Source organism: Pinus tabuliformis, chromosome 9 (assembly GCF_031772625.1).
Source record: "Pinus tabuliformis cultivar Carrire ecotype Pingquan chromosome 9, CPIR1, whole genome shotgun sequence".
NCBI lineage: Eukaryota > Viridiplantae > Streptophyta > Pinopsida > Pinales > Pinaceae > Pinus > Pinus tabuliformis.
Genome location: NC_142307.1, coordinates 721704663 through 721810486, shown reverse-complemented (window position 1 = coordinate 721810486; position 105824 = coordinate 721704663). Strand labels below are relative to the sequence as shown.

At 37.7% G+C, this 105824-nt stretch overlaps 1 protein-coding gene across 1 annotated transcript; it reads left to right on the top strand.

Annotated features, from left to right (window-relative positions):
- Positions 1-32930: 32930 nt before the first annotated feature.
- On the top strand, positions 32931-96219 carry LOC149150715 (pre-mRNA cleavage factor Im 25 kDa subunit 2-like). Its single transcript, XM_089442914.1, has 7 exons — positions 32931-33046; positions 93679-93724; positions 94502-94592; positions 94753-94826; positions 95663-95749; positions 95845-95955; positions 96139-96219. The coding sequence occupies exons 1-7, from the start codon at positions 32931-32933 to the stop codon at positions 96217-96219; spliced, it is 606 nt and encodes a 201-aa protein (XP_089299040.1).
- The last annotated feature ends 9605 nt before the right edge of the window (positions 96220-105824 follow it).

The window sequence follows — 105824 nt, the reverse complement described above, 5'->3', positions numbered from 1 at the left end:
AATGGGTAGACTCGACATGGGATTTACCTAAATACGGGCTTGCAAGGGGTTCAAACCTGCCCATAACTCACAATGGGTAGATTGAACATAGGATTTATCTACCTTCGTGTGGACTTGTAGTTTATAATTTATTAAATATGGATGTCTCTCTAATTTTTTTTTTTTTATAGAAATCTTATTCCTAAAACATTTCAAAAGGTTAGTATTTTAATATTTGAGGGTGTTTTAACTTAAAAGTTTTAATGGTTTAGCCCATAATGTAGTTTGATTAGTAATCATTAGTAATCATCTTGATAATAAAGTCCTATATTGTAATTGGTGATCATCTTGATAATAAGTGTTATGTTCTAATGGGTGATCATCTTGATAATAAAAAGCTATATTCCAATTGGTGATCATCTTGATAATCAAGTGCCTTCTATATTCCTTGTGATTTGAGATTCAAACCTCCTATCAATATTAAATAAAGATAAAGGTGGTTCATGATTACTAGTAGGAATTTTGCAACTACTACTTGCATTTGACATTTAAAGATTAAATCATTTTGAGTTCATTGGCTCTTATCTATTTAATCGTATAGTGAACCCTTCCATAATATTAAATCCCTCTTATAACGAAAGCATATATCATCCTACTATCATATTGATATATCCAAAATTTTAAAAACCTACTTAATAAAAACTTTTAAAAAAATTGTGGACAACTTGTCTTATTGAACCCTGACCTGAATTCATGTATTATGAACATTATTGATTTGATCATTGACATCTCATTCATCATTCATCCTTGATCTATTCATCCCCCTAACTCTATCTTAATGTAAATACATTGTCATCATCTGTAAGAGATATTTTATTTTGTGCCTCCGTGATCCAGGTGGATATTGATGGCCACCTGCCATGTTTGCATGGACCCGTGCTACTACCAATTTTCCCAAAAAACGTCGTTTATGGCCTCATAATAGCTCCGGAAGTTCAAGACTCGAAAAAACTTCTAAAAATAATAAATTGTGCTACAATTAAGGAAACCGAAAAGTTGAAAGAAACAATGGTGGGCGTCCAAGTGGACTTGGCGGGTGGCCACCAATATCCACCTGGATCATTCCTCCCCCGTCATGAAGCAATGGTCCCCATTGCATTGAGTTCATCCATGAGATGAGGAAACATCTATTGAACTTGTTCTCTGGTGAGCCACTTGCCCTCATGAAGAAATTGGCCTGTTTTGACAACTCGATACAGTTGGATATTCTATTGACGAGTGTGCTTGATATGTGTGTCCATGATCCAATCAGTTGCAGCTTGTTCCATGTAATCTTAATTTAACGCTGTGGGTGTGAGCTGTTCTGCAATGTCGGATGTGTCGAGTAATGGTGGAAAGTATGGCTGAAGGCGGTCCACATTGAACACTGGGTGCAGGCCAAGGAATGGGGGAATGTTGAGCTCAAATGCATTGTCTCCCACAACTTTGGTAATGGTGTAAGGACAATATCGGAGTGGTCTGAGTTTACGATAGGCTTTGGTAAGACGTTCCTTTTGCAAATGCAACCAGACTTTATCGCCCACCTGAAATTTTTGTGGCACCCGATGTTGATCATGTCACTACTTGTACTTGGCATTTGATTTCTCCAGAATGTCATGGACCTGCTGGTGAATATGTTGGATGTGCTCAATAAAGTTGTTTGCCTTATCTGTTTCGGATTGGACATGAGTCGAATTTGCGTGAGTAGTTGCAAAATTCCATGGCCACATAAATGGGACATAGCGGCTAGAATCCCAAGCCCACCTTAAAAGGGTTGTGGCTAGTCCAGCAGAGGAGAGCCTGGTTGTAGTTGTGTTGAACATAGGGGAGGCTCTCGTCCCATGTGTGTGGATACTTTGAGTTGTACATGCGCAAAATGTGTACAATCATCCTGTTTACAACCTCTGTCTAGCCATCGATTTGAGGATTGAATGTTGTGGACTTAGCGAGTTTGGTGTCCAGCATCGACCAAAGACTAGAACAAAATGTACTTAGGAACCTATTGTCCCGACCTGAGAAAATACATTATGGGATCCCAAAGTGTACCCACACTCGTTCAAAGAAGAGTTTAGGAGTGACTTCTATTGTCATATTCTTCTTGCAGGCTGCCATAATGGCCATCTTCAAGAACCTGTCGACGACCACAAAAACACAATCATTTCCATGCTTAGTGGAAGGAAGGCTTGACATGTTATCGATGGAGATGGATTTCCAAGGTTGACTAGGGATAGGCAGTGGTGTATAGAGGCCTTGCTTCTTGATGGTCGATTTGGTAATGGCGCAGGAAGTGCATGATTTGATATACTTCCTGACATCCTGTCGAAGATTTGTCCAATAGAAATACTTCTCTAGTGTTGCCACTGTTTTCTCAACCCCGAAATGCCCAGCAGTCTGACTGTAGTGTGCTTCCCAAACCATCTTTGCATGCTCGCTTGAAGGAACACAAAGGTGACCCAGGTGGCATAAAAGAGCATCCTAGAGGTGAAAATCTGAAACATGTTGGCCATCCAAGAGTGTCTGGTATGTGTGGCTAAATTCTAGGTTGCTTTTATAGAGAAGTGGCCAATCAGAAGTCTCGTTCCTGTAAGAGTTGAGCACAATGGTTAATTCCATGATCGGTGGTCAACTGAGGAAATATGCAACATTATTGGTGTTGCCCTTCCTATACTTGATATTCAAATGGAACTATTGCAGGCATGTGGACCACTTTTTATGGCGATCATTCTGCAATTTCCCTTTGGTCTGTATGAATTGCAGGGGTCGGTGGTCTGTGTGGATGACCACTTCCTTGCCCAACATGTAATTCTTCCATTGTCAGTAGGCCTGCACAATGGAATACATCTCTTTGTCACAAGTGGGACACTTCCGGACTGTGTCTGAAAGTGTCGCATTGTGATATGCCAGTGGATTTCCATGTCGAGTAAGGACTGCCCCAATAACATAGTCATAGGCATCTGTCTTGACCTCAAATGGTTGTTGCAAGTCTAGTAATGCGAGCAATAGTGTTGAGCAGAGGCAATCTTTCAACTTTGTGAATGCCTTCTATTGAGATTCAGACCGAAATAATTTTTCTTTCACTCCTCCCTTGGTGAGTTGACTCAAGGGCCAAGTGATATGATAAAATCCCAACATGAGCCTCTGGTAGAAGTTGGCAAGACCTAAAAAGCTGCGGAGCTCTATTATAGTGGTTGGAGATGGCCAATCCTGAATGACTTGGATCTTGGTAGGATCCACATGCACCCGCTGTTCATCAATAATGTATCCCAAATACTAAACCTGAGTCATGCGTAATGTGCATTTCTCCAAATTGGCACATAACTTTTGTTGCCTCGGTGTTTGGAGAACCTGTCGAATGTGGTGGAGGTGCTCTTCCCAACTCTACTTGAAGATCATATATCATCCAAGTATACCACTACCAATGAGTTGGTGAATGGCTGCAAGATGTCATCCATTAGCCTCATGAAGGTTGCAAGAGAATTTGTCAATCTGAAAGGCATAACCAACCATTCGAAAAGGCCCTCCTTGGCTTTGAAGGCAGTCTTCCACACATCAAATGGTTCGATTGGTACCTGGTCATATCTTGACTTCAAACCGATCTTGTTGAAATATTTTTCCCCATCCAGTTGGTCCAGGAGGTCATCAATCCATGGGATTGGGTACCTATTATGGACAGTGATCGTGTTTAGTGCCCGATAGTCAGTACAAATTCTCCAAGTCCCATCCTTCTTCTATACCAACACGATTAGGGTCCCACAGGGCGATGAACTCAGACGGATTTGACCTTTCTATAACAACTCTTGAATCTACCTCTTGATTTCATCGTTCTCCAGAATAGAGCATTGATAGATTGATCCATTGGGCAGTGGTGCACCTAGGGTCAGATAGATGGAGTGCTTGACCTGACACTGTAGAGGAACCCCTGCGGGGGTGGTGAAGATGTCCTCGGACTCCTCCACGACCTTGTCCATTTGTAGTTATCATGTGGAGGGGCCCTGTATGGAGGTCGTGGCCACCGTCTTCTTCTTTCGTTGAGGGCGTATCATCATGAAAACAAATTTCCCAGTTTTTGAAATGAGCTTACTGCATTGTTTTGCAGTAACCAAAGAGATGATAGTAGGCGATGCTACCTCGGGGGTGGTGAAGATGTCCTCAAACTCCTCCACGACCTTGTTCATTTGTAGTTATCGTGCGGAGGGGCCCTGTATGGAGGTCGTGGCCACTGTCTTCTTCTTTCCTTGAGGGCATATCATCATGAAAAAAAAATCCCAGCTTTGGAAATGAGCTTACTGCATTGTTTTGCAGTAACCAAAGAGATGACAGTAGGCGATGCTACCTCCGATATCCTGCACAACTTATTTCCCAAAGTAACAATCACAGCACGGGGCCTTGATTCATACAGAGCATGTCGCTTCCATAAGTATGGTTTCCTAATAATACATCACAAACTTCAAGGGTAGCAATGTCACACAATACCTCATTCGTGAAGGGCTTGATGTTGTATCGAAGGCGACACTGCTAGCTCATGCAAAGATCTCGTCCTTGGTGAAGCCACCCAATGGTGCACGGTTGTGTATGTGCTATGGTTGGCAAGCCCAACAGCTTCACAACCTCTACCAAATTGAGGTTGTTTTGGTTCCCACTGTTGAAAATGAACTATAGAGGGGACCCGTTTACCCACATCTGGGAGTGGAAGGGACGCTCCTCCTCCTTTGGATCTTCGGGTTCCTCCTTCTAAATCAGTGGTATCAGAGCAGTATTCTTTTTCTCTATTTTTATTTGCTTGTCTCCAATGAGGTTGGGATATAAGCAGTTAGGGCTTGAACTGGTCGAACCTTTGCAAGACCAGCCTCGCAAATCCTGATGGCCTCCCATGGCAGATGAAAGAAAGACGAGGGGGTAAGAGATCCTATCAAAATATTGCTCGAAGAAGCTCTCAAGCGACAAAGGAACGCGATGATGGGCTTTGCCCAAATCCTTCAGTAGCTACCCAAGGGTAATGCATTGGCTTCCAATAGCTACTTTGGAAGTGCCACACTATTTAAGGTACAAGTTAATTTTTAAATCCCCATATTTGAGGGTCAGATAGACACATATGTCATCGATAAATGGTTAAATTTGCTAGAGGGTTATTTTTCTATTCATGATTTTTCCAGTTGAGAAAAGATTATTTTCACTCTTCTCAAAGCAGGCCCCCACATCAAGGGCTAATGGGAAACCTGCTGTGAGCAGAAGGAGGAAAGTACAGGCTCACAACTTTCAGCTGCACCCATTTGGAATTCATTCTGGGATGCCATTAAGGAGCAGTTTTAACCTGTGGGAAGTTATGAGGATCAATACGTAAAGTGGACCATGTTGTGGCAGGGAAGGGACCAAGACGTGCCAGATTTTACCAATATTTTCCATACCTTTCGCACAAAGTTAGGTAAAAAGGATTGAGAGCAACATTTGGTACTGAAATACACTGGCTGCCTACACAAGTACATCTAGGAAGAAATAGAATTCCTAAAAATCTCCTCGCTCGGCATGGTATACCGATATGTCATCAAGGTCGAGCAAAAATTTAAATAGAAGAAACAAGACCTTAGATATGTGATTCCGAAGCAAGTGGCTAACCAAAGACCAACTTCAGCAAAATTTTCCTCATCTCATGGAGGAACTCAATGCAATGGGGACCACTGCTTCCTAAGGGGGGAGGAATCATCCAAGTGGATATTGGTGGCCACCCACCAAGTCCACTTGGACCCCCACCATTGTTTCTTTCAGCTTTTTAGTTTCTTTAATTGTAGCGCAGTTTACTATTTTTAGCAGTTTTTCGAGTTCTAAACTTGAGGAGCCGTTTTGAGGCCCTAAATGACGTTTTTTGGGAAAACTGGGCTTTGCCCAAAATTGTAGTTCTCAGATAGCTCTTTCTAACGAGAAATTGTTCACGTCAAACAGAGATCGTATGCCAAAGTTACAACCCTGGGAAGTTGATGTACCAATTTACCCAAAAGGGGTCCACAATTTGGCATTTCATCTTCTAGGGTTAGGTTTATGGATGTTTAGGGTTTTCCATTGTTTCTCAATAATAAATAGGACTTCGAGCCTCATTGTAAGACAGTCCGAAGGCATGTAGCTGGCACATCTCTTCTCAAAGATAAGTTATCATCACCCTAGATGGTTTATCTCCATTTCTGTTTGTAACCATATTTCAGTATTTCAAAAAAATTTAAGAATGGAAGTATAACTAAGCTCATTCCACACTAACCACTGCCACTTCCTAGCTATCATTTAAAACTTGTTGCAAATGTGAAGGTTGAATTTATGAGTTGGAGAAACCTATTTATTGGAGAATATTCACTGCATGCGAGCCAAAAAGGTGACTAGGATTAGGAAAATGCACCAATTGGAAGAATCTAGAACTTAGTGGGCTTATATTTCATATAGAATTACGTAAGAAGATCGCTAGTAACCTTCTATGGAAGTTGGAATATATGGAAGATGTTTTCTTAAAGCCATTAGCTCCTTGGTTTGGTCCTTGATTCAAAGGAAACAAATCCAACCTGAATGTTTTTTTTTTAAATATAATACACATCCTTCACTTGCACCTTCCCTCCTTGAAGCCAAGAAAGAATGCTCTGATTCTATCTGAGTGGCCTTTCGTTCGAACATTTATACGTCTTTGGCCTAGTCCAAAAGTTGTGGAAATGTGGTTGGAAAAGAATTAGTCATCCAAGAAAAATGGACAGGGAATACCTTTCACCTTTCATTGTAGTTTCTATACATTTATATTTCAAAACAAGGAAGAGAGAGGTATAATATTTATATATGGCCCATATTTCATAGGTTCCAAAGGAAGGTATCCCTTTCTATGGACCCCTAGTTTTTGAACCAAAAACTAGAGATTTCAACAACACAAGAATGGGTCAAATTACCTCATGTTACATTGATTTTTGGGGAAAATTCCCCTTCATGGAGTTTTGAAACAAATTTGGCCAATATTTAAACAAAGCATAGCCAAAAAGGAAATTATACTTTTATGCAACAATATGTGTACAAGTGGATTAGGAAATGGGATTTCCATAATGTCCCAAAATCAATTTCCATATTTAAGCATCAAAAATTGTAGTTTGTGTCATTCAATTTATCCTAAAATTTAACAAATGTATCAAAAGCATCTCATGATATTTTACATTCTATGATGCTTGGAATTTTTTCTTATTTGTGACACTTGGTACCTTTTTCATTATGGCACATTACTTTTGGCATTATGACACTTGAGAACTTTTTTGGATTAGGGTGGATAGTATCATAGGCTTATTAAGTCTTCTACAAACATTAAGTCACACTACAATAGGATCACCTATTCAAATTAGTAAAACTTAACCAAGAAATGTGGCTACATGTCTATACATAATGTGAAAAATGATTTCTCTACTTCGAAACTCAAACTCGGTTATAATAGATGAATCAAGATATCTTTGGAATCATTATATAATTCAATTATTTGATCCAATTCCTTAATACTTCATAGGTTCTTATATACTTACAATTATTGACAATGAATAAGAATAATTCAAGCAACACAAAATTAAGGATGGCATGGATGAATTGAAATAAAAGCTATGTATACATTTGAGGGTATGGAAATTGGCATAATTATACATTGGTAAGAGTTGGGGTTCAAGAGTAATGAACATTGCTTGGGTTGTGAAAAGGATGAGTTTGAATTCCTTCATATTCTCATCTACTCCACACCTAAACATTCATGAAAACATGGTTTCCTGATCACAATTTCTAGTTGCATGCAATTTATTTGAAGTTAAGAAGATACAACTTGATGATGGGGATGATGATGTTGCGACTAGTAATGATAAGATGAATAACGATAATTCGGATGAAGTAAATGACTAATGGAAATATTATCATTGAGCTGGCCATATTGATTACATTTCTCTAAACTTAATCCACAAGGTATTTGTGGGAAAACAAACCACCTCTTACAAAGGTGTCACAAATAAAAGAAGTGATCCAGGTGGACCTGTAATGTCCCAAAAATCAAAGTCCTTGTATTGCAATTAATGTAGGTCTAGATTGACAAGCTCATCACAAACTTTACAATATCATAGATGATGCCTCAATCTAACTTTGTATTAGGGAGTTAAGGTCAGTCAATGTTTTGGTCAAAATAAGAAAAATGGATAAATTTACGAGGGTGTGAGACAGATTAGGAGCTTCGAAAACTTTTGCAATCTAGCCAAGTTTGGCATATTTTAGCTAAAATTAGCAAGACCACTAGATAAACATAGAAATACCATTAAAGTTAGTAGAAAACTAAAATATGACAACAACCCACTAGGTTTGGAGGCACATTGGAGACCTAATGGTGTGGGGCCATGGGGCCCAATTGGAATGTACCACGTGGCATTGGGTTTGTCGTTAGTTGGGCCCCGAACCAACTTATTGGAAATATGAAACTTAACGGTTCAGATAGTCAAACTTGAAGACAAATGTGGTAATGGTTCATTTATGGTTAAATGTTGGGTCAACGAGAGTTGAACCCACCAAAATCCACCAAAATTGTAACCATTGAATCCCAACCCAAAGTGATATTATATCTAGAATATTTCAACGAACCAATGAATATTATATATAACTTTACAATCACATAACCCACATAACAACATATGTGGTAGTTTTATTAACCGATATTTTATATAACCGGTGACAGGTTTTGACGAGTGGTAATAACTAGAAAGGTGGATGGTGTAACAACCTTGGTGAAAATTAGATGTAACAAAAGATAATAAAGGAAAAAATAGTAACCACGGTTGATTGGACACTTATTCAGAGCTTAATGTTGGCAAGACATCCTAGTGTGGGTGATCATTAGTTTATTATGGCTATAGGAATTCGTAAAGGCAATGGCTAAGGCTTTGAAAAGGAAAAATTGCATTTTTGGCACATTTATTTATGAAAATAATGAAAATTAGGATAAAAGGGAATTTAAAGGTCATAGGTTGCATGTGAGGAGGAAATTAAAGGAAAATAATGGAAAATGAAGAAAATAGAGGCCTAATTGATAAAAAAGGATTTTGAGGATCAGTAGGTAACCTTTTTGTTAGTTCAGTTTTGGAGCTCTCTCATTATTCTCTCTCTCTCTCACTCTAGGACACTTAGCTTTTTCTTAGATCATTTTGACATTGGATCTAGAAGGGAAAAGAAGGCAAGATGAAGCAAAGATCAAGCATGGAAGAGTAGGATCAAGTAGCTACATCAAGATTCTTTGCAGGTATTAATTTACATGTGTATTTTCCTTGCTAGATTTTGCATGCATGGTATTGCATGTGGTTCTTTTTCTGTTGTGGCATGGATTTTCTAGGTGTAACAATGTTTTTAGCCTATCCTTTCCATTTCTAGATATCCATGGTGTAATGGGGTTATCATGTTTTCGCTGATCTCGATTTTCGTATGGATTTGAAGATGAGTTAGGTGGATATCTAAATGATAGAGAACATGGCCTAGTGTTCCCTGAACCAGACTGTTGCTCATGGTAAAGCCACTAGCATAGTGACCCATGACCCAGACTATGGGTTGTGGTAAAGTTGGTATTGTGTTTCCTCAGTGAGCCTAAGAATCCTTGCCGATGAATGGAAGGATATATGGTAAATCCAAGAGGTGGTTCACTCTCCATTGGGCCTAGTAATCCCGGATTTGGGGTATGTAGTAAAGCCTAGAGAGTGGGTATTGGTTTAGGGCCTATTGATCCTCATTTCGATTACAGTAAGGCCCGAGAGACTAGGAGAAAAAATAATTGCTCATGGTGTAGGTGGAGAAATCTTGTGGCATCTAAGATTGTTTGGCCCGATGATTCGGTGGAGATCATGGTAAAGCATTTTATGACATGTTTATTATGTTGTCCAAGTGATCCTGGATGGATTACTGTAAATCCTAGTTTCTATTGATGAGGGTGAGGTGGTTTAGCCTCAGTATGCCCTTGTTGGTTCTTTTGGTTTTAGTCCCACAGTCATGCTTGGAAAATGGCATGAGGGTGAATGGATGAAGAGATAGTTGGTGCAACGATTCGATGGTCGAGTGGAACATGGTAGTGCCATCTCAGGTTTGGATTTTTCATCATTAATGAAAGGTTATTTATCCTTGTATTTCTATGAGCATTATACTAGTTTATATATGGATCATATGGCTATGATTTCATTGGTATTTATGTTGCTATTGTTTTGGTTATGTATGTGTTTTATGACAGTGGCTATGTATGGCTCTCAACATGTTTTTACCTATATCTGAATGGCCTAATAGATGACCTAATAGATGATAATACAACAACTGACATGAGGGACCAATAGTTCTTAGGGATTCTCAGATAAGTATGAGATCCATATGCTTAAATATGTCGTTTACACCTATAGATTACATATTTGTGATATGTTTGACAAAATGCCTATTATGGCCAGTAGGGTTCTGCATAAGGGCTTGTTCAACTATTTTATTTTTCATCATTATTTCACTGTTAATTTACTATTGATTGAAGAGTACCTTGATACTTGAGAAGAGGTGTCCTCATAATCAATTCCCTCCACTTGATAGAACGCTCTAGCCACAAATCTAGCCTTCTGTTTCTCCACACTCCAATCTACTACTTTCTTTACCTTGTAAATCCATCTGTAAATCACCACTGACTTGTCTATTGGTCTTGGATCGACTTCCCAAAAATTGTCTCTAATAATGGAGTCATACTCCTCAACCATGGCATCAAACCATATTGGTTTCTACACTGCTTCCCTGCATGAGGATGGATCAATATCTACACTCTAGCTCATGAAATCCATGTAGCTAGTGTACCGATCTGGTGACATCCTCTACCTATGTAGTGATGTGGGTGTTCCCACATTCTCTCTAAAATATTGCATAAATATGTCAGCCTCTCTAGTGTGTTTTCTTCCATCTCTAGAAGTCTCTACATCAGTGGGTGCTTCCACTCTCTCCTCCTCTACATTTGGTTGCTCTACATCATCCTAAGGTTATTCCTTTGGTGTTAAAATCTCATCATTTGCATGTAACTGAAGCTTCCTCTCAAGAGAACATCTCATGTCCATATCTCCATTGAAATTCACATCTCTAGAACCAGTTTCATCCTGTGAGATGGAAGATACCCCTGATAGTTGTGAGGTGTATCAGTGTACTCCACAAATATTCCCAACTCAGCTGTTGGCTCTAGGTTTTTCCTTCCATCTTTGTGAACATGATAGTAAACTGATGAACCAAATATCCCGAAGTGCGCCACATCTGGTTTCTTACCTATAAAATATTCTTCTTGTGTACTCATACCGAGAATCTTATGAGGACTCCTATTCTACACATATATAATTATGTTACATGCTTCAGCGTACAAGTTCAACAGTAGGACCTTATCATGTAACATCGACCGTATAGATCCCAAAATACTTCGATTCTTCCTTTCAACCACCCCATTCTGCTGTAGGTTATGGGGTGCTATCAACTCTCATTAAAAGCGTTATGATGCACAAAAGTTCTTGAATTCAATCGAAACATATTCCCTACCATTATCACTCCTGAGATTTTTAATTTTCTTGCCATTATCTTTCTCAACAAGTGCTTTAAATTCACAAAATTTAGTGAATGTCTAATGTTTGGTTTACATGAAGAAAATCCAACATTTAAGTGAGAAATCATCTACAAATATTACATAATACCTGTGCTTGGTCATGGAGGCCATCAAGAATGGTCTACACACATGAATGAACTCTTTTAAGGATCTGTTGAGGTCAGATGTACTTATTGTGAAAGGTAGCTTTGGTGTACTTCCCAATGTACAACCTTTGCATGTATCTCTCTGCTCTAATGTACCTTGAGGAAGTTCTATAGAAATTTTTTGCATGATCTTCATGGATTTGTGGTGCAAGTGATCTAATATTGAATGTCACAACTCACCAATGTCTTGGCTCTGCACCTTCTCTAGTTTTGTGCTCAAAGTAGCACAGTCTTCTACATCCAATTCGTAGAGGTTCTTCACTTGAACCTCGATCCACTCTACTTGTCTCGTGGCTATGTGATGAAGGAAACCCTTTCCTTTGCGAAATATCACATCATAGCCATGGTCCTCCAACATGTCAACTAAAACAAAATTCTTCCTCAAACCCAAAACATACATGACATATTTTAATGTGAGAGGAGAACAAAAGTCCCTCTAAAACGTAAAAACACTGATGTGGGTCACAATATACCTCCCATCATCTCCCATTTCAATGTGGATCTAGAGGTCCTTCTCCTCCAAGTCACTTAATAATTCTTTGTTTATGGTCATATGGAATGAGGCGCCACTATCCAGATACCACACACTACCCATAACCAATGTCACAATGCAAGCGATGAGTATGAAATCTAGCTAAAACTGTGAAGCAAGAGATTCATCTACCACTACTCGTAAGGGATTGTTACTGAGCTTCTTATGTGGACACTTTGTGGCACAATGTTCGAGCTCGTGACATTGAAAACATTTAATATTCGACATGTCCTTCTTCTTGTTGTCTTGGCTAGAATTTAATTTGGAATTGGATGACATCCCTTTCCATTTCTTTTCCTTTCCATCTAAGGGACATTTCTCCTCATCATCATCCTTGGATGACCATCCATCTCTAGTGTTCCACCAAATCTCTTCTTGCACCAACTCGGACCACAAACTCTCCCACTCTGGTAGCTTCTCCCTCCAATTTACTCAGTCCTCATAGTTGTGCCAGCTCTTGGGAAGTCCTAGAAGTGTTAGGTTGACCAAATCATATTAAACAACTGTAAAACCAACACTTCCAAGCTCATCCTGATATTGGGTGAACTTGGTCAAGTACTTTTGTATTGTGTCATTCTTCTCCATATTAATTTTCCTTAGCTTGTCCTTCATTCCAACTTCCTATTGTTATAGACATATTTGGGCACATCAACCCCAAACCTATATGTCGATGTATTAGGGCTCATCAACCCCTAAAAGAGTTTTTTCATACCCTAAGGGAACATTTTCATCTAAATACATCATTTCCCAAAAGTTCCATCTGAGGAACCATCTAGAAACTGCTTAAATTGAACCATACTGACTACTCCACTAGCAAAGTGCAATGCATACTGAGCGGTACACTTCTAGGGTGTCATGCATACTATTTAGGCCTTCTATAGGGTGCAATGGGTGAGGATGGACAAATGTCTGGTACATTTTTCAGTTGACTGTTCATGAAATCTTCCAAAAATTTCTCATATGCCACTTGCCTCTTTGAATTCGCCCAAGGATGAATAAGAGATTTAAGAAATCTCCAATACCTTATCTTGTGGAACCCATTGTAACAAGTGGAATGATACTAATCAAACCCCATGGATGACTCACACCCTTGCACACATCTATAAATGGATCCCTCATCTAAGAGATCTGGAGGTTGGAGTATTGTGAATTGCAAGGAAGTGTTGATAATTTGTAATTGAGGAAAGAGTATTGTATTGTTGGAGTGATCTTGCGATATCATGAGGTGAACAAGGATTGAAGCTGGGAGGATGATGCTGGATCAGACAACTGGGTTGTAATTATCCCTTCTATTAATAAGGTTCTTCAAGTTTTCTTCCATATGATTGCACAATTGTGAATGTTATTATTTGTGAATGCTATCATTTGTTCATTATATATCCGATTTTGTAATGTTTATGTTGTAATAGATCACGATGCTTTGATGATTCTTTGTTGTTGTACTGGTGAAGGTACTCTCCAAGCGTGTTAAATATGGGGAGGAGTTGCAAGCTCTATCAAAGGGGAGAGAGATCAAGCAAGGGATTAAGCAGAAGTTGTAGGTTCATTCCATTATCTTTCTCCTATCTGTTACACATAGAAGAAATCGTTGAATTGCTTTAAACTGTTGTTTCTAGGGTAGCTGCCAAACCTAGAGGGCTAGCATTCTTTAGGAATACCAGTTTTCCCAGAAACAAATTGGCGACTCCACCGGGGAATGAAGAGGTGTTTCTTTACTGTTTGTTTTATAAACTATAGACAGAGTTTGAAGTTAGCCAGGTAGCCTTTCAACTGCTCTTGCTTTGCAATTTCATAGTAGATGAATGCTGCTTTAGTCAATCTTTGGTTTAGTTTATGAATTAAACATTTGACTTGCAAGCACATCTAGATGCCATTTTGGTAGTTCAGTAACCTTTCAAGACATTCCTTCATACGTTTCTCTTTACTGTTCATCAAAGCCCAACTTAACTCACTAAAAACAGCTGCACATCTGAGCCAAAACCCATTTCAGTTGCACTTCCTGGACCATCACACTGTCTTCCACTGTAACTCAGTATGCATCACACCTCCCGAGTGTAGTAAGTGTGATGCATATCTATTTTTCTAAAGCCCAGGTGCAATCGCTGACTAAACTCTTTTTCCATTCTGGAAATTGAGGGTTTTTGACCTTGTTTTTAGTTTCGTTTAGTTGTTTTGCTGCATATGAACAGTACCTCTTTACTGAAACTTACTTGCACCACTTATATTTGCCTCAATTACATTAGGATTAGTGAGTGTTTTTGTGTATTTGTTCATCATTTACAATCCTTTTTCGAAAAGTTGTTTAAATTGATTTGTCGCTTTGATACAAAAACAGTCGTAATTGTTGTTTTGTGTCGAAAAGAGAAGTGTCATGAATTCTTTCTTCCCTTGATAATCGATTGAACTTTTCTTCATCTATTTGGTTTGACTTGTTTATATTCGAAGTGTTGAAAGCATTTTTATTCAAAAATGAAAAGTTTCGTTCAGTCTTCCTTTCTATTTTGAAGAAGAAATTGTCAAAAATGTCATTTTGAGTAAAATATTTCATATCTTTGCTACATTTAGTTTTCCTTTTTGGAATTTTTCACATTAAGGAGAACAAAAACAAATACATGCATTTGCATTTAGGATTCTTTTTGGTTTGTGTGCGAAAATATGGTTTAGGGAATTTCACTAGTGTGTGCTCTTTGCTCTTTGTTTAAAAGCACTATAATTTTCTTTCCCTGGTAGCTAGGATTTTCATTGCTCAAAATAAACAAAGATTGTTTATCACTGTAGATTGCATCTTAGGAATTTCAGATTGTCATCATGCGGTGAACCATTCAAAGGAAAACTCTAAACAAGATCAACTTTAAAATGAATTTCAATGAATCTAACAAGGCTTTGGAACTTAACGCAACATATCTAGAGGTCTAGGCTAGAGATGTGTTCCAACGTCTTTAAAACTAGTGGCTATCATTTTCATTGAAGGTTTGGTGATTCCTCCTCCTTGATATGACAAGTGCTAGCACGGGCTTGTGCTCCTCGTACCGTCACGTATATATTGGGAGACCACAATCGGCTTAAATCCTTTATCCATAAGAAACCGAGTCTACTGCCTTATTGATCAAAATGCATTGAACACAGCATTTGAGAAGATTGATTGTCGTACATAAGTCCTTGGTAATTTCTCTTTAGTTAATCACCAAGGTGTATATTGCAGTTTTGCGATTGGTTTGGTAATCCCTTTGTCTAGATTTTCCGGTGTAGTCACTTTCGTTCCTTTTTGACTCCTTAAAAGAAAAGGTCCATCTGAGAACTTGCCCTTTCAGGCTCATTAAAAGTCGAAGGAGACTAGAGTCATCTTTAGCTTTTTCTCGACTCTTAAAAACTAAAAAAGCAAAGTTGTGTCAAAGTGTCAATAAAATCAACTGAATTTGGAATAACATAATTTTCCCCTTAATTTTGAGTTGATCAAATAATTCACAATCATGGAAGAAAGTCAATCAAAATGCCATCGTTCATGGAGAATAGCAAGTCAACCATCTTTGACTCTGGAAGTGAGGCCAATCTGGACAAAGCAATCTTATTTAACTGAGTTCAACTCATCTAGTTTATTTGAAGCATTTGTTTCAACATCGTCAGAGACTAAGTTACTCTGATTATTTCAAGTACATATGCCTTAGGAGAACAAGTTCCTCAGTTGCAAGGGGATATTAGAATTGATCATACTGTAATAATAGACACTTCTGTACCTAAAACAACTCCATCTAGAGTTGATCCAGAACCCATCTCAATTCAAACCGAGGCTACATTTGAACCAGTAGTTGTTCAAGAACCTTCCTTTGAGACTGAAGTTCATTTACCTAAACATCTGGAAGTTGAGTTTCAGTATTCAAAAAATTTCAGCCCTCCAGTATCTGTCACTGTAGAAGCTATACCTTCTTCACCTCTAGAAATCTTTTACAGACTTGATGGTCTACCTCTTCCACCTGGTCTAATTGCTATAGAGGACATAGCAGATGATACCCCATCTACTACCCCGTTTCATTTTGGAACCAGGATTCATTTGTATCCTCCTACTCCTGAGTTTGGTTGTTTTAATCCCCCTTCATCACATGTTCCTGTCGAATCACTTGGAAACATCTAGGAATGTATCATCTAATGTGGCTATGACAGAAGCTTCTACTGATATTCCTACAATTTTTCTGGTATACAATCGGTTCCAACTGGTTATCAATGACTAGCTGGAGTCCACTCAGGGGCTACGTCAGCACCATGGTCTGGTCCTATTTATTCATTTGAAGTCCCATCTGGTCTTTCTTAGGTAGAAACTCAGCAATTTGATCCTGCATGCCAGTATGAATTTGGGCAAACAAGTTTTCGAAGGCCGATATATCCTTTAAACACTGGACTGCCACCATATGGAGAGCAGCATGCCTTTTCATTATTTCCTCATACAGAACAACCATATGGGAGTTTCCAATAGTATTAAGGTCAAACTAGAATTATGTCTAGTGGTTGGATACCAATACTTCCAGAAAAACTAAGGGTTGTATACCCAATGCAAACGATCCGACCGATGTCAAATATTCCCACTACACTTGCTATTACGACTGTGTTGCAAACACAAGCACAGCCTGTTGTGTCCCAACCTCAACATGCTCCTTCTTCCTCACAACCTCAAGTATTGGGACAGAAGACTCAAGTCTCTTAGGTTGTGATACAATAACCACTTGTCTCTATGGCTCAACCGCAACCTCAGGTTAGTGCTCCTTTATATGGAATGACTCAGGAAAAAACGGGTATTTTCAATCTGCAACTTGGTAAATCCTGAAGTATTGGGCAACAACAAATGGTCCAACAACCATGGCTGGCACAATATAAACAAATGCAATTCTAGCAAACCCAACCTCAATTTGGACTTGATTTACAAGCTCACACTGGATTTGGTCAATATCAATCCTATCGAGGACCTGAGCAACAAGGCTTTCTAGGTTATGAATAGCTACATTTTTAAACCGGTTATTAACAACCACACTATACTGGTTATGTCCAACAACATTATCAAAGTTACCAACAATAGATACATTATGCTGGTATGCAAAGACCTATTGCTCAGGCGATTCCATCTTATCCTGGGTATGCTCCACCCAACCTGAATCAACAGTTTCCTTTTGTGGCAACTCTAGAATTACCAAATTTGAACAGGCTAACAAATGATCTAATTGTAGATGCCCCTTGGTGGCCAATGATTCCTCATAAACTCCCCTCCGATATTACTAACTTCAATGGAAATCCAAGTGAAAATCCATCGAATCACATAATGAATTTTCATGTGTGGTGCTCGTCTAACACTCTGAATGATGATTCAATTAGACTTCGTCTTTTTTAGAGAACGCTTACTAGTCCAGCAGTGAAATGGTATATTGAATTTCCTAGAGTTTCGTTTGATAACTTCACCTTCCTTGCCACTCCTTCTCTAACCCACTTTCAATTACCTATTAGGTACGAAACTGGAACATAACTCCTTACCAACATTAAATAGACCACGTCCACTCACATATCTAATCATATTCATGAGTGGCAGCGTCAACGTCAAATGGTAAAAATGCATGTTCCTGATCAGCTTTTAGCCGAGTTATTTATTAAGTCCTTATTGCCATCTATCACCGAGGATGTGGCAAAAGGTGGAGTTGTGACTGAAGAGCAAGTCATTGCTCATGCCCAATATTTAGATTTGATCTATACACAATATGGCACACTCTACGACAAAATTCCTGATGCTCCTAGACCAACCTTTTTAGTTCCACCCCCTCCTAAATCGAATAGGGACTCTCATGCTGGTGATGCTGTGATCGGTGCCTCAAGCACAGAAATCGCAAGAGGTCCATCTGGTCAAGCTCTTACTGTTTCTAATCAAAATGCAAATGAAAATTCTCTTGCCTCGGGGACTAATACCGTGTCATCTGACAAAGACAAAAATCCAAAGCAACCAGGGGGCAAGAAGAAAGGGAAAAATAGTAAGAAGAAAGAGTAGAATTCCACTCCTAAAAAATAATCTAAAAACCCTAGTGCAGCAAAGAAACCTCCTCGTTATCCATGTTTGATATGTAACGAGGAGAATTTTATGAGAGATTGTCCACATTGAGCTGAGGTTTTCAAACTTTTGAAGGTTTCAAATACCTCAACAGTGTTGACTAATCTGTTTCCAAACCCAGAAACTAATCTGGTTGCTATCGATAATGCCTCCACATCCCAAGTGCTTATGTTATCCATCAAAAAAAAGAAAAATGATGTTTTGATATCGACAAGGGATAAAGATTATGGGAATCCATCTTCATCAAAAAGCTAGGCTACAGATCAAATTAGTGGTTTGAAAACTACTTCGGCAGAAGCAGTTCCACCCCTTATTCCTGAATTAACAATAAATCCACCAAAGGGAGTCGTACATAGATCGAAATTTAACCCTCGTGCTCGAGCTGCTCAAAATTATAATATAGTGGAGGATCTGGCTCAATCACCATCCACTATGTTGACACTTGAGGTATTGCAAAATTATCCCTCCAAAAAGTAGGCTTTGTTATCAGCAATAGGTGGGATCGATCCAACGGATCCCAATCTTGTGGCCTTTAGTCATAAAGGATATGCACCTCAGTTACCGACCCAACTCGCTTCCCTTATATAGGTAAAAGCCCTCAATAAAAATGTTCATAAAACCATCATTGATGAGGGGAAAGCTACCTCTATTATGTCAATGAGTTGCTAGAAAACTCTTGGTTCACCACCCTTGTCATGATCACCAAGAACATTAAAAGAGTTTGATGGAAGAACGTACACTCCATATGGGATTTTAAGTAACTTGTAAGTTGGGCTAGGGGGCAAGACAGTAGAAATTGAAGTCAAGGTCATTGATGGAAACCTTGATTACAATATTTTACTAGGAAGACCTTGGATTTATGCTATGGCTGTCATTGTGTCTACATATTTTAGAAACATTGCATTTCCCTTCCAATGGGTAATCACAATCGTTGACCAACTAGCCTTTTTTGCTAATAGTTCACAAGCTACTGGAAGCATTCCATTGATCCATGGAAGTTCACAATCTCTTCAAAATGTTGGAGTAGGTCTCCTAAAAGACCCTTCCTTAAAGGGTACTTTTTCCCTCCCACCTCCATTTGGTTTCGCGGAAGTGGCCAGAGTGGAAACCTGTCAAATGATCTCTTCTACATCATCTAAGTTTAAGAAGAGTTTCGACCATTTTGATAGTGAGGATCATTGCAAGGAGTTGCCACCAAGCCCCATCGAATCTTTGTAACAATCAATTTTCTAGGCTTGGGCAACAAACCCGAATCAACACTCGACGAGTGTTTAGGTAGATAGTTCTTTAGAATATTGTACCTCTTATGATCCTTGGTCTCACATACATACTATAGACAAAGGAATCATCCAATCAATGATCATAGGAGAGACCTCGTTGGAAGATTAGCATCATCATTCCCACCTTCAAGATGATAATGAAGATTATGCAAATGACCTCAATCACCCCTCAATTGTTGGTTTTTATTAAACTATGTAAATACAGTAGATTCCAAGTGAAATCTGTGCAACATTGAAAAAACAATCACCATTAATATTTGGACCAAACCTAATGTTGTAGAGAATATTCATGTTGGAAAATCTTGTTCTCCATTAGAACTAGAAAACTACTATGCTCTTTTTCATGAATTCAGAGATGTCTTTGCATGGTCGTATGAAGAAATGTCTGGCATTGACCTGAGAATCTTTGAGCATGAAATCAAGATGTATCCAGATGTCAAACCAGTATGACAACGACTTTGACCTATTCATCCAAAGAAAGTTGCTGCCATTGAAGCAGAGGTTGAAAAAATTTTGCATGTTGGCTTCATTTACCATGTTCCTCTCACTGATTGGGTATCGAATATTGTTCCTATATGTCAAGCATGTCTAAAGGACAACTATCCTACACCCTTTATCGACTAGGTTATCGACGAATGTGCCGAATGTGAAATATTTTCATTCATGGACGGATTTTCCGGATACAAGCAAATCAATATCCACCCATAGGACTAGTCAAAAACTACATTTATATGACTATGGGGCACATTCCCATATCGTAAATTACCTTTCGGTTTGAAGAACACAAGGGCAACTTTTTAGAGGAAAATGAATTACACCTTCCATGACATAAAACATATCATTCAACCATATCTTGACAATTTGCCTACTTATTCGTGAAAATGGACTGATCATCAGCAGCATTTGAAAGCCATATTTTTAGTTGTCGACACTATAGGATATGACTCAATCCACACAAATGTGTGTTTTGCGTTGGTTCTGGTCGATTGCTTGGTTTTGTAGTTTCTAAGGACAAAATTCGACTCGATCCATTTAAGGTTTAGGCAATTGTTGACATGCCTCCACCTTCAAATTTGCTTCACATTCAAAGACTCCAAGGGAAAGCTAACTTTCTGAGGAGGTTCATTCCCCATTATGCTGAGATCGCTAAAGGTTATACACATCTTTTGAAAAAAGGAGTACTCTTCCACTGGGATCAGGTTGCACAAGCTTCCTTTGATGCTTTAAAATATTCCCTGATAAAAATATCATTAATGTATGCTCCTGACTATCAAAAGGACTTCAACCTGTATCTCACCACTACAGATACAACCATCACCATGGTTTTAGTGCAAGATGATAATAGAATTGAACATCCTATATATTATTTAAGTCATAATCTTAAGGATAAAAATTGCAAGTACTCCTATGTTGAAAAATTGGCTTTAGTAGTTGTTCAAGCAGTACAGAGATTTCAACACTATGTACTCTTTCACAAAACTACCATTGTGTCAAATTGCAACCGTGTGACGTACATTTTGTCACGTAAATTGCTGGGGGAAAACATTCCAAATGGATAGCCATTCTGCAGGATTTTGATCTGGAATTCACCAAATCAAAATCAAAGAAGTCTCTAGTCTTTGCAGAGTTACATTGTGACCATCCCTTATCATCCAATGATTTAACATCCCTAGCATGAATCGTGGATGAGACTCTATTTCTAATATTGTTAAGTGATCCATGGTATGGGGATATATTGGTCTATCTAAAACCCAAAACTTTTAGGCCTAACACCTCTCGCTTTGAACAGTGACATACTCGATACCAAGCCAAAGACTATTTGATCGTTGGTGATACACTTTACCTTCGTGGTGTTGATACGGTTCTACCAAGGTGCCTCATACATGAGGAGGTTGAAAAAGTCTTAAATGATTGTCATTCAGGTGCTTGTGGGGGGGCATCTATCTAGTTACACTACTGCACAAAAGATCTTACGATCTAGTTACTTCTGGCCCACCATATTCAAAGATTGCATAATTGCAGTGAGAAGTTGCCATGCTTGTCAGTTTTTTGATCGCAGAACCAGATTACCACCTGCACCACTACATCCAGTGGTTGTTGTTGGCCCATTTGCTAAATGGGGTATCAATTTCATGACATGTAACCCCACCTCGGCCGAGGGGCTTGGGTATATTATAGTCACTGTTGACTATTTTACAAAATAGGCCGAGGCGATGCCTACATTGAATAACAACGGTGAAACAGCTACTATTTTCTTTTTCAATCATGTAGTTTCTAGATTTGGTGTACCATACGCTATAGTCACAGATCATGGGTCGCATTTTGGCAATCACATGATGATCGAATTAATTGCCAAATTAGGACTATCCCATGATAGTTCTACTCCATATTATCCATAGGTTAATGGACAAGTTGAGGCAATCAACAAAGTCCTTAAGCGCATGCTGCGGAGAATGATTGGAGACCATAAACAGAATTGGAATTTAATCCTGTACTCAGCTCTGTGGGCATATAGGACTTCAGTGAGAAATGTAACTGAACTTATGACTTTTCAGTTGGTGTATGGGCTAGAAACAGTCTTACCAATTCAATGCGAAATCTCATCCCTCAATCTTATAATCGATCTGCTTCCTGAAACTTATGAAGAAGAGTCTCATTTCTTGGAATTAATCCATCTAGATGAAACCTGTCGTGATGCCACATTGGCTAACGAAGCACATAAGAAAAAAATCAAGGTGCAATATGACAAAAATGTCAAGCCTTGTGTCTTCTTAGAAAGTGACCTAGTCTTGCTTTATGATCAAGATTTTGACAAATTAGGAGCAGGTAAATTTGAACCATTATGGATGGGCCCTTACATTATCAAGAGAGTATTGAAAAAAGGAGCCTACGAGCTTGTCGACTATGATGAGATTCCACTATCGCAGCATCGAAACGGGTTGTATCTTAAACATTACTATGTTGGATTAAGTGTAGTAAACTCATTGTACATATTCTTTTATTGCATTTTGAGTGTTTTATTTTAGAGTTATCATTTTGGTTAGGTATTCCACTTCACATTTGTTGCAGAGGTTAGACATTTTGGAACCATTTGTTGGTTATGTTGACGGAGCTAGTCGTAGTACGCAGAACCTATCTTCTACGGCCTGGGCAATTTTCACTCCAAACGGCGAGTTACTGAGTTTCAGGGGGATATGTATTGGTCGATAGACGAACAACATCGCTGAGTATAGTGTGTTGATTGAACTTCTCTCTGATGCCACTTCACATGGCATACGTCGACTCATTATCAGGGTAGATTCACAACTCGTCATTCTACAGCTTACTGGCAATTATTCCATTCGAAACCCAGCTATTTATGGCATGTTCCTAAGAGTCAGGATTTTGGAAAGACATTTTGATTCCATTTAATATCAACACATTTCCAGGAACTTAAACACATTGACTAATTCATTAGCAAACTATGTGTTAAATAGACATTTGCAGCATTTGTAAAGAAAGCATTTTGCATCAACATTTGCATTAGGATTTCATCACTTACCCAAAATAAAACTCTAAAAATAAAATGTTGATAGTTGTTTATAGTGTTTACAAAATGTTTTGTGTACAAGACAAAATCAGTCATCTGACCAAGAAACTCAAAATGAATGCAGAAAAATAGCCTAGAGTAGTGATACTGGTGATAACATGTCACAGCCTGTGCTATCATGCACAGGAGCCTAGTCCAATGACTAGGTACGCCAATAGTATGGTGTTGTAACCTCAAAGGTAATTCATCGGTCCTAACATCTTAAATGCTAAGAGTGTGGCCCTCAATCTGATCCTGCAACACTGCTAGGTTCTCTGATATGTCCAGATCTCGAATGATGGCCCTCCCTACAGCCTCTCCGGCTGGAGCATCATCTGCCTCCCGTGGGCATGCCGCTGGTCGCACTGGTCCAATATCTGCACACACATATGAGTTTATTTAGACTTGGTAACATCAAAAACACATAAACATTATAAAACTGCAAAAAAAAAAAAAAAAGTGGTCGAATTATTTTACCTATAACACTCTACTGCTCACTAGCTGGTAAAGTCAAATTCAGATCACCTTGGAAATCCATCGCGACATATGGATACTTCGAAAATACCATATCCTAGCGGTTAAACCACTCGAAAAAGGCATATGAGAAGGAGATTTGTGACTGGCCGACATGTCTAGCCATAAGATCCACCCATCTCTACATCCGTGGTTCCCTCCGTGCTGGCAATCCTAGTGAAATGTTTTGAGGTTTCATCAGTGGAATTATTTCCAAAGAAAAAGTAGTCAATATGGAATCCATAACCAAAGTTCTTGGTACTTAAATTCTTTACTCTGGACATTTGTTCTTTTACAACAGGAAGTATTGCCTCACACCAATTGAACACCTTCGGTTCCAGGAATTCCAAGGCATACTGCATGTAAGATCTGTTCACTAAATGTAAGGCCATGTTGTTAGCCATTCTAGCAAAGGCAAATAAAAGGGTCCTGAAAGGTCAATCAGTAACATATTGGATATTTATCTTCCATCTCTACTGGGTTGAGATCCATCCCTATAGAACCGACGAATGTAATCTTTCACAGATTCGCCCCCACGAGCAAATCCTCATAGTGAAAGAGGGGCACCATGCCTTGAAAAACCCATTAGGAAATAAATATCATCAATCGTGAAAGGAATAGATTTTCCTCTGATATGGAACACCTGGTCAATGGGATCCCAACCATTGAGAAGATATTGCAACAAACTAATCTGTTGCCTCATGCTGGATATGTGGAAGAACTTCAATAAGCCATAGTTTCTTAATGAATCCACTGTGCCCTGGTCATGTAAAGCAATCATATAGTCCTCCTCATGTTCTTGTTTACGCCATGTGACAACCATCTTGATCCAACAAATATCTGAAATGCAAACAATAGATGAGTTAGGATCCAATTTTGAGCAAAAACAGGCAAAAACTTGATGAAAAAACACTGTGTAAAGTTGCCTTTCTGTGCCCATTGCACCCTACCTTTGAGCAAGGTGAGATGCATACTAACTGGCCTATTGATAGGTTAGTATGCATTGCACCTTTTGTTACTAGCTAAGTGTGATGATTGACGAACAAAATCTTTAAACCCCAGGGGCCCAAAAAAGTGAAAAATCTTGCTCAGAATCAGGGAAAGATGGAATGAAAATGGAGAGCTCAAGGATAGCTCCTACCTAGTCTAAACAGCGCATAAAATGGTCCACAAGATCTACCGAAATTGACTGGTGAAATTTGAGGGGAAAACCGCTCCAGAGCTCCAAAATCACAAATTTGAAAAGAAATGATGAAAGTGAAAGGCAAAACTTCTTTTTTATTTTTATTATTCATGTACCTCAAGCAAAATGTGAGTTTTGGTTCATATATATGAATTTATAGTCAATTTGATGGAGTTTTGAGTAGGTCGAACGATTGATGAAAGAATATGATGTGCTAAATAGTGAATTGAACATGTTTGACCACCATTCAAGCATAGTTTTTCATTTCGAGCTTGTGCAAAAATGAAACTGAATTCAAGCATAGTTTTTTCATTTCAAGCTTGTGTAAAAATGAAACCGAATCCAAGCATAGTTCCCCATGGTTCAAGCTTGTCAAAAAATGGACCCATTTACAAGTAATTAACCTTTGTGATTGCCATTCGATCAGCCTTTTGAACCTTGATTGTGTACATTCCATCACCACAATCCCTTTGGCTGATCATAATATTCTACTTGATTGGTTTACCCTTTTTGAGGAACAATCAAGATGAGTGGTCTTATTAGCCAGCCTCTTCACAAAAATCAACATGTTTTAAGAAGTTACAACATCACTGGAACCAGTTGCTACCCTAGACACCACTCGTTCCTCAAAATAGATTCCTCTTTAAACCCTTTTCAGACTCGTTAAATATGAAATGATTTTTGAGTGCTTGTCTTTTCCAGCTCGTTAAATTATTGGAAATGTCATCCCTCCCATATTATTATATCCTTTTTTGGACCTGGGGGATTACTTTACGAAAAATAACTTATGGAGTTTTCTTTTCGTCCCTTTTCAAACTCTCTGAACATGAAAAGGAGCGAGTTATCCTTGTCGTTAAAGTCGTTAAAACAATAGTGACAAAATTTTCCATCTAGACAAGACCGAGTTTCATGGTCGCTAGACTCATTAAAACATTAAATAGTGACAGGTTTGCTCGAAGGGAAAATTATAGAACAAGCATATGTTATCCTCCTCAAGCTTGACAAAAATAAAGAGGTACTGGTCAGCAATGATTGGGGAAAAAGGGGAAGAAACTTGAAGAATTTATGGTAGTAAGTTGCTTTTGAACATGACACTTTCACTTCATCGCCATTATTGAGTTTGATTGGGTTATTCCGTTCACCAGTCATCTCACCATTGGTCTTTCATACCATCCATCTTTCGAGGTTAACGCTACCAATTCATCCGAGTGTTGCTGACATGTTCAAGAGAAGTAATTTAGTTGAGAAATCACCATCCAGTTAATGTCTCATCCACTGCAATACTACCAACCTTCATTTTTCATGACTGCCATTCCTGAACCTTGTGTCGTCAGTTCAATTTTTCACCTCCAGAAAATCATTTGCTTCGTTTTGTGTCGTAGATGTGGGATACATCAAGACCCTCCTACGACATGTCGCTTCTTGTTGACATCAGCTCATTATTGATCAAGAAGTTGACTTATAAACAACCCTTTCAGTTCTTTGGGGCTTACATATATCAATGGCAAGTTTCTCACTTCCAGCAACAGGTTGACATCAATGGCCTTCGAATTAAAGATTTTGTGTGGTGTTCGACATTGTATCATGTATTCACACCATGTGAATTTTATTGTAGTGCCTTGAGGGTCATTATCATTATCGGTGATTCCTCTCGTGTCTACTAATAGCTCACACCATTGGCTGGTAATCAGGCGATGTCTTTCCATGTTCGACTTCAGAACATCTCTTCACATGCATTGACTTATACATCGAGTGAAGATTGGACGAGTTTGAAGACCCTGGATCTAGTTTCATCCATCTGGGCCGCGATATATTCAAGAATATAAAAACATCAAACATACAAAGACTCTACACAAATGGTCATCCTAACCATGGATGATGACTCCATATCTGAAGATTCTTCAGTCTGTATCTGCAGACAGCTATCTGATCTATGTACATGAAATGAATTTATAAAGTTGAGCATCGGAATGCTTCCCTTAGCTAGATCATGAAAATTATATTATGACGATGTATTGTATTGTATTGTATTGTAACTTATGCAGGTTACTTTCCAGTTCAAAACTTCAGATCCTCATGATAAAGCATTTCACCCGAAATAAATATTTACGACTTCATACTTTAGGGGAGAAACTATTATAGGCATATCTGTGCACATCAACCCCAAACCTATATGTCGATGTATTAGGGCTCATCAACCCCTAAAATATTTGTTTCATACCCTAAAGGAACATAGTCATCTGAATACATCATTCCCCAAAAGTTCCATCTAAGAAACCATCCAAAAGTTGCCTAAATTGAACCATATTGACTGCTCCACTAGCAAAGTGTGATGCATACTGAGTGGTACATTGCCAGGGTGAGATGCACACTGTTTAGGACTTCTATAGGGTGCGATGGGCGAGGATGGACAAATGTCCAGGACATTTGTCAGTTGATTGTTCATGAAATCTTCCAAACTTTCTCCTGTGCCACTTGCCTCTCTGAATTCACCCAAGGATGAATAAGGGATCTAAGAAATCTGCAATCTTTTCTCTTGTGGAACCCATTGTAACAAGTGGAATGACACTAATCAAACCCCATGGATGACTCACACCCTTGCACACATCTATAAATGGATCCCTCATCTAAGAGATCTGGAGGCTGGAATATTGTGAATTGCAAGGAAGTGTTGATAGTTTGTAATTGAGGAAAGAGTATAGTATTGTTGGAGTGATCTTGCGATATCCTCGCTCTGTTTCCTTGGGAATTAGCCTCTTATTAATTAGGGAAATTCCTCAATTTGAATTGGAAAATTCTCATAGGCCTTCCTCTAATTGCATCCACCACCTGTACAATTCAGATGATTATACAACTGATAGTACATTGTCCGTGAATTCCAATCTCAACTAGGTAACTCTCAAATCTAACATGCATCAGTTATTTAGGAGAGAATAATCAATTTACTGCTTGATCATTGTAGGCAACACCACACTACACTACAGTCAAGAACACACTGCTAGACCTTCCACTAATACCTCCAATAGTTGGAACTAGTTTAAATGACTTTTATTGAGTTACACTGAATTAATTAATTACAACTCAAAATAAACTCAACCAAGGCCCTATAAAGTAAGAGACTCTACATGACTCAAGTTAGACCCTCAACTCAAATTAATTGAGCCAATTAAGTCAAATTAAATTAGTTAACTAATACAAGCTGTCAAGAGATGTGGAATTACGATTTTATACACAATTTAATTCAAAGACAAATTTAAATTAGGATTTTTTTTGTTGCATTTTTTAACATAAAAAATGCATTGTTGTCTTAAACTTTGTGCCCAAAAATTAATGGAAATGGAAGTTTTCTATGATGACCTCTAAAATCCGCTGCTCAGATGCAAAAAGAATACTACACTATCAATATATTTACGAAATTTTAGCGATAAGTGTAAATTCAATCACATTCCACCACCTGCAAATATGGTACCTAAGGGAAGAGTTTAGATTCTTTAGAACATCAAAATGGAATATTCTCGGTGTCTTAGAAAATATTCTATTTCTCGAACCCCACCATCAAGGATCCCCGTGTAGGTTTCCAACAACTCCGAGTTTTATTTTTCTCTCAACGGTTCACGTCCTTCTACATTTCATGTTACTTCAACCTCTTCCTCATTGGTTGAATGGAAAGGGTTCCTTTATAATGTGATAGGGCTAACATTATTTACAAGGCCACCCCCAGTCGCCAAACGATTAACATGATTTAAATAGTTTATTTTTTTCCGATGGGTGGCAGGTTTGAACCCCACTGATCCATATTTTCTGTATAAAACAATTGATATATTTTTAACCACCAGATGGGCCATTTGGGTGGAACTGTTTTGACATATAAAATTCTCCTCCAAATCAAATGATCTACCAATATTGACCATTGGTTACTAATAACAAACCCTGGTCATATATATTAATCCCATTCAGTGCATAGAGAACCACGTTATGTGTTGAACATTGTTTGATAAAAACACCACCAGCCCACTTTTATAGCGGTTACCGTTGGTTAAAACTCGTCACTTGTTATATAAAACATTGGTCACTGAAACCGCCACATATGTCGTTCTGTGGGTTATGTGACCATCAAGTTATATATATTTTTCATTGGTTCATTGCAACCTGCCGGATATAATATGCCACTTTGGTTTGGGGTTTAGTAGTTATATCGGTGGTGGGTTCAACTCTCGTTGACCCAACATTTAATTGCCAATGAACCGTTACAACATTTGTCTTCGAGTTTGAAGATTCGCCAAATCATTAAATTTGCTTGTTTCCAATTAGTTAGTTGGCCGCTCAACTGGCTAGTAACTCAGTGCCACGTGGTACCATCGGATTAGGCCCAGTGGCCCCCGCTATTGGGCTTCCAACTTTGCTCCAAACCTAGTTGGGTGTCATCACACTTGGGGCTTCTACTAATTTTAATGGTGCTTCTACGTTTATGATTTATCTAGTGATATTGCTAATTTGAGCTAAAGTCCACCAAATTTGGTTGGACAGTCAAAGTTTTCAAACCTCAAACCTCCAAATATGTCTAGTGCCCTACTAAATTTGTCCCTTGGGCTAAGTTTCACTAAAATATTGACTGGGCATAACTCCCTCATACAAAGTTGGATTGAGACATCATCTACACTATTGGAAAGCTTTCGACGAACTTGTTGATCTAGACCTACTTTAAATGCAACACAAGGACTTTGATTTTTGGGCTATTAGGGATTCACGTGGATCACTTCTTTTACTTCTGACACCTTTATAAAAGGTGGTTTGTTTTCCCACAAATACTATGGATTAAGTGCAGAGAAATGCAACTCAATATGGCCAACTCAATGATAATATTTTCATCATTCACTTAGCTCATCCTAATTATCCTTATTCATGTTATCATCACTAGCATCATCATCACCATTCCCATCATCAAGTTGTGTCTTCTTAACTTCAAATAAACTACATGCAACTAAAAATTGTGATGAGGAAACCATCTTTTCATGAATGTTTATGTGTAGAGTAGATCAAAATATGAAAGAATTCAAACTCATCATTCTCACAACCCAAGCCATGTTCGTTCCCCTTGAATCAAAACTCTTACCAATGTATAATGATGCAACTTTTCATATCCTAAAATGTATACTTAGTTTCTTCTTTCAATTCATCAGTGTGATCTTAATTTTGTGTTGCTTAAATTCTTCTTATTCATTGTCAATAATTGAAAATATAGAACTTATCAATTATTGAAGAATTGAATGAAGCAATTGAATTACATCATGATTTCAAAGATCTCTTGATTGATCTGCTATAACCCAGTTTGAGTTTCGAAGTAGACGAATCATTTTGCACATTTGTAGCCACATTACTTAGTGACACTTTACTAATTTGAATAGGTGATCCTAGTGTAGGTGATCCTAGTGTAGCGTGACTTAGTGCTTGTAGAAGATTTAATAAGTCAATGATACTAGACATCCTAATCCAAAAAAGTGCTCAGCTGTCACAATGCCCAAAATAATGTGTCATAATGAAAAAACTACAAAGTGTCACAAATAAGAAAAAATTCCAAGCATTAGAAAAAGTAAAAGATCATATTCTTCTGATACATTTATTAGATTTTAGACTAGATTAAATGACTCAAACTACAAATTCTGGTGCTTAAAGATGGCTCCACCAATCTAAATTAATTTGTAGAGCTTATGGAAGTTCCTTTTCCAAGCCCACTTTAACGGATATTCTTGCATAAGAGCATGATTTCCCCATTGTCTATCCTTGGTCAAATATTGGGCAAATTTGTTTCCAATCTCTCTGAAGGGGCATTTGACCTAGAAATCAATGTAAGATGAGGTATTTTGACCCAGACTTTGGTTGTTGAAATATCCTGTTTTGGGTTAAAAGAACTAGGGGTCCATAGAAAGAATATATTTATTTCAAGCCTATGAAGTATGGGCCACATATAAATATTATATCTCTCTCTTCCTTGTTTTGAAATGGAAAAATATAGAAACTACAATCAAAGATGAAAGGTATTCCTTATCCACCTACCTTGGATGACTAATGTTTTTCCCACCACGCTTCCACAACTTTTGGACTAGATCAAAGACATATAAATGTTTCAACGAAAAGCCACTCAGATAGAATGGGGGCATTCTTTCTTGGATTCGAGGAGGGAAGGTGTAAGTGAAGGATGTGTATTATATTATTTTAACAAAACCTTGAGGTTTAGTTTGTTTCCTTTGAATCAAGAACCATACCAAGGAGCTAATGGCTTTAAGAAAACATCTTCCATAACCTCCCATTCCATACAAGGTGACTCTCAATCCTCTTTCGTAGGCCTACACGAATGGTAAGCCCACTAACCTCTAGATTCTTCTAATTGTCGCATTGTCCTACTCCTACTCACTTTTTTCACTTGCATGGAGTGAATATTCTCCAAATTAATAGGTTTCTCCAACTCATAAACTCAACCTTCACATTTGCAACAAGTTTAAAATGATATTTAGAAGGTGGCAATGGTCACTATGGAATTAGCTTAGCTATACCTCCATTCTCACATTTCTTTTAAACTTTATTATGTGAAGATATCTTTCATTCTCTTTATAATATTATTACTGAGCCACACATTTTTAATTAACATTACTACAAGTTCTCAATGCCATTTTCATTTATAGCCTTGAGCCATGGCTACTTATTTTGGGGTTTTGCATAATCAAGAGTGGAAGAAAAAAAATATATCTATTACGCATGATGACAATGTATTTACATTAAGATAGAGTGAGGGGGATGAATAGATCAAGCATGAATGATGAATGAGATGTCAATGATAAAACCAATAATTTTCATAATCCATGAATTCAAGCCGAGATTCAATAAGATAAGGTGTCCACAATTTTTTAAGAAGTTTTGAGTAAGTTTTTAAAATTTTGGATATACGAATATGATAGTAGGATGATATAGGCCAATCGGGAGGTCACAGGGTCAATTCCCGAAAGCTCTTGGGGTCAGGTCAGCATAGGCCGAGGGGTGTGCTCCCCTTCGGGGTATGAGCTACCCAGTTCTTACCGTGGACGTAGCGGCTGCCCATTGACCATGGGTATCCGTGAACCACATGTGAAAAAAAGATAGTAGGATGATATAGTCTTTCATTATATGAGGGATTTAATATTGTGGAAAAGTTCATTATAAGACTAAGTAGATAAGAGCCAATGAAAATGTCAAAAACAACTAGTGGTTGCAAAATTCTTACTATTAATTAAGAAACACTTCTATATTTATTTAATATTGATGAGAGGTTTGAACTTCAAATATCAAGGAGTATAACACTTCCTTATCAAGATTATCACCAATTGAGCTACCTCACGAGCAAAATCTTTATATTTTTTAAGTTAAAACACCCATCAATATTAAAATAATAACATTTTCTTAAGTTTTAAGGTTCAGATTTCGAAAAATAATAACATTTTCTTAAGTTTTAGGGTTCAGATTTCGAAAAAGAAAAAGTCAAAGGGAAATCCAGATCTAATAAATTATAAACTACCAATCCACACCAAGGTAGATAAATCATATGTCCAATCTACCCATTGTGAATTATAGTTGGGTTTGAACCCCTTGCAAGCGCGTATTTAGGTAAATCCCATGTCCAGTCTACCCAATTTAGATTATAGTTCTAATACATGTTTTAGTCCCTCGCAAGCGTTCCATTTTAATTCACCTTAAGGCCTACGGAACCTCCCATGTTTATAGGTGGGGAACCCTACCTACATCTTTTCATTTTAAACCGATTGTATTACGGCTCAAAACTAATATGAAAAGACTTGGATGTAGGTTTCGTTAGCGGATTTCCTGAAGTTTCCAGAGAGAGACACTATCCAATCGCAGTCGTAAACAGCCAGCCCATTGCGGAAATAGAAGGAAGAAATAAGAAAGCGCACTGCCTTGGAATTCTTGATCTCGAACGTATAATCCATCGGCAAGATAAGATGTCGGGACCAGTTGTAACTACCTACCCTGTGGAAAACTACAAAATCGGGTCCAAAGATCCCAAGATGGAGAAAGACACCTCTGTTGCAAAGAGGCTTGCTAGGATGAAAGTCAAGTAAGTAAATGCTTCAATGCTGACTCTCTTGTTTTCACTAAACTTGAAAAGTGATCATGATTACCTCCATAGTTGGTTTTAACATAATCTAAACGTTTTTTTTTCCTGGGCATTGATCTCTTATTCCCACGCATGGTTACCAAACCAGAAAAAATTATATCGTCGTGATTAGCCCGCATGAACCCTAAGTGGTTAGGACTACGGCTTAACGTTTGATTTTTCATGGGTTGTTATGCTTTGTTGGTTTATTATGTTGATGTACCGGAAATTCCGTTTGCACATTCTATTCATGTAACTTTTTTATGGCTATTCATTCTATTCATGTACCTTTTCAATTGAATTAAATTTAAGATAGTGAATGGCGAAGGCCGAACAGATCAACATTCTCGGCTTCTTAGGGCAAAAAGATCTATATGCCCCTATATGCAACTGTTGGAAAAATAATGCATTTCTATAGAATACATAATTTCCATCTTGGGATCTTAGTTATAAATGGATTCCTAGTTACTGGTTTGTAACATTTACCAATACTTTTGTAAAACCTGTGGGTTTTGGTGTAGGCAAACCTCCACATGGTATCAGAGTCCTCCACATTGTATAGGAGCTTGGAGCCAGGTTCGATTCCCGTTGTGCTTGAGGAAGGTGTTGGAAAAATCACCACACCTCTATAAAATCAGTAATTTCCACACTAGAAATCCTAATCACTGATTTGTAACATTTACCAATACTTACAGATTTTGGTGTAAAGACAAACCTCCACATCAACAACTTTTATCATCCCTCTACTCCCCTATAAAAGTCTAACATGGTATTTTGTTTGGTTTGCTTGCATTATTACATTATAATTGCCGTGAATTCAAATCGGTTCCACTTTCAATCGGTTTATCCTGGTGTTTGCCATGGTTTTTTCAGTGGTCCATCTGGATATGATTAATATTATATCCATCGATTTCACAAATTAAATATCGACCAGATGAAAAGAATCAGTCGAAATTTATTAAATAATGGCGCCACCTTTGTATGAGCAAGCAGAATCCGCACTAAATTCTATTTACAAATCATCCGCCCAAGAATGGATACTGTCCACCAATGATTATTGATGGGTTCGATTTTAATTTTTTTTAACACACCTTAAATTATAACTATTATAAAGCATGGGTACAACTTAACACACGGGAGGGCTCCACTTCAAGTCTCGGAGGCGCCACTTTTGCGATGATATCTGGGTTACAGGGGTTTTCAAGAGTTTAAGGGATCCTTTAATTTTTTCCACAGCTACAGGTTAGTGGAACAGGTCTTCAATTTTTTTCACACTTCGAGGTTCAATTGTTTATAGGTAACAGTCCGAATTTCAATTGTTTATAGGTTTGCTTATTTGATGCTTTACTCACAAAAGGGTTTCACAGCTACAGGAAACTGGAGGAGGCATTAAATTGTTTTCGCAGATACATGTCACTTGAGGATGCCTTGAATTTTTTTTCGCAGATTCATGTAACTGAAGGCCTTTAAATTTTTGTGTAGCTACAGGTTCAACTGTTTACACTTAAAGTAATTTGAAGCTTTTTATGCTTACTGGGAAGCGTCCTCATTTTTGGTTGCTGTCCCCACATTGCACAAATCATTCCCATCACACTGTTAGAATTTCATAGTCTGTTTCGTTTAAGCAATTATATCGTTACATGAGAATACTGCTACTACTATGTGAGAATCATGTCGTCCATTTTCTTTTAAAATATATCACCATGCCTTTGAAGATAAATATATTCATATTTTGGCAGCCATGGCGGTTGTGGGTTTGATATTGGCAATTTCAAAAAAATGTGATGAAAAAAAACTGGCTAAGATCATATATTATTATTGAGATTAACCAAAATTATTTTTTGAATCTTAAGCATGGGAGTCAACCAGAATTTGTGGAACATATACCAAACACTATGTGAAGTGGCCCAATCGTCTATGCCACAGCTGGTCGACATCTCGATTCAACATCTTTTCCGCTTTTGAACTCAAAGCAGCGTAATCCTCTAGCTCTATCTTATAAAAATTCTGAACTCGAATCCCTATCTTCTTTACCTGACTTGGGGCTATGTGTCGAAGGAACACTTTTCCTTTCAAAAATGTCACATCATAGCCTCTATCCTCAAGCATGGCAATGGATACCAAGTTCTTCGTCAATCCGAGTACATGCATAACATTCTTGAAGGTGAGTGGAGCCGCACACTCCCTCTGAAAAGTAATAGTGTCCACACTAGTAACACTATACTTACCATAGAAAGAATCTCCACTCTTTAAGTCCAAGAAACTTCACATCATTGAAGACACCATGCATGCAATGAGGGAAAAGTCCAATTCGAATTGGGATGCCAAAACCTCACCCACCCCTCCTCCTGAGGACTTTTCCTTGGACTTCTTCAATGGACAATATTTTTCAAATTGACCCATCTTGTTACAATGAAAGCATTTAACTTTCATCATGTCCTTATTCTTACCTCCATGATAAGGATCTGATTTGGAATGAGAACTTGTGACAATGAAAGCATTTAACTTTCGTCATGTCCTTCTTCTTACCTCGATGATAAGAATCTGATTTGGAATGAGAAATTTTACTTTTCCCCTTCCTTGCCTTAATCTCTAAGGCACAATTCTCTTCATCATTAGTCTTTGATGAAGAGCCATCCTTGGTGTTCCTCCTGATCTCATCCTGCATCAAATCTGACCATAGTTGTTCCCAATCTGGCATCTTCTCCTGACCATTGGCAGAGTCCTGATAACTATGCCAACTCTTTGGGAGTCCAAGAAGAGCAAGGCTCACCATATCTTCCTCTCCAACCATGATTCTAACACTTCCAAGTTCATCTAGACATTGAGTAAAGTTGGTCAAGTACTTTGGAATCGTCTTTCCTTTCTCCATCTTGATTTTACGAAGTTTATCCTTCAGTGCCAACTTTGTTTGATCATTGATATTCTGATACAAGTTCGTCAATGTTTTCCACATAGCATGCGAAGTTTACTTGCCATAGATACTCATGACAATTTGGTCTCGAACTCCCTCAAGGATTATCTGCTTTCCCTTTGCCGCACACTTCTTCCATTTAGCCAAGTTTTGTGCATTTGTAGCTACTGGATTGGGGACTTCTTTATCAATGAATTCCTTCAAGCCATTATCTTCTAGCACAACCTCCATCCTATCCCTCCAGAATATAAATTTTGAGCTACCTTCCAAGGCATACTTAAGCCTCAACCCATCGAACTCCATCTACTGATCTTGAAGTATGTATGAAAGTTCAACTTTCGCCTATAACCTAGAAACTCAAATCTTCGAAATCTCCTCTAGAGAGCTAATTTTAAATTAGCGATATATCCCTCATACGAAGTTTGATTTAGCCAATTTGTTCTTTGAATTTGGGTATATTTTCCCAAGGAATCCAAATCTACAATTTGTTTCTGAAAATTTTGCACACAATTTGTCAAAACATCTTTGCAGACTCCCGGCCCAAAAAAAAATTTGATTTGATACCATCTAGAAAAACTTGTAGACTCACAAGCTAATGCAATTTGTTAAATCAAGAGACAAGAATATACTTACACTCATTACAGAAAAAGCCCATAAATATTGAGAAACCAATAATCAAGAGAGGAAGAGAATCAAATACACATAACACAATAAATATATGGGGAAATCCACAACTCAAAACCCCACTATTTGTTTTGTATTAATCAGGAAAATGAAGATGAAATTACAATGCTTGTTCTCTCTAAAACAATCCGAATGCATAGCAAATTCAATCTCCAACTCATAAGCAAGCTCAAGGCTAAATATTAGCCAATTCACAAGCTCTCCAAGTGTATATTCCAATGTGTAATTCCTATGAAGGATAGCTTGTATTTAAAGGGAAATAAAGCCTCTAAGAATAGCACAATCCCTCAAGTATCAGTTCCTGAATGCATGCATTAACATTGAAATGAAGGAGCATCCAAGCACTCATAATTAAAGGAGGAATCCAAGGCCGAGCAAGGAGGAGGACGTGGACCATCGAGCTAAATAAGGGAAATCTGTTAAAACGGACCTTAAATGATGGAATGGATAAGTCTCTAGAAGACCTAAATGTAATCTTCCATGTATGTGATTAGTTGAGAGTTTTGAGGAAAGGATATGATTGGATCCTTCACAGTGATCCAATCCAATGTTTTATTATATATATATATATATATATATATATATATGATGAACCTACATGCTCAAGGGAGATAGAGACAAGATAGAGCGATTGATAAAGATTTGTAGAAATAGAGATAGATACAATGTAATCGAGAAGGAGCTTATTCCTAAGGCGGAAATGCCTTAGATCTGTATTCATATCATATATAATAGAAAAGTGTGCCTTGTGTTGATTTGTGCGCCTGTGTGTATTATATATATATATATATATATATATATATATATATATATATATATATATATATATATATACGTTAATGGCTTGAAGTCCTGTGTGATAAGTGTGTTGATCAACCATCGATCACTGTAGGATCGATGGCGATCCAAAGATATATATTAATGAATTTTGTGTGTGTCATAGCAGAGTATGGCAGAAACAGTGTTAAGTGCAGAAATCCATTGAAGGCAAGCCAAATTCCAGTTACACTAAGAAACAACAAAAACATAGTCCGAGTTTGAAATCCGGACCTGAAATTTTATAGACGGGACCTATACCCTTATCGGGTCCGGAAGGCATATCGGGTTAGCGCATTGAACTGATCAGAACAGGCCTTGAATGGTTGCAATCACGATGATGCGATGGAACATGGACCGTTAAATTGGAAGCCAGATCGATGGTCTAGATCTAATCATTGATCGCAATCGGAGAGGTAAAAAGGCTAACAGTAATGGATGTTGCGATAGCACCGATGTGGTGGAACGTCGATACGCCGATAGTGATAAATCAATGATCAGAGGTTCGAGCGATCGAAGCAACGTAAAGGGTTAGAGTGAAGAGTAGACCCGATGGATATATAGATCCGTGTGAATTGTTTTTGAAGTCTGAACAAAGGGTTCGAAGCGAAGTTTCCATGTTTAATCCTGTAATTCCTATGTATTATGTTAAAGTGGCGTGGTCCCAGTTTTTGAAGCTAAATGCAATGTTAATGCTCCCGATAGTGTAGTAGGTTCCAATGAGCTCAAATTGTGCTAGTTTAAAGGCGAAAGCCTAGATAAATGCTTTCGATAATGAAATGGGCTCATAACCCATAGGCCTCAAGATTAATTATTTATAAAGAAAGGGGAATTGGCTATACCCCTATTTCTCTTTTGATGAAGATGATTTATGGAGTTAGGTTTAATAGTATTTGAGATCTGGCTTATGTGTTTGGCCACGTTATTTCCTGTGTATTGTGTTAAAGTAATATGTTTTCGGGTTATTAACAGGAAACCCGATAAATGTATGTTCCATGGTTTTAAGGCTTAAAGGCCTCAAGAATGCTTCTGATAGGTTTTTGGACCATAACCAACAGGCCTCAGGATCGAATATTGATATGAAAGAGGAAATTGGATATACCCCTATTTCTCCTTTCATCAAGTGGTATCAGAGCCAGGTTAAGTTTTCCTGTGAGAAGGAAGAAAGGAAAGGAGGTGCAATTGTTTAAAGGTGGAGAGTTTGTGATCTTACTGTCATGCAAAGAGTAGTAGCGGAAGGTGAGAGGATTTGCAGCAACCTAGAGAAAGGAGTGCTTAATTGGTTCCAGAGAAGAGAACCAGAATGATGCCAAAAGACTAAGCTCAGAGGAGAAAGCTTGGTGAGTTATTATCTAGCAGAGGAAGACTATTACTGCAGAGGTTGATTGCAGCTCACAGAAGATCATGAAGGCAGTTCCACTAAGAAGTGAGTAGAGTTGTTAAGGACACGAGAAGCATATGACCAGGAGCTCATAAATTTTTATGCCTCAGGAGTCTGATGCAGGAGCATCCAAGCACTCATAATTAAAGGAGGAATCCAAGGTGGAGCAAGGAGGAGGATGTGGACCATCGAGCTAAAAAAGGGGAATCTATTAAAACAGACGTTAAATGATGGAATGGATAAGTCTCTAGAAGACTTAAATTTAATCTATCATGTATGTGATTAGTTGAGAGTTTTGAGGAAATGATATGATCAAATCCTTCACAGTGATCCGATCCAATGTTTTCTTATATATATATGATGAACATGTGTGTTCGAGGGAGATAGAGATGAGATAGAGCGATTGATAAAGATTTGTAGAAATAGGGAGATACAATGTAATCAAGAAGGAACTTGTTCCTAAGGTTGAAATGCTTTAGATCTGTATCCATATCGTATATAATAGAAAAGTCTACCTTGTGTTGATTTGTGCACCTGTGTGTATTTTACATGTGTGTGTGTGTGTGTTAATGTATTGAAGTCATGTGTGATAAGTGTGTTGATCGACCATCGATCACTGTAGGATCGATGGTGATCCAGAGGTATATATTAATGAATGTTGTGTGTGTCATATCAGAGTATGGCAGAGACCGTTCTAAGTGTAGAAATCCATTGTAGGCAAGCCAAATTCCAGTTACACTAGGGAACAGCAAAAACATAGTCCAAGTTTGAAATCCGAACCTGAAACTGTATAGGTGGGACCTATACCCTTATCAGATCCGGAAGGCATATCAGGTCAGTGCATGGAATTGATCAAAACCGGTCTTGAATGATTGCGATCGCGATGATGTGATGGAACATGGACCATCAGATAAAAAGCCAGATCGATGGTCTAGATCTAATCACTAGTGGCTCTTAGAGAGGTCAAAAGGCTAAGAGTAATGGATGTTGCAATAGCGCTGATGTGGTGAAACGTCAGTACGCCGATAATGATAAATCAACGAGCGGAGGTCGGATTGAAGAGTGACCCGATGGATATATAGATCTGGGTGAATTATTTTTGATGTCTGAACAAAGGGTTCGGAGCAGAGTTTCCATGTGTAATCCTATAATTCCTATGTATTACGATAAAGTGGTGTGGTCCTAGTTTTTGAAGCTAAATGCAATGTTAACGCTCCCGATAGTGTAGTATGCTCTGATGAGCTCAAATGGTGCCAATTTAAAGGCTAAGGCATAAATAAATTCTTCCAATAATGAAATGGGATCATAACCCACAAGCCCAAGGATCGATTATTTATAAAGAAAAGGGAATTGGCTATACCCCTATTTCTCTTTTCATCACATTGCAACTCAAAAAAATATAAAACTGATAGTACATTGTCCCTGCACTATAGTATCAATTGGGTCTTTCTCAAAGTCAATGTACATGACTTTTTGATGGTGGAATCTCCAATTAACTAGAGTAGCACTAATTAGGTCACTAGTGTGCCAACTGACTGTTTACTAACTATTATTTCCTGAAATTGATTGGAACTAATTTAACTGGACTTAACTCAATAAATTGAGTTAACTAATGACAACTCATTCATAACCCATCCTTAACTCCTATAAGTTAGGGAGAACATATACATGTCTTCTAAAAGACTTCCAATTCGAGTTTCCTAAATTAATTAAGTTAATTAAATTTAATTATTTTTTTCAAATTGCTATGAGAAAAGAATTGTATTTTAATTCATAGTTTAATTCAATGACAAATTAAACTGGAATTCTTATTGGCATTTCTCAACACTCCCTCACATATAAGGAAAAAATACAACACATAATACGTGGATGTCCTTAACTAGTGTATACCAGAGTAGTAACTAGAATATTAAGATGGTGTTAGGGGAGAAACTAAACACATTCAAAAGAACACATCTAAGATTGTGATTTATTATCTCACTAGGATTCAATAAGTTAATTATGAACTATTGGTAATGGGGGAATTTGTGAATTATTAAAAGCTTGTAAAAGTAGTTTTCAAGGGTTTGACCATGCAATGGACCACTTTTGTAGAGGATAAACTTACTAGGAATAGGTTTTGATATTAGCAACTTTTGCGGGATAATTTTACCTAGAAGGATATTTGAGCAAGTTCAATGACTAATGGACAACACAAGGGAAAATATGAAGAGAATCATGCTCTTGTTATAAAAGTTAAGAAGGAAAAGGGAAAAGCCAAATATAGCCATGGTGGAGAAGAACCTTCGCAAGGGAAAATAGACCTGAGCAACTTTAAATTCTTTTTATGTCACAAGTTCAGTCATTATGCCATAGATTGTCCCAACAAAACGAAAGGTGAAGGGGAAAATTCCATAGTAGTATTATAGCCTAGATGGGTGACTTTTCCAAGAAGCTTGCAAATGCATTTACTTTGATTTCTTTATTTTTTGGCTCCATCACTTGTGGTGTGTGGTTTTTGGATAGTAAAGAGTTTCATCATATGACGTGTTCTTGACACCTCTTTACTATCCTCACTAAGGAGCACCGATATCTCCATGTAGTACTTAGAGATAATGTGAGATATGAAATGGAGGGTATTGGAAGCATAAAGCTCTAGCTAGAGTGAAGGCGTCCTATGCAAGTTAAGGAGATGTTATATGCACCTAGGTCAGATTAACTTTTCTCCATATCAACCATGATGGACACAACACTTGAGGTCAGATTCATGGGAGATGAAGCTTCTGTGAGGCCTAAAGGATCATATCCTAGTGTGTGGTGTGTAAGAGGGATCAAGCGGAGAAAAATATATACATTGAGAACATAGATTGTGAAGGCCTTGATTCATCACCATGGCAACCAAAGTGAGATTTGGCATAGGAGGATAGGACATTTATAATACATGGCTTTACCAATATTGAGAGAGATGGTCATTTTTTTCTAGATACCAAAGTGCAGCAAGAGGGTATGTGTAAAGGATGTGAACTTCGCAAGCATGTCAATGTAAAATTTCCTAACAATGAGACTTGTTTGACTTGGTAAATTCATATGTATTTGGTTCTATGTTAGTTGTGTCTATCATAGGGTTTAGTTAATTTGTGACCTTCATAAATGACTATTCAAGGAGGACATGGATGTACTTCCCAAAGACTAAGGATGCGGTCATCAATTCGTTCCAAGAGTTTGAACCTCTAATGGGGAGCCAAAGAGGTAAAAAAATCAATGTTCTCAGATAAAACAACAACGATGAGTAGACATCAAATATGTTCAAGGGGTTTTGCATAGAGGCGGGAATTAAAAGAGAACTCACAATATCTTACAATTTTTATTAGAACAAGCTTAAAGAGAGTAGGAACAATCCCATAGTTGGAGTAGCAAATTAAATAATCCATGATTAGGATTTTCTTGTGTTCGTGTGGGTAGGGACATTTAATATAAGGATATACCTATTGAAAAAGAGTCCTCATAGAGTAGTGGAAAACAAGGCTACAAAGGAAGCTTTTACAGGAGTGATATTAGATGTGAGTTTCATTCATATACTTGGTAGTCCACTATGTCCATAGTCCATTAGAGAAGAGCACCAAGATAGAGCCCCCTTTTGAGAGACAAATCTTTTTGGGCTATAATGAGGTCAAAATGGCTTCTAGGGTCTACATTCCCTTATAGAGGACAATCATCATCAATAGGGATGTTAGAGTCAAGGAGTGTATGACATATAAGATGTTGCATTATACTAAGCCAACAATGGTAGAAGAGTGGTAGAAACAGGCTTTGAGGTCTGAGGAGGAACTAACAACACCAATAAAAGGGTTGTGTATGATGAGGAGTTACATATTCCTTTTAGCGCTACAAGGATGTTACTGAGATAGGTAGATTAATATTTCAGAGAGGTAGAGGAGGATGTGGAGACTCCTCAAAAGATGTTCATGTAGATTAGATGACTAAATATATTTCTAGCTCCATGGCCTTAATGAGTAGCATTATAGATTTTCAGCGTTCTACTTTTTAGAAGACAATATATCAAAACATCTAGAGGGATGCGATGGAGTACGATTATAGTGGTCTCATGAGGAATTATTTGTGTGACATAGTGTTGAGGCCTCGGGGGAGTGAATTGTTACTTTTCTATGGATCTATAATATCAAGGATGAAGTAGATGACAATGTTGAGAAGTACAAGGTGGATTTGGTGGACAGACGATTCTCTACAAGAAAGAGGGAGTGCACTGTGATGATACTTTTTTTATATATGCATTTATTAGGGTGCTCCTATCTATTACTTTAAATATGGGGTGGAGGATACCTGAGATGGATGTGAATATTTCCTTCCTTAGTGCGGTGACTGAGGAATAAGTGTGTGTTGAGTGGTGTCAGGGATTTGAGGTGCATGGGAGGGAGTCCCATGTTTGCAGATTGAATAAGGTCCTTCATGAACTTAAGTAGGAACTAGGAGCAAGGTACTCTAAGTTAGATGGGTACCTTCTTGTATTGGGCTTGACTAATAGTTAGGCACTCAAACTTTTATTATGTACTTGTTAAGGGTGATCCACTCATCTTGGTCCTCTATTTTGATGATGTTTTCTTGATGGGATCAAAGAATCTCATTCGGATGTGTAGCAGGGACCTTACCTTTCAGTTTGAGATGAATAATATTAGATGCATGGACTACTTCTTGGGATCAAAGGTGCAGCACTAGCTAAGAGAGATTTTTCTTGGGTAGAGTAAGTAAGTAGTTGAGATTTTGTAGCTAATATTTTTTGGAGATTGAGGATGAAGGATTGCAAGCACATCTCTACACCCATGATCCTTAAGTTAAGGAATATTGATTCTTCTAAGAGTGATTTGGTGGACCCCACTTTGTTTAGGAAATGTATTGGGTCCTTGACTTATCTAGTCAACACTATCCTAGATTTATGCTTTGTAGTGAACACATTTAACCATTGACTGTGGAGTTAAGGGAGGTTCATTAGGTAGCAATGAAGCATTTGTTGAAGTACCTTCATGGTACAATGGATTTAATATTGATGTATGTTAGTTTGTTGAATATAGCTTACATATTCTAATTGGGTAGGGAGTGAATTAGATGGGAAATATACTTTTGGTGTTGTTTTAGCTTGCGATTAGTAGTGATATTATGGTTCAGTAGGAAGAAACATTTAGTGGCTCTTAGCTCAGTAGAGGAAAAATATATGGTAGTGAGTCTGGAGAGTTTTGAAAACATTTTTGTTTGCATAATCCTCACATGTTTATTTGATCTCAATATGGGAACTATTACCTCTCAAACTAGTAGGGGTCCTAGTAGCGGGATCCTATAGATCAACTACTAGGTCAAGGGGAAATAATGGAGTGATATCCCACTATCACCTTTGATAATGCTTCCTAATCTTTACGTACTTTCACCGATTGGAGGAGACTCGCTGTAAGGGAGACTTAATTAGATAACATGCTTGCTTTGAAAGCAAGGTGATGCATTATCCAGGAAGGGCTAAGAGGATTCTTGAGGTTATGGTTTGGGAATATATATTATAAATATGGTTCCTCGACTAGAACACCCTTATGCGGAATTGGGCTTTATGTGATCTTTGTGAAATTAGTGTTATAAAGTCACAGCACCACAAAGGACCAAGTCGACCCAAAATTAGGTCATGGGTGTGAAATTGATCAACCAAGTAGGTGATTGACCTAATTATGGAAGAGAACATGACAGAAGGAATAGTTTTCTTTTAGATTTGAATGTAATTATCCCAATTAGGACACTAACCCCTAATTTACCTAGGGCAATATTTGATCTTGGGGATAGGTCTTACTATATCTTATGATTCCACTACCAGAATTTCCTGAAATTTAGAGCTCTTGTAGAGAAAACTCATGCACAATAATGCACTAGAATTGATGGGTTTCAAATGGATAGAATGACTTTCACTTGATGCCCTAGGTGACACTCTAGGGTTAGTCCTAGAATTAAGAAAAGTGAAGAAAACAGAGGTAAATCTGACCACCAAAGGGATACATGGATCAATGACTTATTTCTTTGAATTAACAGAGTCATGATACAAATAGATTTAGAATTTTTGTGAGCTAAGGAGCCCTAATTAATATTTTCTAGCCTCACTAAGGGAAAAAGCTAGGTCAATAGTAATTTATACTTTAAATTTTCAAAACAGACAATGTTTCGAGGTCTTCAACATAAGAGTTGCTCTAGGAACATTCACGTAATCCCTCAAATATTAACACATTTATTTAATCACATGTTCGAAGTCCCAACATAATTTCACTTTACATTAACCCATATAAGAACAATGATAATCGGGTACATGCACTTTACAAGTAAGATAACAATAATAGCATCAAAATTTTGTCTTACATGAGAGAGAGAGAGTATATCCATTCATCAATTTGACATTTCAAAGAAGCTCCAAAGGAAATAGAGAAAATCTGAACATCATAGTCTATTAAGAAAGCTTCAAAATTTATGCTAGCAAAAAGTCTTAAAAGCTCTCAAGAGATTCTAGTCTAATCCAAGTGATGATAAGAAAAATGAATCACCTCCCATCTATTTATAAAATATCTAATGAGTTTTATTTGCCTAATTGGCCTAATTAAGATCTAAATAACAAAACAATATTCAACAATAACACCCCTTAGTGACAATCCCACCAATATATCTCAATAATATAAAACTAAGCCTCTCAAGAGGGTAGAATGATAAATAAAATGAGTCATTTGGCCTTTGAGGAGACTTAATGAAGCCCAATGTTTTCCATGATGAGAAAATGGACTCCAAACATAGTGGACAAGGGGTTGGCCTCTTGATTTCCAAGAAAGTCACTATGGTGCTCCCAAGTGGGTGTGGCAGAATAAGATCATCCTCATGGGTTTCCAAGTGGATCAAAAATTCTTGTAAACCATATGTAAGTGCTAGGATGATGAAATAAGCCCTCCACTTGTCTCTTGCATTGAGACACATCCTAATGTGAACCCTGCAAAATCTGCCAAGTGTATGGTACAAGTGTGGAGCCAGTTGGGCATGGTGAAACACGTACACCATCCTCATCCAAAAGCTGGGACATGAGGAACCAATGTGTAGTGGCAGGGATACATGAAGTAATATTTGCTATGTTGGAGTCCCATGGCTCTCAATGCTCACCCTAAAAGTGTCAATGTGGACCTCTGGAGGACTACGACCTCATATAGGGTGACCAAGTCCAAATGGAGACCCACCTACAATCCTTCATAAGATCGAATGTGCCCCCTTGCTATCTAATATAGAAAATCATTAGAATAATCAAGTAAAAGAGCTTACGAGACATGGAATCAACGGGGTACTTCATGGTGGCATGCCCTTCCACAGTGGCCTTTGGTATGTACAAGTGTCTCTAAGCTCAATAAGGGGATTAGTCAAGGACCCTCAGGTGGTTTCAACCTTTAGACGGGGTGAAATTATGATGGTACATCCATCAAATGGTAGGTGGGAAATGATATAGTGATGCAACAAAGTGGTGATAAGGTATAAATTCTCCAAGCCACATGCCATGGTACAATGATAACTATAATAAGGGAAGCCCACAACTGGGTATATTAGTGTAGGAGGGACAAAATCATGGTATATGAGTTTGCCCCACAATTTTTTTTGCCTGCCCTTACTCATATGACTTTTTCGGTTGATTGATTTTTCTCTAAAACTGCTCAGGGCTCCAAGGCATGAGAGTATGATGCATACGTTTGGATTTTGTCGATGTGCTAAATTTGTATGTCCTAGACATATTTTGAATTTTGTGGTACATTTCTTGTTGAGAGTAGCCAAATTATTCCTTTTAGTTCTTTCTAGGTGCATCAACCTCTGGGGCATCATTCTAGATGCCATCCAATATGTGGACAAGGGGAGGGGGAGGCTAACCCTATGTGGACCGAGTGAACACCTATGGACCTAGATGAAAAAATATATGAATGGGGCTTAAATGAGTGGAGGTGAGTGATATATATGGTATCGAGAAGTGGGACCACATAATGAAAATAGGGATTTTGCATGTAGTGCCATCCCTAAAGCTAGTGGTCAGTAAAGGCGATCCCATAGGACTAGGATACATGACTAACCATGAAATTGGGGAATGGAGACAAGAGTACAAACCCAGCCCACTCTTTTCATTCAATCCCCCCACCAATGCATGCCCAAAAATGTCCATGACGAGTAAGAAAAATAACTCAATTACACCAATGAAAATCCTTAACTTCATGGTCGCGAGGCCCACCTTCAAACATACAATCATAATAAATGGGTGAGGGACCATATTGATGTCTCAGGTGCCAGAGATAATGGAACATCAAGGTATATGGTGGTTATAAGGTGCTGCTAGGTAGGACAATATAGGAAAACACTTTTCTCTTATACATACACCCCATAGGTGGTGGGTAACAAGACCTACCTTGATACACTATACTAACCAAAGTTACATCATCTTTTAGAGAATCTAGTTTTTCATGGTATGTCCAAGAACATAGAGATCAAGTATCACTTCATTGGAGGCATGGTCGAGATATGTGTTATGAGATTGAAATACATACCTATAGGGGAGAAGATATAGATATTCTCTCCAAGCCTCTATTGAAGGGAAGTATATTCTGTAGTGACAAGCTGGTGATGGTGGAGAATATATTCCTAGCTAGGAGGGAGTGTTGATTTATCTAGATTTGGAAGGTATTCTTCTATATTTGTGTCTCAGCATGGAGAAGACCTTAATTTTCCAGTTTGCGTGCTCGAATGTGAGGTGTAAGTTGCTTCATTTATGTGACTCAAGTGATCTCAATTGATCTTCGGATTGAACACTAGCCATTCATCAATTATTATATTATTGTTTTGGATTTGTAAATCAACATAAGGAAGAGGTGAGGACATTATTGTTGTTGAGTTCTTGGTCAAGAGACTTTCTTGAGAGATGATCAACTTAAGTGAGGATGAAGAGAAATTTGTTACAGATATTTTGGGAGAAATACAAACGAGCTAAGTTGGAGAGAGAGAGTGTTAAGAAATGCAAGAAAAGGAATGCAGGTTTTTTGAGAGGAGGTTGAGTATAGTAGGAGAAATTGACACATTGCAACTGAAATGGTGTTGTACAAAAAGTGTAAAATTCTTAATGGTTGATTTCTTCTAGATGATAGGGAATTTTTGAGGTCGATTTTAGGAGGAAAAGTTACAGGATTCTTTGCAGCATAAAAATGTCTTTATTTAAAAATTTCATCATTGTTTTAACCCATATTTTTTAGATTTTAATAAAAGCGATAGAAAATTGTTTTGGTGATGTTTCTGTTTTTCATGTCCAATTTTTCACAATTATTTTCTGTAGAATATTTTTTCAGTTAATTTGCCCACATATTTATTTATCAATAGTTTAAAAAATTATTTGAGATAATGTTTTTTAGTTTATTTTTTAAATTGTTGAAATAATATAGATCAGTGCTAGTATAAATAATTTAATTCTCTAAGTATTCACTACTCCTGTCATTAAAATCCATCCATAACCACTTCACTTGAAATAATATATGTGCCATGTCAAAGAGGGAGGGAGCCTTCCAATGAAGGTCAAAATATGGGAAGTGTAGTTGAATTTCCATCAAATAAAGATGAGAGAGCACGAAGGAGAGGTGCATGCAATGTGCTACATGTGGCTTTTTGAGTATGACATACACCTCACATTAAAATCCATCTAGAACCACCTCACATAAAATAATATATGTGCTAAGTCAAAGAGGGAGGGTGCTTTCAAATCAAGGTCAAAAGATAGGAATTATAGTTGAATATCCATCCCATAATGATGAGAGACTAGCTGCAGAAGTGCACCTTAGAAAGAAGTGACTAAAACAACCACCCAACAAATAATACAATATATCCATGTGAAGCGTACTATAGGAATAAGTTATAAGGTGGTTAGAAATTTGAAGTCATTCATATAATTTCAATACTTTGTTGAATCCCAATACCAACAACAAAGCGCACAAAACAAGCGCATGAGAGATGGTGCACCCTAGATAACGTGCTAACCTCTTTACCATGAATTACTTGAAAATTGTGCCCAAGGGAGGATATCTATATGATAAATACTTAATTAACCACCAAATAAACCCTCCAACTATGCACAACTACCAAGTGAAGTAGCATTTTTCAGCCAATCAACATTCATGTTAAAAAAATCAATTAATTTAACTTTTGAATAGTTGAACAACCTCCACATCTATGAAAACCATAGCTCAACCTCCCAATAGTTGCAAATTAATTAAATTAACGACAATGGTTGTACTAATGGTCGAGATGGGGGAGGTTTGTGCTCTGATTGTTAGAAAAAATGTAACTAGGTTTTAGTCTTCTTAATTGTATTTTCACTTTTATCAATGTAAATTCTATGATAAAGAAAAAAAAAGGGAAAAGGAAAATTTATTATTATTATTATTGATTTTCTACATAGAAAAGTTATTCATGCTTCTAGGGTTTCTTGAATGAACAAGGAATTTTTTCATGAGTCCAAAGTACCTTTCAGGCAATTTGTGATAGTAAAGTGTTAAAATTGGCAACCAGGGCAAAAATTCATGTGGGTCATCTTATTCATGGCTAATAATATTTTTATTATATTCCTCTTGTCGAGAGGTGTAGGATTGATATAAAGATCATCCAATTCCGATAATTATTCATGGAGATATGAATTTATTTTGATTATGGAATTATTATCAAGCCGACCTACAACTCATGTAGGCTCAGAAGCCCAACAATCGCATCTATTCACCCTCCAACGTTGTGTATAAATATAAGAGGACTTTTCCTCATTTTGACTCACTCATCACATCACATCTCTCTCTCTCTACTGTGTAGATATGAGTCTCTTCTCTACTGTGCTGAAATGGGTCTCTCTCTCTCTCACATGTGAAGCCAGAAGCTGTTGAATTTGAAGCTGCAAATGCAGAAGTAAAGATTGACTTGCGTGGCCTAGAATATCCCCTCTTTGGAACTATGCTGTAGGTTCATATGAACCTCCTTTCAAAGCCACAACTTTTGGTGGTGGAATGAAGTCAATCCGACGAACGGTTTGCAAGATATCGACTGCCCTAGTTTGAAGCCGGAAACTACTGAACTGAAGCTACAACTGCAGAAGTAAAGATTGACTTGCGTGGCCTAGAAGATCTCCTCTTTGGAACTACATTGTAGGTTCATCAGAACCTCCTTTCAAAGCCACAACTTTTGGTGGTGGAATGAAGTCAATCGGACGAACGGTTTGCAAGATATCGACTGCCCTAGTTTGAAGCCGGAAACTGCTGAAACTGAAGCTGCAACTGCAGAAGTAATGATTGAATTGCGTGGCCTAGAAGATCTCCTCATCTGAACTATGTTGTAGGTTCATCTGAACCTCCTCTGGAAGCTGAAACTTTTGGTGGTGGAATGAAGTCAATCCGACTATCGGTTTCTGAGATATGGTCTGCCCTAGTTTGATAATGAAGCCGCTAATGCTGATGCTACTGATCTAGGGTTTGCTACTGCTGATATGAATCAGATTTATTGTACTATTTCTCTCTACTGAATTATTGAAGATAAAAGAAGATTTTATCAAAGGGTTTCCCCACACATTTTGGGGTTTGTCCCTGGCTAGCCGCCACATCTTGTGTCTCTTGTCTTGGCTTGTTTTCTGTCGATCGTTTAAGGTTCTATCTGCACTTTACTTTATGTACATGTGATTGCTAATCAGTGGAATATAATAAGAAAAATAAGTAGAGTGTTATAAGCATAGAACATACCATAACTTAACATGGTATCAGAGCTGAGGTGAAGACAAAGCCCGAGCAAGAGCAAGAGCAATCATTGAAGAGAAGATTGGCAAGGCTATCCTAAAAGAACTATGGGGTCCTCAACACTCTTTCCTGCTGAAGACAAGCTCCGTGAGAAAGATGAATATCACGGATGAAAGATGTCTATCGATCTAACCCTTGAATATCAAGGAGTGCTGGACCATGTAAGAGGCGATATTGTTGAGCCTTCATCAAATGCATCTGCTGCTACCTGGAACAAATGGAAAAATGGAGAAGTCAAAACAAAGAAGATCATCCAAGACTCTATCGACAAGCGCTTGGTGGCCTACATCTTTGATCTAGACACCTCCAAGGAAATCTATGACAGACTAGTGAGTTTATTTAAAGTTAATGATGCAAATCAAGTTTTGTTTCTTAGAAATAAGTTGAGGGAAATCAAGAAGGGTAAAGATGAAAGTATGCAAGCATACTTCTTAAGAATCAGCGAGATCAAGAACGATCTCCTATCTATTGGGGAAACCATTACTGACAGAGAAATGGCACTCACAAATCTCGGAGGATTACCATCTGAATGGTATGTGTTCAGGACTACTCTTCTGAACAATAATGTAGTTCCTAGTTTCGAGGAATTAATGGCTAGATGCATTCAAGAAGAAACAAGGGTAGAAGAGAAGGAAATGCCCTTGCCTAAAGGTCCTCCTGCTGCTTTTTCTTCTCATGCTAAGAAAAGAAATAATTCCGGGACTAAATCAAAAGGAAAGGCTGGACCTAAAGGTGGAAGAAAATGATAATGTTACATCTGCGATAAAGCAGGTCACTATGCAAGGGAGTGCCTTGATAGAAAGGACTCACACCGGGACGATGATCAAAATCCCTCTGATGGCAAATCAAAGGAATGAAAAATTCAATAGCAAAGGTAAGAGGAGAGCTGGGGATCGAGGAAGAGGACAACCATTCAAGAAGGCTAGAAAGTCCAGGATGTATTAAATGCACCTGACCTCAAAAGGAACCTAGTGTCCATCTTGGCAATGGAAGACAGAGGCTACAAGGTAACCTTCAGCGATGGCAATGTACGTATATGGAAAAATAATGTTAAAGATGCCTTTACTCTTGGGTTTAGTATATCAGGTCGATGGAAGTCTGCTAGGTGTCATGTCTTATGACACATCTCTTCAGTCCGAACTTTGGCATTAGAGGTTTGCCCCCCTTCATTATAAAGCTATACTCAGTGTAAGACAAATGGTGACAGGGATGCCCAAATTCTGAGTAGAGAAAGAAGGTGTATGTCCAGGATGTACTGAAGGAAAGCTCAAAAGGGGACCATTCCCCTCAAGCCAAAGCAAGACCTATGATATATTACAATTGGTTCACTCAGGCATACCTGAGGTTGGCATTAAGAGGCAGACTACTACGCCACATACTCCTGAGCAAAATGGTGTGGTGGGAAGGAAGAACCGCACGATGATGGAAGATATCCGGGCCATGCTACATGATCAAAGACTTCCGAAGTTTCTATGGGCTGAAACTACAATCATCGCCATATATGTACAAAATCAATGCCCTCATCAAGCATTGGGTTCCAAGACTCCTGAAGAAAAGTTCACCGCAAGGTGAACAATCTTCCGACTTTGAGGACCTCTCAAGAAGCCGACACCAGGGAATCGAAAGAAAAGGGTCATGAATCAATGCCTGATGTAGAAGAACCCATGGATCTGATTGATTCTCATCCACATGAGCCTTCCTCTTCTAGGAAGAGGCCTTCATGGCCTAGGGGGATACTTGATGAGCTGAAGGACATGCCGCACCCTGAGGAAACTTCCGTCAAAGTAAGAAACTTAATAGGTATCAAGGATACCTGACCATCATGAGCACGATCATACAAAATGAGCCTTCGTCATTCTCAGATGTCATCAAGCATTAACTATGGAAGGGTGTTATAACCATAGAATATGAGTCTATTATGGAGAATGATGTATGGGAACTACTTCCCAGACCCTGGACAAGACGATTGTTACTTCAAAATGGCTTTACAAGATAAAGCATGCAGCAAATGGAAGTATGGAAAAGTATAAGGTTCATTTTGTTGCTCGTGGTTTATCGCAGAAGGAAGGTATAGACTATGATATTTGTACTTGTTGCCAGATATACGACCATGCGCTTGATCTTAGCCCATGTGGCTTCACAAGGATGGAACCTACATCAGATGTATGTTAAGACTGAGTTCTTGCATGGTTCTATCAAAGAAGAGGTCTATGTGGAGCAACCTAAAGGATTTGAGATTTATGATTGAAATCTCATGTATGCAGGTTGAAGAAGGCTCTCTATGGGCTAAAGAAAGCACCTCGAGCATGGTATGAGAGGATCGATAGCTACTTGATGAAGCTGGGATTCACTAGGAGTGAAGCTGATCCTAACCTTTACTTTAAGGTTGAAGATGACAAGCCTCTCATACTGGTGTTGTATGTGGATGACCTATTTCTAACAGGTGAAAACCCTCTCATTCACAAATGTTAGAGGTAGATGGCTTTTGAATTTGAAATGAAGGACCAAGGACTGGAAGTGTGGCAGAAGCCAAGGGAAATTTTCTTATCTCAAGGAAAATATGTGGTAAATATATTGGAAAGATTCGGTATGATGTACTACAAGCCTGTGACTACCTCGAGGATCTTAAATTTTAGAAGTTATATGGTAGTGATGTCGGGCCAGACTTGGGAAATGCCTCTGAGTTTCAAAAACTCATTCGCATTGATGTTCTTGGTGAACCTTCGTCCAAATATATGTTTTGCAGTTAGCATTGTGAGCTCATATTTGGTTGAGCCTCACTAGATTGATGCCAAGAATCTTTTGAGATGTCTTCAGGACACAATCTCTCATGGATTAAGATACACTGCCGGAGATGTGAGACTACTTGGATATATTGATGTTGATTGGGCACGCAGTGTGGTGGACCGTAAGAGCACTTCCGGGTACTGTTTCACCTTGGGATCTTCTTCGATATCGTGGATGAGTAGGAAGCAGAAGTCGGTAGCTTTGAGCACCGCCGAAGCAATATATATTGTTGCTAGCATAACCTCGTGTGAGGTAGTCTGGTTGCGAAAGCTCTTCAGTGAGCTATTTGGATTTACATTGGATACCACTGTGATTCTCTGTAACAACCAGAGGTTGGATTCGATTATTGAGGAATCTCGTATTTGTCAATTGCTCTAGCAAATAGACATCATCTGGGATATTTTAAGTTGATGAGCAAGGAAGCTCCATCACATTAAGATGATGTACAGGTTGATACACCTTGTCAAAGCCCCGAGGAAAGATCTAATCTGTGATTTTCCAAAACGACTTGGAGTCAGCAAGAAACCTTTGTACAAGGGTCCTGCATGTTGCATACATTGAGCTCTGGGAGCTCTAAGGGCTTGCGGTTCCTACTGGAGCAACATATGACCACAGGGTGACTCACCCTCCCCTGGTGGTGCACACTGGAACAAGATGATTCGCTCTCTTGTGGGACAAGATGATTCGCTCTCTTGTGGAAGAGGATGATTCGCTCTCTTGTGTAGCAGGATGATCAGTTCTCCTCTGAGGCCTAGATTGATGTGTTCTCCATGGCAGCCTGTATTGATGTGTTCTCCATGGAAATTGTAGCAGGATTGATGTGTTCTCCTGTGAGGCCTGGATTGATGTGTTCTCCATGGAAATTGTAGCAGGATTGATGTGTTCTCTTGTGAGGCTTGGATTGATGTGTTCTCCATGGCAATTGTAGCAGGATTGATGTGTTCTCCTGTGAGGACAGAATTGATTAGTTCTCCTATCGAGGCATCTTACCCATGCAGTCTGGGACTCATGGGAAGTACCTCTCATCTGATCAATGAGCAGGGAAATGAAGTTAGGGACCATAGTAGTATCGATGGACGCATCGTTGTAACTACCGTACTCCCTACACTAGGATGACCTCCATTGATCTGCGATCAATGATACTGGTCTGGGACCAGTGGTAGGAGTTGTACCATACTATGATGCTGACTTCGGGTCAGTTGAGACTGGTCTGGGATCAGTGGCACATACTCTGAGACTGACTTTGAGTCACTGGAGGATGATATTGATCTGGGACCAGTGGTAGGAGTTGTACCATACTATGACGCTGACTTCAGGTCGGTTGAGACTAGTCTGGGACCAGTGGTACATACTCTGAGACTGACTTTGAGTCAGTATGATACATCCTCGATCATTTCTTCTTCTTCATAATTCAGACAAAAGCAAAGTAGAACAGAACAATGCAAGAGCAGAGCAGAACAGAAAAAAATAGTACAGATCAGTGTAGGGCAAAACAAGACAAAGCAGAACAGGCAAAATAGAGCAGAGCAGGGCAAGGTCAGGCTGTACAAGGCAGTGCATTTGATGGATGAATAGTAACGACCGATAGACAGATTGCAGATGAAGTTCTCCATGGTTGAGAGGGAGTGTTAAAATTGGAAACCAGGGTAAAACTTCATGTGGGTCATCTTATTCATGGCTAATAATATTTTTATTAGATTCCTCTTGTCGAGAGGTGTAGGATTGATATAAAGATCATCCAATTCCGATAAGTATTCATGGAGATATGAATTTATTTTGAATATGGAATTAGTATCAAGCCGACCTACAACTCATGTAGGCTCAGAAGCCCAACAGTCGCATCTATTCACCCTCCAACATTGTGTATAAATATAAGAGGACTTTTCCTCATTTGGACTCACTCATCTCATCACATCTCTCTCTCTCTACTGCGCAGATATGAGTCTCTTCTCTACTGCGCTGAAATGGGTCTCTATCTCTTACACATGTGAAGCTGGAAGTTGTTGAGATTGACTTGCGTGGCCTAGAAGATCTCCTCTTTGGAACTACGCTGTAGGTTCATCTGAACCTCCTTTCAAAGCCACAACTTTTGGTGGTGGAATGAAGGCAATCCGACGAACGGTTTGCAAGATATCGACTGCCCTCATTTGAACTTCCCTAGTTTGAAGCCGGAAACTGCTGAAACTGAAGTTGCAACTGCAGAAGTAAAGATTGACTTGCTTGGCCGAGAAGATCTCCTCTTTGGAATTGCGTTGTAGGTTCATCTGAACCTCCTTTCAAAGCCACAACTTTTGGTGGTGGAATGAAGTCAATCCGACGAACGGTTTGCAAGATATCTACTGCCCTAGTTTGAAGCTGGAAACTGTTGAAACTGAAGCTGCCACTGCAGAAGTAAAGATTGACTTTCGTGGCCTAGAAGATCTCATCATCTGAACTGCGCTGTAGGTTCATCTGAACCTCCTCTGGAAGCCGAAACTTTTGGTGGTGGAATGAAGTCAATCCGACTGTCGGTTTGTGAGATATGGTCTGCCCTAGTTTGATAATGAAGCCGCTAATGCTGATGCTACTGATCTAGGGTTTGATACTGCTGATATGAATCATATTTATTGTACTATTTCTCTCTGCTGAATTATTGAAGATAAAAGAAGATTTGATCAAAGGGTTTCCCCACACATTGTGGGCTTTGTCCCTGGCTAGCCGCCACATCTTGTGTCTCTTGTCTTGGCTTGTTTTCTGTCGATCGTTTAATGTTCTATCTGCACTTTACTTTATGTACATGTGATTGCTAATCGGTGGAATATAATAAGAAAAATAAGTAGAATGTTATAAGCATAGAACATACCATAACTTAAACTATTATTTTTATATCAAGAAATGTCTATTTGACCGTAAGGCCAAGTCATTGATACCAAAGGGATTTTGGCCTAAAGGAGGCCTAATTCAACCACATGGAAGGCTATATACAGAAGAAATTTCGACCTCATTTGAACAAAAACTCACAAGTTAGATACCGAATCAAGAGAGGTAAAATCAATTGTGAAGGTCAAGGAGAAGAAGAGCAAGGCAAGCGAGGAGAATAATATTTTTTTTTATAGAACATTTTGTTCACATGTGCAAGATTCTAGGGAATATTTATAAGCTGTAGGGTTGAAATATTTTGAAGCTACAAGGCCAAAGTTATTGTGAAGTTGCAGGGTTGGAAATATGTGAAGTTGGGTTGAAATTTTAAAGTGGGCTAGTTCGAAGTTATTGACCTTGAGAAATTTTACTTTTTTAAGGAAGTTTTCCTTGAAAGGCTGACTTGGTGTATGAGGAGGTCTTGATATTGGTATTTGAGTTATGAATGTCACAATTTGGACTAATTCTATAAGATGAGAACAATTTTCTAGGGTCTTTCCCTTGGAATGGTTTTTCCCTCACTTGGAGCCTATTTATTGTGCTCCCTTTTGTTCTTGTGATATTCATGTGCTTTATAGTTTTTTAAATTTCTTGATGAAGAAGATATGAAAAAAAATTGAATTCCAAAAAATTTCACAAGAAATTATCAAGTTGAGAGGAATCAAAACCTAATCAGAAATACCCTTGATTTCTCAACATGGTATTCGAGCTAAGGTGAAGGAAGGTTGAAGATCACATTATTTTTGCCTATATTGTTGAAAGAAACTTTTGAAACAATTATCTGATATCTCTCTCTCAATCCAATGGAAATTTGTTTTATGAAAGGTCTAAAGACTCTTAGTAGTGTCTTTATCTTCATCAAAAGTTGCACCATGAATTTCCTCTCCAAGCTATCTAAAAGGGTAATGGATGGATGTTACTTTTTTACACTCATGAGTACTTAAGATGATAGTATTTGGGTATTTTATAGCCAGACATAGGGAAATCGAATGTAGACAACTTCAAACTATATAGAAAGGAATATCTTCCCATTCATTTGAACTTGGAGAGAAAAAGAGTTACTAAGCCAAGGGAATTGGATCTACTTTGGAGATGGAAAGCAGCGGGAGCATTAATCTAAAAAATATACTCTTTTTTCCAGGTTTGAAGAAAAAATTCCTTTTCATTTCTTGTTTAGAATTTAGAAGAGATAGGGTTTCTTTTGTTGATGGAAAATTCATTGTATGGGGTAAGGGATCTATTATTGAATATGTTTAACCTATTGAGATTTGTAAAAGGACGTTGTATAGAATTTTTACACCCCCTCATCAGGCTTTTGTACATTTAGAAATAAGTCATTGTGAGTTTTGGCATAGACGGTTCGGTCATCTTCATCATAAGATTTTTGCATCTCTAAATCATATGGTATCCCTAAAATAAAAGAGGAGCATGAAGGATTATTTAAGAGATGTACTCTCAACAAGAACATAAAGAAATCATTCATAAATAGTGACACTAGAACCAATGAAATCTCAGATCTTATTGTTGTAGGAGCATTTCACTTCCAAGTCAAAATTCATTTTGACCAGACCTAGTTGTTTCACTTAGCAAGGTAGTTCGTTCCCTGACTGAGTGTTTTTATTTCATTTATTTTTGTATCCTATGCATTTAAATATTTTTAGAATAATATGTAATTAAATAAATCAATTGTAATTCAGTCGATTCCTTAGGATGCATCTTGAGAATATTTGAGTCAGTTGGAGAGACTTGAGCGCAATTGGATTCCTTGAAAAATTTGTGGATCTAGAGAATCCTAAATTAGATGTTTAGATGAGAATTCAGTGGATCTAAACTAAATTAGTTTAGAATCCTCTTGTATTTTAATAATGTAAATGAGATTGATGTGGGTAGAGCATATTAAAGTAGAAGTGTGAAAAGAGGAGTAGAGAGTACATGAGCTGGTCCAAAAGGGTCGAGAGGGCCATTTTATGTAAATTGGACCAAGGAGAGGACCTTTCTGTAATTCTGTACAAATAATTAATTTAATAGAAGAACTATTTTGTTCAAGTTTTCTGCATTGATCTACATGACAATATTTCGTTGATTGCATATAAAAGAGCCTTATAGGCTATATTGAGTGAAAATGTATTATATATAAGCTTTGGTAAGTTTAGAGGAGTATGAAAAGGTCGTAGAATTAAGCTCAGGAGGGAGAAATTAGACAAGATTAGAGTCCCTTTTTAGTGGTACAAGTCCTTTGTGTATCAATTGATCAACATAGTGGATCAATGATCTATTTCGATCAAAGCTATATAACAGAAGCCATAGAATCTAAACGTTATGAACATAGGACCGAAAGATAGGAAAAATAGAAAAACACTTAGTTTCTTTTAAAGGTCGACAGAATTTTGTCATGTAACACTGCCTAGAGAGAGGACTTTGTAGAGCAGGAGACAAAAATCATAACACTAGGCTAAACGTTCCATCCCATCAATAAAAGGAATATAGCCAAAAAAATAAGTGCAAATATGACAAAGTATGGGTTTACGTGGTGAGGTGGACCCCTCCTAGAGGTTTAATACAAATATTACACCTGAGGAGTTTAAAGGATAAGGGTTTAAGGAGTGGAGAGCACTGGGGTTATGAAGTAGAGGATTAGTGGGTCCCACATGGAGGTTTACCAAATGACTTACTAAAAGAACCTCCCAAGAATGATGGTCTTGAAATGAAGTGTGTTATGTGAACTGGGATCATGCGGTAGTGTACGATGAGTAGGAATTATAATAATGTGGTAAAAGTATTACAAGCAGTCTTTAGCCTAAAATTTTGTAGAATGGACAAGTAAGTAAACTTAGGCATTGGAAGTCTTGACATTTTTATGCACTTAGTTATACGAAAGGTTTCAAGGGGTGGAGCATACAAAACCTAAGGTAGAGAATGGCCATTGAAGAATTGGAAAAGGGTCGCACTTTTGTATTACAACTGCAGTTGTTCTTGGGGTTTGGCTTAATCCTTTCCCTTTGGTTTATTTATATAAACCAGCTTGGTCATGGTGGTTCTATTATTAATTGGGCTATGCATTTTTATGCATATTTTAGCTCTGGTGGATATTTGAATAACTCTTGAACTTAGCAGGTGTTATCTCCCACTTGACTTTTAAAAAGGGATTTATTTACCTAATTTTTAGATTGAAGGAAGCACCTTTAGAGGATAGTTCTAGTCATTTTGGATAGCAATATCAAAATATGGTCTTCATCATGTGGTATCAGAGAAGAAATTATCTGTAACCTCAAAATATAGAAGTTATAAAGGAGGACCGAAAGAGATAAAGGATATGATCTACAGGAGATAATGATGTAATTTTATTTTATTTATAAATTTACATTAAATATGAGGGTTTATGATCATAGGGATGTTTTTAAAGAAATTATGGGACCATTTAAAGAGTTGAAAGAATATTGTAGCATGACAGTGATGAAGATAGAGCAGTGAAACCAAAGGTGTAGGCTTTGGAGGAAACAAATAAGTGTATCACTCCAGGACTAAGGAGAAATGAATGAATGATAGCCCTTGCAGCAACTGAAATAATGTTCAGGCTTAGAATTTGATAGGTAATATTTTTTTTTTACTATTTGAATTGAATTTAGAAGCAAATAGTATAGAATAGTGTTGTAAACCTAAATTCAAGATTGTAAACAAGGGGACACTGAGGGGATGACAACTCTTGAAAGGTTATAGATCAGTAGAGAGAAGGTAACTTGTGTTGTATATTTTATTGAATGAGAAGAATAGAATTGGAGAACATTGATTCTTTTGAGTTTGCAATTAGAAGTTGTTTTTGGAAACCTGAAGATGATTGCAGGAATATGGAGGGATTGATATGATCTTAAAGAGGATTTTGTTGGAAAGTTTTTAACAAAGGCTCTTTTGGAGGAGAAGTTGTTTAGAAGAGGTAACGTAAAAAGAAGTTGTTGAGCATAATATGTTGGTACAAATCTTAATAAATTGATAATGTCATGATAATTTTTGGTTATAGAAGATTTGATTGTAGGGAGAAACAACCATACAACAAGGAGCAATTATGGAGAAGCAAGATGTAGTCATCATAGCAACAAAGTTATGACATAAGGGAAGAGAGAACAACTAAAGGATTCAAACAAAGTATTGTGATAGAACCCAACAATAGTCAGTGAGATTGTTATGTTTAGGACAACATAGTTGTCAATGGGAGTGAGTAGATGAAGATAAATAAGTCATAGAACTTGGAATCTAAGGAACATATATTATCAAGGGAAGAGGAAGAACAGGTTCTACTGTAGGGAACCAAAAGAAGAGTGACTTCCAACAAGAAGAGGTTGGGTACATGTTATCAGAAAGGAAGTTCCACAGTGAGTGTGAGTAGAATTGTAGAGAGGAAGAAAGAAGACACCAAGAGGGGACTAGGTAGTGGTAACAAGAAACAAACTTATTACAAAGGGAGAAATATAGGCTTCTTGCAGCTGATAGGTGCGAGAGTTCACAAGAGAAGGAAGAGAGGTGAAGATGGATATAAATAGTCATGTACATGGTTTGAGAGGAAGTCCCAATGAGAGGGAAGAGAAGCCAAAGAAGATGGCATGAAGAGGAGTTGGATGAATTAATAGCATATTTTGAAAAGCTCAAGTAATATTTTTCATAGCACAAATGTTATGGCTAGATGATGAGCAAAAAGGTAAGATGGCCTTCATTGCAAGAAACGTTGAGACAAAGGAAGTATAACAAGCTGAAGAAGGATCTAAGAGTAGGTGATTTTAAAAGGAAGGATGATTTTTTTAGTTTAAAAGAAGCGAGATAAATTGAGGAAGAATTTATACATAGCCTACAGGGGAAAGAAAAGGTCGTTGAAGCCTTGAAAAAAGGAATAGAACTTTGTTTTTAAATATAACATTTTTTGTATGTATGCATGTTTCGTAGGTAATAATGAGTGCTTGAATTAAGTATTTTTGTAGGCTAATGCAGAAATAAAACTTTTCAAGGAGATGGCTGAGATGGGGAAATTTTGTGAGCACATGTTTATTGACCTTAAAGATGTTAAAGTGGAGAAAGAAGATATTGAAGAAGAACTATCCTTTCCTCCAAAGGAAGATGAAATAAAATATTGTGAAAATGTAGAAGAAGAAACATTATTTGAAGCAACAATTGATGATAGAAAATTACTCGAGTAGATTCCAATTGAAAGTCTCATTCTTTTAGAAGAAAGCACAAGTGAAGATGAAGTCAAATTTTTGGAAGGATGGTTGATAAAGTATCCAAGAATGGAGAATACAGGTAAAATTGAAATTGATTTTGAGTTATTTGAAGAATTAAATTTCTTAGAGAAGAAGATAGATAGGAAAATATTTCATATTCAAATCAAAAAACAAAAATAAAGGAAGGAGAACTTATGTTGCAAAATAATGAAAGGTAGACTAAGTGTCGAAAACAAGATGATAAGGATGAATATAAGCCAAAGTTCAAGAAGAGTTTTATAAATCTAATGGAAGAATAATATTTGCAACAGCCTAAGGACAATGAAAGTAGTGGAGTTCAATCAAAATTGGAGATTTATGATGTGATAGAGGAAATGTAGATGTTGATGAGGAAGACATCCATGAAAAGGTACACCAAAAGGAAGAGGACAACCAACAAAGGGTTGCAGCTAACTGAAGCAATGTGTATTAGTAGAGAAAAAGGAAAAGAAAAATGTAAAGTATGGAGTGATAGAGAGTTAGAAACAATAAAACAACAACAACACAACAAGTAGAAAGATCAACTGCAAACAAAAAATTAGGACCTAAGGGGATAATTTCATTAGCATATGGAAGCACATGGTCGGGAGTCCACGATTCTTTTTATTTTAGGATCCTGATGCATGAGCATTTCACTTCCAAGTCAAAATCTCTTATGAGTAGACCTATGGGTTTCATTTATCAAGGGAGTTTGTTCCCTAATTAAGTGTTTTTATTTAATTTATTTGTATATCCCATGTATTTAAATATTTCTATAAGAATATGTAATTAAAGAAATATACTATGATTAGATCTATTCCTTAGGATGAATCTCAAGAATATTTGCATGAGTTGGACAGGCTTTAGGGTAGTTGGATTCCTTGAAATATTTGTGGATCTAGAGAATCCTAAATTAGAGGTTTAGGTCAAAATTCAGTGGATCTAAACTAAATTAGTTCAGAACCCTCTTGTATTTGAATAATGTAAATGAAACTAATGTGGGTAGAGGATATAAAAGAAGTGTGCAAAGAAAAGAGTAGAGAGTATAAACTAAATTAGCTCAGAATCCTCTTGTATTTGAATAATGTAAATGAAACTAATGTGGGTAGAGGATATAAAAGAAGTGTGCAAAGAAAAGAGTAGAGAGTATAGGAGTAAGACCAAAAGGGTTGAGAAAGCCAATTTTATGTAAATCAGGCCGCCAAGGAGAGGACCTCTATATAATTTTGTACATAGAAACAATTTAATAGAAGAATTATTTTGTTCAAGTAAACGGGATTGATTTGTGTGTATATCTTTTGTTGATTGCGTATAAAAGAGCCTTATAGGTTATATTGAGTGCACATGTATTGCAGATAAGATCACGTAAGCCGACATGAGTATGCAGAAGCTGCAAAATTAAGCTCCGGATGGAGAAAGCAGACAAGACGAGAGTCCCTTTTCAATGGTATAAGTCCTAAGTCAATCGATTGATCAACATAGTGGCTGAACGATCTATTTTGATCCTAATCGCATAGAAAAAGACATAGAATCTAAACTTTGTGAACATAGGGGCCGAAGATAGGAAAAGGAGTACAAAATCTAGTTTCTTTTAAAAGTCGACGAAAGTTTGTGATGGAACAATGATGGGAGATCAGACTTCACAGAGCCAGAGATGAAATTCATAGCACCAGGTCGAAGTTTCCATCCCGTAAATCAAATACATATAACTAAAAAAGGAGTCGTGGGATGATAAAGTTCGAGATTACTCGGCAAAGTAGACGCCGCTTGGAGGTTTGAGCTAGAGATTACACCCCCAATTTTAAAGCAGAAGGGTTTAAGGAGTAGAGCAGGATGAAGTTATGAAGTGGAGTAGTGGGTCCCACGCGGAGGTTTACCCCGACGGCTCATCAAAGAACTTCCCAATAGTGTCAATCTTGAAATGGAGTGAGTTACGTGAAGTGACCCCACGTGGTAGTGTGGGACCACTGGGAATTAAATAAGCGGATCGAAGGCTCACGAGTGGCCTTGAGTTGAGTAGTGGACCCCGCATAGAGGATTAAGCTGAGAACTTTCTTCCACGAACCTTTTATTCGTTGACCATGGTTTTAAGAGGGGTCTTGCGTGGAAAGTGGGCCACCTGGAAGGGCTTTAGCCCATAATTTCGAAGAACGAAGAATTAAGAAAAGGCCGGCATCAACAGTTTCGACATTTTTATGCACTTGGTTAGGTAGAAGGTTTCAAGGGGCAGAGAATAAAGGACCCAAGGTAGTGAATGGATGTTGAATAATTGGTAAAGGGTAAGCATATTTCGATTGTGGTGGTTCTTAGGGTTTGGCCTTAGCCTTCCCTTCGGTTTATTTATACAAAATAACTTGGTCATGGTGGTTTTGTTATCAGTTGGGTTATGCATTTGTATGCGGATTTTGGCTTCAAGTGTTATTTTAATAACTCTTGGCTTCAAGTGTTATTTTAATAACTCTTGAACTCAATAGGATATATCACTCATTTAACTTTTAAAATGGGATTTATTTCCCTAATTTTGGCCCTTGGTATGGAAGGAAGCACCTTTTGAGGACAAGTCTAGATACTGCCGGTTGTAGGCTCAAAATTGGGTTTGCATCACATATCCATTCAGATGTTTGTGGATGTCACATGGAAGAAAAGTTTCTTGGAGTTCATCAATATTATGTGACATTAATTGATGATGACTCTAAGCAAATATGGAAATGTCTTCTCAGGTCAAAGGATGAAGTGTTTGAAAAGTTTCAAGAGTTCAAGATAGAGGTGGAAAATATGACAAAAGGAAAGATATAAATCCTAAGATCTAATAATGGTGGAGAGTACACTTCTAAAGATCTTGTGGCTTTTTGTAAGGAAGCATGAATTAAGAGGGAGGTAATGGTTCCCTAAAATCCTAAAAAATGGTGCGGCTAAAAGAGAGAACCAATTGATTTAATAATGTATCAAAGCCATGCTTCATAATCAAAACCTACAAAAAATATTGAGGGGAGTAGTGGTAGTGACAATAATAGATAATCAAAATTGAATTCGTCATAAAATTATTAATGAGAAAACTTCAGAAGAGGCATTCTCGAGAAAGAAGACTAATTTTTATCATCTTCGAATACTTGGATTCTCAATATACATTCACATTCCTAAAGACAAAAGAAAGAAATCAAACCTTGCTAGTATCAAAGGTATGTTTCTTGGTTATAGCACATAATCCAAATCCTATAGAGTTTACATTAAGGGAGAGAAAAAATTTGAAGTGAGAGGAGATGTTATTTTTTATGAAGAATTGCATATAAGAAATCCAAGGATTTCCTATCGATTTCGATGAAGAAGTACCAATCTTTGAAGAAATCATGGAACATGAAAATAATCAAGAACTTACATCAAACCATAAATATGTAGGAACAAGTGAACCCTTGTAGCAGGTCATCATTCCAAAGAATCGTAAAATGCCAACTTGGTTAAGAGCATCTCTTTAGGAAGTCGAAGGACATGCACTAGCAAGAAGAACATTCAGAGAAAGAAATTAGCCAAAATATATTCAAGATATGCAACTTACATAAATAATCTCATTGAAGCATAACCATCTACTTATGAGAAGCAACAAAACATCGACAATGAAAATAATCCATGCATGAATAATATTTATCTATAATGAAAAATGATGTCTATGAAATTGTTTCTAAACCAAGTGAAAAATCAATTGTCACTCCCAAATTGATTTACAAAATTAAACATTCAGTTGACAAGAGCATTGAAAAATATAAATCAAGCTTTGTAGCTAGAGGCTTCTCTCGAAAGGAAGGAGTCAATTATGAAGAAACATTTTATCCTACACATAGATATACAACCAAAAGATTATTAATCTCTATGGATGCCACTATGGGATGGAACATTCACTAGATGGATGTTAAAACAAATTTTTAAATGGAACAATAGCTGATAAAGTCTACATTAAGAAACCTAAGGGATTAAAAGTCCATAATAGGGAATCAAATGTCTGTAGATTAAAGAAATCAATATATGCTTTAAATGAAGCTCCTAGAGCTTGGTAATCAAGAATGGATGTATATCATCTAAGACTTGGATTTGTCAAAATATCTACAGATCCAAACCTCTAAATCAAAGTGGTTTAGAAAGAACCTACGATCATACTATTATATGTTGATGACTTGTTACAGGTGTAGAGCATCATATTCAAGAACCCAAGAAACATTTGAAAGCCATATTTGACATGAAAGATCTTGTGCTTATGCATTACTACATGGAATTAGAGGTATGAAAGAAACTAGGTGAAATGTACCTTGGTAAATCAATATACGTGATTAGAATATTACCAAAGTTTTGCATGATGGAAAAAAACCATTTGAAACTATGATGGTCACCAATTTAAAGAAGTTAAGAAGTTCAAAATCAAGTCCTGTTGATCCTACATGTTACCCATAGCTGATTGGCTCCTTAATGTATCCCGAGAATAATTTCCTTGAGATATGATTGGTAGTAATTTTTCTTAGTCAATTTCGAATGGATCTAAGGCATGATTACTCGATAACAGCTGCAAATATTTTGAGGTATCTTCCTGGAACACTACATGACTACATGAAATATGCTGGAAAGAAAAATAAGCTAGTAGGATATACAAAATTTGATTTGGGTGAAAGTGAAATAGATGGAAGAATTACTATTGGTGAATCTTTTAGCTTGTGATTCTCTATGATCTCAGAGATGAGCAGGAAACAAGATTCAATTGCATTAAGTATTGCTGAAGCATAATACATTGCAACATGTGAAGTTGGAAGATAATTTTTTTGTTTATTAATGCTTCTATCAAATTTGTTTGAAGGATAGTTGGACCCTACCATAATACGTTGTGATAACCATATTAATATATAACAATGTTATCAAAATTGAACCGATGATCGAACAAAGGAACTTTGTGGACCAGGAACTGGTTGGAACCAAACTTGAACTAGGTAAAAAACCAAACCAAAGCACTAGTTTACGAAAAACACAAAATTTTAAAATTTTAAATAAAAACAAATATATTCATGTGTATACATATGAATCCAAACCATCTATACATAAATATGAAAAATCTCTAATTTATATAGCTAGTAATAGTGCACATAACCACAATAATACTTAGTGCAAAATATTGTTGAATGAAAGAACATCAAGAAGCATGCCCTAAAAGGCCTCTATAGTCCAAAATAGCATGATAGTATCATACCACATTCTAAAATACTACAAATATAGCCTACAAGTTCTATTTTTTATCATTAGAATCATCATCTTGATCCCCACCCTCATTTGTAGAATGAGTAGCCTCTAAGTTTGGAATGGGATTATGGCTTGACTCCCATAGCCTTGAATTCGGTATTGGTACTTTTGATATATCTTCCTTTGCAACCTATGAAAGTGGGTCCAAGTCCACCAAAGAAAGGTATTCATTATCAAATGTTGGTGCTATCATCTCCACAACCCATTCCGATGTTGGATCCAAGTCACCTAAGACAACATTGCCTTATTTAGGGGCTTGGTTTAGCCACTAGTTGCATTTGAACCTAAGGTTGTACTAAACAAAAACCATGTGGTTAAACTACTTTTTCTCTGAATGGTTCCTCTTATTAGTGCGTATGTGTTGAAACAAACTCCAATTTCGCTCACACCTTGAAGCACTACATGTTTGGATCAATACTCATATTGCAAACTTTTGCACTTGAGGGCATTCACCACCAAATTGTTATGACCAATAAGATACAAAAAGGGTGGAAGGAAAATAATTATTAAAAAATTAATTTGATATTTGAAACTTAGACTCAATAATTGCAAATTGACATTAGTAATATAATAATTTAAAAATTTTGACAGTTTTTAATCTTCATGATTGTGTGGCTCGGGAAAGGTCAGTTGACACCTAATCTTCGTGATTGGGGGAATTTTGTGTAAATAAATAAATTAGGAATGTGAACAGTCATCAGGAGATGAACTGAACAATCAATCCTATTGTATATAACAATGACCTACCTATGGAATAATAGACGAATCAGTTTTTTGTTTTGTGGAGTTACTTCCTGCCTGACATGGTATCAGAGCCAGCTCCTTTTTTTAGCTATTATGCTCTTGTAACTCCTCTGTCCTGGCCTCTACCTCTGCCTTATTCCCCTCAGACCTGAAATAACCTACCTCCTCCAACACTGCACATCTGTCCATACTATCATTTCATGTTTTAGCACTGAGGCCTCACGGTGCCACTACAGAGATACGCCACCATCGATGAAGATCCAGCTTCTAGTATGCGCATGGTTCGAAGTTGAATGGTATGCGTATGGTTTTTGAATATTAATTATGTTGAATGAATGCGTTATGTTCGAAGTTGAATGCGTTTGCTAACAATGTCTAGTGGTATCAACGTTTGGTTTATTGAATGAGTTTGTATCAGAAATTGTATTTGCGTTGAAAAGATTTGGTATATGCGTTGAACCTGAATGGTATACGTCTGAATGGTAATACACCGTTTGGTATATGCCTCTGTGTTTGAACTGTGGTTTTATTGAATGGTAATACACTGCTTTTGTATATGGTATTGAACTGGCTTTGCAACTTTGGTATATGCCTGTGCGTTTGAATGGTAATACACTGTTTGGTATATGCCTCTGCGTTTGAGCTACGGTTTTATTGAATGGTAATACACTGTTTGGTATATGCCTGTGCTTTTGAACTGCGGTTTTATTGAATGGTAATACACCGCTTTTGTATATGGAATTGAACTGCAGTTTTATTGGACAGGCACGAGTTTATACTGAGTAATGCCCAGTACCTTCAATTCTACGTGGACCAGTTTCCTAGTAATTTAAGTCGGTTGAGTTGCATCTGTTGAAGCTTGCATATCTGAATCTATATCGCTGGTTTTATCTCTACGTGTGACTGATATTTTAGGGCTGCTCTCTAAACGAGGCTCCAAGTTCCTCTATTCTCATTAATCACTGTGTATTTATAAATTAAATTGAAAAGAGAATTGCATTGAATGCGTTGAAGGGGCCTGTTATATCAAAGTTGGTATATGGTATTAACGTTGTTTGAGTATTATATCAGAGTTGGTATATGGTAATAACATTGTCCCATAACATTTTATTGATTCATATATATGGAATATGAACTGAGTTTATAGTATGGTCCAGTTATATGTTGGATATATTATATGAGGATGTTTTTATAAACATTGGAGTGATTTGAAGAAAACATAGTGCATAAAGTATTTGAAATCTTTTTGCCCTTTTGAGTACAATTTCATTGTATATCAGCAGAAGTATTTTTTTATCAGCAGAAGTATTTTTTTTACAGAATGCATTCAATCATCTCTATGGTAGGAATAGTTCTCACTGGCAAGGAGAACTATCCTGAATGGTCTCGGATGATAAAACACACCCTCATCTTCAATGAGTTGTGGAAAGGAGTGTGTGTCGGAGAAGGAGACAATGACCCAGTACAACCTACCTTAGACAAAGAGCTCGTCATTTGGGAAAACAAGAACAACAAAGCCTATGCATTAATCGCAGCATCTGTAAATGAAGAGGTGAGTCGCCATATTTCATCATATTCAACTGCCTTTGAAGCTTTACAAAAGCTGAAATAACTCTATGACTCACATTCTGCACTTGAAGTTGTTCAACTCATGATTAAACTCTTCACTCTTGAACTGAAAAGTAATGATCCTCTTCCTCTTGCATCTGAAGTAAAGTCTATAATGCATGATATCAAATCCACTAAGGTTGATTTGGATATCCCTCTTATTGCTTTTCTCAAGGCACTCTATCCTACTTACTCCAATTATCTTGAGTCTTTACAAGCAAATGGAAATCTTAAAGATATAACCTTTGACTCTCTTGTGAAAAAGTTTGTTGAAAGAGAGAAAGCCTTTGGAAAGAAGACAACCCTTGAATCTTCTGAAGAGACTGTGTGCCTTGCTCATAAAGAAAAGCATCCTGCTCAAGATTCTACAAGAGGAAGAGGTGGACGAAGAGGAAGAGGAAGATATTTCAGAGGCAGGGGGGCAGACATTCTCAAGGAGAAAAGGTATACTTACACTGCATTCGCTGCAAAAGAAATGGATCACATGATGCCTCTACATGCAAGCTACCATGGGACAAAATTGAGCAGAGAAGAAATCAACAGAAAGGTAAAACTGATGATACAGACAAAGGTAAAGCACCTGAATCCGCTCACTATATTGAGGCACAATGTAACATTGCAGTAAATGAAGATTTGTTTAATGCTTCACTTGCTTCTTCGAAAAATGATTGGTTGCTTGATTCAAGAGCAACCTGTCACATGACTCATAGAGAAGATTTTTTTGAAGATTTCACTGACAATGTTGATGGAGCAGTATACTTTGCAGATCAGTCAAAAATCAAGCCATCAGGGCTTGGCACAATCAGGCTTAAACTACCTGGTCTTCCAGACTTTCTTCTGGATCATGTTCTATATCTCCCACATCTCAAGAGAAACTTGATGTCCTTGGTCCACATCTGCCAGCAAGGTCACTTCATTCATATGTTTGATGGCAAGCTTGAGGTAAGAAAAGCTTCTGACCACTCACTTGTCATGAGGGGAATAAAAGAAGAAAGGCTTTTCAAACTGCAAGGAACCTCTGCTCATGCACAACATTTCTCATATATTTCTCATCATGAAGAAGGTACACTTCCATCAAGTTTATTATGGCATGCTAGATTTGGACATTTAAACTATGACAATCTCTGCTTATTGAAGAAAAATGGTGTTGCTGGTTTGCCTACAATTCCTAGGAAACATAAGCAATGTGATGCTTGCATTCTAGGAAAGCAAAACAGTCTTTTCATGATTCACATTCAAGAGCACATAGGAAGCTTGAACTCATTCATTCAGATTTATATGGTCCAATGCTTATTCCTTCTGCAAATGGAAATAAATATATCATGATAGTTATTGATGATTACACCAAAATGTGTTGGGTTTATTTATTGAAGAACAAATCTGATGCCTTTCAAACATTCAAGAATTTTTGTAAATGGATTGAAAATGATGCACAATCTCATATTGGATCTATTCGCTGATAATGGAAAAGAATATACATCAAATGAATTTGAAAACTATCTTCGCCAACATGGGATCAAACATCAAACAAATGTGCCTTATAATCCCCAACAGAATGGTGTAGCTGAAAGAATGAATAGAAAAATCTTGAATATGGTACGATCCATGCTTTTCTTCAAAAATGTAAAGATAACGTTTTGGGCTGATGTTGTTCTATGTGCTACAAAAATAAAGAATAGATGTCCATCTAATGCTATAAGAACCAAGACTCCTTATGAATTATGGTATGGATATGTTCCTTCAGTAAAACATCTCAGGATCTTTGGTTCCACCTATTATGCTTTGATACCAAAGGTACATAGAAACAAACTTGGTGCTAGAAGTCATAAGTGTATCTTCCTGGGGTATTCAAACACCTCCAAAGAATACCGCCTCTATGACGAAGTAAATAAAAAGTTTGTTGTATCCAGAGATGTAATTTTTCTTGAATCATCCAAATCTGACAATGTTGTTGAGAGGCAACTTGATCGCTTGGATAGATTCGCAAAAAAGAAATCATTTCAAGAATTTGATAATCAGATTCCACATCTTGAAGGGGGGATTCCTATACTAGATCAACATGTGGAATCTTCTTCTGAAGAACACTCTCCCCCAACTGAAACTCCAACAACGGATGATGCTTTAAGTGATGTAATTGATAGAATTGGGAGACTCAATCTTGATTCAGTCCCAACTTGATCAACAGAGCATCTTGGACCATCTCAGAAAGGTCCCCTAAAGTGGCTGACAAAGACACTTGAAAGTGTTCATCCTGATAAAATTGGAAAAACAGGAACCAGAAATTCAAACCGACAAATTGGAGGTGATGTAGATGACTCTAATTCACCTGTTGATATGGATGTTTCTTATGATTGTGAATTGAACTTTTCTACAGATTTTGAACCAACTTCCTTTAAAGAAGCTGCTTCTCATGATGAATGGAAAGAAGTGATGCAAAAGGAGTATGATGCCCTCATAAAGAACGACACTTGGAAGCTGGTTGATCCTCCATTTGGAACCAAACCAATTGGCTACAAGTGGGTCTACAAGAACAAGTACGAAGCTGATGGCTCACTTGACAAGCACGAAGCTAGGCTTGTGGAAAAAGGTTTTGCACAGAAGGAAGGGGTCGATCATGAGGAAAATTTTGCCCCCACTACAAAATGGGCCACCAACCGGACACTCTTTGCACTAGCAGCTTGGAACGATTGGAAAGTCCATCAAATGGATATAAAAACTGCCTTCTTGAATGGAGATCTAAAAGAGAATGTTTTTATGTCCCAGCCTGAAGGATTTGCTGTGAAAGGACATGAACATAAAGTATGCAAACTTGTGAAGTCCTTGTATGGCCTCAAACAAGCATCGCGAGCCTGGTATGAAAAACTAACTGAGCATCTTCTGAAACTCAACTTCAATCATTTTGATCTTGATGATGCAACTTTATTTGTCAAGAAAGTTGGAAAAACAGTTGTATATCTTGTGGTATATGTAGATGATCTTTTAATGACAGGGAACAATGAAAGCTACATTGAATCCATAAAGAAGGATTTGGGGAAAAGTTTTGAAATGACTGATTTGGGCTATGTTCATTACTATCTTGGCATTGAATTAACCCAACATCCAAAGTCCATATTTCTTTCTCAAAAGAAATACATTGGAGATTTGTTGAACAGGTTTGGCATGACAGAGTGCAATCCTCTTACTACTCCAATGGAACAAAACTTAAAGCTCACATCTATTGAAGGAAAGGAATTTTAGGATGCAACAAAGTATAGATAGCTTGTAGGAAATCTCATCTACCTCACTACTACCAGACCAGAAATTTCATTTGTTGTTGGAATCCTCTCCAGGTTTATGCAAAAGCCTTGTGAGGGACATTGGTCTGTTGCAAAAAGAGTTCTAAGGTACTTGAAGGGAACTCAAGACCTTGGAATCAAGTATAAACAGGTGGACGACTTCAGCTTGATTGGATACTCTGATTCAGACTTCGATGAAGACAAAGAAACTGGGGTATCTACTTCAGGATATGCTATGAGTCTTGGATCAGGAGCTTTCTCCTGGAGATCATGCAAACAATTAGTTACAGCAGATTCCACAACAAAAGCAGAATACGTGGCAGCAGCTGAAGCAACGAAAGAAATTGTGTGGCTCAGGAAAATTCTTGAAGATTTGTAGGTAAAACAAGTACAATCAACTCCACTCATGATGGAAAACACTCTATAATAAAGTTGGCCAAGAACCCAAACTTCCATGATCGAACAAAGCATATCAATACTAAATATCATCTGATTCGACATCATGTTGAGGCCAGAACAATCCATCTCCATCATTTTCTACAAATGAGCAAATTGCAGACATCTTCACCAAAGCACTTGGAAGGGAAAAGCTTGAACGATTCAGAATGATGCTTGGACTCACCAACATCCCTTCAGATTAAGGGGGGGAATGTTGACACCTAATCTTCGTGATTGGGGGAATTTTGTGTAAATAAATAAATTAGGAATGTGAATAGTAATCGGGAGATGAACTGAACAATCACTCCTACTGTATATAACAATGACCTACCTATGGAATAATAGACGAATCAATTGTTTGTTTTGTGGAGTTACTACCTTGCCTCACACTTTTCTCTATTTATTACATCCATAGAAATGCCAAAGGTATTGATGCTTTCACTGAAATTAAAGATTTTGTTATGAATCTGATCTTGAGTCTTGGAATTTGGGACAAAGTACTCAATTAATTTATAAAATCCCCTTAATACCTCCCCACCAACCATAAATTTGTTGCGTAATTGTACCTTCAAGGTTCAAAAAACAAAAATAGATTCATAAACCAATTTCAAATATTTTGTAAATCCTTTATAATTATTAATGAATGATAAAAGTTAAAATTTGTAGTTTATAGGAATTGAAATAAAAAATTATATAGCTTGGATTTAAGTAGTACCCAACTACATGTAAAGGTATATGGAGTTGTTTGTTCCATATTTCATCAATGATTCTTCATAGAGGAATGTGCTTCTTCCTTCTATCCCCATGTCTTGCATTTATTTTTTCCTTGGCCTAATCCATAGCCTCGTAAACAAAACCCATGGAAGGTTTATCACTATCCAACATTCATAAAACTCTGGCAAGAGGCTCACTAAGTAGCACAATATCCTCTACCTTTCACCAATTTTTTGGTCAAATACTTAGTTAACCATATGTTTCCCTTCAACCTTTTTTCTCTAATAAGATTCATTCCATTCATCAGAGGAAATCATCTTCCTCAAGTTGGATTTTTGTTGAACAAGGGATTGTAATGAAAAATGTTTTTTTCCAAATCATATAATGGCTGATCAAACAAGCTCCTTTCCCTGAATGTGCTTTCTAATAAGGTTCAAAATCCATGAGTGGTTGTATATGGTACATAGTTATGGATTTTTCTTTCTCCGCACACTTCTTCACCCACTCAATTTTTCTAATATCCTCAAGCATGAGGTCCAAATAATAGGTTTCAGATGGATATTACCGAATGGTGTGGTGTTTTTGGTTCGACATCTTTCTAGCTACAATATAGAAGCATTATCTAAAAATCACTTGCACAACATTTGCAACCCATACTTCCATAGCTACTTTATCCAAAATAAGAAATAGCATTGTGCATCCTTCTCCTGACCAAATGCATGAATAGATTTGAGAAACATAGTACCTTTTGGATAAACAATCAATAAATTTAATATAGTGCAATATCTACCAACACTACATCAATTAGATATAATTGTGCACCCTATTATGATTGCATGAACTTTTTAAGGTACTCTTGTATTCGTTGGACCTCATTTTGTAAAAGTGACCCCTTGATACCTTGAAATTAAGGGCCTTTGAATCCTTCTACACATGAAGCTATAACATAAATCATGGACTAATAATATGTAGAATTAACAACATTAAAATATATGTTTGCATCATTCCACCATCTAGTAGTGCATTCACATGCAACCTCCTTCTCTATCTTCTTCCATTTAGCCTTGATAGTTGGGTGAGAACTTGGGGTGGTACAAGGTTCAAATAAGTAGTGGTACAAGGTTCAAATAAGTAGCTGATCCCTTTATGGACTACTTTCCTCTTCAATATCAAAGAACTTGAATTAAGTCCAGAAGCACCCCATCCAACTCTAGGAGGGAAACTAGAGGAATCTCCAAAACTGGCCATGTATTCTTCAAAATCAAGGTCACTAAGAACAACATCATCCTCTTGACTTTTTCCTAGATATTTTTTAATTCTATTATTTTTTACCATTTTATTCATTATTGGCTTCAATTATACTTAACATATCTTCTTTAAGATTATTAGAAACATTTCTACAAGGTTTTACATACCCTATCCAATGTGTTAGGTGTTCTTTATATATGTGGATCTCCCCCTCCTTAACTTTCATCCCAAGATAGTTGTAGAATTTTATCCATTTTTCATTTAAATGGTAGTGAACCAAAATTGGATCATTTGTTTGGGGGGCAATGACAACTTCCACAACAAGAAATGAAACTATGCAAAGAAAACCCTAAGGTTTATAAAATTCTAGGATTTTTTTTTAGAAAAATAAAAGAGGTATAGAAGCCATGAAATACTTGGACAAGATCTGTAAATTTCGAGAAGAGAATAATCTCCAAAAAATCAGAAAATAAACCCTTCAATTAGTGATTCAACTCCAAAATCTCCCGCACAAATTTTCCAACGAAATCCCTCAAAATTTCCTTGCAAAATAACAAGTCTTGAGAAAAATATAGAAAAAATAGCCTGGCATAAGAAGTTTTGCAAATAAAAATTACAAATATGCATAAAAACCATAGGGATTTTAAATTTTTAATCAAAGAAAGAACAAACTTATAGAGAAAAATTGAACAATAATGTATAGAAAAAACACCTTGACTTTCCCTCTAAATGTTTTGAAGAAAATCAGCTCTAGAATCCTCCCAAATTATCTTTGTAGCAACCCCCACAAAAAACAAAGTGTCCCTTCAACCAACTCTAAAAACCTTTCAACAACACCAAAAGATATTTGGGGTGAAAAAAATCCTTGAAAGAGTTCAAAAATATCCCTCACTAATCAGCCCAACAACTCTCCAATACTACAATTAGCTCTTAAAATATTCAAAAATACTCCCTCACAACAACCTTGCAAAAAACTCTTTGAATTCTCATCGCCAAACTCAGCTCAAGAATTTCACGAGACAAATGAATATTGTGAGTGAAAGAAAGGGGATGGTTGTGATTAGTAAGTTTACAGGGGGAGGGTAGGGAAAATTTATAACTTAGGAAACCAGGAGAGAGAAAAAAAATTCATTTTTTTTGCTTGGGTCACATGGTTACGGGTTGTATTAAACTAGTCCAAAACTTGTCACTTAATTGGTATAGGCCAGCTCGGTATTGAATTGACCTATTATAATTTTGAAGTTCGAGTAGTTTTGGGCCCAAACTGATCGTAGTAGCTAGTTCCACTCATTCTTGTCTAGTTTTGATAACATTGGTATAAGATTGATAGATGACCAAATATTTCATGCAATGATGAAGCATATCATTAATACGTATATTAAATTCAAATCTTGGTTCAATATGGGGTCATGTAGTTACACTACATCTCAACCAACAAACAAGATATGGTATTTTGACAAAGTCTCTTCCAAATAAGAAGCTCAAGAGTGCTTCTGAGACATGATTGGACTTGTTGACATCTCCTCCCTCGTTGAGAGGGAGTGGTATGTGGCATTGTATTCTCTATAGGTGTCATGCAGTAGGTTAGTACTAACCATCGCATGACTACTATATCATAGAGGGATGGAAAATGGAGAATTGATAAAGATTTGCGACTAATACTCCTTAAGGATTAGAAACCCAAGAAAGGAAGTAGTCTTGTAGATCGATACTCTTTGAAGATGCGATAGGGTGTTTGTGCTCAAATTGCCTCTGTAACTGAGGACAACCTAAGAACACATCACTGAGGATCCTGGATCATCTTGCTCTAGGTGACAAGGGTTGATCTCCCTTTCACCACAGGGGGTATTCCCTGATGATAATCAAAATTGAATATTCCTTGTAAAATACTGTGAATTAACTAGTTTTTCTAATAAAATAAATGAATAGGCCAGATTATAGATATGGAAGTTTTTCATTTAAATAAATAAAGGTTAAACTTTGGGAAATGTAGCTTATAGTAACTAAAAGATAAATAATTACTATTAAAACCTTAAGTATGAAATTAGAAATGATAAAACACAAATTAGAGATGAATGTCACAAAAAAGGAAATAAATGTAGTGTTAGATGTACATGGATCCCCATTTATTGGTTGCTCATCATGATGAAAAAGAAAAAAATACAATAACACCACATATTATTAAATTCCATTCTCCCTAAAAACACAAGCATTAATACATATCCATTTATTGATATTATGAATGTCTAAAAAATAAAAAAATCATGTAATTGGTGTGACAAAATGGTGCTAATCAAGTCAACTACCAGATTCCCAACATATATTTGGATCAAGTAGAAATTACAAGAAATAAAAATGAAGAAAATGAGCATACATTGTTATAATATGTATCTCTACATCAAATATTGTAGTATATCTAATGAACAACAATTGTTTTTAGTCAATTAAACAATATACAACACACAATTCATAAAAATGATTCCTCTGATAATATTAATATTTGAAAGGATCATGAATTATGTAGGTTACTACATTGTAAACAAGATATCAGGTCGCTTGTGTGAATTGTAAACAACATCAGTGTATACACACAAAAAAAAAATGAAAATGTAAAGGAAAACTAAAAAATATGATCTTCAAATTGTGTAGAAAAATGTTATAAAAGCATTATTGATTGGTCTATGCAACAAGTGAAATCAGACTCTCCCAGATCATATTTTTGTTCTTTCCTTCAAAGTTGTCCCTCCATCTCCCTTTTCGAATGAGAAAATTAGGCATCTTATACAAAGTCTTGAATACTTTTTTTACATAACTATTTGTTTAATATTCTAATCTAAAGGGAAATTTGAATAATCTCGAATAATTTTGGAACTTCAATCTTTTCTAGTGGTCTTGAAAATTAACGAAAATTATGATTTATCATTTATCCATTTGTCTAGGTGGTAATCTGATGCAAGAGCATCCAGCTAAGGGCATCATGACCAGGTGTTGGTCTCAGGCCAAGAAGGATAGGTTCAAGATTTTTAATTTCATTTACGTTTAGTGAATAAAATAGTGTCTAGAAACTAGTTTGTTTTAATATTATTAGTTAAGGAATATTGGGAACAATACAGTTAGGATAGTGTCATAACAGTTACATTGTTTTTTCATTTTCTGAGTCTATCTTATAGATGTCTATCATAAACAAGAATATGATATTGTAACTCCTACAGTACAAGAAAACCCAGCATGATTAACGACCAAGTAACTACAAAGAGTAATATTATGGGAACCGAGTACAGTTTGAATAATTGTTTAGACACAATATAAAAATCAATGTAATACAATCACGGAAGGGTTCAGCACATAAGAAGAGAAATACAATATAGAAAATAATTTTTCTTTCATTCGAACATTTGAGTCCATCTGTAACAATTCATTGTAACATTTGTTTACTTTTCCCTTAATCATTCAGTAACCAAAACTAAGCAAATACTGTGCGTTCCTACCCATTTCATTTATTTTCTTTCTCAAAGAATAGAAAGTGGACAGAGAAATTGGACGATCATTCCCAACGCGAAGACTGGCAGTAGACATATGGAGTTCCACAACGAAAGCCAATCACATTACAAACAGTTCGAAAAGAATGAGAATGCAAAGGCTGAGAAACAACCCCAGGACAGAGGTAAACAAAATGTCACCAAAATTACTATTAATTCCTGTTTCATTGCCAACAAAAAAATATTTTTATACATACAAGAGTCCAGGGATACCTATTCAAGCGGTAGAAAGAACATTACGAACCAGCAGAACCCTAAGGGCAAGGGTTTGGTCGACCACCCTCAAAAAAGGTGGTTTAGAGTTGCAAATTGCCAGAATACAAACAAGGGTTTTGTACAAGATTGAACCAGGTCGCATAGCGACAACAGAGAAACTCGAGTGGATGAGAATTGGGACTCTGCCCAGAAAATTGACAGAGACCAACTAACAAAGACAAATTGATGACAGTAGCAGAGCCTATCGTAATAAAGCTGTAGCAATTTCATCAACCACGCCAGAGGACGAACCCCCACCTGCGTAGGAAAAACAAGGCAACATTGTTAGCCAAATGCCAACAGAGTAAAAGACAAGAAGCAAACTAAGAGTGAGAAACTGAATGCACAGTGAACAAATTGTTTTACCTGGAGATTAGTCATGTGGGAAGAGTGAAACCCCACTAAGCCACAACCCACGGTGACACCTTGAGACCAAGGAGCAGTCCTCGTTAGAACTGGAGGAAAATGAAGAGGGAAAATGAATCATGGAGAAACAACATACGTGAAGAGAACTGTGAAGCAAAGGAGGCCACTGCGACTGTGACCTATAGAACGCAACACGGGTAACCCATTAACCAAATTTAATAACCAGAAGAACTACAATGAAATGAAAACAGTGGAGTAGGGACAAGTTTAGTAACCAAACAGAAAGAGACAGTAGCAACTCTCTTACACAGATGAGAAGAACCTTCATACTGTGCCCAAGTAACCGAGCAACGAAGTCACCAGAACAAACGAAGGTGCCACACCAACAAGCAGCATAACCCATATCTGGGTGCACGCAGAGCTTGTTGCTGAACTCCATACATCCACAACACAAACCCTCTGTAGCACAAACCCTCACTACTAGTCCAAACCCTCAACGCCGCGAAAATGCAAGTGCAAATGAAGAAATGACATAGAATGTGGGGTTTTGGCGTAAACTAAGAGCAAGAAACGGTAACCGAGGCAAGTACCACCAACACAGCATAATTAAAGTCTGAAGACTGACATAAATGCCATACAATGAAAATCCATAACCATCCTATGGTTAACCCCTAATCACAAGTATTAAGATCCAAATCATTTACTAATAATTTAATTGTTGATTAGTGCGCTATTGTATTATTGTTAAACATTATAGTGTGGAATTGCGGGTGGGTCCCATCACAGTGGTATCAGAGCAGGATTTAGAGTTTTCCTGAGAGATGGAAGTTGGAAGACGAGGACATGGAAGAGGTGCTCGGAGAGCAGTAGATGAAGGATTGTGGGAGGAAATCAAGATCCTTACTGCTTGTTTGGAGGCAGCTGAAGCAGGGAGGAGAAGGGATCTAGAGGTGGGAGATGATAGCAACGAAGAAGTTGTAGTGACAATAGATGGATCGGATGAAGAAGAGCTAGAAATGAGACTGTTGAGGTTAGTCCTACTGGCAAGTAGCAAGCCTAAACCAAAAATCCCAAATTATGACGGTAGCTTGTCCAAAGAGGTTCTGGTGGACTTGATTAGCGAACTGGATAAATATTTCGAGTGTGAAGAGGTCAGTGAAGATCGGAGTTAAGTTCACTACATGAAGGGATGTGATGTCCAAGAAGAGAGAAGAAGGATCAATAAGCTGCCAATAAAGAAATGGCCCAAGATGGTGGCCAAGTTGAAAGGTAGATTTGTGGGTCCCATCACAGTGGTATCAGAGCAGGATAGAGTTTTCCTTAGAGATGGAAGTTGGAAGACGAGGACGTGGAAGAGGTGCTCGGAGAGCAGCAGATCAAGATCTTTACTGATTGTTTGGAGGCAGCTGAAGCAGGGAGGAGAAGGGATCCAGAGGTGGGAGATGATAGCAACGAAGAAGTTGTAGTGACAATAGATGGATCGGATGAAGAAGAGCTAGAAATGAGACTGTTGAGGTCAGTCCTACTGGCAAGTAGCAAGCCTAAACCAAAAATCCCAAATTATGATGGTAGCTTGTCCAAAGAGGTTCTGGTGGACTTGATTAGTGAACTGGATAAATATTTCGAGTGTGAAGAGGTCAGTGAAGATCGGAAAGTTAAGTTCACTACAACAAAGCTGAAGGGACACGCAGCCCTGTGGTGGGACGATGTCCAAGCAGAGAGAAGAAGGATGAATAAATTGCCAATAAAGAAATGGCCCAAGATGGTGGCCAAGTTGAAAGGTAGATTTCTGCCCAAGGATTACTAGATTGACTGCATCGGCAAGTGAAAAATTTGAAACAGAAAGGGATGACAGTAAGAGAGTACACTGAAGAATTCTACCAGGTAAATTTAGGAGCTAGTTATATGGAGGACACCCTGGAGAAAACAGCAAGATATGTAAATGGTTTAAGATTAGAAATATTGGATGAAATTAGCATTCTTTCCCTCAAAAACATAGAAGAAGCATACAAGAGTGCTATGAAAGTAGAGGAGAAGATCTCCTGAAAAGAAAATGCTAGAAGAGGACAGGAAACCAGAAGAGGAAGAGGACAGTCTTATGGCAGAGGGCGAACTGCCAGCAATAGTGAAGAAGGTAGTAGTTCCAAAACTTCTGGGACCGCAGAAAAGGGTGACAACATGAGAGGTGGCAGGCCATATTAGCGAGGAAAAGGAAATGGCTGAGGCAGAGGAGCTAATTATCAATGCTACAGGTGCCACAAGTGGGTGCACAGATCTTTTGAGTGTCTTGAGGCAGAACAAGCTGGATAGAGCGGTGCGTATGTCGCACAACTGGAGGAAGCAGAGACACCTCCCCAAGAAGTAAAAAATGTGCCAGAAATAGGGGAAGCCTCAGTTTTGAACAAAGTGTTGCTGAAACCAGCCAAAGAAATAGCTAAACAAACTCTAAGGAGAGCATTGTTCCATACAGTTTGTAAGTCACACAGGAAATGTTGTAAGCTGATTATCAATAGTGGGAGCACAAATAATCTGGTTACCATGAAGATGGTGGAGAAGTTGGGGTTGAAGCGATTGAATCACCCCACTCCTTATAAGGTATCATGGCTGCAAAATGGCCATCAACTATTGGTGGATGAAAATGCAAAGTGGAGTTCCATATCGGCAAATATAAGGATAAGGTCATTTGTGATATAATGTCGATGGATGCATGTCATATACTGCTAGGCAGGCCATGGCAGTATGACAGGAAGGTAATAGATGATGGAAAGACAAGCTGTTATAAGTTTGTCTTAGATGGAATCAAGCACATTCTTGTGCCCATCAAGGAAGAAGAGACAATGGAAACAAGTGGGAGGAGAGTGTTACTAATGGGCAGAAAACAATTTTTGAAGCGGATTGGAGACAGTGAAGTAAGTTATGCTGTTGTAAGAAGAGAAAAGACGGTTTTGCTGCACACAGAGGTGTCAGATTTGCCTATGGAAATTCAGCAGATGCTGCAAGAATTCAACGATATAGTAGTGGATGACTTACCAGATAAATTGCCTCCGAAGCGAAGTATAAGTCATCATATTGACTTTATACCCAGAGCAAGTCTATCGAATAAGGAAGCGTAGATGAGCCCCAAAGACAATGAGGAGACCAGAAAACAGGTGCAGGAATTGTTAGATAAAGGGCGGATAATGGAGAGTTTGAGCCCCTGCATAGTTCCAATAGTTCTCGCTCCCAAGAAAGGAGAAGAATGGTGAATGTGCACAGATTTGAAGGCCATCAACAAGATCACCATCAGTTACAGATTTCCACTGCCACGGATCAACGACATGATGGACTGCCTGAGCGGGGCAACATATTTTTCAAATATTGATTTAAAGAGTGGGTATCATCAGATTCGAATCCGAGAAGGGGATGAGTGGAAGACAGTCTTAAAAACCAACGAAGGACTGTATGAGTGGCTGGTAATGCCATTCGAACTAAGTAATGCATCCAATACTTTTATGCGACTGATGAATGAAATGCTGAAAGAATTCATTGGAAAGTTCGTAATAGTGTACCTGGATGATATATTAATTTTCAGCAAGACAAGGGAGGAACACTTTCGACATGTTCGAAGTGTGCTGGAAAAATTGCAGCAGAATAAGCTGCTGATAAATCTAAAAAAATGCACCTTTCTGCAAAAGGAACTGGTTTATCTGGGTTTCGTGATTGTAGAAAACGAGTTGAAGATGGACCCAGAGAAGATTGCAGCAATTGTCAACTGGCCATCCCCAAAAAGTCTGTTTGAGGTACGTAGTTTTCATGGGCTAGCAAGTTTTTACCGAAAATTTATAAGAAATTTCAGTGAAATCTGTGCACCTATGTTGGACACCATAAAAAAGGCAAGTCAACCTTTTCATTGGACCAAGGCAGCAGAAAGAAGTTTTCAGCTACTGAAGAAGAAGATCACAGAAGATAGTATAACTCTGCACTACAATATGTGATGCAACAACACAAGCTGAATCACAAGCATGCTAAGTGGGTTCAATATTTGCAGAGTTTCACCTTTGTGTTGAAACACATCAGCAGGTAGGCCAACAAGGTGGCGAATGCATTGAGCAGAAGAGCCTTACTCTTGTAGGAGAGTACGATACAAGTATTGGGCTTTGAGCATTTGAAATACTTGTATCAGACTAACATGGATTTTAAAGAGGCTTATGAAGCATGTCATAATCCTTTGGTGAGAGACAATAGTCTGTGGTTAGACTATAATTTGTAGGAGAACCTATTGTTTAGAGGGGGATAGTTATGCATCCGCGATTGCTCAACGAGAGAGAATATCATTCGAGAGAAGCACAATGGAGGTGTAGCCGGACATTTCGTCATAGACAAAACATTAGAATAGCTTAACCATTTTTATTATTAGCCAAAAATGCGAAGGGATGTGTAGAGATTTGTGATCAGGTGTAAAGTGTGTCAGTTGGCAAAAGGACATAGTCAAAATATGAGACTCTACATGCCATTTCCCATTCCTAGTAGACCGTGGGACTCGATCAACTTGGAATTCATCTTGGGTCTTCCAAGGACACAACGGGGTTATGATTCGGTGATGGTAATAGTAGACTAGTTTTTTAAGATGGCGCATTTCATCCCTTGCACAAAAACCAGCGATGCCACTCACGTGACCCACTTTTCTTTACAGAGATCATCAGGCTACATGGTCTACCTAAGTCTATTCTCTCTTACAGGGACGTGAAGTTTACAGGGCACTTTTGGCGCACCCTGTGGAAGAAGATGGACATGCAGTTAAGTTTTAGCTCTGCTTATCACCTGCAGACCGACGGGCAAACAAAGGTGGTAAACAGAAGTCTATGGAACCTGCTACGAAGTTTTATCGGTGAAAATTTATGAATGTGGAATCGAGTACTTGCCTAGGTGGAGTTCGCTTATAATGACTCGCCCAATCGCAACACGAGTTACAATACTTTTCAGATCTTATATGGCATGCATCCTCATAGAGTACACGAATTACAAGATCTAGGACAACAGAAAGACAAAGTGTTGATGGGGAGGATTTCACTAAAGCGATGAATGAATTACACGAGTAGGTGAAAATAAAGTTGCAAGACAGTAGTAAAAAATATAAGCAGCGAGCATATTTGAAATGGAGAGAGGTACAATTTAATGTGGGGGATGAAGTCCTCGTGCATTTGCGCAAGGAGCATTTTCCTAGAGGTGCATATAACAAGCTGAAGTATAAAAAGATAGGCCCCTGCAAAGTTCTCCGGAAATTTTCAGCAAACGCTTATGAATTACAGCTACCACCAGGAATAGGCATCTCGCCCATCTTTAATGTAGCAGACCTATTTCTATACACTGTTGATCCAGAGGAAGATAGTACCGCATGGCCTACATGGGACACCCAAGAGGGAAGTGATACTTGGATGAGACAAACGCCTTACGCTCAACCCCTTGAGATCGAGAGGATTCTCGACACTCAGGTGGCCAAGCGAACTCAGCAGAAAGAGTATCTACAATATTTGTTCAAGTGGAAGAACCGTCCTATTGAGGATAGTTTGTGGCTTAACGCTAGACAGATAGAGTAGGTGGGTTATTCAGTCGAGAAGCTCATGGACCAGAGTCATGAATTTTTCCTACCCTGGGAGCATGATGCAGGAGCATCCAACTAAGGGCATCATGACCAGGTGTTGGTCTCAGGCCAAGAAGGACAAGTTCAAGATTTTTAGTTTCATTTACGTTTAGTGAATAAAAAAATGTCTAGAAACTAGTTTGTTTTATTATTATTAGTTAAGGAATATTAGTGACAGTACAATTAGGATACTGTCATAACAGTTACATTGTTTTGTCATTGTCTGAGTCTATCTTATAGATGTCTGTCATAAACAAGAATATGATATTGTAACTCCTACAATACTTTTGTAACTCTTGTAGTACAAGAAAACCCAGCATGATTAACGACCAAGTAACTATAAAGAGATTGTATGGGAACCAAGAACAATTTGAATAACTGTTTAAACATAATATAAAAATCAATGTAATACAATCATGGAAGGGTTCAACACATAAGAAGAGAAATACAATATAGAAAATAGTTTTTCTTTCATCTGAAATATTTGAGTCCATCTGTAACAGTTTGTTGTAACATTTGTTTACTTTTCCCTTAATCATTGAGTAACCCAAAAAACTAAGCAAATACTGTGCGTTCCTACCCATTTCATTTATTTTATTTCCCAAAGAACAGAGAGCTGATAGAGAAATTGGACGAGCATTCCCAGCACGAAGACAGGCAACAGACATACGAAGTTCCACAAGAAAAATCCAATCACATTATGAACAATTTGAAAAAGAATGAGAATGCAAACGCTGTCAACAACCCCAAGACAAAGTTAAATGAATTGTAACCAAAATTCCTATTAATTCCTTTTTCATTGCCAACAAAAAAATATTTGTATACATAAAACAGTCCAGGGATACCTATTCAAGCAGCGGAAAGAACATTACAAACCAGCAGAACCCTAAGGGCGAGGGTTTGGTCAGCCACCCTCCAAAAAGGTGCTTTACAGTTGCAAATTTCCAGAATACAAATGAGGGTTTTGTACAAGACTCAACCAGGTAGCATAGCGACAACAGAGAAACTCAAGTGGATGAGAACTGGGGCTCTGCCCAGAAAACTGACAAATACCAACTAATAAAAACAAATTGATGATAGTAGAAGATCCTACCAGAACAAAGCCGTAGTGATTTCATCAACCATGCTTGAGGACGAACCCCCACATGCACAGGGAAAACAAGGCAACATTGTTAGCCAAATGCCAACAGAGTAAAAGACAATAAGCAAACTAAGAGTGAGGGAATGAATGCATAGTGAACAAATCGTTTTACCTGGAGATTAGTTGCATGGGAAGAGTGAAACCCCACTGAGCCACAACCCACGGTGACACCCTGAGACCAAGGAGCAGTCCTCATTAGAACCAGGGGAAAATGAATAATGGAGAAACAACATACCTGAAGAAAACTGGGAAGCAGAGGAGGCCACCATGATTGTGACCTGTAGAACGCAACATGGGTAACCCATTAACCAAATTTAATAACTAGAAGAACCTCAATGAAATGAAAACGATGGAGCAGGGACAAGTTTAGTAACCGAATAGACAAAGACAGTAGCAACTCTCTTACACAAAAGATAAGAACCTTCATATTGTGCCCAAGTAACCGAGAAATGAAGTCACCAGAACAAACGAAGGTGCTGCACCAACAAGCAGCATAACCCATAGTTGGGCGCACGTAGAGCCTTTTGCTCAACTCCATACATCCACATCACAAACCTTACACAGCACAAACCCTCACTACCAGTCGAAAATGCAAGTGCAAATGAAGAAATGACATAGAATGCAGGGTTTTGGCATAAACCAAGAGCGGGAAATAGTAAACAAGGCAAGTACCACCAACACAGCATAATTAAAGTCTGACATAAATGCCATCCAACGAAAATCCAGAACCATCCTATGATTAACACCTAATCACAAGTATTAAGATCCAAATCATTTACTAATCATTTAATTGTTGATTAGTGCATTATTGTATTATTGTTAAACATTATATTGTGGAATTGCAGGCTGGTCCCATCATAATCCATTGTAATCTAACTATAATATAATTATTTATAAAACAAATTAAGGTCAATCCTTTAAATAGTTAAATATAAAAATGTGGTAAACTTTTTTGCCTCACCTCATAAAAATTTCATGCACCTTTATTTTGGTAATCACTTTTGAAAATGTTGTGAAAATAAATTATTTAGGTTAAAACTCATACCTCAGGCTCCTTTTAGGAACTCCCTCAATAAATCTAGAAAAACAGTTAAAAATATAACAAAGCATGAATTCCAAATTTATTTGATTATTTTCGCGATTTAACCCTGGCAACAAAATCACAACACTTAAAAAGTAACAAAGCATGAATTCCAAATTTATTTGATTATTTTCACGATTTAACCCTTGACAACAAAATCACAACACTTAAAAATATAACAAAGCATGAATAAAGCATGAATTCCAAATTTATTTGATTATTTTCTCAATTTAACCCTTGACAAAAAAATCACAATAAGTCTAGTACATACTTAAGCTATGGAATAATCTCTCATAGTGGATGTTATTTGAAATAAAACCCTAGACAAAGAAATCAACGAAGTTGGAAAAACCCTAAATCTTGCGATAAAATATATTGACATGCTCATTTATTTAATTTCTTCTCAATTTGGTTCTTCTGAGTAAAACACAGTAATCCTTCCCAACCTCTAAAAATGAAAACTTTAAAATATATTTTCCGCATACAAATCCATGACAGTAAAAACAAAACATTAATGAAGTCAAATGATTTTTTCATGAAATTAAATAGATTTTGGAAGTGAAAGTATTTAAAAATTCCATAACATCAACAAAGTCAAATGAATTTGTCATGAAATTAAATATATTTTGGAAGTGAAAGTATTTAAAAACTCCAACAGAGCTGTAGGCATAAGAATGTAGCGATTAATGCCATTTTAAATCGACGGTTCTCATTTTACATCACATAAGGAATAGGAGATGGCTCAGTGAGCTCTTATTCACACGATTGAATCCTCTTCGTTGATCTTGTTTTAATGAAGGGCCATCATTTCACATCATGTGTGCATTTATGGGTGAATTAACCTCCTACTGTGACCTGATGGCACCCATATGAACATGTGGGGTCTCGTGCATAGTTATCAATGTTATTATTCATTTAATCCGATATGGTTCAATAATATGTTTTCCTTTAGTCCTTCTAATGCAACATGAAAATAATTTTGGCAAATAAGGTTTGGCATAAATAATTTTCATGCAACGTTATAAAGTTTATATTTGGAAAATAAAATATATAGGGTATGTTGTTTAGTAATTAATGGTTTTCAAAGATTACCTTAATATTTCATAAGCATTTGTTTCTCAACTTTCATGTTTTATGTACTAATATAGCTGTGGTATCGTTTGTAAAATTATGTTTCTAATATGTATTTTACATATATATGCATATATATTTAAGAATTCAACTCTCTTAATCATCCAAACAATATTTTTTAAATATTATTAATATATATATTTTCTTTTTTTAGTGGACATTATTTCCCCATTTTTAAGATTTCTTTATGTTTAGTCACATATACTAATTAGTGTTATTTAATCTTTTAATTGTTCGTATTTGACTTTATATGTGACTTATAGAATTAAAATCATCATAATAAAGTGTTTCATATGGATATTTATAGTCTGGAATTTTTGTAATGTCACTTAGTTATTAACCATACTTAGGTTTGTTTTAATCCCATGTATTAGTTTATCTTTTGTATTTTAGGGACTCGAACTACACAAGACAAAACAAAAAAAGGGTTGCGTGAATGAGGGTGCATAAAAGTAGCCTAATTTTTTGAAGACGGTTAAACTGAATGGGAGGTAGGGAGGAAACTTAAACCCTAGTTTGAATAAGACCATCACCATTTGGGGGCTTTCCAAAAGAGAAATTAGGATTTTTTCCTTAAATTAAAAACGTCAGTGATATGGACTTGGGTGCCTTTCACACCTACTACTCATGATAAAAAGCCCTTTCGTAAGCTCTTTTTGACGTCCTTAATACTCAAAAGCTAAACCTACTCAAGAATTCAAGGTGGGAAGACATGTAGTGAGAAATTACTAACCGGGTAGTATAGGGTGCAAAGGGTTATGTTGGGTTTTCAATATTGGCACAAAGGCGATGATTGTTGTGGAGAAAATGGTGCAGAATGGCCAACAAGGAAACTAAATAGAAAATGAGCTTGGAAGCTTGTGGATAGGTGTATTTAATTTAGAAATTCCTTGATAAATAAAAATAGGAAACCCGTCACGATTTAAATCAAATATTAAATAAATATTTTCTAATACTGATGCAACATCCCATCCATCAAGCCGACAAGTGGGTTAAGTTTGTCACATGTTCGAGCTCGATGCTCTTATAAACTATTGATTATGTGAATGATAGACGATAAAATCTCATCAGGCAAAGGGGTGAATTTTAACGCCCTTTCTCCTTCCTACCCAATGGGAATGAGAGCTGTCAAATGAGAAAAAATATATAGATATGAATTATGGGGGAAAAGTGATATATTTAACTAGTGAGCGCAACCTGCCTGAAGGCATGTATCAACCGTTAATTTGAAACAAGAGGGAACATATTCGCAGATTAAGCTCATGGGATAAACAATCTGACAAACGTGAAGATTCTAAGGAGATCTTTTGATCTCGATAATATAAGAGAGAGTCATGTGATAAGGGAGGCATAACGAGAAACTCACAAAAGGAGATAAGTTCTAATTGGCATCAAATTGGAAGCACGAACGTAGGGCATCCAAGAGAAGTGTAGTCAAACAGGACAAAGATTCTTTGAGGATTTTGGGAATCTGAGATAAGAATAGTCCTAAAACGACATACCTTGTGAAAATATGAATCGGGTATGGGCGTTGAGAGGTTGGGGTGTCCATATTTGTGTGCCTCCTAGAATTATGCTCTAATTCTATGTTAGTATTTCACAATGATAGTTACATTATTTATGCAAAAACAAATTCTTATCAATCTAACTCTTCTTATGAGAACTGTTCAATTTAAGAATTCATGTACCTTGTTGTGGAATTATGAATACCTCCCTAGTTAAACAGGAGAGTTAGAAAAATGTAAATAGGTCCGGCCTTCATAATTGTATTTGTGCTTTTATTAATGTCAATTCTGTGAAAAAACAAAAGAGAAAAATAAAAATTATTATTATTATTATTATTATTATTCTAGATAAGCATTTTCTTCATGCTTACAAGATTTCTTGAATCAAGGAATTTTGTCATGAGTCAAGTTCCCTTTCGAGAAACTTGTAATCAAAAGAAATGTTATTTTTAAGTCTTGAAAATTATATTTGATCCCAAGATCAAGTCAACTCTACCAAAGTCAATTAGGCCTAAACGAGGCCTAATTCTACCACATGGAAGGCTATATAAAGAAGAGATGTTGACCGCATTTGGATGCAAACTCACAAGCTCTATCTCCAAGAAAGAGAGGTAAAATGAAGTGTCGAGGTCAAGGAGAATAAGAGAAAGGCAAGTGAGAAGAAGAATGTTTAATCTTTTGACATATTTTGCTCACATGTGCAATATTTTATGGCATCTTTATAAGTTGTTGTGCCAAAATATTTTGAAGTTGTAGGGCCAATTTTTTTTTAAGCTATAAGGATGAAAATCTGTGAAGCTGGGCTCATTTGAAGCTATTGATATTGAAAACTTTGACTTGTTTTACGAAGGTTTTTTTCGGAGGGTTGACTTGTTGTTTGAGGAGGTATAGATCTTAGTCTTTCGGTCTTAAATGTTTCACTTTGAATTGATTGTATAAGAAGAGAATATTTTTTCACGGTTTTCCGCTTAGGTGCTTTTCCGCAGCTTCGACCCTATATCTTTTGATCCTTTTTTTTGTGATATCCATATGCTTTATGGCTTTAGTAATACCTTGTTGAAGATGATATAAAAAATAATTAAATGCAACCAAATCTTGCAAGCAATTATTAAATTAAAAGTTATCAAACTGTATTTAACATTACCTTTGATTTCTCAACACTAATAAGTGTTTTGTTATCGAAATAGGTTGCATCCCCTTCAAATGACCACCATGATAATAACGCAACGAAAAAATAGAATATCTACTTAGGTTTGAACCTGAGGCTTGTTGTTAAAAACTAACAGGAGCAAGACAATATAAGAAAATGATCCAAAGGGCTTTATGTCATCTTACATTATATTGATCTTAGTATCTAAATTAATAGTACATCAATTAAACCATTTTAGATCTATATGTCACTGACAATGCATAAGTGGATCAAGACAACGCTTGATAAAAAAATCAGGTTTACAACTCATATCTATGTGCGCTTAGATTCGGTGATTGTCTAGGGACTTTTAGTTTAACATTCCCCCCTCCTTCAATCACAGGTCTGAATAATTGTATGAATAAATTTTTTCATATTCAACATAAAACTATTGAACTATGAACCTTTCAATGAAGATATCCTTGAAAAACTCTCACTATCAGGGAGTAAACAACTACTATGTTTGAATTTTGAATATTCGCATTATTTTTATTAGAAGTGATTTTGATTGATTCGATAAGTTGATATATGATATTTTCCTTCCAGATGCAACCCTTTGGCACATTGACCTTCCATCATAATTTAATTTTTGTCTCAACTAAAGATTTTGTGATTAGAAACTATAGGTATATATTTGTAAGTGGTTTGTTTGTTGATTCTAACTCCACAAAAGATAGAAAAAGTACTTTGCAAGTGAGAGAGGAGAAAAAGAATTGGAATTTGGATGATGTAGCTTGAAATATTGCCCATTATGAGTTTATTGCCTCCAAATATGAATATTTAATTTCACTATGGTTTTTTGCAATGGATCTATTTACTTTTTTTTCCTTAACACTTCACTAGGTTCTCTTTATTTACTTTTCAAATAATTTTGACAATATTGGGCAACATAAATAATTCCTCGTAGAATTTATATTAATCAAAATTTGAACTTAGATGGCCAAACGCAAATGTGAGATTAAATACGTGAATCATAGAAACCCTAAAAATTTATGTAGCCAAAACTTCGATTATGATAAAACTTTTAGACCAAATGAAAAGGATCAATCTAGTTCATATCACAAATATTCAAAATATATGGCGTCACAATAAAGAATCCATAAAGGAACCAGTGTGGTTGTTGTTGCTAAACCAGGTAATTCCCAACTAAAAGGTATCATGTTTTCATTGATGCAAACTTTTAGGAATTTTGGGCTTAAAGTAATTATCATGTTGGGTGAAGTGGGAGGGTTTTTTGTGAGGGTTGAAGGGTTCTAGTGTTTGACAGATTTATCAAAATTGCAGCACAAGAAGGTGTTTCCAAATGCAAAATTGATAAGGGAGGTTGATTAAGATGTAGTTTTGGTCGAGGCTATGGTGTCAGAGGTTGCAGGGTCCATCGTTGTTGTTGACAAGGATCCTGAACACAAAGAAGGAAAAGGGTGCCTACATCAAAACTTAGCCACCTAGTAAAAGAAGGGTCTATAGGCAGAGGCGAAACAAGTGGTGGCAGCAACAACAACAATTCTACACTAAGGAGGAGCAGATCAGAATCCTCTTTGATAGTCGGGGCTCTGCATGACATGGGGGAAATGGAGTATGTGTTTAAGCGAATTGACAACAATGATGCTGGAAATATCTCATCCTTGGTGCTCAGAGAAATTCAACACACAATGGGCTACGATGTTAGGTCATAGGTTAGGGAAAATGATGGAGGTAGTGGGGGTTGGGGTTCATCTTCATGAAGGATGGCGTGGTTTCCATGCATCATGTGGCCCTTTTTCTCCTTGCATGTCGGTCTCTCTTGTCATCAATGCTTCATTTTCACTGGATTCAGAGGGGTCATTGTTTTTTATTGATGGGGCTTCACGGCCATTTCGGTTATCAGACCTGCTTTGGTCTATGCTTCTATAGTTGTTCTATTGGTGGCCTTATGCTAGTTTCTTTAAGTTTATATACTAAGGTTTTTACCCATTTTGTAATGTTGTGATGCTTGTTTTTAGGCTTCCAACAAATGCACCCTTTGGCATATCTAGGGGCATGTGTGCCCCGTATCTTGAGATAAGTCATATGTATTTTCAGGCACATATGCTATTCATAATTATTTAAACATCTTTTTATACTAACAGATAAGTGCTTTTTCTTTCTTGAAAAAAATATAAAAGAATCTATCTACATTATATTGAAGGGTCAAATAAATACCTAAGCGTGTGTCCTTTTTTCATGTGCTTTAAACAAAAATACAAGTCTTTTCATTCAGATGTCTCTTCATTAATGATTAATTATTATTATTTTTATTATTAATATTTATTAGGGTGCCTTCCTTCTTGCTAACTGCTCCATTCCTTCCACACCGTAGGTATCCACTAGAGCACAACCTTCACAGGGTGGACCATGGATGGTTCTGTCCGATTTGTTACAGAGCCATTTCCTTTTTCTTTTTCTTTAATATTTGTGATCAGCAGAGCAGACAATGTAATTTATAGTCCCAGTGGCTGTTATTTGGCAATTTGGACATCATTGTAGTTTATTTCTTTCTAGTTTAAAGATCTCGTGGTTTATATCGTGTTTTATGCTTCTTCTTTTTTTGTAATTTCTCTTTATTGGGTTTTATTTACTAAACATTGAGCAAACATAATAATTCTTGATGCCAAGTTACCTTTTGCTCAGTTGCCCCGGAAAAATAAGATATTTACACCCATATTCAAAGTAACACTGGATTTTTCATTGGTAACTGTCACTATAGACTTCTAGTAAATGTTGAAAGAGGAAACTTGTCACTGAGGGGTTTTTATTTTCACATTGAATAGTAGCGTAACATACCTCTTGGATTAACAAACAGACAAGAAACACGACCCGTTTTACTTGTAAAAACAAATTGTTTTTAATCGGTTTTTCCTCGGAATAACAACGGACTTGTTGGCTTTTTCTCCAGTTATATGAAAGATGGCATGCGGACAAGCGTGGAAGCTATCCTTGTGGTTAGTTGATAATGCTGCCCATTATTATCTCCTTGCATATTTTTTTCGTTGTTTTGTAATTGCAGTGGAATTGGATTAACATTAGCATCGTTGACGTAGAATAACTAGCTGATTGATCACTCTGTCTACGTTATAAAAGCTGTCCAGGTTTATTATTTTTGTTTCTTCTTAATATTTTTCATTCATCTTTGGGATGTCGAAGAGGTGCTCTTTGGTGCTGCATGTGATTTTTTGCTCCCTTTTTAAGGTTTACTGAAAGACAATTGAAAGCATAAGAATAGTGTTTTGGTCCATCTTAGGGTGTGACATGTTTCGGTTTGGGTGGGTCGTATTGTTATCAAATAAGTATGCATATTGACTTAACAAACATGAAAAGAACATGGGCGAGATTCTGGCAAATCTATTTTAAACACCGAAACTCCAGAAATTGAAGTTGGTAATGAGATTTGTTTTTTTAGTGTTTATATCTCCTCTATTATATAAGTATATAAGCGATGCCTTGAGAGAAAAGCCAAGACTGGATTTGAGACTATTCTGGATGGATGAAACAAAAGTGTGCCTTTCAAGGAAGTGGTCTAGGGCGAGTGATCATTTTGTCTTGATTGCACGTAATTACCATCAATCTTATCACTAACTGTATGGTCCAGATTTCGTAATGGAATCAATCGACCATATGAATCTTTGGTAAACATAGAAATTAGGTGATGCGGATATTTATGATGTTTTGCCTGTACGGATTTTACCAGTCCTGATTTATTCTAATTTTAAGGAAACCAGGTACATCAGCACAACCATCCGCATATACTATTACTGAAAATTGGAAGCTTCCATAAGCTGCCTGGAGGACGCTTAAAGCCTGGTGAAAATGGTAAGAGCCTTAGCTAACTGACTTATTGTTTTTGAAATAAGTAATTGAAATGAAATTGTGAAGCAAATTTGCTTTCTTTTTCTAAACAAACTATAAAATTTAAGCTTTGAATTTTTTTATCTCATCATTGAGTTGAGATGGTCTGTTTGGAATTCTTCAGAAATTGAAGGCTTGAAGCGCAAACTGTCGAGCAAACTTTCTGTAGATTCAAGTACTCTCCAACCAGAGTGGCAGGTATGATATGAACTTAAAAAGTTTGTGTCAGTTTCTTACGTGGTGTAGTTTACGTTTCTCATTTACGAATGATGGTTACACTTTCCTCGGAAGACAATTTATGAGTAGGTGATTTATGTTTTCCATGCATTAGACATGAAAATTTAGTAATACGTTCTTCCTAACTCCAACCAACCATTGGTGACTTCTATTTTTAATGCATGATAAATTTGCATGTTTGTGCAAAATTATCAAATACCGGTAAGAATAAAATGTAAAAGCAACGCCAATAAATATTGTTATAAGAGTTTTATATGGACATAGATATTATAAGAATAGTGTTGCTATAAGTTGGAGATCTTAAACTTAGTAATATGTTCTTTCTAAGTCGAACCAAACAATGGTTCATCTACCGTCGTATCCTTCAAATCTTCTTGAGTTATGTACACTGGTCTAACTTTTACTCATTTAATAGAGACGTTATCCACGTCAGACACCCTGTGCTTCTTCTAGAGTTTTGCTTATTTATTTATTTGGGAAGCCGGGGGCTGGGGTTGTAGGCTGGGGTGGGCTGCAGGAAATCAGTTGTATTAGAGAGGAAAATGTTTATTGTTGTGGTATATTAATTATATGTTTATTATGTGAGGTTGAAACAATTTTTGAATTTATTTATGGTCTTTCTGTTTTTCAGTTACTCTGGATTTTTTTTTTGGTTTAATGATGGAATCAATTCTATCCACCATGTGCACTATGCGTGGTTGGTGGTTTTTTTTAGGTTATTTCACTCATATCAGCAATTTTTCTACCTCTTCCTTATCTAGAGAGGGCAACTAAAGAACGAATTATTTTCATGACAGATTGGACCGTGTGTTGGTGTATGGTGGAGACCTAATTTTAAGACAGTGATGTATCCTTATTGTCCACCCCACATTACAAAACCAAAGGTAAGGAAATGTTTCAACTGAATTATTATCTCCTTCACTACTGCCTTGCACTTTATAGCGTTCATGCCAAATTTGTTGAATCACCTTTCCTGCAGGAATGCAAGAAGCTTTTCCTCGTACATCTACCGGAGAAAGAATATTTTGTAGTCCCCAGAAATCTGAAACTGGTCGCTGTTCCACTGTTTGGGCTCTACGATAATGTGCAGGTACTTCGCTTGGTCATAATAGGTGCCCAAATATGAATGCTTACAAGGTCTACAATTCTTACAGTGTGTTCATTGTTCTGCAATTAAACAAAATTGGGTTACTTGCATGTTGGCTATCTAAAGCTACCATTTCTGTCTTTTAGTTCATAATACATATACTAATGCTACAGTATTTTCTTGCAGAATTACGGTCCGGTTATCTCAGCTATTCCGCTGCAGCTGTCAAGGTTCACGTTTAACATGGTTAAGGATGAACTCCAATGAGTGTTGGTTCTGTCAATAAATTTCTGAGGACTGCTTTGTTCAGGGATAACACACTTTGTAATATGGTTGAATTACAAAGGGTTCAAAATCAATAGTGCCGGGACCTTTGAAATTGGTTGGGAACATTAGGTTTTTCCTGCGTATTATTTATAACTTACGGCCTTCAGCACTGTTAATTTTGGGACCGTGTTCTGCTTATTCAATGTTACAAAGTTCACTTTTGGTATTGCTTATGGCACTTACTAGCGAGATTTCTAGTGCAGCAACGTTTAAATAATATAACTACAGTATAAAGGTGAGGACATTATTTATCATAGATGGAAGTGTAATGGCATTTTTCTATTGGCTACCTTTCCAATGGTTGTTTCGCTATTGCCAATGGTTGTTTCGCTATTGCCATAAATTTTCATCATATACTATCGTTTCGCTATTGCCAGAAATTTTTATCATATACCACGGAAATTTTAGGGGCTTATTGAAGGTTCTAAAGCTCACATCTTTTTTTGGTCTACTTGTGGGAAATATTAGTCTAAATCACGATTTTAAACACACTTATAACCATTATACTTTCTCAATCAACTTTTGTAGGTTGTGATTTTGTTTGTGAAAGGACTGAAGTTCTCAGTAGAAATACAACACTGACTTTTCCCAACACATCAAAGAGTTAAAGCACTTAATAAAGAGTTGGTATATATGTATGGAGAAACATTTACTGTACAACTTGCAGTCCACAACTTCTGCAAGTTCAGAAAATCCCTCCTTTTGTATAATGCCTATCTCGTTTCTTAAATATTTGGTCTGTCATGAACTAATGAGTCAAAATTATTTGCTCTATCATGAATTAATGAGTGAAAGTTGTATGTTTAGATAAATATGAATGTAAAAGTCATTTTTCATGCCAATGTATTTACATGAATTTCATAATATAATCCAAAGTTTATTTTGTTAGGATAAGGCTTTAAACATTCACCACCAGCTTTACGACAACCATGTTATTTTTACTCTCTTTTGCTATTGTCTTTTATTTAATACTATGTCCATATGAGATTTCCTTCCTTGTTGCACCTGTTTTCTTTTCTTGAGGAAAACTCCTCTCTTTTGCCCTGTAAAATTTTCTAACATGGTATCAAAGCAGGTTAAACTTTCTAAGTGTAAAAACAAGTGTTTTTACTAGCAATTAAAGAAAAATGTTTTGAGGAAGACTTTTGAAGTGTATTTACCAGCATCTAGAAAGGTTCTTTTCACACTCAGAAATGGCAACATCAAGCACAAGCTTACTAATCCTCAGATACCTCAATTTAATGGGAAAAATTATGATTATTGGGCTATTACAATGAAGGCCATGTTCTTTTCTCAAGACATTTGGGATTTGGTGGAGAATGGTTTTCAAGAACCAATAGACGCAACAACATACAATGCCTTGCCTTAAGTAGAAAGGAATTTGTTGAGGGAGAGCCAGAAGAAGGACACAGAAGCCTTGTTCTACATTTTTCAAGCAAATCATGAAAGTATTTTCCTAGCGATTGCAACAGCAACAAATTCTAAGCAAGCATGGGACACCCTCTAGATAGCCTACCAAGGCATGGCAAAAGCCAAGACAACAAAACTGCAAATGTTTAGAAGAGACTTTGAAACACTTTGTATGAAAGAGTACAAAAACATGGACTCATTTTTTACTCATGAAATTGGGTTAGTTACTCAAATCAGGTCTCATGGTAAGACACTTGAGGAAAGGAGAATAGTTGAGAAGTTTGCCAACAATGTTTGATGTCATTTTTGTGGCCATAGAAGAGAAAAATGATCTCTCACAGTTCTCATTGGATGAGCTTCATGGATCACTTATTTCTCATGTACATAGATTGAATAGAGCGGCAAGCTCCTCATTGGAGCATGCCTTCAAAACACAAGTTTCATTTGGTCGAGGTAGAGGCAGAGGAAGATCATATGCTAGAGGAAGACGAAGAAACCCACACAGAGGTGGAAGAAGAAACCCTTCAAGCTGAAGCGAAAGAGGCATCAATCAAAATCCAAGTCAAGGACCAAGCCAAAATCAAGCACAAAGTCAAAGGTATGATAAATCTCAAGTTCAATGTCATTATTTTAAGAAGTATGCTCATTATGAAAATGAATTTAGGAAGAAGAAATATGACATTAGTAGCAAACCAACTGTAAATTTCACAAAAGAAAATCAAAACTATGATAACATGTTTTTAGCTTGTACTGTAGCGCAAGAAAACCAAAGTGATATATGGTATCTAGATTCATGGTGTTGTAACCACATATCAAGGAACATAGAAATGTTTTCCAATCTAGATGAAAGTGTGAAATATGAAGTGACATTAGGGACTGGTAGCAAAGTCACTATCATGGTCAAAAGAAGAGTTAATATCCTAACAAAGAAGGGGGAGAAGAAGTATATCTCAGATGTTTAATTTGTCCCCAGTTTGAAGCATAACCTCATAATCATTTGACAACTCATGCAAAAGGGCTACAATGTCTTTTTCGAAAATGATGAGTGCAAAATTTTGGATAAGCCTCCAAGAAGACAATTGATTGCAAAGGTTCAAATAACAAGCAATATAATGTTTTCTCTCAAGGTAAAATCAGATTTGAAGGAAGAAGGTGCACAAGCACAAATGTCAACGAATTCACAAGAGGATGGAGGAAAAGATGCAGCTATCACACTAGTAAACTATCAAGCATAGATCAAAGAAGAAAATTGGTTATGGAATTTAAGATTTGGTCATCTCAACTTTGGAGGTTTGAATGTGCTGAATAGGAAAGGCATGGTGAAGGGATTTCCACAAATAGAAAAGTTGGAAAACCTATGTGAGGGATGTATCTTGGGAAAATCTTGGCTTATTTGGGCCTGACTCAGGTTCGGAAGAGTTATTTAGCCAAACAAATCCCGCAGCTACGAGCCCTTTTGACAACATCCCGTGAAGCACGGACTGAGGTCTCACCCGAGGTAGCAGCGGAGGGTGCTAGAACCAGGTTTCCACACCCAAGAGGATGTCTTGGTGTGGTCTAGAGGTTTTGCACACTGGTTTACAGCTCCGCACTGCTTGGTATTCGCGCAAATCCAGATTGATTATATCTTTCTTTTTAGTGTGCTATTCTATTGGAGGATGCAATTAAAAATCAACAGGATCTTTAAGCAAACATTTAACCAACACAACTGATTCACGCATTAAAATGAACACATATTTACGTTCATTCATACAATAAGTAGATTAAATTAAACATATATTATGAGTTAGATTAACTACAGCTCAGAAGGAACACAAAATTTTAGAAGAAACTTATCTTTATCTCCACTTATCCTCAATACATTCAGATCTACCCTGTGCACTCAGCTGTAGGGGTCCGTGAACACAACTACATACTTTCTAGGCCTCTGTGCACACAGTTGCAGAGCCTCTACCTACTACCCCAACCATCGACTCGAACTTACAGACGTTTTTAAGACTATCTTCTTCAAAAACCCATTACATTCCATATTCCAGATTTTCTATCCAAACTTAACTTCTCTACCCATAGAGCCTTGCTCCATTTATACCCTTCCTTGGCCTGCGATCCCTACACGCGGTGACTCTATTTACATTTCTTTACATTATTCTTGGGCTGACTACCTTTGACTCCACCTATTATGATTTGCGCTTTGCGCTTTCGGTGGCGTCTTTACCCTAACTCTACCCAAAATGGTTGGCTTCAAGCCTCCTAACCATTGTGCGGGGCTTCTGCTACCCAACAATCCCCCAACACAATCATCGTGACTGGTCCCGAGTCACTTGCCTGGCGCAGTAATCTTCTCATGTAGGGCAGTTAGCATCCTCTATGCTTCACTTTTTCCAGTAGCAAATTCTTCCATCATTCATTGCATCATTTCCACGTGTGTGGTCATCAACTCAATCTCGGGCGGCAATGTCTCAACGATGGCATACTCGCTTTTCATATGACCTACCTTACGTTCTATGGTGGTTGAAACTACAAATTCCTCGTCCATCCATGCCTGAAGATGAGAATTAATCGTAGCTACCTTCTGACGGGTCGTGTCAACTTGGATCTTTAGGTCCTAGGCCTCCCTTATCTTAGCCAGGCGCTACGTAATAATGACAGTTGACGATGTTCTTTTGATCCTATCATAGGCTTCCTGGAGCTCCCGAGCTTCGATTTCCAAGCACTGAAGGGTTGGATCCTCTTGAAGGGTCATGAGCATGACAATTGACTATGTGAATAGGTCTGTACATTCCTTCATTGTCCTTGTAAGCATATCGCGAGCGACGGTGATGATGTTCTTACGCTGCTCCATGATCTCAGGGGGCGTCGCCCACTGAGTCTGCAATTTTAACTTTGCAATCTGCATACTAAGCTCTTGATGGATCCGCGCAGCCTCCTCCTTAGCATTATAGAACCCACTAGCTAGCTTCTGAATTTGGGTCTCAATAGGGAGATCAACCATAATCTCCATCTCAGGGGAACTTAAGCAAGATTCCATGACAATCTGCTGCACTTGATGGTTCTGTGTGACAGCTTTGTCCCATTAGAGGTGCAGCTGTTTGAGATTTATTTTCTGCTCCTGGAGGATTTGTTTGGTACGGCCTTCCCGGGTGTGGAGCTCTATCGTGGCATTGTCCTGGAGTTGTTGCAAGCTTTCACGTGGTAAAGCGGCTATGTTTAGTCCCAGTCTTGTAAGCCATCCTAACATAGCTCTATCCTCCACGTTGTCGACGATCAACATGCCTGCTAGAATTGCAACAGAATAGGTGACTTGGGTCTTTAGTAATGGTTTCGTAGCTGACATACTGAAACCCCTTGTAGTAGTACTTTCACTTGTGGACGTGATGCAAATTCCTAACGTTTGTAGATATGTACGAAGCTCCCCCAACACAATCTGTTGCTCAGACATGGCTTCATCAACTGCATCACATGTGGCATCGCGAATAGCATTTTCGATGTCATTTAGGTCACCCTTGGTTAGGGTGGTCACCTCGCTATCTGTCTTAGATGCCTTTGCCTTCTTCCATGGCTTCGGCCGCTCTGGTGTTGCTGAGCACTTTAAAGGGACCCCCGTGGTAGTGGATGGAGTATCTGTCGCGGCCAGCTGAGTGGTTTCCTTCTAACTGCCTTTGTTCTTTGTCGATGTCTCCCCGCCTGGTTGTGTCTTGCCTGCTGCTACGAGTGCCGCCTCCCGAGATACTTTAACTTTCATGGCAAACTGTGCATTGTGCATTTGTTGTATGGCGTGCTTGGCTTCCTCCTTCTGTTTCCGCATGGCGGCCTCATCACGCTCTTTCACCAAGGGTCCATGCCAGGCTGCTGGCCAAGTATCCACAATCCCGTCAATAACGTCATTAATCGCAATAAACCAGAGTGAGGTCCATGCCTGGGCCAGGTCCTTTCATGCCTTGATTTAGACATGATGCATGCCTGCTTTAAATTCGGCAATGTGCTTCATGATTTCATAGATCTCATCAGTTAAGCGGGGTAACTTATTAATCCACTGACGCATCGTCGCATCCATCAATACGCAAAAGATTTTGATATTGCAAATCCAGCCAGCATCCCTTGTCACCCAAAGGGAAGCATATAAATTGGCTTCAGTCCATTCTGGATCCAAGACTAGAAACTGGCTTTCCTCAGGTAACTCAATGGCGATCAGCATGATGCACAGGAGCAACCATGCATAATGGAATGCCTTGCCTTCCTCCTACACATCATGGTAGTTGGTTTGAAACTCTTCAAAAAGGAACTGCGACCAATTGAACCACACACCAGCTGTGCATTCCTCAGCAAGAGCGATAACTATGGTGGGGACCTCAGTGCCATCGCATTTCCTCATGACTTTCCCTACTAGCAACTGGGTGGCAACATGGACTACATTGTCTAAGATACTATCAATGATGTACCCCCGCTGTCCCTTGGTGAGATGATACTTCTTTTTCAGTCATTATATCATTGCGGCATCGTTACCTTTATCATTAATCTCCCGAGTGTCTCTCCCGTCGCAGGAGAGGTGCGAAACCCGATGAACAAGTTCTGTTGTGATATGGACGGGTTTTCCAACCCATAATATATCCTCATGAACTAAACAAAGCAACTGCTTTATGACCAACATTGTGATAGGGGGCCAGAGAAAGTGAGGAATCGATAGGAGACAGAGCAATCTAGGTTTGTCCACCTACTGTAGCCACTCCTTTGGTTGTAGGGTTGTCATCGTCCCTTCTATCTTTTGGTCCATTAGTTCATCCGTTGCCAAGTGGGGAAATTTTACTATATTTGCAAGGTCTCAATATTCAAACTTCATTCTCGCAACGTGGCCAACCACCGCGTTTTCCGCTAGAATAGCTTTTGGTAGTGATAGGGTGATGATTACATAGTCGACTTCATCCAGATTTGTAGGTACTTTGGCCTTCCCTTTACTTGGCAGCACATACTTGGGTTGTTGTATTGGTTGTATGGGATCTTCTTCAGCGAGGACTTCTTTGATGTGTGTGGGAGGATCCTCGTCTTCTTCCTTGCTTTCAATTATAACAGTTTTAGCCTTCTCCTCCATCATGAATTTTCTAGATTGCAGGTGCTGGGGTGACCTTCTTACTGGGTCTGGCCTCTGGGGATCCTTCTTGGTTCGCGACATTCGAGGAGATCTAGGGAGCTCGGCGGTCTGCGGTGTGGCTATCTACGGCCTATCTGTGGTAGGATCTTGTGCCCTGAGGATGGAATCTTGGTAATACTTGGGCAATTCCTGAAACCACTGACTTTTTTGAATTTCTCATCACTCATCATGTTGTTGGCGCAGGGCAGATTTCTTGCAGAGCAATAAGACGTGGTGGTGAAACCCTGACTCTGATTATATATGATTCTATATTCAAAATTGGCTGCTTGCCTTTATGGTAGTTCATAAATGCGATTTTGGCGGTTATTCCTCAACCTTACTTACTCGCCGTCGACTTCGTAGTGCTTTAAGTGGGTCATCATATCATGGATAGTACCTGCAATGGTCGCTTTCCATCACTCCTTCACGGTAGCGAATCCCTAGGGATGCAGATGTGGCTTTTGTATGTATGTGGAGGTTTTGCCTTGCAACTTTACAGTAGCTTGGTTTATCATCCCACTCCCTCTTCCAACTGCATGGGGTGCTGGGTCTGGGTCTCCTATGGATAGTCAGGTGGGCAAACCCCTAGTACAGGTCTTTTGTTTCCCGACTAGATCAGGTCACGAGCACCCTATACGTTCCCTCGATTCTACTACTAAATTATGGTGCGAGCATCCCTGTTCTCTCAAGTGTAGTCACAACCACGCTAGCGGGGTCAATGATTGTAACAGGGTAGGAGAGCCAGCCACGTGGGTTTCCATTGTTAATTCCTTTCCGTAATCCAGGTAGGCAGCTTCTAACTACAAATTCGCAATTTCTTTGTCTAGCGTCATACTTCATGCGTAGATTCGGGCCCCAGTTTCTTCTAACCCATCAAGTCATAGTTTTCCATGCAAAATCGTTGCCTAAAGCTGCTGAACTTTGTTGTGGACATCGTCACCAGTGTATTAAGTTGCACCTGCAGTGGTTGGTTGGGTTGTAGAGAGATGGTCCCTCCCGGATTTGTGACCCTATGTTCCATGCAGGTCCAATTGGATTGTCAGTGATCCGATGTGCATCCGTATCTTTCAAACTACCACTTTATGCCATCGTGGCCATTGTGTACATCCTCTAATCTAGACTTGAAACCACCACCAATATCCCAACTTTTGCAGCTCCGCTCTAGGTGCACGCAACCTATCTTTCGGCACACTAGGCTGCTCCTGTGTTACACATAATGTGCCGGGCGAGACGATCTGTGCTTCAGCTATCACACCATTCTCTTCTAGTCATGGTCTTTCTTCTCTCATTATGTGTTGTACCGATCGAGTCACCATATTGTAGCTGAGTGTTGTGACTGCCTGTAGTCGATTCTGCCATCATTCTACCTCCTCCTTGGGATCCATGGTGTAGAAGCTATCACGTTCCCATGAGGTTCTTCTGTTATCGATGGACTACACTCAATCTGGGTCTTGCAATGTTATCTCATAAATGCAATCCAGTTCGTTGTCACTTTCCTCATCGTGTACGGGTTCAGTGTAGCGTTCCCCTTCTGCTGGGTCCAATGGAACTACTACCCGTACTGACTTCTTTTCAAATGTCATATTGCGTCCTTTTAAGTTAATGATCCCTTTCATGTCTGTGGCCCAATCAATTCCCAGCAGTGCAGGGTAAGGATTGTTGTCATCAACAATCTTTAAGACTTCGAAATCGGTTAGGGTACATACACCGTTGATATCCACCATCACTCCTTGCAATCGGCCTATTGGTAAGATCTTGTGTTGGTTGGACATTCGTAATTGAATCAGGGGTAGTGCGGGCTTGCCCATATTCTCCCAAGTTTGTTTAGGCAGTACGTTTGCATCCAAGCCTAAATCTAGGATGATTTGATCCATTTCATAGTCACTGATTTGTGTTGTTAGTCTCATCTCTCGTCCGATGCGCATAGCATGTCTTCCTATCTTCTGGATGACCTGGAGTTCACTAGATCGGCGCACCTAGTGATCAGCTCTTGCAATCCTTGAATAGCCTTACGATCATGCAACAATTTCGTGCAGGTTTCAAGAAAGGTAGTAATCATGGAGGGGTCCACTCTTGACTCCATTTGATCCCTCCTACCTGGGGTTGAAGCTTTCACAAAGCTCTGATGAGCTTCTCTTGGCTTCGTCTTCCCCTGTTCTAGCTCAGTGTTATGTTCTTGCATAGGTGTGTTGCACCACTTTGCACCTTCATTCCCTCCTAGTGTTGTGCCGCTTCTTAGTACCATATTTATGCTAGGGTCCTCTTCACGAGGTTCCGTGCACATCATCTAGATATTCTGGGTTGGTGGAGATTGGAGTACTCCCTTTTTGCTCAATTAGGCAATTAAGGTTGGACAGTCTACCAATTCGTGATCAAACTTCTCACAGTAGGGGCATGAGATCCTGGTTGGGCTAGTGCAGTCGTGAGCATAGTATCCATTTCCACCACAATTGTAACAAATTAATTGTCTACGGCCCTGTCCAAGCCCCAATTCTCTTCCTTGGCCACGTCTTTGAAATCCTCCCTGCACTTCAGTCTGCACTTTGTAGGCTGGTTTTCTCTCTAGCATTAAGTCATAACTTTGACACGTTCACTCATCCTGTCCTATCGATCGATAAAAGTTACAATACAACTGTTGTGAGGTCTGGGTATATTTTTGTAATAAGTGGCAGTTATCTTTCGCATGCTTCCCTCCCACCTAGAAAATCGTGCACCAGAGTGTAGGCGTGACACTCGGTCCTACTTGTACCTCTACTCTTAATGGCATCAGGCCTTCTCCCACCAGATAGTTCGCGAAGACATGATAATGGTCCTTGTCGTGCATTTAGCTCTTATATTTAATACAAGCAGCCTCAGGATGTACATCTTGTCAGGACATTCTCCCTTGCTTTAATCTTTGCATTTCCAAACTCAAGTTTTGAATTTGCGCGTGGATTTGTTTAAATCCCAACCCTGGGTCTGGTATTGGGGTCGCATGTAACCTCATTGTTGTCTCCAGTGCCTTGGCTTG

Excerpts from the sequence above, each read along its gene's own strand:
- LOC149150715 (XM_089442914.1), top strand. The coding sequence starts at position 32,931 with ATGTCGGGACCAGTTGTAACTACCTACCCTGTGGAAAACTACAAAATC. Across the intron at positions 94,827-95,662 it reads CTCTCCAACCAGAGTGGCAG|ATTGGACCGTGTGTTGGTGT; the intron begins GTATGATATGAA and ends TTTTCATGACAG. Across the intron at positions 95,750-95,844 it reads CCCACATTACAAAACCAAAG|GAATGCAAGAAGCTTTTCCT; the intron begins GTAAGGAAATGT and ends CCTTTCCTGCAG.